Source organism: Amblyomma maculatum, chromosome 1, assembly GCF_055883805.1.
Source record: "Amblyomma maculatum isolate TAMU_Amacu chromosome 1, ASM5588380v1, whole genome shotgun sequence".
Taxonomy (NCBI): domain Eukaryota; kingdom Metazoa; phylum Arthropoda; class Arachnida; order Ixodida; family Ixodidae; genus Amblyomma; species Amblyomma maculatum.
The window spans coordinates 356,283,824-356,426,209 of NC_139344.1; the positions used below are offsets into that span (position 1 = coordinate 356,283,824).

Here is a 142,386-nt window from a genome sequence, read left to right on the forward strand (position 1 = left end):
GAAGACAAGGAGTGTGGCTTGACCTTAATGAGCTTGCTATAATAAGTAGACGGAAACCGACTGCATGCAGGCGTTGCCAAAAGCAAGCGCACAAGGGAACGCGGTATGGCAAGGCGAAATGGAGGCAAGTCAATGGTTGCCAACCTGTTTTTCTTCCTCCTTTTCAACCTTATCGGAAGAAGGCGGCTCCTTGGCGGGCTCTGCGTTCTCGGCAGGTTTGGCAGGCTCCTCGGGCTTTGTCGAGGCCGCTGCTGCGGGTTCGACGTGGTTCTCAGCCTTATTTGGGGCTGCAGCGTGGTCCTCGGTGGCAGGGGGCAAATCCTTCACGATCTCCTCGGACCCGGTAACTGCTTCCGTTGCCATTTTTGCCTGTAAGAGCAAAGGGCGAGTGTCTAGTGCAGGATGTCACGCACAGCTCAACGGAAATGCTAAATCTGAGTACACAATGCGCGGCAGCCGACACTGCACTGCAGACGCACACACGAGAAGGAATGCGACGACCCGATTCATCTACAATAACCTGCGAGGCTTTTTGTTAACCTTAAGTCGATAACGCGTAGCACTGAAAGGCAGGCTGACCGGCAGAGAATCACTCGTGGACTTTTCCACATATCCACTCAATCAAGTTGGCACGCACATTTAAAACTCACCTTTGTTTTTTGTGTATCCGAGGAAGAAACTGTGACTTGGGAAGCAGCAGTGTTGTCTGGACCGGTGCCTCGAGCAGATTGACAGCGCAGGGGTGAGGGCGGGTTTGTTTTATAGGCTCTTCTGTAACCGCCGGCCGAGCGCTACTGTTCCGCACATGCGTCCGTTGACTGCAGCACCGCCCCCCACCGGCGGTAGCGTGCTATCGCTGCGGCGTCGGCCGCCGCCGCCAATGATTCCCAGCCGCGATATCCGCGGCTGCGGCACGCTCCTATCACCCGGGATGACACAGTCAACTTGACCCTAAGCGGAGATTGCAAATTGGGTCGAACGACCGCGGTAGCGGCGGTGATCAGTGCTCAAATGCAGATGGGGCAGACGTGCGCATCACTCGGTATGCATATTCACGAGCGCTGTAGGATGGGATTTGGTAGGATTTCGACGGTTGTAACGGTTTTTAAGGCGAAAGCCTTTAATGGCTCATCGTTGTCGTCAGCAAAAGTGTCCTGCTTTTGCCATTGAATCAACCTGCCACGACACATGAATTAACGCTACCCCTGTGCCACGGGCAAGAGCTGCCAACTCGGGTCGCTCCTTTCATATACCGGGAGGGTGATATCAGAATCAGTCTGCCAGAACAGTTTGCATTCTCGTTACCCCTAAGACACGCAGGCATACGGCTTGTTTGAAGCGTGACTTTATATGTGGGCTGGTAGCTTACGCTCTCGCGTCATACCCTTAAAGGATGAGCTTAGGTGTCCCCAATAACGTAGCGCTTTAAACTGATGGGCCTTACACTGATAGGAGGCGTTAGTACAGCAGGCATCAGCGCCGTTTGAAACTTATTTACAGGATAGAAAAGGCGCAGTATCTGTCAAAATTCTCCGCGTACACATGTATCATGCCATAAAGGAAGGGAGGAATGTGAAACAGTAGTGGCCCTCTTTACTCGAAGCATCAGTCACCGCCACATTCACCACTTTAGTCGCCAAAGTGTCTCGTAATTTTGCCAGCAACTTTATTTTCAGTTTCTTAGCCTTCTACGAAGCATTCGCGGTACGAAATTAGAAGAATGAAGCTCTGTTCTAGTTGTGAAGCATGGTCTAGCTCTAGACAGCAGGAGCCTTTATTAAGGAAATTAACAGCATCGAGCATCCCGTTTAGTAGACATACGGTGACATATAGTAAAAATGGAGCATTGGAGAGTGCACTTCTGCATCACTATTGTATTGCAGAAAAGATGAATTAAACGTAAAAATGACGCTGGAGTACATAAAGTATTTGATTAAGAAATGAATAAAGATGACAGGGTGAGAATGAAAGGTACAATGAAGCCTTCTGAAACACCATTTGCAGTTTAAGAAAAATGTTCCGTATTCTAAATGTTCAAACCCACCGTGGTGGTGCAGATGGTTTTCGACTACTGTGCCCAAATATACGGGATCGAATCCCGGCCGCGGCGGCCGCTTTTCGATGGAGGCGAAAAGCGAGGCGTCCGTGTGCTGTTCGTTGTCAGTGCACGTTAAAGAACCCCAAGAGGCCGAAATTTCCGGAGCCCTCCACCACGGTGTCTCTCATAGCCTGAGTCGCTTCGGGACGTTAAACCCCATAACCAAACGAAACCAAACCTAAAGGTTCAAATTCGTAACCGCCACTTTGACGGACGCTTAAAACTGCACGAAAAATACAAGAACGGTGATAGAAACAATAACGATAAGCGAAAAAGTTGTTACACTACTTCTCTGCCACGGAGTGTCGTCAGTATCTCCCCGCCCCCCCCCCCCCCTCTTTTTTTTTTTCTGCAGCAATTTTTAAGTTCCTAAAAGTAAAACACCTACCCCGGCAAATTTTATTGGGGCCAATACAGAACCGCAGCTACTGTAAAGTACGTGGACTGCCTAATACGACCGTGCACGCCAGGATGTGGCCCGAATCAGGCAAACTTTTTAAACCATTGAGGGTGTGAGGAAGCCGTATAGATACCCTCTGTATACACGTGACTTCGTCAGTGTTACTATCAACTTCTACCTATTGTAGTTGATAAAATGTCTTTAAACACAGGTTAACCAAGTTAGGTATCCGGCCCGATATAAATTTGTTACGACGAGCAGTTCGTTTTACTTGACTAAGGCAAAAGTAAATTCAAGGACAGAATTGTGAGACATTATTCCAACGCACGAAAAACACATATGGACGAAGGTAGAAAAGACGCAAAGCACACGGTGTCTCCTCTCACCCATGCCACTGAGACAGGAAACTGCTGCAAAATCCGCGTGCACTGTTTTTGTTTTTTGTCATTTTGTGTCTCCGGCCGCCCGCAGATGGAATCTTGGCCGAGTTTACTCTTGCCGAGCACTTTCTCTGCCGAGTTGCAGCCATCCAGTCTCTGGGTGACGAAGAGATTAAGACATAAACAAAAACAAGGCCCGAGGGCAATGGAGATCTCATGACAGCGATAGCGTTTCTCGTAACCCCAATGCAGCGCTGATAGCAATGAGCGAGGAAGATGACGGGAATACTCGATGCGCCAGCTTTTTGTTGTTGTTTTTTTCTAACGCGATAAATGCCTCGTTCGTCAGAAATATCGACGTCGGCGTACGGGCATGACTCTGCCAGGTGGTATAGTTGTGGCTGGCATGGCAGTACGCTATTAGTCGTATAGATGTGTGACGTCACTCCACCGCATGACATGGCCGATTTGGCAGGAGCTGCCAGCTCGGATCTCTCCTTTTGGAGGGTCACATCAGAATCCATCCTTCCAGGACTCACATCCTGATTCAGACAAGCTACTCCTGATTCATGCAAGCATGCTCGTACGGTTTGGTTAAAGCGGGGCTTAATATCTATGTCTTGTGGCTTTCAGATGAGAGTATATGTTAAGAGTAGGTATACGTATGATATATTAGAGGCCCAAATTAAGAGATTACCAACCATAGGCGAGTAGTGAATTTCAAGAACTCGGAAAAGGATCTGCAAAGAGGGCCGGTAAACGCAAGCCATCAATGTTGTCGCGTCATACCCTTAAAAACGAAGGTTAAATGCCCCCCCCCCCCCCCCCCCCCAATCTTCCGATTTTTCTTTCTTATATATCTGCCTGTGACAGCGTCTCTCTATTTTTTAGCCTACTTTCCGTTTTTCTTCTATAACCACCAATCTCCGTTCCCTTATATTTCATTCTTCGCTGCTTTAATCGGTCACCTTGGACGGACTTCATCCACGCGACGACTTGGAGTGCACTCCGTATAACGGCTCGCGCCGTGAAATATGGCCGATGATTGCTATGCTTGGTAAGGAGAGAAGAAGAAAAGGAGGGCGGAAGGCAGGGATGTTAACCAGAAAGAATGAATTCCGGTTGGCTACTCTGCACTGGGGAAGGGTAATGGGGAATGTAAGGGGGAGGGTAGAAAAGGAGAGGAGGTGAAAAAGTCACAGTCTGTCAATCAGGCTAGTCTCTCTTAAAAAGCGAAGAAGTGCCTTGTAGGCTTTGAGCGCAGATAACTTTTGTGGCCTTTGTTCCAACATCTTCCCTTCGGGTGAGCGTCCAGACGCTCCAATGTAGTACGCAGCGTATGTCGTTCAGTTGCAAAAACAGGGCAATCGCAAAGGAGGTGCTCAATCGTTTCATTAACGCCGCATCGTTCACAAGCAGGGCTGTCAGCCATCCCGATCAAGAAGGCGTATTTGTTTGTGAAAGCAACGCCAAGCCATAGGCGGAACAGTAACGTTGTTTCACGGCGTGTTGTGTGGTGGGGAATACGCAGGCGCAGTCCGGGGTCCAATGCCTTGAGGCGACGGTTGGAGAACTCTCCAGTGTTCCACGCTGAATGTGTCAGCTCCACAGCCAAACAGCGAAGCCCGCTCGCTGCGTCGGCTCTCGTTAACGGAATTGGGACTGGAAGTCCGTCGTTGTGTGGCAAGGAGAAATTTGAGCGCAACTGTTGAGGTGTTTTGACCATAGGTGTTTGCACCATATGCGGTCCCATACGGAACCCGCAATGCCTAATGGCTGCGGCGCTTAGAGTCAGCGTAAGTGACGCGCTCCTACTTCTTCCGAAGCGTTTTGCTGCAGTCGCCACCGCAAGGGGCATGACAGGGTCTTCATCGAGACATCCTCTGTCGGCATGCCCTCATCGTTCATTTTCGTTTTTGAGCTTACCTTTTCTTCTGCATGCCTCCTCTTTATTTTCTCTATTTTCTCTTCTGTCTGCACGAGGCAGCGGAGGTGGCTCAGCTACAGAGCCAGTAGCAGGCCCGTGCATTTTCATTTCCTTCTTCCTACAGCCACAACAACAACAACAACGTTATTTCGCTGTGCCCTTCTACGCTTCTACTCGTGCTTCTGATGTGCTTTCCTCCTCCACTTTCTTCCTCGTGCTGCTTACTCTCATCTTCTGTTGACCTCCACGCTCGCTCTTTCATCCTCTGCTGTGCTCCTCGTTTACCCTCCTGGTTACGCCCTCTCCGAGGCCAACTAAGCTCACCCCATGAAGTAGTCGAGGGTTCGACGGCATACCGTCTGGTCAGGAATCATGGCTTGTTGATCGATTCACTGGTCACTGACCATGGTCAATTTTAAAACAAATTTTCACCCCATGAACTAGAGCTTGAGCTGCACTCTATATTGTGTGACTCAGCAACCATGGCAATCTGCTGTCAAAAATGAAACTGCGGCTTCGAATCTGCTCTCGGAAGCGGCATGTTAAGATGCAGAACCTCAAATGGTGCGTAAATGACAGTGGAATCTGATGCGGGCGGCAAATAACTTGAAAGTTTAGGGGAGCCACCTGTTGATGCCGCGGCATTCTTAAGCCAGGTGCATCTTTTGGGTGTACGAACCTGCTCTTCGTTTAAACTGAAAAAAAAAAAAAAAAAGTTATCGCAAATTGCTTTGGCCAAAATTTGCATCTGGCTTGCGTTTTTTTTTTTTTTTCTGAATACCTCTGCGTCGTCTGCTGCGTGCTTTTTTGTTGCTATCACTCTCTATGGACACTTGACGTTTATTTGCACCGCAACCCTTTCGTGCTGAAACATGGGGGGCACTAAAAGGTAACGATAACTTATCGAGGTACCGAACCTAAGTAGCGATTTAACGGGTAGAAGTTTACGTCCCACATACGCCTAGCAAGGTCGTTCCCACTGTATATAACTATCTATGTTTGTGGACGCTGAAAACCAGTTCAACGTAGGACGCTATATACTTTAATCAATTTTGCGCTTTTCTTTTTCCTTTTTTTTTCGGCATTGTACTGCCGCCTTCATGCCGTCTGTAGAACCTGTGTTCTCCACTTTAGTGGCCGAAAACCAGTATCCATCGAGAATTCAACAATTCCGGAACCGTGAAAACTGCCACCAGCTGAAGTGCCTCAGCTAAAGCAATGTCGTAAGTCTGATCCCGGTCATGGCGGCCGAAATCTGGGTTGAAGTAAAAACCATAAGTGGTAAAAGTTAACTCGAATTGCTTTGCCCGTACCTTTTAGGGAAATAGCAATGTCGTAAGTCTGATCCCGGTCATGGCGGCCGAAATCTCGGTTGAAGTAAAAACCATAAGTGGTAAAAGTTAACTCGAAGTGCTTTGCCCGTACCTTTTAGGGAAATAGCAATACATGTTTCGCCACTAAGTATACGGTTCACTGCAAAATGTGAATCGGCGTAATGTGTTCCCGACGCTGACCCTTAAAGTTAAAATACTTTGTCTAGTTAAGCGCGTTTGTAAACTCACTATTAACAGGAGATAGGTAGTTTGGGTTAGATTCTGTGTTGGCTGCAGTCAATCAAAAATGAAAACGAACCTGTAATTCAGGTAGATGAGCAGAACATCTAACCTAACATTTTCACATGGGTATCGATAGTTTGCTGTTGCTTGAAGCGTAAGCATATGCTTCACGCTTCGGTAGCATCTGCGTTTTGCATGTACTCCATCTTGTAACCTGTTGACAGCGGAGCGGAATTAGCTGCGTGGCTTCAGATACTCCCATTTGTGTTAGATTCGCGGTCTTGAAAGCACGACACGTTTTCAAATATGTCGCTCGCTGTAAAACCGATCGTCGAATCTTCTCGGTATACTATATTGTAGCGGACAGCACTGGCTTTGGTGCTGGGGTCAGGTGCAAAGCCTATTCTTGTTCTTCTTTCTTTTTTTTTTTTTTTTTTAACCTATTCAACAAAAATGTCACTGAAGCTTCCACCTTTCTGACAGCAAGTTGTGAGGACCGAGTACACGTACGTCGGCGATACATTCCAGAGAGTACAGCTTCCTGTCGACTATTCACAGTTCACGCCGGTGATGCTATCGGGCGCTATCGGACAGCTGTCTCTGCAAGAAGCCGCCCTCCGCGGAGCATGCATTCTCCACTTGCCCGAGCGGCACGTGAGAAGAGGCTGGTTGGCAACTGCCCCGTGGAATGCACTTTGTCTCACACTAACACAGTGCGCCGCTGTGGGAGCTCGAAAGGTTAATCAGTGACCGACTTCGCAGAGAGTCGCACAGACGGCCTTGGCTAATCGTATCGTTTGTAGTGTAGTTGTTAGTGCACGAGTGTTGGCCAATCAATAACAGGTTTCACGTGTGACTATCTTTGCGAGTTCGCTCAGTGATTAGTTGATATATCAACGATAGATCTCACAAGATGAAGGGAAGAAAGGAAGGAAAGAAAGAAGGCACAAATAAAGGGGTAAGAACATAAAGAAGGGAAAAGGAAAAGAAAAATGGTTATTGAGAACCTTATGAAAACGGGCCTTTCAGGCAGTCGAGGTATTTTAATTAATTTGAGAGTGCATTAACCTCATTCTGAAGCGTACGGGCTATTAAACACAAAAAGAAAACATTAGTCAGCGCTGCAAACTGATTTTAATAAGTATGGGAAGTTATTTATGTATTTTGGAGCGCGTGCCTGCAGGCTTTACCACGAACATTTTAATTTTCACCGCTTCCTTTTAAAGCCCACTCTTTTGTTTCACACTTTTTAAAACAATTGTTTGCCGGTTATCTCGTTTTTAACGCTATTCGCCCAGTCTAGCCCAATTTCGGCGTTACGGGCAAGAAATTCGTTTCACCCAAGTTTCTGCGGCGATAGTAAATGTTCCGCTTTGACTTGGCCAGGGAGTAGACAGACAAAGCCTTGTAAGGTTAGAACAATGGTTCAGATATCAAGGGCACGCATGAAAACATGCAAAGGATTGCCGAGACAGGGCTGACGGCCTGAGCGGAGCGTATCGATTCCCGTGAGAAATGCAAAAAACAAAAAAACGTAACAGTTGTGGGAATCTGAGATTCCTATTCGTCGGTCGTCATCATTATTGTTCCTCAATCATGCATTGTAAACAGGCGTGAACTTCAGCACGCGCTTCGTTCGATGACCGGCGTTCTGCTGTAGGACATAACAAAAATTTCAGCGAATGCTATACGAGGGCACCACTACATGCTGCTTAGAGGCGAAGCCTATATTGCAGTTGCGTCTGATCAAAATAGATTTGCAGCGCTTGATGGCAAGCCACTTTATGAAAGTTCCAGGCCTTCGTGCAATTACGTCGAAAATGCAATAATATGACAGAGCTCGGCGTAGATGTCTAATGAAATGTGTGACAGTTAGCGCGCGACTTTCCTTTCCTGTGAAGCCTAGCCTAATCTGAAATTAACCAAAGGCCACTGCTTCGTCAGAAGCCGCAGAGTTTTGGCTGCGTTAGCTTTTCTCCGAGCTGAGCACGGTGGGTAGCCTTTGCAAACCCGGGTAGCCTGGCATTCAGAGGAACGACAGGCTCTCCGCTCGGAATGGCCGGAGGTGGCCTGTGAACGTTGAACGAAAGGATTAGATGTCTCACCGTAAATTAAACCCGACGCCGGCTACCATGTGGTCGCAAAACTTGGTCTCAACAAATGACGTCACTACCAGAAGTTTACAGACAGAGTGGTTAATGGTTAAGTGTGGTTAAGGAGGAGTCAGACTCCGTTCAGAAGCTGAAAAGTCGTTCCGTAGTGGAGCGTAGCGGTAGGGACCCGAATGGGGTGGAAAGGTCGGGTCACGGACTTCTGGACTGACAATATGTTAGTTTCCAAGTATGGCTGGAGCCTTTTCAGCACGGCGTGTTCCATCAGCTTTCCAACTCACGACGTCAGGGATATCGGTCGAAGGTTTGGAGGGACAGCGGCTTGCCTCGTTTAAAAATTAGGCTGAGAAACAATAGAACGCTTTCTTCCCTTTCGTCGCCAATACATTTCGTTCAGAGGGCGGTTGTTAGAAGTGTCATTCCAGAAAGATAGTTTGCGCCTGTCTTGTGCGGTCATTCTATCCTTTCGGACCTCTATGCTTGTTCGTACCAAATGGAATGTTTGCTCTGCCATTCTAAATCTTCTTGTAGAATCAAAACGTCTGCCATCATTCATAGCTTTTTGTTATAACCCTTTATCCATTAATTTCGACATTCTCTTTTTACTTTCATGTTTTCGTTCTTTTTTTTACAACTCCCAAATTAAAACTCATTGCACGCCAGTGTCCCCCTCAACCATTTCTGTCATTAAAACTGAGTTGCTCAAATTTCTGATAGGACTGTGGGGGAAGCTCAAGTTAGCAAAGTTAACGGCTCCAATTTTCCGACTCCTCTTGCGGATCCTCATTCACGTACATGTGCTTTGCAACTCTTATATCCTTCATATTATCTTTCGTGCGCATTTATCGTACACATATACTGATAAGCATAAACCAGACTCTATGATAGACCGTACTATGCATGTATGTATAAAGCCTCGATTTAACAAAACTGCACGAACGTGCCGGCGTGCCCTAAGGGTAGCGGACCACTCGAGATCCAAGGGTCCGGAAGGATACATTTTTGTCACCAGTGCCATAACAAAGATCAAGTCCGAGTTGGCTGCACCTGTAAAGTCAGCCGTATCACGTGGTCTCGTGACGTCACACAACCCCCGGCCAGTCAGAGCACGGCCATATCACAGGGTCCGTATTCCAACTTTGCGTCGTTTTCAAAGTGTCGCCTCCATTACCTCGAGTCATCTGATTAGCGGAACCACCAGAACTAGATATCACTACCCCTTCCGGTTCCGGCATTTCCACCATTCAGATGACTCGAAGTCGTAAAGACATGGAGGAAGGAAAGAACTTAGGAGAGGCCCTGACGTCACTTTTTTGAAGCCGGCATGGCCGCTCGGCCGCGCCGCGACCGGACGCTGCAATGCCTCTCCTCCTCCTTTACCCTCCGCATTTTCTATCTCCGTGATGTATCTCAGGCCCTTAGCAACGCTGTTGCTAGTGGCCCGAGTTTTCATAACAGCGCCGCCGTTGCTAATGGCCCAACTTGGCTAACCCCGAAGTTTGACGTCACTTCCGCCACACTTTCTCGAATGCATTGGGAATGGCAAGGGCCTCTCCTAAGCTGTTTCCTTCCTCCATGCGTAAAGATAACGATACTTCTGAAAATGACGCAAACTCGGAGTACGGACCCAAGTCAACTACTACCTGTCAAAGCCATGACTCGCTCCCAATGCCGGCGCAGCACATCAAGGCCTGTGCAGGACGTGTGGACCATGAGGGCTGTTAAATGTGTGGTCATTGTTGTATAATCGAACAGAATTTCTACGTGCCTGAGAATTCAAGTGGTTTATGAATGGTAGGACGATGAGCACAGTGACATGAGAGATTGACACAAAACCGGAAACACTAATGGGTGATCTGCAAGTTTTTGAGGCCGCATGAAATAAAACCGTGCGAAACGGTAGAAGAGGGTACAGAGAGGCTGTGTGATTTTAAGCGATGGCTACGGTTTTTCTGTCTCATCACCGACAACCAAGACATCGTCTTCTGCGTCCTCTGAGGTGGTATTTCCGGATTTGCCAATGTAGTACCACAATTTCGAGCTGTCGGAGAGTTCACTGCGAGGAGCAGATGGGGCATCAGTTGGCAACGTCTCCGGTCCACTTTTCGTCGTCGCCGGAGTGCTAGTGTCGGCCTCTACGAGAAGATGCTGGGGTCGCTTGCTTTTTTCTTGAGAACCGTCGTTGGCCACGACAAGAGACGCCACTTTGGACGTGTCATTGAATCTCACCGACAGGTTCTTCGATGTGGTCGACTCGACGGTGACGGAGAGAGTGCTGCTATTGCTAACATTCGCCACTTCTGCGGCTGTCGTGTTCAACGATGCCAACGATGACCTCGTCTCCTGGGAAGGAAAGGTCGTTGCCATTTCTGATCGTACTTCAGCCATCTGCACAGAAGCATTGATAAAAAGTGCCTGGTTCACACTGCGGCTGGTGCCCAGAGAAGAAAACGCACGTGTTTGATGGGCGCCATTCAGGTCTTGAGGACTGCTGGCGGAGGTACTTGCAGTCGAAGACGGCCATGACGACGAAGCATTGTCCGAGGCTACAGGGGAGAGTTTGACGGACACGTTGTCATTGTTGTTTACTAGAGCCTTGGCACTGTCTGATGAACCTAAGAAGAAGGCAGTGAAGTTGCCGTGCGGTATTCCTAGGAAGTCTAGCGTCTCGTAGAAGGTCGCCGGCTTTTGGACGATGACGGCGAGCGCGCCGAGGCCGATACATATGCAGGCCACTCCGGTGATGAGCACGACGCGCACCTTGCGGCTGTGGATGGCAGACATGCGGTGTCGGATGGCTTCCGCCGACGAGCGGATCCGCAGCTCATCCATTGCGGTAGCCCGTGCTCCGGCGGCGGGGACGTTTTGCAGCGGCTCCGCTCAGGTTCAATACACACCAATCCAACGTCAGTTCTGAACCTTCTTCTTTCTCTCTATGCGCCGGGATGGGATACACTATTCTGTGACGCTGTTCTTCAATTATTATCGCTTGAGATGTTGTTGTTTGTTTTTTTGTGCGTGTGTTGGTTTAAACCATCCCTTCATCCTTACTTTTCTGCAATCATTATAACTAGCACTCAGCTCCAAACCGCGGCCGATCCCTTCTCGTGCGCCATTTTAGAAGAGGTCAACTCCAACAACAAAAAACCCATGTCACCGATAATCCTCGTTATTCTCCGGCTCCAAAAGTACCTGTATGGCAATGACCCGATTCACAAAACGATGTTAGAATTCCGTCCAAGGCTGCTCACGCAAAACGGTCTCCTCCAAAAAAGAAAACCTGTACACATCCCTATATGCAAACACCGGGTATTACCACGCCTCAGGCCTTAAGGCAGCTTTCAACTATCTAAACCACAAAGCCTCAATCGATTGGTTGAACAACATAGGCAGTGGGCAAATGCATCCGCAATTACGTCAAAACATTTCTATCCAATTCCACTATAATGATCGGGGTAGGCAAACTTCGAACAAATGAGCAGCAGGTGGCGCACCCTACGAGGCGCCATATCACCCTTTCTATTAAGCATATATCATGGCGTGCTTACTCCGTGAACCGACAGTACTGATGGCATCCACCATACGTTGTACGTCGATGACGCTATGTTCTAGACCATCAAAACCTCACTGGAGGAAAGGTCTGCCAGCTACAGGTGGCCACTATTTTAGCCATATGCACGAGAGTGCGGACTCTCCTGTTCCTCAGAAAAGTAGCAGGTGATCGTGATACATGTCCACCGATTCTAGCACGACAACACACCACAAGTGAACCCACAGCTGGTAGGTACGACAATCCTAGAGATGAACACCTTAATAGTTCTGGGGATGTGGCTACAAGCAAACCGAATCGCACCGTCAGGCTCGTGTCAGCCAGAACGGCCGAAGTCCGCGTCTCCAACTGAATACAGGAACTCAGAAAGGAGGGCAAGCTAAAATTAGTACGAGGTCTTGTCGTGCGCAAGGTTGCATGTATATACCCGCCTTAGGTCTCCGCATATGCACCTTTATCGCCAAAATAAAGGACCTGGGCGTATCCAGTACCTTAGGCGAGTAAAAGGAGATCTTTTCTGGGCTAGAAAGTCCGCCTTTTTCCGACATGTACATAGCTATACCGGTTCGGGTACCAAGACAGCATCCGTAAGGTAAGAGATTACGTCCCTGGTCACCTACGAGCGACATACACATGCAGTCTCATCCACATCATGGCACATGCACCCACGGTTCCACCACGGCAGAAGACAGGCCCCGATCCCACACCGCTGAAAAACCTAACGCCGATTACTCAAGCTACACCCACGTAGACGTGGCCAGCTACACGAACCATTCCGCGATCATGGCAACAGTCACTGACTCTTCTCACCAGGAGCTATTCGCTGCCTCCTTCAAAGGCCGTACCATGACCGAAGCCGAGAATGTTGCCACCGCTCTCGTAATCACCGATGGTAACAGGGATTTGCAGATAACCTGCAGATAATTAAAAATAATCTCCGCCTTTGAGGGTATGACGCAGTAGCCTTAAATTCTCCAGGCTGCGGCTCCCCTCGAGCTTCTTCGCTGGCATGCATATAGCATCTACTCGTTTGATTACCGAGCCCTTAATTTGTGCCTCGCACATATTCTTACGTGACTTTCGTGGTAACAAAGGGCGTCCCATGCCCGCTGCTATAAATCGGGGTCGTACGTGCCTATGAATACTCTCAAGGGCCGGTTATAGGAAAAATTAAGAGCTAAGAAAGTAGAAGGCTGGGAAGCCGTCGATGCAGCTCAGTTGGTAAGAGCACCAGACTCAATATTCGAATGTCGTGGATTCGGTTCCCATCATCGGCGCGTTGTTTTCCCTTCTAGATTGTAATTAATTATCTCTCTCACCAAAATAATCACAGCACTAACAGAAGTTGATACCAAAAAATATATATATATATATATTGGCAGTGGCTTAGTCGGGAATGAGACCAAGTCATTTAACTTTTGCCGCATTTCTCGCGCCTTTTACTCCTCCGCCTTGCGTCGTCTCTTAGCAAGTCTCTCTTCTCGCTGTTCGGGAGTTTCAATCGCTCATTTAGCTCTTTCAGCATCATTTTTCCTACGTGACGCTTCTTCACAGCGAGCGAATAAGAATAAGTGGATTCTCCTCTGCTTGTAGGCGAGCGTAGCGAGCGCTCGCTCTAAACGTTGTTGCCTCATCCATGGCATAGGACTACAGACTCGCCGCGATTCTCAGCGTATACATACGCCTTCGAAAGCGAGCGGCTGTTCGACAGCTTATATCCTTCACTGCGGCGTATATAACTGCTGAAGACCATCGCGCATAGCTAAATGATGACGTCACGCACTGAGCTCTGCGGAGACCGGCGATACGTACTGGTACGAATGAAGTTTGCAGGCGTGTGAAAAAGAATCAGGTATGCGATGTAGATGGAGCGAAGCAGCAGGAGAATAACTGAGCGCCGTCCACTCCGCGTACCGCATGTGCGAAGAAGCGGGCGGCGAGCTTGACGCTCGCCGCTGGCACGGGGCTGAAGGTCGGATGAAGGTCAAACTGCGGCGTACGCGAAACGAGGAGCAGATAGACTGGTGAAGCTTTCGCTTCAAAAATAAAAGTAAAAACCCCTTCGTTTTTCTTGGCCTCGCCGACTGTTGGCTTCTCTCCTCCGCCTATAATATGCATGTGAGTATGTGCGTGTATGTGTGTGCGTTCAGTCTGAAGCTACCACCTTATCTAGCTGTCGGTAGTAAGGGACCACCCAACAGATACAATTTGCCTGCGTGGTCTGGAAGTATCCTGCCTGACTCCGCATCCAAGAACCCTGAAAATTCGGTTTCTATCACATTCCCGCCTCATAGAGCAAACCGAGTTGGCATCTCCAGTCAATTTTTTTATGTGGTTTCGTTAAGTCACACAACTCATCGAGGAATCAGTGCTTGCCCATGTCAGCTGCTAGCTACCACGTTGCAGAACTGTTCCCGTGATTATTCTCTCATAATACCGACAACTGGTAATTTTCTACAGAACGAGGCTTTCAAGGTTATCGCGTTAATATGAGCCCCAGGACACGCTGAAATCACTGGAGACAAAATCGCCGATGTCACAGCTCGTAGCCACATTAACTGAGCAAACGTCGACAAAGTGGCAACTGATCGTACGATTAACGTACGGCGATATTCTGGAGCAACTCTGTGGCACACCTAGAGCATCGAAAAGCGTCCCGTCTCTCTCTCTCTCTCCACAATGTGTACAGGTCAACGGAAGTTCGAACTGCTATAGACCTTTGCAACGAGAGCCCTCTGGGCGTCTCCACAATGCTCGCTGGGCTGTTCTGTGTACCTGACATCAGTACGATGGAAACAGTCTAGAGAGGAGATGTTTTGGCCTCCTCCTCGCCCGATGCAAAAATCTATACAGTGCTCGCATCTGGAAACGGTGAGCTTTTTGCTATGTACAGTGCTCAGTTTTTACCTCTCCTTTGTAGCGTGAGAACATTCTAACCTAGCATGACGGTTTTCGACGATTTCTAAACGGCAACCGAGAGACGGGAAACTTCTCTACAATGGCGGACAATCAGGTGGAGTTACTATAGTGTAAAATTTGTAGGAACAGTATGACCTGGTTCTGGTGCAACACGGCAGTATTAACTTGATGGTGATGCTAACGTTTTAAATAGAAAGCAAAGAAAGAGACGGGAACACAAGGAACAGTCAGCAGGAGAACGCTCGCTAAAAGAAGAGAAGGATGCATGATAAAAGCGGGTTGGCTTTGGCTGTCGTCATCATCATCGCTTCAGCGCAGACGGCTGCAGCGTCACGCCAGTTCTCTTTCTCCTTAATGATTTGCCCTCTTCTCTCTACACGATGTAACAGCAATAGCTTGTTATGGAGGCCAATTATATCCATAAACGTTGGTGGAGGCCAGTCGACAGGCATGTGCACTTTCCTCTTCTTTCACGCACGCACTGAACACACAGACAGCAATGCACAATACTATACTAGCCTCACGACCTATATTTGGCGGCCATGTGAGCGCAAGAATATTACTGCAGGTCCGCACTCAATAAGGCACCCAGGTTTCAATTATTGGGGCCTCCTGCCTACAGCCTTCAATGTCATCCGCATCGGCACCCTTCACATGCAACACGTCTTCTATGCGTCAGTAGCATCTCTGAAACTTGTGACATCCATCGCTGGGAGGCTCGCGTCCCGCATCCAATTCGTACTGAATATTACCTCGTGGCATTTTGAGTTCTCAAAGCTGTGCATCTACGACCTTCCCGAACCCTCTAACGTCACAATTACATACTCTTCTCACTGGGAGTTTCGATGAAAGCCGGGTTAAGGCGGCCTATCGGGCTGAAAACCGGCTGTCGGGCTCATGTATACGTTGGGGAATCGATCCAAACTACCTTCTAGTTGACCTGATTCAGCCCAACTTGTAGGGGTAAGTTAAGCCTTAACCCGACACGCTCCTTTCTGGCAGGGCTGGTGAAGCGCAGGAACAGTAACACGAACGTGAGTGAGCGAGCCGCTCGGAAAAGGCAGAAGGCAGGATACGTGAGCTGTTCGTCTCTGCATTCGTCCTGTTACTACTCTCCCACCTGTCCGTTGTTCCCTTGCTCGACGCTATAAATATGGCGGAGATCTCTCTGCCCGATAGAAGTGGGTTCATATAAGCCTGGTCGCGCTGAGCTGACTCCGCCTGACCCGACATCTGACTCGCTTCGACCCTACTCGCTAGCTACGATGTTTTGCGCACAAGGCTTCAGTGTGAATGATGCCAATCTCCTTTTAACAAGAAAGAAGCACCTACAGCACCGCACACATTTTCCGTTCTCCTTTCTGTGTGGCAAATCTCCCCCGCGATCCTGTACACAGAAGAAGGTTGCGCTTCGAAGTATCCGAATCGAGGCTGTCCTCTCTCCTGCCGTAACTCGAAAGTGGTCTCAAAATCTGTGTTTATATCTGCCTATCTGCAATTTCCGGAATACTAAAGCCAATATCCACCATCTGCTGTGGATTTCCTGAAACTGAAGGTAACGAGAATCCGGCATGTGGCAGTGTGCCTCCCGCCGCCATCCGTGATATTTTATTAATGATGATGACATCCCCAGTCATAATGGCATCATTTACTGCTTGGTCCCAGGGACCGCTTAAAAAGCTTTGTGCTCGATCTCGTTCGATTAGCCAGCCTATCTTCATTCATTTATCTATTATTTTCTTTATTTCACCATAATATGTTACTTTTGGTCCTGATGCAATAAATATTGCTCTAAACATTAACACAACTCGAAAGTGATGTCGCGAGGCAAAGAAGCAGAGAAAGAAGTTTGATAGCACGAGAGGACATCCGATTATTTTATTTCGGCCACGTAAACATACGGCTTAATAGCCTTTTTTACCCCAGTTCTGGCCGATCTCTTGTGTGGGTGTGCGACATCTGTTGAGAGGACAATAATCATTGAGGCTGACTGCGACGGCACTATTCGGTCGTCCGGAGATAGGAACTCGGAACAAGAAAGAACCCGACATGGCTGCTGTCGCCCCGCAAGTGCTGCACCGGCGAGGCAAGCGCTCGACGTCGGCGGGGTTCGGGCTTCCCTTATACGCCTGCGCGGTTCTCAGCGGCTCGCTCACGATGGCTGCCATAGCGACCGTTCTCGTGGTGCCCGAGTTCGTCCGAGCTCTGCACGATGCTCAAGAACGCCACGACGCCGCTTCCACCGCCAACACGACCGTCGCTTCTTCCAGTCACCAGACGTGGGTCGCGAGCGGAGAGGACGCGCTGCCCAAAGTCGCCGATGGAGCTCGCGGTCCCAACTTCGTCGTGGAAAGCGAAATCGCCGAGGTCAAGCAGGCGACGGAGGTCGAGGCTGAGATGAGTAGTCGCCGCCGGAACGAGTCTTCGTCGCCGGGCGTGGCAGAAGGAGACGCCGGCGCGCTTTTGTTCTAGGGGTTGCATGCAAGCGGCGCGCAGTGCACGTAATGACGACACCGTCGGAGACGTTTTTGGACAATGTGGTGTATCTTTCTTGTGCGCTGTATGTTATGGCGAGGAAACACCGAACGCCACTCAGTGCATCTAGGTACTTGTTTTGTTTTTGGAATTGCTCATGTACGTGCGAAGAGATGTGAAATGCCTACCACCCTCTGTGCGCCCGTGTGCTTAGGGGCATCTCTTCAGGATTTTCTTCAAGCTATTCATCCGCGCGTAACGTATTAAATCAGGCAGAACTGCAGATTGGGCTATTTGGTTTTGATTCATAGTTACAGCGCTAACAGACATGGACAAAGAAAAGAATACTTTTGCATGGCAGCGAACAAATTATGTCGTCATAAAATGATGTCCAATCTTACAGCTCAAGCGAACAGATGTAGGAAAGCTGGTTTCCCACACTCAGTTCTCGTCTCGAGAGCGGATAATCATCCGCGAATTGAAATCCCCGGTATGTGTCTCGGGGTGAGAAACGGGTACCGAATAAGGAAGAAAAGAGGCGGATAGGGAAAGTGTGGCGGTGGTTCAAAGACTTGAGGGATGCAGAAAAAAAACGTGTGCAACTTAAACCATGACAACAGATAAGTTCCTTGTGAGATCGGAATTGTCTACCAAATCCCATTGTCCTGTGGCCTTACCTATACATGTGCCAGACAGGCCGATGCATTATCGCGCGGCTCATGTAGCACGCTAATTCTTAAAGAAAGACACTAACCTATCAAAGCGTTGCTTTAAAATGCACTCCGCTTATAGATGATGCCGAGGTGGTGTTTGTTCATGCTGATCGACGCATCAGGGAAGTAGCTGAAGCCTTTCATATTATCAGGAAAAGTAATGGGCGCGTAAGTAAAGCCATCTCAGTTATGTTATTACCTCGTGAAATGAACATGCTGCACAGTGGATAGTGGTTCTGCATGTATACACGTGCTTGTAAATCGGTTTTACCTTCTTATCTTGTGTTCGTGACATTGCGCATTTGCGCAGTTTTTTCGTATATGTATATATGACGTGCGTTGCAAGACCAGCGTCTGTCCATGTGAATCGTTCTTTTCTTTGTACCAATCGGTTAGCGCAGCTAAAGCAAGCATACTAAGATTATAATTGCAGGTTATAAAGTTCTTTTATATAACCTACATATGTGCCGGCTAAGCTCTTCATTTGCGGAAACCTGCCAACACCTAGCGATATGCACGTGTCTCGTGTTCACTGGTAACGCAAGCGCCACTTTATTAGGCATAACGCAGCCGGGTAGGCGAGTAAATATGCAAAGTAGATTACGCGCAGATATCTCCGAGATGAAGAAGCGACAGCGTAAACTGCAGCGCAACGCTTCTGCGAGATCTCCTGCTCTGATGGTCGCATGATTACATGTGACATGTTACATGGGACCTCATGACTATATGTGACCCTAGAGCACTCATATTTTTTTTCGCCGAAAGATAAAGTAGCGTCAGGCTGTGGTATGAAAGGTAGAGGAACCGTTGCCTTGCGGTAAACCGAGAATTGAAGTGGTTGGCCTGAGACCCGGTATCTATCTTGAAGAAAATGTTTTTCCAGCAACTTTAGCTTCCACTGTACAGTCCTTGCTGCTTCCTCTTTCAGCTCCAACCTCCAGACCCTCAAAGTCATCGTCGCTGCTCTCTTTGCTGACTTGACCTATTTTGGACATTCCTAATAACTTTTCAAACGATGTTACTATTTTGGTGAGTGTCACGACATGCATAAAAAAAAAACGAAAAAAAAAAAAACGAGAAGCCTCCTGTGAAGTGTGCATCGCCGCTCTACAATCAATCTTCAGGAGAAAACTACTTCTTGTTTGCCGAAGTGCAATGTAGGGGGAGTTTTGGCTGTTTTGTTGCGAAAGCACTGATGCTGTCACGACCACCGTCCAAGAAGATCGTTTTTGTTTGTTCGTACCAGCGCTCTGATTGGATAATATGTTTCGTGAGGTCCCAACCAAGTGCCCCACGCAGGTAATTCAAAGCCCGGTATAGCGGCTCTAACGAGAGAGCCTCCCCGATGGGTCTTGCAAGTTCACAAGCTAACAGAGAGAGCGATGGAGCCTATTACTGACCAATAACTGACCATAACATCTTGCAGGAAATTCAGACTAAAAAAAAAAAAGAAAAAAAAAACATCGAAGTGGATTCTAACCACCTGGCTTCGGAACCGGGTACTCTTGTTTAGTAGCCGAGCTTCTTTACAAATACGCCGCGGCTGTAATTCTTCCTGTTTCTTTTTATTTTTAAATAAAGCATCTATTTAGAAAATGTATACAATGGAAAGAGAGAATGGACAGAGCAATATTCAAAAATCTAACATTCTTGTTTGCTCCCCCATATAGCAACGCAAGAATAAAGACGACAAAACAAGACATTAATTCCTGGTTACATATATAGATTACACAAGTGAAAATGCAATCAAGAAAACGAGAGAATATACATGTTGCGATGGAGAAACGGAAAGGATAAGAAACGATCAGTGCTTGGGGGAGAGAGGGCGGACGTGCATATAATAGAAACATAGAAAGCATATGGGTTCTATTTCGTCGACAGCGGGGAAATATTTTCCATTAGAGCTGAAGGAGATGTAATACGAGGGAGTTGGAAGGCTACCCTTTGAATAAGATAACTCCGACGGTTCGGCAAACAAAACCTTTCTATAAACGTCAGTGAAAAAAAAAAAAAAAAAAAAAAAAAGAATAGAAGAACAGAGAGAAAAAAAAAATAAAGAGAGGACGTATGAAAAAGCAATGCAGGATGGAAGAAGTCAAGAGACTTCCGTTGGCATCCTTGAATGCCGAGTCCGAGCACGGAGTTTCAAGTGCGCACACTGCCCTAATCAACTTTCTCGACAAAGTGCCGCCAGGGTGGCTTAGGACTCTGCGGGCACTCCGTTACATCCGTCCGCGTTTTTTAGAGAGAGCGGAGCTCCTGCACAAGGGACCCCGAATGCACACCCTAGTGGCGAATCCGGCCCAGAATATTTTTGCTGCGCTGCATTCCAGGAAACACTTTTCCACACACCCAAGCAGGCCGCACAAAATCCTCCTGACTATTTATGAAGATAGGTGTCAATTTTGCGAGAAATGCCATATGTGCACAATACGTTCTGGGCATGCCAAAGAAACACCCAACAATAGGAAACCCAATGATCTAGCGGTAGGAGCCGACCAACTCGAATCGCGAAATTAAGCAACGGCTGACCAGTAGGCCACAGCTGGCAGTCCAATGGAGTCCTAGACGGAGGGACTATACCCATGAATAAGTCAACATTCATTATTTTCCTCCTGACCTACCCCATGCTGCTGATGGTAATGATGATGATACTGTGCACACTGGCCGTTTTCATTAAAGTGAAGGAATCAACCACAAGCATGGAGACAGGAGAGGGCGCGTAAGCCACTGAGCTCTCCTTCAGTATAGTATATTGCGAAAATCTAAGCCTGTTCTAATCTTTCGCTGGTCACGTTGCCGGGCTAGCTACCACCACTGACGGAGTCAAGCGTTAGTTACCGCCACAGCTTTACACGGTGCGTCTCTGTCTGAAGAGGCGATACGAGCTAATCTCAGCGCCTGCGTAGTTTGGCACCGCCTATGGATAGTGTGATGGAGGCCACGCATGTTTTCTTCGTTCAACATACAGCTCCACTATAGTTAGCTTTAGTTTAAAAGGAACAGATGAAATGGCGGCACGCAAGTTCTTAATTACATCATTATATCCCAATTCCCGGTAATAATTACTTCCAAATTAGGTCACCGTGGCCAAATCATCCCATCAACACCGAGATCTGTTAGTCGAGAGTGCAGATGTGTAATTGTATCAAAATGAAATAGATAGTTTCCGCCTGGATTATAAAAAGAGAAACTGCTGCTTGAGAGCGATTTCGGCGATGTACGCCTGAACTGTGAGGTCCCTGTTACATCGCATGCCACGTTCAAGCTAAGTCAGCAACCATCTTGTGTCGTTCCGAGAGACGAAAAAGAAATAAATAAAGAAGACGTGTACGCAACAGCCAAGAAGCCTCAAAATTTTAAATTATTTCAGCAACACTAACTCCTAATTATTAGGTTATCTATCATACAGTCAAATTGGCATTATAAATTATGTCACCTACAATGAATTTTGGCCAATCCCCTACTGTGGGTATGTGCCATTATAACGAGGGAGAAGAAGAAGAACAGCCATGATGCCACGCAATGTCCGACGAGGAGGAGGATTCTGAAGAAGTCAAGAATGAGACCGTCGGGTTTGCCTGGTCGTCCCAAGCGTGCCAGATACGCATCGTCGTCTGCTTGTTCATCCTCTCGGTTCTGCTCGGCGCTCTGACAGCGTACGTCATCATACCACGCCTGAAAGAAGATTGCAAGAGGTACCACTCGCGAAAGGCGGCCCTCAATCAGAACAAGGTCATGCGCGGCCTGACAATACCCGCTGGAAACCACACTGACGAACTAAACAGTAGCATCGCTTCTTCCGACTCCAAAGAACGCTACTCGCCGACAAAAAATAGTACGTCGTTCTTCAGCACGCCTTCGGAACCACCGGCAGTGCCACCCGCTAACGCGAACACACGCCAGCCGCCGAATGTCATCGTCAGAGGCATGAGTGAACGGTCGACTACCGACCTCGATTCTTACAGCAAAGTCGATAATAACGAACAAGTCGTGGTCATTGTTGAAACGGAGCGGAAAACCAGTACTGCTTCGAGCTGGACTCATGACGGTGAAAACATCTTCGATTTAACGGACGCTGATGAAGGCAAGCTCAGCATCACCAACGATATTACAGTCAGTGAGCTGTCGACGTCCTATGTGTCACCCGTCGATACCGGCAGAATAGTAGGCAATGTATCAGAAGTGCACGAAACTGGCGACCCGGCCACGAACCGAGCTGCTGCAATAGGCACAATAAGGAGTTCGACAGCTTTTGGGATTGCGATTTCCGAAACCATTTCGTCGCTCCTCAGCACTACGATGGCGATATTTTACAACGCTTCCCATGCAGATGAAAACTTCTCTCGCACCCCGCCAGGATCAGGATCTAGCATTGACACAGTAGATTATTTGCCAAGCAAAGGTGAAGCAGTCAGCGTTACTAAGAACGGAATAGTGACGACTAGGGGTGACGCAGTGACTGCAGTGCACAAACGCCCAAGCAACTTAACAACGGACCGTAGCTTCGACGGCACAGGCAGTGGCGGCGCGGTTAGAAATGGCGCGTCTATCACAACCAACCCGCCCTTCGAGACAACCCTGATGTCACTAAATGGTGTGCCACCCTCAAGCACGAACTCCTTCCGCGACCTCGTCGTACCCGCGATTAAGGAAATATATGACGTTTCGAACAGCACTAGTGTTTTCTTTATGACGACCGCTGCAGCTAAAGAAGACGAACTCCGTGACTCACGTCGCACAACACAGCAAGACGATCTCGACGACGCTGCGGCCGATATGAATGAAACCCCATTATCCGAAAGCACTTTGCTCGCAACGACCGATTTGGACATGTTAACGGACATATACCCTTCGACCACAAACTCTAATAGGCCTAACATACCTGAAAGCACTGAAGAATACGACTTGGCAAACGACGAGCGAGTTTCTGATGACACTCAAGATGACCCTCTCGAGACCGTGGCCAGCACGATGTCAGATAGAGATCAACAGTACAACCTCCAGCGCGCTGGACAGCTGGTCTTACGAAAGCACCACCGTCCGTCAAACGGCACCAGCGGACGAGGCCCGCTTGAGAAAAGAAAGTGACCAGGGTGAAACAAGATGCCTGCTACAATTTACTCCGCCGCCTACGATGTCCTCGGAACTTTGCAATGGTCGCCACATGTTAGCTGAGGATCTGGTATTAGTCGATGCGGCCAGGCCTCATCTCAAACCTGGACACTGGATAGTGTAGACTGGAAAACTGCTCCCCAGATTGCCTTTCTTTCGTACGCTATGCATGCATGTAACCAGACGTGAAGAAACTCGCAGATGACATTGTGCCACGTATTTCAAAACTGTTTAGTCGCGCGAGGCGGGGCGAACTGAGTCACTTATGATGTTCAACTGATATGTGTTTTGATGTTCACTTGAAAAAGCAATTTATTTTGTCATGTGTGCCAACTATACTTGTTGCTGCGTGAGCGGGGAAGATCGACGAAGTTCGTGCGGAGTGCGCGGGAACTCCGTCGTCGCTTCTTAGCCCCGTTCCCGCTCCTGCTTCCGCCAAGCCACTGGGTCAGGACGCCCAGGTCTTTTAGGTTGCATTATAGGGTTGAGGCAAGAACTCGTGATAATATGCTTGTCACGAACACACCATATTCACAAGGTTAGGGCCTCAGTTTTATGTTGTGTTCTAGGCAGTAGCGCCTATTAGCGCGGGATGCTGGTAGAAGACTACAAGAGCGCCAGTTCTATCCCACTGATTGACGTTCTTCGACAATGACATTTTCCTCACCCAGTCGTTCAGTCATTCTTCTTACAATGGAGTCTGCAGTCTTCTCAATACGGCTCCTGCGTGATCAGTGCAAAGTAGTTCAGTACAAGCGATTAAATGGATCCAAAATAACTTTTAAAATGCTTTTACTAGTTTGGTGGCTGTCAGTGCAGTGCAGCCGACGCCGACGACGACGCGAAACCCAGGAACGGGCGCCAAAGAGCTGCGCTCTAAAACGAGAAGCCTCCTGCAAAGCGTGCATCGCCGTTCTCCTATCAGTCTTCAGGAGAAAACAACTTCTTGTTTGCCGGGGTGCAATGCAAGGGGCGTCTTACCGTTTTGTTGCGAATGCATTCATACTCTCACCACCACCTACCGAGAAGGTAATTCTTGTTCGCTCGTAACGTCGCTGTGATTGGTTAAGTTGTTTCGTAAGGTGACAACCACGTGTCCCGTGCGGGTAATTCAAAGTCCATGATAGCAGGTTAAACGCGCAAATTTCCCCGACAGGTCTTACAAGTTCGCCAGCTAACAGAGAGAGTGATGGATCTTAGCTATGACTGACCATGACCTCTTGAAGTGCTTTCACACTAAAAAAAAGTTACAGCAAAGCGGATTTGAACCAGTCAAGGTGGAAACGTACTCTGGTTTAGTAGCCGAGCTTCTTTGCCAATGAGCCGCTGCGGCATTTTTGTTTTTTCAAAGAAAGCATTTATTTACAGAATAAATACAATGTAGGGAGTGAAGGAGCAGAATAGCATCCAAATATCTAACATTCTTGTTTCTACATAAAGCAGCAGAAGGAGAATAAAGTCTAAAGAACAAGACAATCTTTCGTGGTTGCACATAGATACATAAGTGAAAGTTCTATCAAGAGAACGAGAGAATATGCTTGTAGCAATGGGGAAACGAAAATGATGCGAAAGGATCAGTGTTTGGGAGAAAGATGGTGGACGTGCGTATCTTAGAAAGCAGGTGGGTTGTACCCGTCAATGGCGAGGAAATTTTTACCGTAGAAGTGGAGAAGATGTAATACAGGGGAGTTGGAAGGCTGCGCTTTGAATAAAGAAAATTCCGACGGTTGGGGAACAAAATTTGTATACCTGTCCGCAAAAAAAAAAAAGAAAAAAAAAAGAAAAAAAAAAAGAAAAGAAAAAAAAAAACAAAGACAAGAAACAAAATAGAAGCCGAACTGTGAAAAAGCAGTGCTGGCTGAAATGAGCCAAGGGACTGCCGTTGGTGTCGTTGAATGCCGAGTCCGAGTCCGGAGTTTCAAGTGCGCACACTGCCCCAATCAAATTTCTCGACTAAGTTCCATCACGGGTTAGGGGGAAATTCTGCTGCCACCTGTAGCAGTACTTGATCGCCGCCAGCGATCTTACGAAGCCGCTTCCTTGTGGCAACCAAATGCTGTTTTGCTCGGCACCTTTCCTCGTTGGTCAACGTAATGCGATATGAAGGGTCTCACGCTGCAGTTCACAGACTGCACAATGGGAGACGCGCTGCCCAGGGGGCGCTACAAAAAAAGGTGCTAAAAAGCGTCCTCTAGGTGTCTGCTGGGTAGTACAAATCCCCGGCGTGGATCCATTGTTTTAATTTGTGTTATGTACGAATTACAAATAAATTAAGGCGCTGAAAATGCGTTCATGGTTGTCACGATGTGAAAAAGGCAATAAATAAACCAATGTCAGGCATAATAAGACGTGCAGAAAGTCTCAGCGCGCCGCCAGTCGATATAGACAGGCGAGTGTCGCGCGAATTCGTGCAGCTCTTCGAAAACTACATGCAACTAAGGTTAAGCACGTGAATACACGAAACCGCAACAGGAGCATTTTCTGGACTAAAATATATCCTCTCTTATCATCGAACCTGGATGACTTCAGTCGATAATGTCCTCTTGATTCGGTCTTTCTCTGCTGGAACATAAAAAGTTGGTACCATTTACTAAGCACATAATCGGACCCCTAGGCGGGGCATTACATTAGGGGGGAGCAAAATAAAAAAAAAAATATTTGCGAGCAGCCAAGATGTCGCGTCATGCTTGCGGTAAATTATGTGATTAAACATACCAGTCTAGCCTCAATGGGGTTTTAACAGAAGGTATATAGCACGCCTATAGACCTTTTCAAAATTGGCCAAAGGGCGGATTCTCCCCACCCGCCTACTTCACAGCCCAGTCAAACCGGTTTCTCCCAGGGTCGTGAAAAGGTCTATAGGCAGGAAACTTTGACGCGCAACAATACGACTTTCGCGTCGCGGCCACTGGAGCGAGATAATTCAGGTTTTCTGGGAAATGCAGTAATGACTCTAACCCCGAAACGTGGCGGATGGGACTTTTGTCAGCTCCTTTAGGGCTACAATTCACGGATGCCCTTGCGTTTCACTTCCACAAAAACGTGAAATGCGCTTGGTTCGACCTTGATCTGATTTCAAAGTCCTTTAATTGGAGCTGGACGAACCACTCTTGTCCAGCCTTTATCAAAAGGTTACAGCCCAGAGGGTTTGCTTTTAAGCCGTATAATATGATTCCTGTAATAATTGTGTAATTCGTAGCCATTGGAGAGGGTAGAACGAAAAATCTTCTTGCCTTCAGCAAATATGGAAACCTGGCAATGCATTACGAGCCAGATAGGTTCGCTCAGAAGTAGACCCCCCGGGCTGTAAACTTTGGTAAAGGCTGCACATGTAGTAGTGGTTTCGCTCTAAACTAAAATTAATTTAAAATTTTAGTGTATATGAAAAACGCAGTAGGAAACGTTATTTTCTTTTAACTTTCGGCGCGTGGCGGGTTTACTTGGTTAGGTGCCAATGAAAATATTCCCCCACCCTGATATAGCATGCATAATTGATGGCATATTTTCACCGCGTGCTTCTGATCACCTTCAGATGTCTTCGATGTCAAGCTGGACACAACCACTTACAATCGGGAAGGAATACTGCTCGTCAGGATCTTGCATGACCTGAGGTTTGAAAAATTCCAAGAGTACCGCAGGATCTGCACCCGAGAAATGTTGCTGCTGCACACGATACAAGGCCAGGGCTCATGCCGCACAGTGGAATTTCCTTTACTCGGCGCGTTCGTTGCAGTGCTGCTGCAAGTGCGGAATTAGCGGTGCGGCGTCGCTCCTGTCGCGTGGCGTCCTGATAGCGACGTGTCACGTGATAAAGCTACGTGACATGACTCGAACCCATATGACCTTCAAGGAATTCTACCCCCGACCTTTACGGGAATCGAACCCAAGACTCACGGTACTTGAACTCATTATCTTCATGGGACTCGACCCAACACATCTCGCGACAAAATTTCGCGGACGCGAGATTTTCCACCACGAGTCAGCGCTGCACCCAACTTCTGCGCCTAGAGCGGGCCGCGCCGCCATGGGAGTTTTTGCAAAGAAGGAAAGCTGACTTCTGCAAAGGGAATACTTTGAACTATCGTGGGAAAGAGTTCTGCAGTACAAACTGCCAACCGCGAGCAGGTAGCGAAGGCAACGAATATGACGGATACATAGCCAGAAATGAAACGGGAAAAGAACAGGAGTCTGATGTAAGGAGATTGGTGCATGAGAGCGGTGAAAACTTTGTACAAACTATGCGTTCGAGGAACGATAATGAGGGAACTTAGCTCGGAAGTATATGCTCCCGCTGCACGTTCGGCACCGACCGAGTGAAATGCCACTTCTGCTTATCTTTGCCGTTTCTCTAATAAAATGTTCAATCTTGACAGCATGAGGAATTCTTTCAGCTGATTTCCTAACTTGTGGATGGACTACCAAACAATTCCTCGACCATCGACGCGACGGACTGCAAGGTGTGCACTCAAGCGAAAACACATGGTTTCGTTGTGAACCGTCTTTCGAACAGGAATTAAGTCAGCACAGTCAAATGTACTGCACAACTGCTCGTGCTCACATATCGGCAACACAGGCTAAACGCCCTGAAGACCAAAAATATATTGCAGAGGGTCTTCTAATGAAAATTCCTCATCCTTTTTTGTGGATGGAAGGCCTTCAAAAGCGTCTCATGCATCCAACGTGTTCACTCAGACACCACCTCCCTGTCAAGATAAACCGGTCCGAGGACCTCGTAGACGGGAAATAGAACACCACATGACGCTTGGGGTTGCAATCCAAAACAGTGGACCGTCGTTTCGATACACCTTTATTGGTACTTCACACCGTCCAAAGCCGCCTCGCACAAAACTCATTCAGAGGTTCTCTCTACATGTAATCTGTGCACACTTCCGCAAAGAACCACCGAGGGACATCGATGAAACTGCAGATACAAAGCGCTCGGTAAGCACGACAGCACACGTGCCCGTCATTGGTTTGGACCAAGATGCACGATAATCGGCCTACTGCTTCGAGCAACGAAAAGGTGAAAATTGGCCAAAGAGCCGAACAAAGCCATGTGCGGTTCATCACGAAATCTGTAAGGTCCAGACCAGGGAAGCTACGAGCGCTATCGATCGTGGCAGCAAATCTGCGATCCTCTGTTGTCAGCAAAAAAAGAAAAAAAAAAGAAAAGTACAAGTAAGACGCAGTCCAACATGCAACATGCGCCGAAACATCGCAGCGAGTGAATGCGAGTGTGAGAGCCACCTCCCGTGGGTACGTGTTTTATGTTAATAAGCTGCACGGTACTGTGCTAGGAATTGACATCTCATTTCCAGTAGGAATTTAGGATCTCTCCCCACCTAAAGTCCGCGCAGCAACTGTCCGACCGCAAATTGCACTGATCAATGGGTGACTTCACCCTGGCGGATTAATATCTCCGTCTTGGTATCGAGGTAGGGCATGCCATTGCACCACTCCCCCGACGCTTCACGCATCCTATATTGGGGCGGTGGCGGCCCATGTTTTTCAAACTGGCAGAACATTTGCAGATGACCGAGTGCGAGACAGACCACAGGCAGCTCGAGTGCACGGTTCGCGCTCTGTGCAACTGCTGCCGCTCGTTAAAGGCCCCGTTCTGCAGAAATTCCGGTGTTGGCGTTGTGAGCAAGAAATCACAGTCTTAGCTTTCATCTTATTTGGCCGGCACAGATCGCGTGACCATGTGACGTGGGCATTAGGCAGGAGCTGCCAACTCGGACTTGTAATTTTGAGGTGAGTGGGTGAGGAGAATCAAACCCTTGGACTCAGACACGCATGCTACCCGTAGCACAAATTAGGGAATTTCTGATTAGGAGAGTTGCAAAGTGCACATACACAAGCGAAGACTGAAGCCATTAACGCTGTCGCGTCACATCCTTGATGGTGGAGTGTCCTCTCCATTTCTTCTTTTCCTTATTACTTACTCATAACGAAAGACATGCATCAGTTCTAGAGTGCAGTTGGAATCCAATGGGAAGCAAAATGACGTGCTTCCCAATGCACACTTCTCTACGCTCGTCATTAGCTTATTACGAGTGCCCATATCACGCATTGTTAGAGAGAAGTCAAAAGATTCAGTAGCCAATGTAATAATTGGCAGTAATGTCTTTATTAGCACTTATATCGATTTCTTATTCACAGACGTTAAGATAAGCCGAACAAACAATGTGAAACATGTTGCAGCAACTACTGCACACATCAAAACGATTTTACACATCAAATAAAGCCGATTTTTATTGTCTACAACCATCCAGCCATCTCACTGCTGCCCAGCACACACCACAGTTAAAAAAAAAAAAAGAAAAAAAAAAGAGATACAGAGCACAGTGATGTTAACACTTTCGGGTGAACAGCATGAACACCTACAGTTGAGTGAGTTGAGACGGAAGGGATCCAGGGTGGACTGCTGAAGAGCGGCGTTACAGCAAAGCAGTCCACATTCACCACTTGCCGTTTAACGCTGGGTTAAGCATACCAGCACAAGAATGCCACAGAAAACATGGGAGCAGCATAGGCTCCTAAATTTTAAAAGTCCATGATAGCTGTCCGGAGGTGGTGCCCGCTAATTCGGCAACGGGCTTCTTCATCCTACCAACGCTGTGGTAGTGAGAGCAAGCACACAAAACCACTCCTATGACTGCACAGTCTGGGTTACCTCCAATCTTCGTGGTGAGGGGTACGGAGGAATAAATAGCATTAATTACCTTTACTTTAGCCGATTCCACACAACGCATGCACAGAGAGAGCAGTGAACTTTGCACATGTGATACTTGAAAGAAATAAGTGGCGCTTGACATTCTGCATGTGGTGATACTGCGGGGACATGATCCGGGAGGCTTTTGACCAAAGCTCAGATCTAGCCAGAAAAAAAAAAAAAAAAAAAAAAAAAAAAAAAAAAAAAAACGAAGCAGAAAGGTAATGTCAAGCAAGACATAACAACTCAGTAGAAAGCAAGTAACACCTGCATACAACCAGGTGGAGCTTACCCCTTCAATGTCCTCATCACCACTGACTTCGTCGAACTCAATGTTGTCGTCTTCTTCCTCTTCACCAAAGTTGACAGTGTCGTTGATTTTGGCTGCAATTAAACCTTTCATTAGCACACCTTCAAACGGTAGACAGCAATAAAATGACACCAGGTAGTTGATTTATATGATTAAATCAGCTGCAAGGTGACACTGAACAGTCAAATAAATGCACAAAAATATGCGCTTAGAATAGCAGGGAATAAAAAAATTTGGTGGAGGGGGCTAACATCCACATTCCAAACAAAAGTAAAAATTGGAAGGAAAGCAAATGAAGATGAAGCGCAAATGTCACCACTACAAAGGACCACCCTGCAGGTGAAAGGGCCCAACTTATCATCAGCATTGTCAGTCTGATGCCAATAAATACAATGAAACCAAACTTTAAATGCGATACCAGGATAAGCACCTGATCAGAGAAGCAGGAAAGACTCTACAGCAGAAAATTACTAGTCGTTATTCATTATTCACCAAGCTTTGGCAGCATTTGCTACACAGGGCATGATGCAGGCACCAGCCTACCTTCCTATGCTGCAACTCACCGTGCTCGGGCAGCTCTCCATAGGATTTCAGGTTTCGTGCTTCGTCCGGGTTGTATTTGAGGATGACATCTGCTTTTGCGTCCTGATAGTCCCTTAGACCCACTAAAATGATGTCACCCTGGTTTATCCAAACCTGCAAACACAACCGGCATGTTAAAGATGTGCGAATCGGTAACTGCTGCCTTTAATTACTTCAATTGATGCTTTATGCTAAAAAAAAAAAAAAACTGAAAATCTCAAATTTAGACCTAGTCGTGAGAGCAACGAATGTTCTAGATGGGCAACTAAAAACTAGCCAAAATAAAAAAATGACAACCATCAGTCACTTGGAACACAAAGGAACTAAAGCAAATTTTCAATAGGAACTGTGCAATAGCCATAAATATGAGTGAAAAAACACCTGCTAAGCCATTAGGAAAGCATGGAAGCCATAAAGATCAAGCAAGCATCAATACAAAGAGGACTTTCAATGCACAAAGTGTCTTAGAGCTGGGATTACTACAATCTGACAAGCATTTGCACGTAGTCAAAATCTGCTGCTGCCTTATGCAAGACTGTACAGTCGCCGACTGATTTTTCAGACTCCAAAAAATCGGACACACTTGATTATCCGGACTGCTTTAAGGCACCGCCACTCTCCCTATAGACAGTAATGTATAATTGCCGATATTTTGGACACCTTGCAACCTCTAGTCCAATTTTTCGGAGATTCCTTGAGTGAACTCAGTTGAAAGCACTTGCACCTCCCGGTGCTCACCGCTGCATGGTTCAACCCGCTGAACGCCATTTTTGTTTTTAATTGCGCCTCATCGTTGTTTCACGGGGTGGCGCTACTGCCAAATTCACACTCATCATCATAGTTTCTGCCATAGAGGTTTAAGCGTCTTTGGGTAGGTGGCTGTCGCAGCTTCGGTCAGTGGTCGCACCTAAGCCACGTCTAGGCACTCCAGTAGCCGATGCTTTGTTTTCGTGTACGGCACCAGTGCTAGTGCTAGACCACGGCGGGAATCGGGTCATGCATCTGGTTTGCGTGACTAGAGTAGGCGTGATGGTTGGGTGTGCGGAGCTGTGTCGAAGTTGCGGGAACACCGTGTGAAGTGTGTAGTGGCACCGACAGAGCCGGCGCAGATTGAGCCAAGGCAGGCAAGCACGGTAAATATGCCACAATGACAATGGTGAAAGATTGCCATTGCTCAGCAAGTACAGAGCGGCCGGTCTCAGAACACATTTGCCCGGGAATATAATATTTCTCAGCAAACAGTCTCGGATTATATGAAGAACAAGGCAAGGATAATCGGTGAAGCATCCAAGTCTTCTTCCAGTTAAAACTGAAAAAACTTCAGACGGCAGCCAACTGAAACTCGAAGAAGCCCTCCACATGTGGTTACGTGATAAAGTCGCGAAGCGGATCCCTGTGTCTGGAGACCTCAAGCAGAAAACGAAGACGCTCGCTCTCCGAATAAACATCTAGGGATTTATGTTCAGTGACGGGTGGCTTTAACTTCAAGAAAAGGTACCACCTAGCTTTTAAGCAGATGTGTGGCGAGAGTGCAGCCGTCGACTGGACCCTTGTCACCAATTACAGCTCTGACACCCTGTAGCCGCTGTTGTGCCAGTTTTCGCCAGATGGTGTTTATAGCTGCGACGAAACGGCACTCTTTTATAAGATGTTGCCCGAAAAGACCGTTACAGTGTCCGGTGGGTCCTGCCACGGAGGGAAACACTACTGTAATGAGCTGATCAAAGTAATGATAGGGAGCAACATGTCAGGCACGGGGAGAAGCTTCCGTTGCAAGTCGAAAAACCAGAGATGCTTCAAGGGAGTCATTGCCCGTGTGTTACGAAGCCAACACAAAACCGTGGATCACACAGCAGCTGTTCAGCAACTACATTCGCAAACTTGACAGAAAGTTAAGTCACAAGGCCTAAAGGTGCTACTCTTTGTGGATAACTGCGACCCACATGGTCACATCCATGATCTTGAGTCAATCCACTTGGAATTCCTGCCGCCCAACACCAAAAGCGTCCTCCAGCCCATGGACCAGGGCGTTATCAAAAATTTAAAGGTGCTCTACAGAGCACGTCTGTTGAGTCGCATGATTCTTTGCGTCGACGTCGGCGAGCAGTACGCAGCTAGCCTCCTCTCAGCAATAAACATGCTTGCGGATGCCTGGAAAGCGGAGACCCCTGTCACAATACAGAATTGCTTTCAGCACGCTGGATTTATTGCAACTGCTGAAGCGGATGCCGTAGTACCCCAGGATCTGCAGTCCGATGTGCTTCCCCCAGGCACTGAAAAAGATCTGCGAGACCTGCGCAGTAGTGGAATTGTGATTCCGGACATCGTGCCATTTGAAACATTTACAAATGTTGACAATGCTGTGCTGACATGCGCAGACCTAGACAACGATGAGATCATTTGTCAGGTTAGTGCTGCCCCGCCAAATGACGACTTGGAGTCTGAAGATGAAGCACCATCAGCACTGCTGCTGTCACATGCAGACTTGGTGCAAGCTATGACTCTACTGTCAGCCGTGTATAGTGACCGCACACGACCCTCCCTGAGATACAAACTGATCTCACAACATGGAAGCGGAACAGCGTGCAACAGCACATTCATAATTTCTTCAAGCCAATTGCTAAGCCTGAATAAATGCGTAAAAATAGAGGATTTCATTTTTTTTTTCTGAATATGTTTTTTCGAACACCTCTTTATACGGACCTTTTTGTGGTCCCCGTGAGGTCCGAATAAACGATCAGTGACTGCATGCCAAAAAAATAATACTAATAAAAAAATAGAAAGCTGGCCACAGGGTATCAACTACTGATGGATTTAATCTAGAGCTACCCACAGGATCAAGCAAGGTTCTATGTTAAAATAGCTGCGTTGAACAAGCATTAGTATGGCCCAGTCAAAAAAAAAAAAAGGAAGACTGTCCAAAAAACTAATAAAAGGTCTATGCCTGCACCGATTGCAACAAAAAACATTTCTGGGCCTCTCATTTATATATTTGATATTACACAAGTTTTAAAACAGTGTCAACACGAAAACAATGGCATAATTCCAGGAATACTGCAGGCCAAGAAAGAAAAGATAAAAAAAAAAACTCTTTTCAGCTGCTTGTATGTGTGCACACAACTCTGTCACAAAGAGTCATTTCGAAATCTGCATGAATAGCAAAGTTAAAATTTTGCTTTAGCAATGCATACTGAAGCACAAAACCAAATTCATTTACTGGCAATGAAAGGAACTGAGACAAGTGTAGCAAGACAAAAGCATCTCTGTGCAGTTCAACCCCTAGCTTGTAAAACGATTTTTGCTTGATGACAAGCGAAAAATGTGGCAAAATGCACATCATGCATGCCACAGCAGCATGACCTGTGGCCATCAAGGACACAGAGTAACCCAAACAAAATTAACCTCATCCAATGAAAAAATGCCAGCATTCCTACTGCCACATGTGGGCCATTGGTCACCACATGGGACAAACAACAAATGCCTCGCTACTATTATTATCAGCCAAGCTAAACCTAGTTCAAAACAAAGTGCTCTCACAACAACATCCAATCATCTGTCTTGCACCAACTGTGACCACTGAAAATGTAGCCCAGCATATTTGCAAACTTATTAAGCCATTAAACCTCTGCCGTCCTCAACACACTCAGCAGTGATATTGCTAACAGGCAGCGGGCTGATCCTGTTGGAGCGACGCCAGAACATAGTAACAGGAATCTGCATGACCACCTAAGGCACACTTTTTACTAAGCTATTTGCAATATACTTTTTCCCTAATCTCTTTTCTTGTTTTCATCCTCTCCATGCCATCGTGCAAGGATGCTTTTAATGCGTGGCACAACTGGTCTTACGGATAATACAAGTGTCACCCTCAGCTGCAAGTCAATTTTACGTGGCAATAACTCGAACTCTATGCCACACCTTACAAATGAGGTGCCTATGGCCCACTGTCGCTGAGCAAGGTACCATATTTTCACCAGGCAAAGAAAATCAGCGCACTCAACTGGCCAAAAGCCTGGGCAAACTAAAAACTTAATTTGAATTCTGCCATGTGCCATGTCACAATCATCTACTGTCAAGGCAAATGCAACAAGCCATGATTTGCGTGTTGTGTTTTATGACACATAAGCAACTAAGGCTATCGTGTGCCAAGAGCCAGGTGAAAATGTTATTTTTGGTGGAAAAGGAAAAATGAATGTGTTAAATATCTACAGCTTACATAGGAAGCCTCCTTGTTTTAGGAAACTAAAAACACTTAATTCTACTATTGCATTTTCTAAATGTGAGCTGGGGTGGAATGGGATGGCACGATTGTAAAAAAATAGCAAAACGCTTTCTCCGCAGTGCCTAGAGTTTTGGGGACGTAATTAGAATGTGGTTGACTGTGAGCACTTCTCCCCATTCATTTGCAACAGTGGCGACCTTGTACTTGGAACTGCAGGAGCTGGTCTTGCAGAATGCTATACCAAATACAAAAATGTTCATACTTCTAGTTGCAGGTGCAGCAGATGGTGCTAATATATACACATACACCAGAAAATGTTTGTTGCTTTAAAATAGGCATGTCCAGTTTCGAGCCCAAACCACTTTTTTTGTGCTAATCTCCATTACACCCCCCCAGCACAAAAAAACATTACAAACCTCACAAAATATCCCTCATACAATTATCAAGGCAATAGCAGGTGCGGGTCGTGTATTTTTTACCAAGTGGCTACCTCGTGCTATTACAGGGCACAAAGATTAGGTTAGGTAAAACCTGATCAGCGATAAAAAGCATGTACAGGGTGACTCAACATAAAAGGGAACATGCGAGCACATATTCATCATGCTCTACAAGAGAGGACACTGCAGGCCAGTGAGAATGGACAAAACCAGGCGCACGCACAGGACCAGTCAGCTGTGTCTACTGCCCATTCTCTTTTGCTGCCACTTGTTGACAGCTCTCAGCGGCACCGCTTCGTAAAGGCAGCCTCGACTTTCATATTGAGACACCCTGTACAACCTTTGTCACCACCCCACGTGTTCTGCTTTTAAGCTGCATGGCAGAGCCCTTGCAGTGTCTGTGGAACTCATAACCTTAAGACGCGTGAGGACGAATATTATAGTGGAGAAATTCGCAATATGAGTGATGCATAACAAGCCACACAGCATGGCCCAGAAGTAGACCTAAAAGGTGCACACAACAAAATGAGACTGTATAGAAATTCACTCACTTTTTTTCTCAGTTTCCCCCGAATGTGACACAATCGTTTCATTCCATCAAAGCACATGGCCTCTAGCCGTCCATTTCCAAGCATTTTGATGACTTGAGCATATTCTGTTTCGTGTAAAAAAAAAGCAAGTGCATGAAAAGGCAACAAGAACAATTATTTTGCATGGACCTACAACACTGGGCAGTAGTGGCCTTAATCCCTAGCTGCTATAACTACCATATGGAAAAAGCTGTAGTTCATAATAGCAGCACTCATTGTGTGAAGAGAACAGGAAAGGCGATGTTCTTCCGTGCATTTATAATACACAAAGATAGCCATTTATTCAACACATGCTGACACTTGCAACTTTTGATGTAGAATTGTGCTGCTCAATTTAACCTACATTCAGATTTAGCATCAATGAATGTCTCTGCATAAGTCAATGACGCAGATCTATGCACTTGCTGTTTGCCAGTCGCAAACGAGTACAACACAACAGCCAACTATGCCTGATCGGGCAACAATTCTCGGCATGACCAACCTCTATGTTCCAATTTCACTGCAAAAGCAAATATTGATATAAATGTATTACAAATATCGGTAATGAGAGGCCCGTGTTAGCAGAGTGAAAGCCCGCAGTCTTTTATTCCTTCAACACTGCGGCTATAAAGCAAAGGCGGCATCTTTTCTACAGGTCCACTGACGCCAGGTATGCTCTTTGGTAAGCAAAAATGCCAGGCAGACATTTTTGTTCTCTTGGAATTTTAAACTTACCTTGGCCGTCTTCCTTAAAGACGAGTTCTCTCTTCTCAGTTTCGTTCTCGTTCTTTCCTCTTCTCCTGTTTTTACCTCCCTTTCCTGTAACAAACAAAACGAGAAGATACTCGCATTAAGCGCCAACATGACGAAGCACTTAAGACACACAATTTAAGTGCCATAATAAGTGGCGTTATCTGCCGCAAACTATTACTGTACTCTATAAAAAACAGTATAAAAAGCATCTGGCTGCTTTAGTGACTCCGTTACTTCACTGTTAACAGAAAATTAGCACTGATCCTTGTTGATTGCTGAATGGCGCGGAAATATATGGCGTCAACGCCACGATACCTTAGCTAAGACCAGTGACGATGACACGATGACAACATGACCATAAAGGCTAAATAGAGGTCAGAGTTGATACCAAGAAAAGAACGACACAATCAGACTCGGATTGACAACGGGGGCAACCTCATATACACATCGTGCGCCATTACATCAGACTCGCATGTTTACCTACAACATGAGTGGCAACGCGTTATTTCTCATTGCCCTTACATACGTTCTATCGCAAAAACAACGAGAAATAGAGAGTACATGTCTGACAGAAAGGTAAAACGTTGTGCGCATTACGCCAGAAGATGGTAATACGACCATTGTGAATCGCAGTCAGCGTCGAGTCACCACATACGGCACAGCGCGGGCAGGTTCCAACAAAGCTGGCAGCAGGGACACTTACCCTTGTTCTTCGGCATGTCAAGACTGCTTAGCTGGCGTTTTCAAGATGAAATTCAACTAAATTTCGGCGACCTACTTGCACACAACGCAATATGGACGACGCACAAGGCCAGAAAAGGTGGCGCTGCTTGCGGGTTACCAATGTTGCTCACGTTTGCAGTGTTATGTTCCTTAAATTGGCTAAAAGTAGCCAATAAGAGCTGCTAACGCCACTTTGTTTATTTTGCAAGCAAATTATACTATAATTACTTTTATTTCACATTTTACTAAAATTTAAAAGATTTTTTAGTATTTTGTACATGCTCATTACATTCTTTTGCTATTTGTTTAAAGCAGATATTTTGTCTTGTTAGGGCTGTATATCAGCAACGCTAGGTGCCGCAGTATCGACCATTTCGCGGTATTTAAACGAGCCTGAGGGCACCGGAGAGTGAGGATAGCGGGAAAGAGTGAGAGTGAAGAGGTATAGCGTCTGCGGCATTAGTTCCTAGTTTCGGCTGTTCGCTGTGAATAACTAACCGTTTAAACTGAGTCGTTAAATTCTCAATATGACTATCAAGGCTGTCTGTGTGTTGAAGGGCTCAGCAACAACTGAGGGGACCATTCACTTCACGCAGGAGGTGAGTTGCAATGAGTAGAAAGTGGCGTGCCGTCCACACAGCGTTTTTGTGCTCGCGCACCCATCAATCATACCTTTTAAGAAAGCATTGGACGACTCTGAAAATGGGTACTTGCGCATCTTGTGGGAAATGCTACCGTAATTTTGCATATTATTCTGCCGGGAGCTCCATCAGTAATGTGTTTTTTTTTTTCTCTCTCTTTTTCTTGTTTACGCCGGAGCTTTCTGCGCACGGCACTATTACCTTGTGTCTGGGTGGACGTTTCCTTCTCAAGTGTTTCCTGCTAATCAAAGTTAACGCCCTCGGCGTACTTGAGAATGGCTCTTTTATTTTGAAAATTTCGCGCAAAGGTTTATTTGACACACGGTGCCGTCCCCTCTACAGGCTGCTGGAAAGCCGGTCGAAGTTGTCGGCGAAATAAAGGGCCTCGGCAAAGGACTGCACGGGTTCCACATCCATGAGTTCGGAGATAACACTAATGGTACGTTCTTTACATAACCCCTTTTGGATTACATGCAATGACTTCCATACTACTACGCTTAGTTTTTATTCATCGCGTGCAACAATGCGCGCGCACTGCTGCACGGCTTTCGTCTTGGTCTGTTCCGATTGTAACAGGTGGTTTGTATCCTGACCGGCATTACGAGCCTTTTTTTTTTTCTTTTCTTCTCTTTCCTCTGTTTTATTTTTATTTATTTATTTTTTTTTTTTTTTTTTTGCAGGGTGTGTCAGTGCAGGTGCACATTTTAATCCCCACAACAAAGAGCATGGCGCGCCGGCCGACACTAACAGGTGAGGCATGTCAGGAACTAGATTATTTTGCTGCGACATGTATTTTGTGTGCTTACTGTATTTGCTCCCCTATACACCCCCACCTCTTTTCTTCTCTTCCATGAAAACTAGACACGTTGGGGATCTAGGCAATGTGATTGCTGGCGAAGACGGGGTAGCCAAGGTAAACATCAAGGATAGCATAATTTCCCTTATTGGAGAGCACAACATCATTGGCCGTTCCGTCGTGGTGAGTGTGAACCATGTCGACAGATTGAGCAGCCATATTTGGAGGCCACAAGCAGTTAAAGCTCCAGTAGCTAGTGAACTCTCTCTCCATTGCAGTCCGTAATTGAAGTTTTCAACTTGTGTAATTTTTGATCGCAGTCACCATTCGACTGTGTGACGTTCCTGATTCAGTGATAGTGCATTGCCAAGGGTCTGCAAGACTAGCATGCAACCAACATTTTATGGCACTGCTTTTGTGTGCACTTTAGGAAGCTTTCCTTTCTAACAGGTCCATGCTGATCCAGACGACCTTGGAAAGGGAGGTCATGAATTGAGCAAGACCACGGGAAATGCTGGAGCCCGTCTAGCCTGCGGTGTTGTTGGCATCACTAAGTGAGCCAGCAGAATGTCTGGCACAGTTTACTTTGTTCACGTGTTCACAGCATTTCGATCAATAAATGCTTTCTTTTACTTCATTTCCTCCATTTTATTTCTGCTTCTAGCCACACTGCACTTGAGCCAGTGAACACATCACTGAGCCTCAAATGTGCTCATACAAGCACACCCTCATAGGTATTACTCTAAACCATTAATGCCCCTTCAGTAGCCTGTGGTCTGCATTAGCATGCCAGATCTTTTAATAGACCTTTATGAGACATGACTGCATGCTGTTCCTCTAAGGGATTGACATAGCCTCTCTGCACTTATCACTTTATTTAGTACTTTTAAATTCCTTATTACATCAGTAGGCATAATAAACTATGAGATACAAGACCCCCTTTAGCAAAGTCAAGCAAATGTGTCTAAATAATCTGTGTAGAGAGCATGTCTGACATGTGGTCTGGGCCTGTCTGGTTAACTTTGCTGCAATTTTAATGCAAATATGCTAATTGAGAGGTTACTCACTACCCCAAGCAAAATTTTGTCTTGGTTGTGAAGCAGCACAGCAACTGCATAACAGCTGCATAGCAATGCGTTGCTGAGGCAAAGGCAAATCCCAGTGTGGCGCTGCAGTAGCGTAAGCAATTGGAGGAAGTTAAAATTTAAATGGTGACGAAGTGTTTCGCATTTTAGCACACTACACAGAGCTAGGTAACAGAAGAGCAAAACCTGTGTAACACTGCTCTTGCACAATATTATTTGATCCCAAACTCTCAATTATTTCTTTTCAGTATAGTTGCTTTACATCTTTACATGCCATAATGTTTGAACAATGCTATGACCTTAATAGTCTTAAGTAATGTTTGAATCTCTTTCATATACATGTCATGGTCTCGCCCAATCCAAATTTCCTCAACATGCCAATGCCAGATTTTCAGCTGAATGGCCACAATACTTTCAGATGCCATTTTTTGTTTTCATTGACAGGAAATATTTTCTCACCTAAATAGTACATTCAAGCTTTAAGGAAGACCATTTGTTAGTTTTGCAATGTAAAAAAATATACATATATCAGCCCTTGGTCATTTGCAGGGGTACATAAAATTTCATGCAAGGCTCATTTCAACGGAGCACTGGAGCGCCTCGTCTGTCCTTTTCTCATCAGTTATCCATGAGCGCTGCTTTGTTAAAATTAATCTTTTAACAACTAGCCCAATAAGCCATTCTAGCTCTGTTTATACAAGGTGACGCAATGGATATGGCTACATCAAAATTCTGAAACTTTGCAAGTACGCTCTCGAAAGATCATAGAAATAACCTCCATTTTGTATGTGTGCATTACGGCTGAAATTGCAAAAAATGCTACTTGCGATGGCAAAACATCTATGTGTCAAAGTGATGGATGACATGCTGTGGCGCTGTCCATTTTGCTAATCTATTACCTAAGTGGCATAAAAAACTGCCTTATTTCTGATATGAAGATGCAAAGTTTGCTTTGTGCAGTTGTGTGGATAGCATGTCAAATGGATAAAACTAGGCAAAAACTGTTGGCAAACAAATACAGACATCATACTGGTGGCCTCCAAGAATTTACAGGGGATATGATCATCTGTTCCCAAGGCTGCATGCACAGAAAGGCTAGTATTCTACCTGGAAAACTCGCATACAGGACATATATTCCAAGCACATGTTCTGCGAAGGTGTGCTTCCACAAAATATGGCTCCCCCTGAATGTTGCTTCAGATTCCCTAACAAAACTGCAACCATATGTCTTTCTTTCTGCATCAAATTTACCTCCAAACTCCAGACTTATTTGAACCACTTTTTATTGTTGTGCCGAGTTATTCTTTGTTTGACTGCTCCCTGTACAAGAGGAGAGCGAATGGTGCTAACCACGATACCTGCCACGGTTGGCAAGTGGAGGGAAATTCCCCTAAACACTACCTGCCACAGCTGGCTTGCATAGGCTTCACACCAACACTGTGAACACTGGATAGTTTTTGCCTTCGTGGCACTTCTTGTTCTGTGACATTAATGTAGAAAAAGAAAGCAAAAAAGAACTACATTCCATTGCATATATTGCTGCTGTTAGGTTGTGGGTTTGGTTTGGTTTGTGGGGCTTAACATCCCAAAGCGACTCGGGCTACAAGAGACACCGTAGTGGAGGGCTCTGGAAATTTCTACCACCAGGGGTTCTTTAATTGTGCACTAACATTGCACAGCACACGGGCACCTCACCGAGAGCGGGATTCAATCCCGCATCCTTGGGAACAGTAGTCGAACGCCGTAACCACTGCTCCACCCCAGCAGGGCTGTTAGGTTGTGGGGTAAGCAAAGTTGCTTTGTACATCGTGGGTTAACAATGCCCTGTGCCAGATGTGTTGAAAAAGCAGGCATGAAAGACAAGAAAAAAACTCCCAATAAGTCAACAATGTATCAAATTGTTTATTGTTTAGTATAGGGTCTTGAAACATACGCCGTGGAAGAGAAATCACATCAATACAAGTCTAACCATCTACAAAAACATGACATCAGGGAGGGATTCCAGGGGTTAAAAAGGTTTAAGTATCGCGTCCATCAAAGGGGCCCTAACTCTTGTATAAAGTGAAAATGCAAAAAAATGCAATTTCAAATCCTATCGGGAGCATACTTCAGATGAGAAAGACTTGAGAACAAAGGAGGCCAAGATGATTCAATGAGGTTCCCACTAACTGGTCAAAGGTTTTGTTCTCAGGAGTCGTCGGCATGCCGTGAAAATCACCATTCGACACAGTAGACCATTCGCTTGACACTCTGTACTCTCTCAAAAGGTTCAAAGAGGAAGAAGAGATAAAGAGAGGAGTGCAGAAGAAAATACATGATCCACAATACTAATTTTGCAAAGTAGCCACACCCAATGCACACTCACAAGACAGTAGAAGTACGGATGTAAGAAGACAGATTCGAAAGGGCATCAATATCCAAGTCTTAACAACCTGGACGGCTCTTAACACTAGATTAAGACTACGGCAAGGGCAAGAAGAGCCTAGTGCCACGACAGTTCCAGTCGAATACGACTCAATAGTGAAGCACTGCAGAAGAAGCGGAATTCCTTCGTATTGTGAACCAAGCCACCCTGGACTCTGCCATCCGTGGGAATCTTTCCAGTGTGCAATCGGTGCTTTTATGTACATGTGAAACTTTCATACAGCTCCAGCTTAGAAGACTTTTCAACTCTAGTAATACAAAACATTGGCACTTTCTTTTGTTTCTTCTCACAATTCATTGCTCTGTCTCTTCTGAGCTGCCGCATCTTGGTAAGCTCCAAGCAATTCAGAAAGCGACAATCTTCCCAGTGGATAATACCAAGAACGAAGACCACTCGTTTCCATGCTTCTGGCTGTACTCTAGTTCATGCACAAAGCCTTCAAGAAAACTGAATTTTGTAAACATTGAGAATTAGAACAAGCACACAAAACCACAATGGGCCCCTACAACCTGTGCAACTTGACGAGGCATCAAAACGCGACACCCGCTGAAACTATCACTTGTTTTAAGTCGTTGCTCTCAGCTGCTCCTCACGAGGATAAAGGGAGCTTTAGCTCAGAAAAAGAAATATGCACATTGTTTCGCGACAGATATTCCGCTACTTCCGCAGGTACATAGGCTAAGTGCCGATAACGCTGTGGTACACCGGAACAGCCTTCACAAGTGAACACAAGCAGTGCAGTCGCGTGTATTTACAAACGTGACTTATGTCCACATGGTTCAAGCAGTGGGAGTTTTAGCCGTACAAGCAATAATTCGAAATCCGGTTTCTCTGGCCCAGCCTACCACGAACTGGAAGAATGCAAAAGCCGCTTCTATAGACTCAATACAACACAAGTGTCGTTGTGTGCAGCTGTCCAACATGTCTATCACTCCGTCTATCAGCTGGTAAACCAGGTAATGCTGGCGCCATTTCGAGCATGTCACGCACCCAGACTGTTCAGGCAAATGTGTAAAAGGCAATACCCTTTCCAGCCGTCAACAAACAAAGGTATTGGGCTTGTGGCTTTCACAACACAAGAAGCAACGCATCTGCACATATTGTACACATTGTGAAAAGTGCAATGGCACAACAAATTTCGCATGAAATTATGGACAACACGGCAATAGACAAAAATGCACTTTTTTAAAGTGGTAGTATTGACACGGTTGAAATGCAAAAGAATTTTTTTTTTCCTTGTGTTTCCAGCATTATCGCAGCTATAAACACAACCACTGTACAAAGTGGAAATGCCTGAACACAGGATGTAATGCTGCAGCCCAGGAACTCCAGAAACTTAAAAAGGCACAGCAAGTCTTGCTTCTGACTTAAGGCAATGTAACTTGAAAAATTATGAAATGCAGAGTTACAGTAGGCACATCAGATGTGTAAGCTAATAACCAAGGACGTTGCTTACTTCCATTTAAGCTAAGCCCACCTTAATGGAATATCTCCATGTTTCGCTTATATTTCTTGACCAGGCATTTTTATAAGTGTTAACCCAAAACAAAGCTAGATGAGGAAACAAAAAAACGGAGTAAAGAAAAAGCTCAACTAGTGATCCACACTGCCCATACGGGCTGATGATCATTGGTCATTCCACTGACAATTCAATGACATGGCTGGCACATTTCAGCACAAACCAGAATGTCACCAACTGAACAAATAAAAAGGACAATGTATTTAGTTTGAAACAATGAACTGGTGCAAGGAACATTCATATACACTAAGATCCTTACTCTACACATTCTTCATTCTATTATCTCCGCAGTCAACAACACAAACAGCCACAAAGGGAATAATAATTTGATTGCTCCCATCAGAGCCATCTTGAAAAGGGAAACCTGTACAGGAACACTCTGTTAATGCCTAAAGCATCCTTTTCTCAAGCAAACAGTCACCAGCCCTATTCCAGTTTCATGGATCAATCGGCTCTTGCACCTTTCAAGTGAAACTCTGAAAAGCAGGTTCACCAAGCTGCTCCATGCAACAAAAAGTTTTTGCAAGTTCTTTCAAACAACAGTGTTTGAAACAAGACAAGACTCTCTATGGATTAAAACAACTTTAAAATACATAGGAAAAAAAAAATCACTTTCAGCCTATAAGATATCCGATGGCACATAACCTAAGGTACTTCAGTGACGCATAATTGCATACGCAACATATACAATAAAGATATACACAGGAACACATATAATATATATACTATAAAATGTCAAAGCAATAATAAACAATTCTGCTTTGACAACTCATCAATTCTGCAAGAAAAAAAAGGGGAGGGGGGGGGGGGGGGGGGATTAATGACGGCAATCTGCTTCCCAATGCTATAAAGAAAACTTCCATACAGAGGCACTTTTGAACTCTTCATACCATGTAGTTTTCCTCATCCTATTCCTCGCATCACCTCTCATCAGTTTTGATATAGCATTGCTAAAGCAACTGTCATGCAGGCTCATTACTCTAGACACAACTAGGTCTGCAAACATAAAAACTCCAGCTACAGCTCCGTGACCACTGTTTACAACAAAGCACACATGAAGGAACATAAGGGCATGGGTTCCATAAAGCCGACAAATGCACGCTGAAATCTGCACCGGCCAGTCCAACAAAGCTGTCACCGAATATGAGAAAGGCAAAGGAGTGTCGATGTTTTTCTTCTCCCTCCTCAACAACAACACAAGAAGGCTTCTAGCATCAGACCTCTGTGGATGAAAGATGCCGGGCCTTATTGGCCCTTCTCCTTGCCAGTTCGGATGCTGCAACAGGCTCGAGGTTAGGAGGCTTGGGATAGTTGTTGATGGCTCTAAATGTCGCTGCCATGGCCCCCTGCGACAAAAGGCAACAAGCATTGCTGTGGAATCGCAATCATTTTGTATCATTATACAAAAATGTTTGCACTGAAGTGCTGCATTATCAAATGTACACAACAACGAGGTAGTACTGCTAGTGTAGCTATGTCTTGTTTTGATTTGAGAGATGCAAGGCGCGAATGAAGAAATGATACATTACGAAAACAGGTTTTGGTTACTTATTTATTTGTGATGGCAAACAGCGAGGTTTTTTTTTTTCTTACACAGTCTCAAAATAACAATCAGTAAAGGGAGCTCAACTTCTCTTGCTCAATGAACTCGAACATAGGACTGCCGGAACAGTTCTTTCACCCTTCCACCTTATCTGCATTTAAAGAACAAGCACGCATGCCGTAGAATAAATTTGCGTGAACAACTTTCACGGTAACCCAAAATGAGGTCAAAGAGCTAGCAGTATAAAAATTTAGCACATACGTCAGCATGTCAGACTATGCGAGACGTTTGCATAGTTTGGAGAAACGCTCGAAAGATAGTGCAATTTTTCGACTTCTGCCTGATAGACAGCAGCCTGTGTAAGTTTTCTGTAAAACTAGACAAATGTTTTAGAATGCGTTCCTCACACATGTTTCTAAGGGTCATGTTAGTGCCTTTAAAAGATTACAAAACTACGATTAAGTCTGCTTATGAGCAGAAATGGCAAAAGCCGCTTTAGAGGACTGTTTTCACTGACTGCATTGTCAATCCCTACTATTATCATCATCACTATCACTATCATAATTGCAAACTAAATGCACAGTCACTGTCATCGCTACTAACATTCTTACAAGTGTCACTGACTGCATAGTTGCTGTCATTATTACTATTATACTCACACTAGACCTTGAGAATTACAACTGGTTTCTCACGAGCCCAGCGTGGCCCAAAGGTTTACGCGCTCTGCTGGGGAACGGAGGGATAATAGTTAAATTCCCAGTAGAGATAAATTGTTTTCCTCAATTGTCAGTTCGTGCTAACACTTCCTACGAATAGTTCCGCAGCCCATGAACTTAGAACAGGGTGTCTAACAAACCTCTATTTTCAAAATCTCAGACTTTTCAGGTTTTATTCAATTATTTCAGTTGAAATTTCCTGAAGAGTGAAGAGGCTCAAAAATGTAGCTGCTGATGTCAATGAGCATAGACAGATAATTCAAAACAGAAAGCTAATTATTAATTATATTCTGCAATTTACAATAGTGAAAAGGCTGCTATCAGTGTTAATGGCCGTTAAGAATGCAAAAGTTTACTGAAAAAAACGCACTGATGCCAGTCTCAGAGCAAGCTAGCCACCCACCCCGCAAAAGGCTGAACCAATCCAATCTAGTATGTCTGCGCGCGCTCGCTGGCCACTGCCGGTGCGGTTACTCCTGTTTTTTGTCACATACTGCTCTCATGCAGCGCTTTTTCATATTTTATTGAATACCCACCTCAAGTGCGTATTGGTTCTTCTATTGTGGCAGCTCAGCCATGCGTTGGCATTAAAGTAATAAGTATATCGCGCCTCGCCTTGCAGCACGGCCGCCACAGCAGACGCACTGGCGAGACAGCACAACAAAAAAAAAAAAAAAATCTGCATGAATAACATATTTGCTGAGCGCCAGCTTAAAATTAAAATGCACTGCAGAATATATTGTGCCATTTTCCCTGACTTGGCGAAATTTTTGATGGTTTCCCCAACATTTCACCAATATTTTTCCCAGTGCATAAAATTTCCCTAACAGTTGATGGTTTTGCCGGTTGCTAGCCACAGTCAGAACTGGGCATGGTCTTACTGATTGGTTTCCGATTGAGAAAGAAGTGAGGCAAGGCTGCATACTGTTGCCCTGCCTATTTAACCTATATGCAGAGTGCATCATGAGGAAGGCCGGTCTGGACGAGTCTTCAGCTGGAGTGAAGATTGCTGGAAAACGTATCAACAACCTTAGATATGCGGATGATACCACTTTAATGGCAGAAAGTGAAGTGGAACTCAAGAGACTTCTGATGCGCGTACAAGAACAGAGTGAGAAGTTTGGGCTTAAACTGAACATTAAAAAGACAAAGATCATGGCGTCTTGCCCTATCAAGCCCTGGAGCATCAATGGACAAGAAGTGGAAGCTGTGACAGATTTTCTCTTCTTGGGCTCCAAGATTACCTCGGAAGGAGACTGCAGCCATGAAATTAGGAGACGCCTGCTTCTGGGAAAGAGAGCAATGGTTAGCCTTGACCGCCTAGCAAAGAGCAGAGACATTAGTCTGCCAACCAAGATCTGTATAACTCGTGCTATGGTCTTTCCAGCTGTGATGTATGGATTGCGAGAGTTGGACTGTGAAAAAGGCTGACCGCCGAAGAATTGACGCGTTTGAATTGTGGTGCTGGCGAAGACTCTTGAGAGTTCCTTGGACTGCCAGAAGATCAAATCAGTCGATATTGTCGACCATAAACCCTGACTGCTCATTGGAGGGTCAAATTCTAAAGTTAAAGCTCAGCTACTTTGGTCATCTGATGAGAAGAGAGGAGTCGCTGGAGAAAGATTTGATGTTGGGAAAGGTTGAGGGTCGCCGGAGAAGGGGTAGGCAGCGAACGCGATGGTTAGATGGCATCCTCGAGGCACTGCAGATGAAGTTATGTGATATTAGGAAGATAGTGAGAGACCGGAAAGCGTGGCGTGACATGGTCCATAGGGTCACGAAGAGTCGGACACGACTGAACGACTGAACTGAACTGAGACACCCTGTAGAAAGGCTGTCGCCTCAAAAAGCACAGCCTTTGAAAAAAAATGTGTTTCATACTCTCCCTATCTATTCTATATCTGGTTGCTCTCCATGAAGTTAAAACATCATAAGCACGCTGGGAAACCACAAAGCCTAGTTTTTAAGGGTGCGCAAATAATTTAAACTTCTAATAGCTAATTAAACATCCCAGTAAGCTTCTATTAAAACTAACCAAACAATCTAGTTTTTGTAAAAAAATTATTCGGGCCAAATTGAATACTTCATGAACTTTTCGAATGGCACGAGGCTGAGATAAGGCTAGCCAAAGTATTTTTCTTTGATGACTGTTCAAAAACAGTGCCCACACTGACGTTCTGTAGCGTCCTGCAGCAATCAGTACATCTGCGTAGGATGAGGTATTCAGTGCCAGTAAGCAGTTCATTCATGTGCAAAGGTTCACAACGCTCACAGGACTGGGCAACATGGGAAGGCTTAGGGAAGTTTAGTAATCGCGCTTTGGTGCCAACTTCGAAGGCTGTGTGTGCCATCGTCCATCTCCTATTTTGCGCACCGATTCCGCAGAAGAACGCTCTAATCGTGCATGCTAGGATCGCAAACTACAGGACAGTCTATAGTTCAGTTTGCCACTAGTCAGTCAGGCTGTGCTGGATTGCAGAGGGCAGGGGACAGCGCCATTTTTCAGTTCAGATCTTCATTGGCTTCCATTACTGTACTTGTAATTCCTTGTATCTCTTGTATGTCCTTGTATCGTACCTCCATGCTTTCATTGCTTGCATCTCCTTGTATGTCTTTGTATCGTATCTCCATGCGCTCACTGCTTGTATCCTTGTATATCTTATACGTCCTTGCTTGTACCTCCTTGTATAGCTCGCATATCCTTGTTCCGCATCTCCATGTGTTTATTGCTTTATACGCGTGCAACTGCACTCTAGCTTTTTCAGATGCATCCTGTGGGGAACTATAAAATAGAGTGCATGATCTGCAAGGGCTAAGTTTTGCAAGGACTACCTTTAAGCAGCAGTACATGGCAATTAGACTTCCATCTGATAAAGGTGACGCATTCCCACAACAAAAATTTCCTGCCTGGGTGCAAATTTTTCTTGCGTGCTTAGTTACCTTGAAAACCTAGTTTGTAATTTGAATATTTTTCGTGGTCCCAACGGCTCAAACTTGCGAGGTTTTACTGTATATGGCCATATTTCAGGCCATATTTCACACCACATACATCCTTGGGCATATTTAAGGGGTGTACAAACGCCTCATAAGTATATCTATAAAATATAAATTCACTTATCATCATTACCATCAGCCGGGCTAAACCCACTCCAGGGCAAAGGCCCACTCCCATATTCCTCCAATTTACCTGATTCTGTGCTAGCTGCATCCACTTGACCCTTGCGAACTTCTTAACCTTATCCGCACATCCGACTTTCTGCCGCCCCCAGCTACTTTTTTCTCCGCAATGCTTATTACCTCGGGGAGTAAAAGGACATGTTACGGTTGATGAAGGGTATGGTCACGTAAATGAAAAATGGTTAGATGTAATGAAGTCCAGGAATGAACGATGATGCAGTCCCTGCATCCAAGTGGCAAATGACAACGGAATGTGGGGGGAAAGACCAGCTGCCACCAGGTGCTAGATATACATCGCCTTCAGCAATGGATGTTCCCACAGCAGGTGGTGTATATCAGCCTCAGCATCTCGGGACTTGCAGACAGGGCACCCGGGGTGGGGATACAAATCTTGAAACTGAGGCCCCTTTCAAATCCAATTCGTTGCCTTTAAACACCATCGGTTACCCTCTCTTCACACTAAATGCCCTGCCCATGCCCACTTCTCCACATTGATTTCCACTAAAAAGTTATTTCTCTGATCCGCACTGCATGCTTCCCTCTCAACTCTTATTATCATCATCTACATAAACTAGGACATGGAAGGTCATTCAAGCCAGCTCTGCTGAGAGGAAAAAATAAGTGGGCATGAAAAAGTCTTGCAGAAAAATCTCGGAGTGGATTTCAGTGCTGAAAATTTTAAAAATATCAGAAAAGGGTTGCACCAACCTTCACCAGATGAGGCTCCTGATGGGAAAGCCTGCTGACCGGAAGATTGTTCTTGTTCACAATCCAGGCATGTCCCAAGACATCAGCTGCCCTGTATCTTTGCTTGGGGTCCACATGCAGCATTTTCTGGACTAGATGCTGCAACAAGATTGCCGCAGAAAATCAGGGCCCAAAGTGAACCCGGCCGCGAACGACAGAACAAGGTGGAGAGATATGCACCTTTGCTGGACTTGAGATATTGGCCCAGTTTCCCGACATTAGGTCAAACCTCCCTTCTCCAATCCGGGCCAATATGTGGTTAGGTGTGTCGTTGGGTCCGTTCGCAAATGGTGTGTGCCTGCAAGAGAGATGGCGGAAGTAAGCACGTATGTTGCAGCAAATTACATTTCACCAGAAATGAGACAAAATACAGTAGAATCTCATTGATGTAATTCTCATGGGAGTTGAAAATTAAAAAGTGTTATCCGAAAATCGTGTTATCCAAAGCAGGCCCAAGAAAGTTGTGGATAAAACATACTTGGCACAAAACCGACTTTTATTACTGAGCTTTGAATAACCTGCCATTTTGTGCTGAACTTTGTTTCTTAAAGGGACAGAACACTGGAATTTAGGTCTCAATTTTTTTTCGCTGCAATGGGAAGATTGATGTCTAAAGTGTTCGGTTCCATAGCGGTTTTGGTAGAAACACTGTAGAAAATTTTTACGAGAATTTTTCGATCAGAGTATGCGCCCGTTTTTATGTAGTTCTATGCTGGAAACCATGAGCAGCCGTAGAAAAGAGTCGCGGTTTCATTGTTGAGCTCTGCAATTTACTCAAAGCCACAAAGAGACTAAAGCTTGGTGCTCTGCCAAAATCCTCCAGACAGAATCACTGCAGGAAACACACAAAGATAAAGATGTTATTGGCACGGCACCTTGGCAGGCTGCCAAGCTTAGCGCTTCTGACAGGTGCAAAATTGAATGGGGAGAAAGAAAAAGAATTCTCCAGGACAAAAGTCCAGGGCAAATAAATTCTCCAGAGCAAATAGGACTGAAACATCAGGAACGAGAGCGTTGCCTTTTATTACGGGCCATTATGGTAATTTCTCTTTAAAAAGACCTCTTGCAGGAACATGAAGACAATACAAAAGGTCCACAGCACATCCTAATGCTTTCCTTTTCTTTTTCCTGAGATATATTAGCAATTAGACTAAACTTTAAATTACTGCCACATTCTTTTCTCTTTCCAACTTTGTTATTTATGATCAAGAAAATGAATTATATGAAATGCCTTAGCTTTACCATGTGCAATGGACTTTTTGAAATGTGTGCAAGTTCCTAACAGCGTTCATTAACCATAATGGCCCGTGAGAAATGAGCATGTTATTATGCCATATCGTGTCTCTCTGTCGAGATATTTTGAATCTACATTTGAAATCTGTATTCTATTAAGCACACACATGCTAAGCTTCAACAAAAGATGTTGAAAAATAAAGACAGTTTTCAAGACCCTCAACCCCCCCTCAAGCACACAAGCAACGCCAACTTAAGCAACAAGCAACCAACAAACTCTCCTATATTACAGTACACTAAATATTTTCTAGTGATCCTCTAAGGAACACTGCATGGTCCTGAAGGCCGAAAGATCTTATTAATTTCCGAACACACCCTGCTAGCATGGTGTATAGGAGAACACCCATGCTCCAGATGTCACAGGCCTCGTCGTATCCCTGCTTCTTCAGCACTTCGGGCGCTACGAAGTTGGCCGTATAGCAGGGTGTCATCAGAAGTCCATTCTCGGCACGCATTTGCTTCGCAAAGCCAAAGTCGCAAATGCGCAGGCTTTCTGGGCTGCCGCTTTCATCCGCGTACATGATGTTCGAGGGCTTCAGATCACGGTGAACAACCTACACACAAATGACCACACGGTACGAGTTACCGGACAGGAGCTTAGGACTTGCACTCAAATTATCCCCCAGACAGGAAACAACTCAGCAGGAACTTTCAAGGAATAGTAGTGTGCTTTACGTGCATTTGTCTTCTGGAGGAAAGTGTGTTTGTGCTAAGTAGCAAAAGGAGAGACCTACCGGCCTGCCCAAAAAGACTTGGAAGATTAAATCTTAGAAAATGTCCCAGCACGAACATTCAGACGTTATCATTGCAGAAACGTGCAAAGTGTTGTTCTTCTAATGGCTAAATTCAAGATTCTTTGAGACACCAAGAAAATGGTGAATATTCGAAATCCTGCAATGTGCACTCCTTGTGGCTCAAGTAGGGTCTAGCCAAAATAGCACAGAATATAGGGGGTTCTAACATTTATTAAGGTGCGCTCTCCTACAAAAAATGTTTCCCAGCATAAACTCTCTGTACCATATCTTTTTTTTCCAGCTTGCCTCTAGAATGCCCGCACGGGAACTGTTGTGCGGAGTCATCATAAGCCACAGCCACTGCGAAGGTTATTCTTAAGCAAATGAAAAGAAATTAAATAAAAAGGTGTTAAGGGACCTTTTTATTTTTTTGCACTGAATCTACGAGAGATCAACCAGATATTCTTGTCATTTTTGTCTCATTCAAGGATTCATAACGGGAGTGCATTATACTTATATACTCCGGTTCATTAAAAGCACATTTTTCATGCACACAACATATGCACAATCTCTAGACACTTCCTTATATGCACTTCCTCAATGGAAGTGCATACAAGAAGTTAGACCTGTTGTTAGGTTAGGTTAGGTTCTTAAGCACAAAAGTATGTTAGCACCAGGTGAACACCGACGGAGAGGGCCAAGCCACTGGCAGCGCTCACCCCATTGTCGTGCAGGAACTTCATAGTCTTCGCAATAACTTCTAGCACAGCGCTAGCCTCCCTCTCGCTGAAGTGCTTCTGATTTAGGATCCTGTCCAGGAGCTCTCCACCCTTGAGCAGCTCCATGATTATGTACACGGACGTAGCATCCTGATAGACCTGTTTGCAACAAAGCCAATCGTAACATAAAACAAAGACACAGAAGAACCATTCAGATCTGCACCGCGAAAGGCACAAAGGAAACGGCAGAGACCACCAAAACCACAGTTAACAGGTTTGGTAAGGCAGAACTCCACTTACATCATAAACCGTGAGGATGTTGGGATGCTGGCCGTACCGCAGAAGAATCTCCACTTCCTCCTGACAGTCTCTCTTGAATTTGTCAATGATCTGAAATTAAGAATGGCATTTCAATAAAATACTAACACCACTGTTGCACATAGTACATTTTTATGCTGCGCATTAGCACACAAAACGTGTTCACATTCCAAATACTACCGGGTTGACACGCTGAAGTAAATATTGCCCTTCAAGCTTTATTTTCAGTTCTCTCCGTGAATTTTCACTCTGCCTCGACATCAATATGCAAAGCCAATAATTCGGCCACGGAGTTTTAAAAAGAATCTTTTGCCCGGAGATAACTGCGTACCTTGACAGCATACTCTTTTCCAGTTGCCCTGTGCACAGCTCTTTTGCAAGTTGAGTAGGAACCTAAGCCAAGGTCCTCCTTGAGCTCATACTCCTTTGTGATTGCTTCCTTGAAGGCAAGGCCATACTGAAACCAAAAACCAAGGATGCGAAATCACATCATCTGTACAGAACTTATGCCCCAACAGGGCTGCATTAAACAAACAATGGTCCCTTTTTGTTGCTCCAGCTTCAGCCCGACACAGCACAAGACTCATAGAGCAAGTTCCTAGTTGCTGTTCTTTTTGTATTACAGCTCTACCATCACATTGCCACTACTGGATATCCCCCGAGCACAAAGATCTCCCTGAAATAGTATGTTAATAACTAGCCTTCACAACAATACTAACAGCTGCTACAGATAAAAAGAATCAGCACAGGGAGCATGAACATACCCAAACAATAACTGCCTGCAGCTTTCGTAAAATGGCCTTCTACTGAGTTAAGCAACAGACAACAGAAGCCAACTAGCATTATTAAGATTGCAGATTGCAGATTGCGAGGCTTCAAAAGGCCACTGTCCGCCCTCCGGTCGAAAATATTTTTTTCCCCGGTGACCGAGGCTTCATTAAGGTTTTAAAAAGAGTAATTACTAACGCAGTTACAGCCACAGCAATCAACAAATGTTGCGTTTCCCTCTCCTTCCATTCTATCTCAGAGGTTTTTCACTCTCCTACCCGGTCGTCTAGCCTCCGCAAGCCAAACTGCCCTTCCTCCTCCGCGTTTGGCAGGAGGTGGGGCATCTCCTAAAAGAGAGAAAAAGCGAGAGGTCGTGTCGGAGTAGAAGCGAGGGTACGAAACGGCCAAGGGAAAAGCGCGCAGCGAGCGGCGGACACAATTAGTGGTGTACGCCCATCCTCACCCACCAGTCAGCGAGACGGACCAATGGTTGTCGTTGCCATCTTGACGTCAGCCTCGCGGCTCAACGGGCCAGCATAGAGAAAGGGGGAGCTGGTTACCGAAGGACAGGATGAGAGCTTTGATTGGTATTTTTGCTGCTTTGCAGCACACGTATCGCTGGAGCATTTTGCCCAGACTATCTCCAGTACCTGATTGAAGCATTGGTCTCCTTTGCTTAAAAGGTCATAGTGGCTCTTTAAGGTCCCAAAGCGAGCCTATCAGACTAAATACTGAAGGCACACAGTCATGTTTATCACAAGATGTGCCATAAATGGCGGCATGCAAATGCGGCTAACTCCTCACCCATTTGGAGGACTGATTGTCCTTGCTGTTGACGTAGTCTTCTTCAGTCAGACTGGGAGCTACGAAGCTGAACCCACGGAACAACTCGTGGGCATTGGCACTCGGTGGCACTCCAGGAGAGTCTGCCACAATTGCAGTACAACAGAAAAAAGAGAGAGAAAAGACACCCAAATAGGTAAAAACGACACAAAACTACACAGGGAGATTGAGGCAGAAAAAAAAGGGCGTTACCTGTAAACTCTTTTGTGCAATGAGAGGTTTGTTGTGATAGAAGAGAAGAGAACAGACAAGTAAGAATGATAAGGTTTGAACCCTTGCATTTTCAAGGTGACGTTAACTCTCAGTTAAAATTCAATCAAAAAAAAAGAAAAACAATACACATTGCAGCTATGCTACAAGGACCCATCTGCCCACAAAGCATGCATGAAATATACAAATGCAGTACTTTACATTGACCCCAGCAGTAATGAACTGGTATGTTATTACCTAGCCTCCCCAACAATACTAGCAGCTGCTACAAATATAGAGAACCAACACAAATGATATTTGTTCAAGTCCAGGTTTTGGCACTCATGGGAGATCATAATTTTCTCTCGCTGTCAGCAACATCAGAGTTGGGAAAAACTGCTAGCTTCCAACAGGCCCCTACAATGAACTTGTGAGACAGACAACTGGTAACCTCCACATTTTCAAGCAGCTCCAATAGACCTTTTCACGAGCCTCGGAAACCGGTTTGACTGGGCTGTGGGGCGGGTTTGGGAGAGATAATTCTCAACTTTTCCTGTGCTAGCAACACAGCCCAGTATTCAATATGGCAGCGCCCACGACCACTTTCTGAAAAGGTCTATAAGAGAGGGAAATACACTGCCCGCAATCAACCAGTGATCGCTATGGGCGTAAAAAAATGCGCCCTTTCCTCTGCTCTGAACAGTTCTCCAAAGCTACTTGTACATATCTTAGGCCAACCAGTTGTGTTAAGCTAAAAACACCGAGCTTGAGAGTTGACAGAAAAAAAAAAGAGAGAGAGACCATGCAAACCTTCTGGTGTCTTCGATGTGAATTCTCGGTCAAAGTACAGCGTGTTGTCCGGCCTTGACACAGCTGGTATGAATGGAGGTACCACTTCTCGCCTGTACAGCTGTACCCAATCAATGGTGGCAAAGAACGGGTGTGCCTTGATGTCACCAATGGCATTAGGACCAGAGCCTTGGAAAAAAAAAAGCATTGAGTATCGTGGGTCATTACAAAGCCATCTCCACAAAAATGCGGCAAGGAAAACCAATGACTCTCACACTCAAATGCATAACAGTGCCCACAGATGGCATCCAACAGGTTTTTGTCACAGGCGTAGTAGACAGCCAAAGATGGTATGAAAATCTAATAAACTACATTTGGTGACACTGTCGCCGCATATCCGGCAGCAAAAAATCGAATAATTGCCGAGATATTGCGATAAGAAGTTGAGGTTTTTTCTTGTTCCCGCCGGTCGAATTCAAACTGTGCCCTCCGACTATGTAGTTGGAGTTGAGTGACGCACACTATGACGTACGCGGAGACTCCGCGATAGCTAGCGAGCCGGCGCGGCCCGCGGCGTCGCATCCCTCAAGGGCCAACATGGCAACAGCGTACTCGCAATGACGGCCTCAGCCGAAATAAATAAAACGATGAAGAGAGTAATTTACCGAGCGATGGGCCCATAAAGCAGGAAAAAAAAAACATAGAGCGCTTGTAATGCACAATACTTTACATGTTTCTCAAGCTTTTGCGCTCCTTCTTGCACTGTGTATAAACAAACCGAGCCCTCGGTCATCGCAACGCTTCCTGACATGTTTACATACAAATAAGATTTAGTTACCAGCAAAATAGTGTCCTCGCTGCTGCGCTTGTCAGTTCTGAAGCTTCGTCGCACTTTTTTCCTTCAAGGTTTGTGCTACAGCTCCGTGTTCAGCGAAAATTACGTCCACGGTAGCAAAACATGACCAAAGTGCCGCCGCCACTACATTTGCCAGCGCTGTGAAATTCCACATGTTAAAATGGATCCAGTGCACAATATAGTGCGCATAGGCATCCAGAACATTAGTTGCAAGACGTGAGAGCAGGCAGCATGCGCCGATGATCAAGAAGTTGTAATTTTTAGACCGGCAGCAGAAACACTTTATTGTAAATAGGGGCCATGACATAAAAACTAGAAATATTTCCAAGCTTCCCGTGGCGCTGCGTAGCAAAGCGGTTAGCGCCGAACGTTACGGAGCAAGCAGTAGCGAGTTCGGGTCTTACCGCTTCTGGCGTTTTTTTTTTTTTTTTTTTTTTTTACAAATAGATTTTTTTTTTTTACTTTTGTAATGTATTTCTGGTGCTTCGTTATTTTTAGCTTTTACTTTTTACCAGAGGCCCTTTTTTTCGCCGGGCGACGAGCGCAATATATCGACGCTCTCCTTGGTATGAGCGGCAAGTATGCCCCTTTTGTTTACGACGCCTGCAAATAGCACGTTGAAGGTCTTGTTGACGCAGTATATGTTGGTCAAATGTGCCATGATTTAGTGAACAATTGAATGATAATGCGTTTTTCCTTCGGTACTTAGCATATGTATGCTTTTCGTGGCGTACGTAGCTGCAGTCAAGCGGTCAGGTTGCAGTCGAAGCGGCAACGGCGGCGATATGTTGGCGCAGAAGTGTGAACGAAGGAGCGTGTCGGCGGTAGCGGATTTCGCTCGCTCGTGCCTCCGAATGCTCAAATGGGAACCATCAAGGCGCATCTGCTGCTCCAAGCTCGTAATTCAGGCGCTGCAGATTCAAACAAACTATCCGAGTGCGCACGAAATGCCTGAGCCGAAACATAACGAAAACTGAAGTGGGCGCCTGTGGCGCCTCCAAGTATATTTTTGCATTTGCCTTGCAACGTTTACGTTGTCTTTTCGCCGTCGTTTACGTATGATAAAAGCGTGTTATCATGTTTGAGAAAAAACGTACTACCGCATTCAAACATGCAACGTAATTCACATTTGTCAGCCTCCGGGATCCCTAGCGCGTCACGTGATTTGTAGTTGCGAGCCTCGGCCGTTTGGCTGTGGTGGCGATACCTGTATTTCTGTTATTCTTCTTTACTACCTTATAACAGCTCTGTTTTCAGTAAGAGTGGTCTTTTTGTAATCAGGAACTAGCATTCTATTGATGCTAACCCACTTCCTTTCTCTCTTTAGTGTCCCTTTAATGAGATTGCAACAAGCATAACTATAAACCGTTTTACCGAGAGCAAGCAGGAGAGGAGGAAAATACTTTAACTAGATTCATTGCACCGGCCCATTGTTGCCAGTACCGAGTGGGCTGCGCATTTGCACGCTTCATGCATAGCAGAGCGGCCTTTGCACCTGAGTATATTGTCATATTGTCATCTGCGAGATTTAAATACCTTTAGTAGCGCCCCTTTTAGTGGTAATGTCATCAGGACAGCAATGCGCATTCGTGGACTGCACAAACAATCAAAGAAGTCGCAAGATGATTGCCGAGAGCATATGCGGGAAGCATGCAACAACAGTCCGAGTGCGGCTGTGATATGTTTCTGCTTTACCCGCTTTCCAGTCCATCCCGATTTAATTCGCCTATGAGAACGTTTTGTGCAAAACAGACAGACTTAGTACCAATGATGAACTCACGAATATGAGGCCCATTTTACTTCCTTCGCTGTAGTAAACATGCACGCCGGGTAGGCGGTGCCTACCACAAGCCCTCCGCGCCGATGATACAGTGGATCTCTTCTGCCAAGGCCAGAAGAGCATGCTAAAATTTGTTCTTCACTTAAACAATAAGCCAACAGCAAAAATATGTATACAGTTGAACCCCTTTATAAGAGACATGTACGGGAGAGCAGTTTTTGTCTCTTATATGAGAAGTCTCTTATAAGCAGGGTACCATGTTTTTATTTTCTGATCAGCCCTTATTTCAAAGTAGGTATTTTTAGTAGGGCAGGACACCTGTGATTCTTGATTGGGAGCTGTGCGAACGAGAGTGCCCACCTCACGCTCCCGGTATTGCTGCCTCGGGCAGATGCCCGCATGTGCGGTCGCACTGGTACCCTTGGCGGTAAGTTTGAAGTGCTTTCCTATGTTGCATTCCCTTTGCAGGGGCTTCTCGTCGGTATTTTATAGCTGACCGACCCACTCTGGCTTTGCTGAAGTTATAATAAATAGTGACTGCGCACTTCTATCGTCCCCCTTTGCTTCCACAATGGGCGCAACTGCGATTGGCGACCGATGGCACTGCATCGAAGGTTAAAATGTCTGCTACAGGCGAGATTGTTGACCAGAATGCAAGGATAACTCGTCCTTTATAACCAATTGTCTTCTATGTCCGATGTCTGTTACAAAAGAGGTCAAATTAATGGGAGAGATAGGGCAACCAACCAAGTGGGTGAAGAGTGTCTCCTATACCCGATTGTCTCTTACATCCGTGCCTCTTATAACGGGGTTCAACTGTATATATATTTCTTGCAGATCTCCGACTTATACCATGTTGTTTATAATTGCAATACAAGCAAGCTTCTCAACACAGCCAGCTGCCGCTGGTGTGGCGCGCGGCTCATCGTCTGCACGTTGGCTCTGCTGCTAAGATGTCACCAAAATTGACATCTTTCTTTTACTGATACAATGGGATCGGCAGTAAGGCAACAGTTCGACAAGAGACCATTTGCTCTAGCGCTGAGCAATTATAAAGCGCCATCGGATATGCCTCCGATGCGAAACAATTAAGGCCGCCAAACTGCAAGTGGTCGACAGAGCAAAAAAGAAACAGAGGATTATTTAACAGACATTCACTGGTGCAATGCACACATTTATAGTTTAAAATGGCTATAAACCTCCAGGAATATATCTCTTTGCTTTCTAACGTCCAAGTGTTGCTTCTTTCATTTTGATTTGCAGTTGCAGCACATTCAGTTGTCACTTTTTCCGCTGCGCGAGTCACATGCAGGCAGCGACTTTTTTTTTTTTATGCACGCCGTTTCGCTGCGTCTTCGCATCAAGACCGTGGTGAGGAACGTTTATTGCAGAAAAGAAATGTAATTTGGAGCTGTTTGCTGCTTCCCAGTGCTCTGCATTGCACTGGAAGCAAGTGCATTCACTAAGGACTATGAACGAGGTCCGATCGGTGCAAACGCGTGGCGAGCTGTACGAAGACGACGTGTCCCGCAGTTTACGCATTCGAGAATAAGTGTGACGGCGATTTCTTATCCCCGTTCACATTTTTAAATGCCAATATCACCACCGTATGTTTTACACTTCGCCAATCTCGGCAAACTGTTTAGATCTGACGATCGTGAACTCCGCCTCGCCAAGCGGACTGTCCGCCGCGCTGCCGTCGTCGTCACGAAAACAATCCGTCTACTGCTTCGTTGCTGGAGTTGGCGCGAGTTCAAGCTTTTCTTGTTTTGAGCTTATCTTTCCACTCATCTGAGGCCTGCGATATCACTGTCGTGGCGGTTGCGACCGCTGACAGTAGCAGTCTCCCGTGCTGGGGAACACTCTAGGCCTACTTCAGGCTCGTACACACGATCGTTCGGCGCACGACTTTCGTCGGCCTGAGCGCGCACAGCCAGGGCAGGGCATCACTTGAGATGATTATTCAACTATTTTTTTCATTTATTTCACAAATTCTTGCCGTGAACGCACCTCGCGGTTCGGAACGAAGCGCGGCCGGCGTCGCGTTTCCGCCGTCTCCCCGCGGCTCGGGCGCGCCGAGCAGACGCCGTCAGCCAGCTCCGCCAATGCGGTGACGCCTCATCGTCACGTGCACCCCGAAAGCCAATGGGATTGCAAATGCCACATTTTCTTTTTTGCTATTTTTTATGCGACCAATAGGCGAATGTAAACAGCTGAGGCGGCAATTTGAAGACGAAAGACGGCTCTTTCGAATGAGACCAAGATGGCTACGGTGCCGTGCACAAAATGGGAGCTCCGCCTCGCGGAAAATGGTTGTTTCTGGGGTCGTTTTCGGCCTAAATTTAGGCGACATCGATTATATAAATTGGCATTGTGACTAAAATACCGACCCTAGAGATGAAAAACTTAGCAGATAGGTAGATAAAGAGCTACTGATTTCGCAAATCACATTTTCTAAAAAGTGATTTTTTCGCGATTTTTTGGTCCGAAAGACCCGTGTCCCCCCTTAAGGCCTAGCGACGACTAGGGAGTAGTGTTCGGTGAGAGTGCCGTCGTTCGCCGTGCCAGCGGGTGGCGTTGCTTTCGTAAGCGCTGCTGCATGTGCTGCCAATTTGTCCCTTCGTTCATGGTGCAGCTGAGAGCGTACGTTTTTCTACATTTTGCTCAACAATACGTCGTGCAAATGATGCTGCTACGACGAGATGGGAATAAGATGTTGCTGTGCCGCCAGACATACACCAAGGCTGCATAAAAATGTCGATGGATGGTACTTTAGACACTTCTTTTATATGCTATTCTTGAACCGTGGTTTAACTTGCAAATATGTTGTTGAAGTGGGACAGCTCGGTCGTATGCTTTTCGCATTCGGGCACCGGCGCACCATAGGCACGTATGCATTCGCCAAGCTTTGTACGCAATAGCAGCGGTTAGCAGCATAACCGCGGTGAACGCTGTCCGTGTCTTTAACGCGAAATGAAAGCAATGCAACACCGAATATAAATGTGCACTGTCAAGAGGCAATACACGACATGAAATGGGTCGTACTTCACGTTAAATCAATGCGGCGATGACTGGAAAGCGTTCGGTAGCTGCCCGTATGGTTAATTCGCTGTGTGTGTGTAGTTATCATTGCGATTACAAAATATAATTGAAAATACATGTATCGTGAAAGATATGACAAATACACCCTCACAATTAACTCTGACAAGTTCGGCCTGTGGAAGCGGAGTGCAGTCCTTTACAGTTGCCCCGGCCGCTAGTGCTGTTTCCAAAAGCTGCCGCCATGCCAAACAGATGGTATACATTTTGCTGGCATGCTCAAACAAAACACAAAATAGCACTAAGGTGTCGGATAGCGTTCACAAGCACTGCGAAATAGCACTTCTACACTGCTGCATCGCAGCATCAACACACACAGCACAGCCCAAGATTGCATCAAGAGGAGCCGGAACAAACTTTTCCAGTTTGACTCATACGGGGCGCCACTATCAAACTAAGATGCCTGCGCCCAGGCATCGAAACTAAAATCTTCTATACAATGGCTATGCAAGAGGAGCTTTCCTCGCAGTGTTGCGACGCAAGTAGTTCAGGCACGTCTAACCCGAGTTACGGCTTCAGTTCCGACCTTTACGTTGAAGTAATTGTTTCTGAGCTGCCCACCACGCCAGAACGTATTCTTTTACAAACTCACACCATTGAAGACCCATGGGAACACACCATTTGCGACTAATCAACAGCCCACACAATGCACTTGTCATAACATGTGCATTGTGGAAGCGTACAAAAATCGGGGAGATGCAGCACACAAGGCTCACATAAGCTTCCTTGTAGTATTCTTGACAGGCAGCGCAGTCATAGGGATGAAAAAGACGTATTGTACAAACGTTAAAATGGCCTCCACTAATGCTGTGCTGGTTAGTATTGTAGTATAATCTTTATAAATTAGTATGAGTAATTGTGCAATAGCACAATATTCCAGAGCGTGATCTGCAAAATTTCTGGAGGGGTATATTTTGCTGCCTAGTGAGCTAGTGCGGGTCGGCTCCAAAGAAAGCTGCCCACCTATTTTCGAAGCCGCATAGCTCATGTTGAACAAGATTTTGAGGGTACAAACAATAGAGCAATGCAAGCAAAGCAAGTGCAGGCTACTCTTCCCTATGTGCTGCATTGGCTTAAAGGAACATAGATACTAAATACATTTGCATTGTTGCTCTTGCTAATTTTCTTTCGGTTTTAGTTTCAACAGCTGAGCGATGGCTACAACGTCAAAGTTAAGGGCCCACGAAAAGCCATTTACTGAAACGAGAATTTAAAATGCGCGTGACTAATAGGTATCCCATCAGTCCTCTCTGTAACAGAAATGTTTTTTTTTTCGGCTAGCTTCATTAGCGCCGAACATATCGGCGATAAAATATGATGCCTCTCCTCTACCCCATCAGCTCGGCACATGCTGGTGCGCAAGAAAGAACATGAAGGCAACAAGTCGCAACAGCGCTCCACCGCGCCCTCGTCACATGAAAGCGTCCAATACGTGCAAGCCCCGATGACGTTATTGGGAAGGTAGCACGCAGAGGAGTGTCGCCCTAATCGGTTGCGAGCAGTAGCCAAAATTTTAAATTTGACTTTAATACAGTAGAACCACTTTAGAGTAAAGCACTGGGACCAGCAAAAATCTTTACTATATTAGGGTCTTTACTACATCAGTTGTTGGTGATGACATGGCCCTAAAAATAATTTACTAGTTATGTTGGGCTTTATAGCGCAAAAGTGACCAAGGCTATGCTGCACGAAAGACAAGGTAAAAACTGATGATAGTGATAATGGTATAGCGATCGTTATAGTTTGTTTAAAATGTTGGGTCTTGAAGGAAGCTAAAATTTGGGGCAAAATCAAGAAGCATGGGGTGTAATGGGATATGTTCTTTGTAAAATATTTTTTTTCTTAGATCTAGTTCTGAACAGGCAATTAATACGTGGTTAACTGTGAGTTCACCTTCCGCAGAGCGGTTTGTCTCGTTTTGTTAATAAAAAATTGTGAGTGAGATGAGTGTGTCCGATGCATACGCAACATAAAATTACTTCCTTAAAACGTTGATGATTACTGGACTTCCATTCTGCTAAAAAGGGCTTTACGGAATGCAATTTATTGTTTACCTGTTCTTCCCATACAGCCTGCCATCTATGTCTCAATTTTGGTTTGGTTTGTGGGGTTTAACGTCCCAAAGCGACTCAGGCTATGAGAAACGCCGTAGTGAGGGACTCCGGAAATTTCGATTGCCTGGGGTTCTTTAACGTGCGCTGACATTGCACAGCACGCGGGCGCCTTGCTTTTCGCCTCCATCGAAAAGCGGCCGCCGAGGCCTAGATTCGATCCCGCATCCTTGGGAACAGTAGTCGAGCGCCGTAACCACTGCGCCACCCCGGCGGGTATCTCAATTTTGTTTTATGCAATAACTTCAAACAATCCCTGTGCGGCAAGCTCACTTGTTTTGTTTCTCCACATCAGGCTTCCGCAGCGCATGTATCAGCTGTTTCATTGCCATCAATCCCAACATGGCTTGGGATCCAGCAGAACCCAATGTTGTTTCTGAGATGTGATTTTAAATATGTTATGAATGATGTTTCCTAATAAGGGTTTTGGGCATTTTTGGCTTTTATGGCTGTGAGAAGGCTTAAAGAGTCAGTGTAGATGACGCTGTTTTTGATTTTCTCTGATTATTTGTTCTACAGCAACTGATACAGCGTAACACTCAGCCGTGAAAATTGAGGCGCACTGTGGCAGACATACCATTTTTTAATTTGTGTCCTGAACTACTGCAATTCCTGCCTGTGCTTCTGCATTGGAGCCATCTGTATAAAATTCAGTGTAGGCATCGTATTTTTCTTCAAGTGCGAAAAATTCTTGTAGTATGTGATCATGTGGTGTTTGTTTTTTGTGCAAGTGTGCTAGTGAGAAGCCGCATACAACAGGTAGGTTGTACCATGGCGGCAGGGGGTCATTTCTTAATGCAATGTTAGGAATAGAGTCCAGTACTGCTAACTCTTCGCATTTATCTTCGAAACGTAATATCAAGGGCCTGATAAAATGTAGTTTGTTGTAAAATGAAGTGTTAGATGGGCATTTGCCGACAATGGGGTAGCAAAGATGTCTCTGAAGGGAATGGATTTTTAAGACATAGTATGTGCTCATCAGTGCAGTTATGCGATCCTTTAGAGACTGTTCATTTGATTCTATATAGACTGGGTACAGGGGATGTTCTGTATGCTCCAGATGATAAGCGCAGACCAAAATTATGAACAGGACCGAGTCGTTTTAGGTATGACGACCTTGCTGAGCCATGCACTATGCACCCATAGTCTAATTTAGAGCACTATAGGGAGCGATAGATCTGCAGAAGGCACTCACAATCGGAACCCCAGCGTTTTTTTTTTTTTAAGTTTTAAGACATTTAGTGTTTGGGCAGCTTTCTTCTTTAGGCTGTTTATATTTGGCAGAAATGTAAGTTTCTAATAAAAAATGATGCCTAAAAATTTGTGTTCTTGTTTAACAGGGAGTATAGTTCGGTTCAGGTACAATTTAGGTTCAATTTGTAAGCCTTGCTTTAGTGTGAACAGGACGGCTACTGTTGCTTGTGGGGGGAACTTGAAACCAGTTTTTTCTGCCCAAGCGGAGAGCTTGTTTTTGGTCATCTGTATTTGTCGTTCACAGGTTGATACGCTGCAGGAAGTGCATGCTATTTGAAGGTCACATACATAAATGGAATACATCATAGATTTGGGGATCACTTTCGTTACAGAATTCATTTTTATTATGAAAAACATTGAACTTAAGATGCGTCCCTGGGATACGCCATTTTCTTGGATAAATGTCCTGGAGTAAGTTGTGCCTAGACGGACTCTGAAGGTACGGTTGCCTAAGAAGGCACTCAAACAGTTCAGCATCCTGCCTCGAATACCTAGGTCTGCTAAGTCACGTAGAATACTAAACTTCCAAGTGGTATCATAGGCCATCGCCAGGTCGAAGAAGACCCCAACACAATGTTTCCTATGGATGAACGCCTCCCGGATTGTGTTTTCTAAGTGGACAAGATGATGATGCTGTCTGGTAGTTAAATAGGCACTTACTGATTGTGTCTTGTTGCTTAATGACAAAAACACTCTGAAATAGCTTTCTTCTCTCTCTCTCTTATCTCTTCATGCAATTTTTTTCAGTTCAACTTTTCTTACATCTAGCGGAAGTACCTCTTAAGCATGAGGACATGGCTACGAATACAACCAATTTTTATTTCATGTGAAAATCAAAGCCTTTCATTCAGTCGCTGTTGCTGTTCATTCAGTTGCTGTTTCAGTCGTTTAAAAGGCAATTAAATGATAAATGCGCGTGGCAGTCAAGAGCTGCAAATATCGCACACGCTGCACTTCCACTTCTTGCCTCCGCGGCCTCATGCTTTGTGCTGCAGAGTGCAGGGAATGTTCGCCCGTTTCTTCCCTTTCCCTATTTCTTGGTGCACTTTTTACTTTCTGAGCAGACCGCGCTGCCTCCTTTCCATGTTTGTAAATAGCGTTACTTTTTTTTTTTCCTACACGATTCGTGTTTTCTCTCATGGCTACAAGGTCTTCGTAAAGTAGGCTTCTCCTGAATGCTGTTAGCCTGGTGGTAAAGCCAACTAAAAGGACACTTGGTGTTATTTGTTTTTAAATACAAAAATTCTTTTCCTCGAGATTCTCGGAAGAGCGCGCGCAAAGATGTCATATTGTGGGAGTAGTCGCCGCGGCCAAGCGCACTTTACTATAACAAATTTTTACCAAAAGTATCCTTATTATAAAAGGGGGAAAATGCACAGTTGTCATGGAAGATGAACTGGGAATTCAGTTTCACTTTACTATATCCTAGTTTTTACTTCATCAGAGTTTACTATAGCGGGGTTCTACTACACAAAGACCACTTCCAGGGGTTTCTACCATTAGAATATTATCGCTATTAATGTTATAGGGGCCCCTTAAGTTCTAAAATTTGAGAGATGAACTGCATTATAACTGCTGCTTCTTCACTTGTGGTTTCTGTTCTTGAACCAGGCTGACTTTATTAGTTGTAGTGAATTAAAATGACACAAGAGTGACAATATCACAGGTCTTTCATCCCTCAAGTGACCTCAACTCAACTTTGATATCACCGCCATCACTCGGAAGTTGACACCGAACTGAAAATAGCAAAAAAGAAAAAAAAAGAAAAAGAAATTTAAGCATGAATTGATAAGCTGTCACAGGCAAATAGCATGTGGTAATCCGTGCGATGATCAGTAATCTTACATACCATTACAAAGAATAAAACAGAAAACTAGGTGCCTACACTCCTTTAGTAGAGAAAACACAAGTCACAGCAACAAGGGTACTGGAATGACAGCTTACATTGACGTAACCAGCACATTTAAGGTTCCAAAAGCATCAAATCCCCAGGTGTTTCAGTTCACACATTTCAACTTCAACTAGGGTCATGCGAAAGAATCAGCACTTCTAATAAGCAAGCTGTAACAAGTGCTCACCGACACTTGTGGAAGCATGTAGCACGTAGCTGTTCAATGCAAATGCGATGGGCTGGCCTTCCACTCTCACCTTGTATGAGGGCTACCGTTCGGGAAGATCCACAAGTTTTCTTTGCAGGTATATCCTTCAGAACAAAACTTCAATTTTCTAATTCTTTCACAAGAGAGCAGCGGCCTCCAAAACAGTACTGCTAGTGATTAAATAAGATTAGCCTCACCTAACCGATTGGCAGGGTTCCTCTTGAACAGTGCCCTGAGGAGGCTCTGCGCTTCAGGGCTCAGGAACTGTGGCATGCTCAACTTCGCCCTAGGAGCAGACAATAGGATGAGCACCGCACACAAATAATGGGCGGCAATAACTGCACTGCCAAAACCCCACACATGCTCACTTGAGTATCTGAATCATAGTTTCCTTCCGGTTGGTTCCTTGGAAGGGCAAGCCGCCAGTCAGCATTTCAAACTGGAAACGTTAAGGGAACACCAGGTAGGTTAGACCACTTGTCTGACAGCGATACAAAGCAAAAAGCAAACACAAAGCCTGCAAGCCGCCCAGGACCATCAGCAACTGGCCATTCCTCAAAACTATGCTGGCCCTTTAGGCCCATTGCTTGTATAGTTTTGAGTTTTAAAGCTGTGAAAGCAGACAACAGTGAATGTTGTACATGTGGCTGTACATCTTCACAAACATGTGCGTTCACGAGCACGCACACACAAACTCAAAAACAATTTAGCGTGCATTTGTTTGTAGTACTTGTTCACAATCTACGCCCACGCTTACGCACGAAAGAATGAGCAGATGATACCCAAGATCTAGTATTCAAAACATTACTTGTTGCACGAAGCAACTATCAGGTTTGCAAAAAATCGATCCGTTTCCTTTGCACAATGTGGCTGGTTGCAGAAGTTAAAAAAATGGGAGCTATGAAATATGCAAACGTTTCTGCAGGTTTTGCGTACAAATACGAAAATGACAGATACGACATGGCAACGAAAAACAGCCCGCATTGAACCGGTCAATTCTTGGTTGTGTCTGGTCCCTAGCAAAGTTATTCCTTTTTTTTGTTTATGGCTTTTACATAAGCCTTTAGGTAGGCATGCCTTTTTTGTGGCAAAAGCAGTATCAACCAATAAGCACCTCCCTCACATTACAATGGCGCACAGTAGTGAGAAGGAAATCCATGCTCACCATGAGTACTCCAAACGACCACCAATCAGCAGCCATGGTGTGTCCTTTGCGGTTGATGACCTCGGGGGCCATGTATTCGATGGTGCCGCAGAAAGAGTATGCCTTCTGGTCATTGAGTGCTTCTTTGCTCAGCCCAAAGTCCGTCAGGCTTATGTGGCCGTCAGAATCCAGAAGAATGCTGCACAGAAGGGGAGGATACTGAACGTCGTCTCCCCAATCATGACCACACACACGGCACAAAAGGAGAGTGTGCCATTCATTTTGCTTGGTTTGAATGTGGGATTTAAACCAAACATGGAGGAGAGCCGAAACTGAACCACTCAGCGGCACTAAATCAGCAACCCGACATTCAAATCTCATATTTACACTGCTCTAAGAAAAACTTCAGGATGAAAAAAAAAAAAAAATCTCCGCAAATTGCAAGAATGATATTAGTACTTATACTAAAGCCCGAAGGTAGTGCTTCTGCTCTTCAATTACTCAGAATAAGACAAAGCGGCACACCAACAAAGCTCACAAACAAAAAGGAGCCGCTCGGGCATAAATGCGGGTGTCACCGTCCCTTACACCAGCGGTTCTCAGCCATGAATGTGTCGGGGACCGTGGGAAACGGGGAGGTGGCTGATCTTGTATGGCGATTTGTGCGGAGTGCTGCTGCTGGTCTGGGAGCAGGTCGCGAAATTGGGATTGGGTCGAAGCTAAACTGGCCTCTAAAAAAACGCGCATTTGACAAGACAGTGCCTCACGGCCTCAAAAGGACTGGGGGAGAGGTGACACGTCGATGCCAGTATGCATGCTGCTAGAAGGGATCAGACTCCTCCCGAAACCGCGCTCCTCGCTCGTCAGACACACTAGACGCTTTGCACTGCAGCCCCGTACATCAGAGCAGCCAGAGCTCACAGTGGCCATCAATGAATTTCTTTCACTGCACGCGTGCTGGTAACGATGCCTGTCAAGCTGGCAAGTGCTACTCAGAAATACTGCAGTTTTCTATCGTAATTTCTGGACAGCAGGAATAGATAGCAGGAATGGAGAGCAATTTTTGGATATTTGTTCTGGACAGCGAACGGAGACTCATGGTGCAAATCAAATCAAACAAGCAGTTTCTGTTCAAAAACTATTCGACAGTTCAAATATTTCCATAACCCTCGTTTTTACACGTGCCGGCTTAAGTTCTCGTTCTTGCCAAAGTTTTTCAAGGACCTTTTGGTGTAGGTGTGGTGTAAAAGTAAGCAATTGATTTTGCAGTGGCATGCAGCAGGATTTGCCACCTGGCAGTTCAGTGCGAATGGCACCGCCATTCCACCACTAATATCGACTTCAAAGTAGACGCCCTGTGCTTATGGAGCATGCCAGACCCAATCAGTAATGCAGACACTTTCCTCTTTCCTCCCGAAGTGGGGTCGACCTGTAGCCAACAACAATGCTTCCTGTGCAGACAGTCACCACTGCAATCACTACTGCAAAGTGCATTTTGCTGTGCTGTCTTTCCTCTCCGTGCACCTCAGAGCCACAAAAAGTGTCAACTACACACAAAAATTCCCATTCAAGTCTCTTTCTATTTTTGTTTAATGCCCCTTCTACTTAAAGACATTTTCATTTTACTGTGTAAATATCGCTTCAATTGTGATTCCCTGGAGACCTTGACTATGCACTGAGAACATGTGCAGGAAACAATAAATGTGCCCAGGGCATAATGGATGTTTGCAGGAACAAACTTGTCAAACTCACAACTAAGAGCAAAAAAACTGTAAAAAGGAAGGACAAGTAAACCTACAAACTCAAATGTCTATGTTCACAGCATATATGCCAAGGTATCAAATGAGCGTGGAGAGCAACTTCCAGCCCATGTGTATGCTTAATGTTAGCCTAGATCAAATGACTATTTTAGCTAAACAATGACAAAAAAAGTAAATGAAAAAGCATGGGTACTTCTCTGGTTTCAGATCCCTGTAGATGATACCCAAGCCATGCAAATGGTCCAGAGCAAGAGCCAGTTCTGCCAGGTAGAACTTCACATCTTCCTCAGTGAACATAACCTGAAACCACACAGGCAGGATTAAAAGGCCTGCACGAAATTTCCAGAGCTAAATGAAGACGCACACTCCGCAGTATGTGTATTCATTTTATACACACAGACACACACGCACGCACACTGCTTGCAAACCAGTGACAAAGTCAACTATGTGTGCCAAATTCCAAATCCATAAAGGTTAAAGTGTTTAAAAAGAAGTTGTTGAGAACAGAAGTTGCAACAGGAAACAAGAGTAATGCGACGGAGGAGTTGACAAAATGCAAAATGCCAAGTCAAAATTACCTCCTTGCTTAACCTTGTAAAAAGATCTCCGCCTTTCAAAAAATCCAGGATTAAATACAGCTTTCCTTCTGTCTGAAAAGCTGCAGAGTGAGAGAGTAAAAAGAAGAGTCGTTATGAGCGTCTCTAAAGAGTAAAATGGCATAAAAACAAAAAATGTCATACACAGAAGAAGCACTCACCATAATGCAGCTTCACAACAAAGGGGTGTCGAACTTCAGCCAAGATGTCCCTTTCCATTTTTGTTCTTAACCTGTCCCTTACTGCCAAATAAAGAAAAAAAAAAAGGAACAGATGAAAAATGCTGCTCGGCAGACCTCCTCCTTGGAAGACGAGCCATTTGCAAACAAGGCCGACCTTTTAATGTCGCTTTCTTCAACACTTTCATGGCATACAGTGTGCCGGCGTCGGGGCCCATAATCTTCTTCACAAGAAACACCTACAAGAAACAGAAGAGTTTCTACTGAAGTGCTGAGCTGCCTGCATGAAGGGGACGACAGGTTGAACTGCTGGCAAAAAGTACCAGCAACGAGAACTGGCTCGTCTCGCAAAGAGGCCAGCTTACGGCTCGCCCCATGCACAAGGCAGTTTTTCTGGAACAGTGACGGACACACCCTCAGCTCCGAAACCGCTTCATAATCGCCAGCCACTCTCCGCATCCTAAACAATTCTCCAACATCTAAGAAACAACTACTAGTCAGCCGGGCAGTAAGTACGACATAACAAGTGCTTTGTAAAAAACCGATCCTGTACCTCTTTTTGGCTGTGCAGATATTTTGCCATGAAAATTGGATTAAACTATATTAGCCACCATTTCATTTAAACTAGTGGCACCAAGATGCAAAAGAACTCTGGGGTCATCGTTTGGTAGTAAATAGTGATCTATTCTAGAGTCCGGGATCTATGTAAAAAAAAGTTGATGAACTGTAGTTTGTTTATGAAAATAGGTAGCACTTAAGACAACTTTGTTCCTTTCTATCTTTTCAAGCTAATAAGGCTGGAACTGTGTACTGCATGATGTCCAACTCTCACTGCATGCGTCATCATTTAAGTGCCAGCATAAGTATATTTTTAATGGCTAGCATTACAGTCAAACACACTTATAGCAATACTGAAGTGCCAAGAAAATATTGTTATAACCAATAATTTTTATATCTGGGTTAAGCCAAAACAACGAAGAAAACATGAGAAACTGAGAAATTTTGTTAAAGAGGAAGTAGCTTACAGTTTTCCCTTATTTGCAGGCAAAACAATAATCAATCAGCTTAAATCTATTTGACTGCTTCATGACAATATTGTTGACATCTCTCTGCAGGGTATCCAACTGCTGCACAAAGCCGAGTGAAAGATTTTTTGCACAAATAATGTCTCGCAGGGACTTTATCATTCTTAGGACTCAGTAATGTGGTTTGGCTGGCATGGTCGCAAGTATTTGAGAGTTTTTTTTTTTTTCTTTTTTTTCCCTGCTAGGGTTCGCCCTCAGTGACCAAATGTAATTGTTATAATCAATAATGCATTGGCACAGCATTGTTATATGCTGGTTACTTTACCATAATACACATGGCAAAGCTGATGGTGCTACGGCTGCCCATTGTTATATCCAATATATTGTTTAAAGCGGCATTGTTATAAGTGGGTTTCACTGTACTACCATACTGTTTTCTTGTCTTGCACTGTACTTTTTGCTATAACTTTCCTTATTATACTATGATACATAACGGCCAATTATTATTTTAATGTACCTCTTCTCTTCGGGCTGTCGCCCTTGCCAACAAATGCATGAAATCATATTCCTGCATGTATTGTTTAAATAAATACTTTTTAATAAAAAATTACAATTTATTTTTTTTTAGTCCATTTAAGATGTGCACAGATGGTTTGCTAAAAAGCATTCAACCATGCAACAAAACTAACCAGAGAAGAATGATTCTGTAAAACTTACAAATTTGCCCCCTTCGTCACAATGTGTATATACACAAGCCACCAAGTTTGCTGCTGCCTCACGGAGCAGGGCCCTAGTGGAGCCTTGAATGCTTATAATTGTAATGATAATGATGATAAGAGACGATGCTAAGCCTTTTTTTCGCTCTCACAGTACACTGGCTATGCCCAGCAAGGCCTGGAACTAACCTTAATGGACTGAAAATTTTTGACAAAGGTTGTAGGTACACAAAATTAAACAAGTGGGCACTTTAGAGCTTTGCCCCGAGTATTTAAAAGTTACACTGCACATACTGTTGAACGTTTACCACTAACAAAATGCAGAAACCTGAAGGTGAGAGTCAAAAGTTACAATACTAAAAGGAAAAGTTGTATACCCCCTACACGCTGTTGCATTAAATAATGACATACAATCACATTTTATTCGTCCTGCTGTACTATTAGAAATTACTGACAAAACTGACTAAATATTGGTGCACCGAGACAAACAGTCAGCCACAGAGCTTGCAAAAAAAAGAGCTCCGTGGCTAAATTATGCAGGCAGTATGGATAATAATGTCTATAAAGTTAGCAAGTAAGAATATGAGAAGCATTAGCTGACAATAAATAATAATAGATGACTAGAGAATTAATAATCAGATCTAAAAATTCCCTAGTAAAATCAGCAAATACTATTTAGCAGCAGGCTGTTTTGAGTGGCATGGTTAACCGTTTTTACAAGTACCGCACTACAATAACAAAGAGACCACCTTTGATGCAAACAGCATTTCCATAAGCTAGTCATAATTTAGGGCCAATTCTAATAAATAATAAGCATTGGAAGCATGTTTAAAGAAAAAAAGAAATCTTGAATGGCATGATTTCATAGACCTTGCACTGAGTCTCTCGTGCATGATTGCCATGCAAGATGGCAATTAATAATCACTTCATTTATTTTAGCTTTCAGGGCCAAAGGTAAAATGCTTAGGTATTTAGTGTGGCCCATTTTTAGAGAGGTTATTCCTTGAAATTAATAAATTTCCTTTTTTCCACAAAGCACATTATAAAATTGCTCCTCGCAAAGATGTGGGCTCACTTATCGTATTAAGGGGGGATGTGGGGCTAAAGGGTCAACTTTTGAACTGTTAAACAGATTTCAATAAAATTTTCAGGGATGGCTTATCTTCCTCTTATTAGAAAATATTCTGTGTTACATCCCTTAGCACCAATGGAAAAAGTTGTAGCTGTCGCAATGAGTAATTAAGTGTGTCAGCTTAAGAAAGCTAGGATTTCAATACTAATGATAATGTACCAACCATAACCATAACTTCTAGTTAGTTCATTGTGCAGGATAAGGCTAACTGTGAGTTCTTTACGACATTTTTGTAAAAGGGTGAGCGCTTTAAAAACTAATTTCATTTTTTGTTCTGTTCTCATTCTATGTCACATGTTATATATTTTTTTCACCTTGCAAGAATAATTAAGAATCCAAACAGTATCTTATCTTACTCCCAACAAAGTTTTAATCGAGAAAACACCTTTAAAGCAGCCTTTGACAAAAAAAGTTTTGAAATCAGTTTTCCTAACGGTTGCTATGTTGGAAGAAGTGAAAAGTGAGAAAAATGAGTTCAAAGAATTCAGAACATGCCATTCAAATTTATGGCCTAAATTAATAAATCAAAGTGGCCTGATGCATACGTTCGGCCTTCCCTTTCAATACGACACTACTCTGTGGTGACTGCTTCGAGCTGCATCCTTCTTTTTCAGCTTTACAGCTGTCCAGCGCCATTGTCTGCGCTCGTGAAATGCTTTCCTTGGTTGCTTGCTGGGCGTGCTTCTTCGTCTAGGCTCCATATTCTATCACCAGCTTATCGAGTACTTCGGTTAGCCAGGCTCCCAGTGGTGTGAAAACAGCATTCGAAGGTTATGTGCTGCGTTTTAATCAATCCAAGCTTCAATTCTAGTTTACTAGCCAATTCTCTGTTGACATGGCCCAAAATTTGCATTTCCTTTCCGTTTTTCTTTTTAGTTGTCTGCTGTACTCTTGATAGCGTTTGCTTTTTAGCCAGAGAGCGTGAAAAATAAGCATTCTAACTTGGAGATGCACTCCGCGTTCAGTTTCTTGTCTGCTATAAGGCTGCATCTTGCAATCAGTGTTGGTAGGTGCCTTCGGTGCTGAGTGCACCTCACCTCGCAAAAAAAAAAAATCATTTTAATTAATTTTAATTTTTCTACCATGAAGACAGGGCCGAGCAAGATATTTCAATAAAGTACCTTCAGTACCAATACTCAATAACCCGAAAAACAGTATTTCAGATACCGGTACAAGATACAAAACCAAAGTCGATTCTCGATACAAATACTCGATAATATATCTTATATCTTTATTATATTCGATCACTGAAGTATCGAATATAATAAAGATGGCATTATGATTACTGAAGTTTGCACAACAAAAATCCCAATTTAGTAAAGGTGGTAGTATCATTAGTGAGGTTAGGAAATTCGAGGTTTTTGAAACCTTTATTGTGTTCCTATAGCACACTTTTAAGGCAAAAGTCTTAATCGCTATGTTTTAGGACCGCGTAATGAGGTACAGAAAATAAGTTAATCGTGTCCACACCAAGAGGACTGGAAAAACTACTACGCCCCCGTGGCCACCCGAGTGAGCTACGCACTACTCTATCCCAGCTTCCCAAGGCTGAGTTCATAATTCTCCATATCTTGTGTAAGAACACCAGAGGGCTTTGCGTAAGGACAACAGCAGCATTGGGGAGGAGGAGGGAAATGTCAGCGGTGGCACGGGAGATGTCCACCGCTAGAAGGAATTGTCTTCGGCAGCAGTACGATCACAGCGCACTCGCCCACCTTATGTACATAGCCATGTGGGCTTCGAGCTTCATTCCCCACCTCTATGGGCGATAACACACCGGCTCCTAGTCGCAGGCAAGAATTCCCCTCGTCGTAACTGCCATTTGCAAATACATGTGAAAGATATGTGCTGTGGTGATCGAAGTGTTTAATGGGAGAGTGATTTCACAGAGTGTGAACGAAAGATGCAAAGCACAACTTCCAATTAGGCTTTTGCCTTCAGCATTCTTGGAAACTCCTAAGCACCCCCATACTTTTTTTCTGAAAGGGCATAAACGAATTCAACCACTCGGATTTAATGAACCTCCACTGTCTGTGCAGATGGCCTTGTTAGAACTTTAGATTGAAGCTATGGGCGTGCTTAAGCGATGGCTTCTGTAAAAAAACCAACAAAAAATTCTCTAACCTAATGTTTTTCACATGAAGCGATTGCGAGAACTTGGTACATACGAATAAACTTCAATCTTTTTCTGTTGCTTTTTGTTTGTACATTACTTGCCAGTAACCTCAGCCTTTGTTCTGTGCTAAATGGTACAAGCTCAACGTGCTTGGGGAACTTGACAGTTATTCTGCCAGTGCAGCGATAACGGACTTTCGAAGTGAACATTCTTTGTTAAAAGCTACTATGAGAGCAATAAAAGGTAAAATTGCTGAAAGTTTTATTAGGGAAACATATCTATGTATACATATAAATTAACACAAAGGCTGCTTACCTTCCCAAAAGAGCCCTGTCCAAGAACCTTGAGGAGCTTGAACTGACTAGGGTCACCCTTTGGGTGGCCTTCCTTTGTGACATTTGTCAGCTCAATCTCATGCGTCCCTTCAGCCATATCTCCAGTGTCCATGTCCTGCAGATGCAAAGCATTGCTTGCCCATTAAACACACCGGGGAAAAAAAAGACACCATTTCATAAAAAATGACATTCATTTATTTTTTTTGTTTACCACTTGAAGATTTCTGTGGCGTATGCTAAAAATTGTAGAGGTGATTCAAAGCACTGAAGTGACTTACGCACAAACCTGCTGCAAGCCTAACACAAATGAGGCAAAGAAAAAGGAAGAATATACTACAAGCAGAGTATGCACAGAAGTGACGCGACCAATAGTTATGCACTTTAATGCAACTACTATTACAACAAAACATTACCTGAACAAAAAATGAAGATGGCAAATACAAAGAACTCGGCAATTAAAGTGGCACATTTTAAATGTCGCTAAGGAAAACTCTTGAAAATTTAGTTTTTGCTTTTATTTTGCTTCCTGGTGTTGTGTGAATAAGTAGGTTTAGTCGCATACAGCACAGCCATAAATTATGCCCATAGGAAATAACAATTTGCTGTTTGCTTCCACAGACCCAACCTCACCGTGGTCTCCGTGGTGGGCAATAAAAATACTACGATCCACAAAGCCATCCAAATGTCTTTCAACATGAAGCACATATTTTTATAAAAGCAATACATATTAGCAGTTCAGAGAACTTATCATCAAAATAACAAGCCTGAAGAAAGCAGACTTTTTAGAAGATTGTTTAGAGTTTTTAAATTTATAAAAGATGCTCGGAATGAGTAGATGGGGTACCCACGATAAAAATATGAATTCCAAATTTGTTTTGATGCATCCACAACGTTTTTGGCACATTACACAATAACAACCTAAGGACAAGAAGAATATGAAAGAAAACTAACTTGTGTTTCGTCATTTTCATCGACAGCCATGTCCTCACCTGGCGGACCCTGGAAAAAAAATGTAAATGACATCAAGACCCCTCACCTCACAAGCATACCATGCCATCTTAACTGATCTTTTACTTGAGAGTCGCATCTTGAATGACGTTAGATTAAAACATTAAAAACAAATCCAGACAACTCAATCACCTAAACCTTGTTTTACATGCACCGGCAACTTTTTTTACTAGCAAATTTATAATTACATTATGCTTTATTTATCTCTTTGCCATTATCACTGTGTCAAGTATTATTTCAAGTCATTGTACACAAATTGTTACAAAGCATCAATGCTGTTTTTCTGCCTTTTTCACTCCTCTACAATGCCTTTAAGAACAGGAGGTCCCCCTTGTAATTCTCTTTTATGACTCCCTCCCGTATTAATTAGGCCACACTCAATTTGTATAAATGAATTTCTTATCAAAAATAACAACCTGGAACATGAACGATTTACCATTCAATGTTAATTTTTGTACCGTGCAAGTGAAACTTCCAAGAAACGTTACTGTCAAGTAAATGCACAGGACATTTCAAAGCTAATCCATTATCACTTCGCAGGCAGGAAGAGGTCTCTAAAGAACACATCCTTAAACCAGCTCCTTATGAAAGGAGCTGTCGCACTATGTCACCCTAGCTAAACAGTTTTAGCATTTTTAGCTGCATGAAATGGTACAATGAAAACGTATACATATAGTGCAAGTAGTGTGACCGATGAAAGGCTTTCAGCGAGGCGAGGTCTCCACATAATGTCCAGCAAAGCTTAATTTTATTTAGCTCAAAAAGTACTGAAACGAAATGCATAAGGGCCACTTCAACGCAAGGTCTGAAGTATCATAAGTCTGCCCTGAAAGCGTCTTGAAACGCGTTTAAACGAAAGCGGACCAGGTCCTGTCCTGCGCGCAAATATCCATGCGTTCCTGACGTTCCAGTAGCAACACGTACTGTGGAGAACACGTCAAGCGGATGCGAGGGGTCTACACGGCACCGCATAAAAGAATTCGAAATACGTGACGTGCCCGAGTTCACCGCGCTCCCTATGCTGCGTGTTTCGCGCGCTGGACGCGCCGACAAGGTATTCCTTCACCACAATAAAGATTCTTTTCGTGGTTCCCAAGTAAATCAGGCGCTTGTCAGGCACTGCTAGACAAGGCGCTCAGCGAAAGAACGCAGAGACTACGACAGATACAAGAGAAGAGGAAAAGCTGAAGAGTGATACAAATACTGAAATGTGCGCGCGGGTCTATCTTATCGAAGCTCTCGTCTGGCAGTGCCTGATGACCTGCGATTACATGTTTCAGCGTTTGTCGCGTTAGGTCCGCGCAACGGAAATATCAAATCTCACACCGTGCGCCGGTACTGCGGCTACCCTGAGTCAGCGTCCAAGGAGGGACAAGGTAAACCCTCAAAACGGAGGGAGGATAAAAAAAAAAAAAAAGCTATTAATAATGGCCAGATGCACAAACATGGAATCCGCAGTGTGAAAAACACGTAATAAACAGGTCTGTCAAATGGTCGAGGTGTTCACGGAGCGGTGCAAGACAGTTTCAAGGTTACAGCACCAATATCGCGAGAGAAGGTAACATACAAAAACAACCCAAGAAAAGAGATGCCGGTCAATGTTTGTGTTAGACGTCGCCGTTGGACGTCTGTGAATAATGAATAGGCGATGGGCGCACTCACCCCGCAGTCCGCTTTGATCTCGACCCAAGGGTCCGCCGCAAGCTGAGCTAACGGCATTATGCTCGCCAGCGTAAACCGTAATATGATTGAAACCTTTCACTCTCAGACACATATATATGTTATGTCATCTGTTTCCTGGCGGCAACTTCCGCCAAGATGGCCTGCGCTCGGAAGTAAAGCTTCAGCACGGGCGGCGGCGGCGCCAGCCGGCAGAAGACTGTTCTTTGGCTTCGGTATTCGCTTTGACAAGAACACGGTGGACAAATGAAAGAATTACACAGAGTACTGGAGGTCACGTTGGTGTAGCAGTTGTACCGGTATGCAAGGTTTATTTACCATATAGCAGTTCAATAACGGTCCAATAGCACTTAATTTGTGACTGTAACAGTTTAGGAAGTAGTATGTTTCCATGTTCAAGCTTATCAGCATATTCCTTGTTTGAGTGGAGTAACCGCGGCGCTAGTGACCACCCTTCTACAAGGGGTGCAAATTACTACGCGCTGAGCGGCTGAACCCCGAAGTACCCCCGAAGGCCCCGAGAAACCTTGTGAGGAAGCAACACAGCGGAGAAAGCAAAAATGCGCAAAATGTGGCGCATGTTAACGTTTGTGCGAGCCATGCCATGCAAGGAACCTTAGCTGCCTTAGCCACAAGCTCAGCAGCTCTGGGCCAGCGTGGTTTAGCAAGCCACCAGAAGGTAACGAATGATCTTTACTTGACATTCGTCAATTTTCGCTCTTCAATGCCGTTTGTCAACAGAGGATTGTTAGGTTCCAATCCACCCAAATTCCGATATGTGCCAGCAGGAACGGTGCGAGCACTGTACTAAAAGAGAAAAAAAAAAAAAAATAAGGAAAAAAAATCTCGCTGAGCGTGCAGATCTGTGACAGAAACTGGGACGTGTGCGCTCGAAGTGCGTTTTCTGGGAGCTGGAAAAAAAGAAAGGGCGCACACATTTCGCTTGTTGTTGCTTTGGGATAAGCGAATTAAAACTTTTGTTCCAGTAGCTTTAATAATGTTGCGGCGTTTTCAGCGACACTAATTGTCAACATCGACTCGTTTTCAGACTTGCCTTCATAAACTTTCATTCACGCCCTGCAGAAGACATGTCTGACGACGATAAATTCGAATCTATGTACCGTGTCTTCCCCGTGGAGGACACTGGCGAAGACTATGACTTGGAACTCCCTCCGACAACAGCAAACGAATACTTGAGAAGAGTGCAGTAAGTAAACTGTTCTACGCCACGTTACTCACTAAAAGCGTGCGTTTGCGCTGCGCAAATTACTTAAACCCGTGTTGCATTTCGAAGACCCCGGGGCCAGCTCAGCTAGTCTTTCTTTTCTCTGATGCAACAGGTTGGACACCACACACAATATGTAGAATATGCATGTTCGATCCCCAAGTCGTGTGTTGTCTTTATTCCCTCCATGTGTAGTGTGTATACAGCATAAAAAAAGAAGTTCGGTAATTCAGTGCATATTGCATAAATGCTACCACCATCCATGATTTGTTCACTTGCCAAACCCGATTTCCTCTTCCTACACACTGCCTGTTTACTGGGCTGTAACTTTTTAATGTCTAAAAGAATATTTGGCTATTATGATAGGTACCAGAAGGGCAAAAGAAGGTGCTCTAACTGCCTCACTGTGCAGTGGGCACCCAGAATTGTTATAATTGCCAGAGTATAATTCCATATTACTTACCTTTCAGCAATTGCTGACAACAGGGTTCTTTGGCTATACTCTTTCTTGCTGTATTATTTCAGAATAGAAGCGAGTAGTTGCCCAGATGTTGTTGTTGCCAATCTGGACACCAGCAAGTTCCTAGGAAAACAGACAGTGACATTCAGCAATGTAAGTACCCAGGTGTCAGTGTTCAGCTTTTGAGGGAACCGATGTTGTCAAGTAGCCTTCTGTGTTGGCATTTCAGTCTAATGATTGTCCACCACCCCCAGAAGGATATGCACCCTCACGCGAGTGGCAGAGAAAGCAGGTCTACAGCTTCCATGTCACAAGACAGGCAAGCATTGCTTTGAAGGCAACTGATAGAAGTTTAAAGAGAATATGCCTGTAAAAGCTGCTTATTTTATGTACATTCCAGAAAATTGCCAAACGCAAGGCTGTTTTGAAGCAAAACAATGAAAAATGCCCTGTGCGACTGGTAAGTGTATGAAACAGCTCTTAAAACCTTTTATAACAGTGAAACATTTTTAAGTGGTCCTTGGTTATCATTTTCTAATTTTAACTAGCCAAAGAAATGTTCTTTACTACTAGTTCACCTTCTTTCAAAGAAAAAGAACATTCTTTTTTCTTGTGTGGGTGCAAACTTTTCTTATGACACCTCAGCAGAAACAAAGTGCATGATGGTGTTTATTTTTAATGTTTTGTGTTTTAGAAACTGTATTGGTACAGCATTATGAAATCAAATTTCCCATGGCTTAGTTGTCGTGCATGAGATATCGTGTTGTTTTTAATGACCGTGTACTAATAGTCAGGAAAGTCAATTTTTTTGCCTAAGTTGATAGCATTTTGAAAGTACTATAAAGGGGGAAAAAAGGCTTCACATGGTCAAAAGACTGTCTAAAAATTCTGAAATCTCTAGTCAGCTGGCTGTGATGTATTGCGTCAAAGTTGCCAGTGCTAAGTTGCAGTTCATACGTTCATCATTGCTTGTTCTTTCGACCATGAATGAATGCATCTTGCGTGAAAGGAAATGTTTATGGGTTTATCATTCAATGGAAGGAGCTCACTTCACTTGTATAAGTTTGGCTTTTTATTTTTTCCCCAGAATTGATTTATCGGAAGTTGCACACAATACATGTCATTTGCTCCATGTTCTGTCGCTCATTTCTATTATGTGCAATATGTAACAAGGCTCGGGAAAACTGAATCGAAATGCCATCTAACGACATAATCACGGATACCGACAGCGCCACATGCATGTGGATAAAAAGGAAAACAGTCGCAATTGTTCTGATCTCAGGTAGCTGTTATTAAATGGCATTGCAAAGCAGTTATCCTGAGCTTCGCTACCGGCTGATTGTTGTATACCACTTTTGCTCACGACTGTACGTTAAGGGTTAGCTGAACCATTAATACGTGTGAATTATATTGTGTAGAAAACAGAGTGATATTAAAGGTCAGTGGACCGCAAACTGACAAATCACAGGTGGTTTGAACGAGCTGGCTTTAACCGAGATCAGTGCTATGTTTTTTTTTTTTTTTTTTTTTTTTTTCATTTACTTTTGTTTTTGGTGTGTATAGTCACTAGGGTGTGCCTTGTTTTATTTATTTTTTTTTAAGGGGGGGGGGGGTCAGCATGAGGAGCTAATTTATTGATAATTAACTTATAATTCAGTTGTTGCCCTGGATTGGGCATGAGGGTGCGTTTACCTCTAAACGCTCGTTATTGCTCAGCTGGAGCACAGAGATGATTTAACGTGTGGGGTCTCACATGGTCCACGTGTAGACTGCAGTAGTGGAACTAATGCTGAACCATTGCTGCAGCCAGATGCCATTTTTATTTTCGTGGCGCTTGTGCACGGTTTCATGGGGTTCTATCGTCCGTCAACAGGATATTGGGAAAGCCATGAAAAACTCCATATTTTCAATTAAAGTTCAGGCGGTGTATGTACAAATAGAATGGACACCATCTGCTCTAGGAATTGTGTACGTTGCAGATTTCTGCTGCTGAGGAGTGTAAAATTTTATTTTCATGGCCTTACACATTGTGCAGCCTCGAATCGAGGACAAGGACCGGTGGAAAGCCATCTGCTGTGGTTCAGCTTCATCCGGCATCCACCCGCTGGTCAGCATTGTCACCACTATACAACAGGTCAGCATACACCCTCATCTATTAGTAGACATGCTCTGACATGCTTCTTTTCAAACTTGCAGCAAAAAATAGAGGCGATAATCAGCTACAGCACACAGTGGATTGAAGAGGATGGTTTCTGTGCCAGCATGGTATGTGCCTACGTCCTCACCTTCATCTGTTGAGCATGGACAGGTCACTTTTAACCCTTTCCCACCCTCCATCGGAGCCTCCAGGACCCTCTTCTTACGCTACTTTGTGAACACAAGGTCGCATCACTGAGCAGTTGGTATAATTTCTTTTTATGCCATATTTATGCGCAGATTTCAGCATTGGTAATAATATGAGTTTATTTTTCTGAATTTTCAGTTATGTGCACCTCCGAAATACTGAGTAAATATATGTGTGGCATTTAACAAATCGTGGTATTTTTATGTGGCAATTTTTGTACTATGTATCGTGACACTTCGCACTAATTTTTTGTAGGCATGTGCCTGTGAAAATACCCAATTTGGGATCCTTGCGGCTTTTATATAGTACAGCGGAAGCTCATCGAAAGTTTCTTACTAGCATTGAAAATTAAAGCGTTATCTGAAAATTGTATTACCCAAACCAGCCCCAAATGGCCGGAAATGAAACATACTGGCCCAGAACTTACTTTTATCGTAGCACTTTGACATCTCACTTTGCACGGGTTTTTTTAGCAAGGTTTTCCGAAACTCATAGAAACGAGTTTCAGTTTCGTTGTTTAGCTCCACGTTCTTGACAAAACTGCGAAGAGCGTATAGAGCTTGGCACTCTTCCAACTTCGCACAGAGCATTGTCGCCGCAGGAAACTTCATCAGAAGATGAACATGCGAAGATGTTATTGGCTATGGGTGCGAAGCATCTTGGCACGCTGCCAAGATCAACACTGCATACTGCAACAGCAACTGAGCGAAACTGAGAGACACAATAAGAAATTGCATAGAAAAGAAAATTCCAAATGGCAGAGGTTGTGGGAGTCTCTACGTGAACACTACTATCACTAGCCACAAGTGTTGCTGTTACAGCACTACTGTTGCCCCCACTTGGATTTATTCCCTGCCTCTCGAAGGGCAGTTCAAAACTAATTTTTTTTCTTCGTACATTTTCACGATTGTGTTATCCAAACCAACATAGAAGCACGATACAAAAATACATTGCCTCTATAGGAAGTTGGCATGGAACGAAAAAACTTGTGTCAAGATGGAAGATGTATTAAGCAGAATCGTATCAAGATTTCACTTTATAGGCCAGGAAATGTGTTTTGAATCGAAATAAGAGGCGCCACCTGGAAGGGTTGTGCAAGAAACTGTACCTTACGCTATTCTTCTAGTCTACCGATTGTATTGTAAAAGACCCTGTGGATTTCTTTAAGATATTGCTGCAAGTAGCGTTTTGGGACCCTTTAAGTTGTGCATTAATAAGTGGCACTAATAATAATGATATGATAATATAATAATAATGTGATAATAATCTAATGCAAAGAGTTCTTTCAGTTGCTTTTTGTGAGTGTTCCAGCCAAGCTCTGCTCGGGCCATATAATTTACAAACAATTTTCAAGTAGTGCGCCTGACAACCGCTCGCAACCGATTAAAGAGACACCTCATCGTGCATTTTTAGCTTGTTGACATCAACTGGGCGTTCCGGATGCTCCCAAGTGACATGGGCAAGACAGGCACCATTGCGACTTCTTTTCCTTGTGTGCCACCAAGCATTGATAAGTTGACGGGGAGAGGAGGAGCATCATTTTTTATCCTCGATGTCATCATTGTTAATGAAGCTAACTAAAAAAAAAAAAATTGTATTGTGTAGGCAACTGATGCTATATCAATTGTTCATGCATATTTTCTAGTTTCTGTATACAGAGTGTTTTCTTTCACTGCTTGCAGATTATTTTAAACCCTGCGAAAGATATGCCAGTGTGTACTGCGCAGGCAGGCTGTATAACTAGGCGGCCATTATGTGCTAGATGAAACAATTAACTAAAATTAACAGATGAACTTTCTTACTTTTGACTTCAGCGGCCAACATTATATCAAGAACTTTAAGGCTGTCAGCATAGCAGTCGAGCCCAGTTTGCAAATTTGCTTTATTGGCAGTGAATTTCAAAGCACTTAATGTCAAAATCGCACCTTTTAGCTTGTAAAGTTGGCTTTTCGCAATGCATGCTTTTAATATGGAGTCGCTAGATGTGGTAATGTCATGGAAATAACATTAATTGCTTCTGCTGCATAAAACAGACAAATACCTTCCATATTCGCTGTATTAGAAACACAAGCAATAAGCTGGCACAAAAATAGAGTACAGGGGCATTCAAAATGATGTCTGCTGTTTGAATTTCTTATTGACATGCTTGTACCTAGGTGTTAACAAAAACACGCCAGTCATCAGTGTTTATATCATGTTTTTGTATTTAGGTGCAAGCACAATGTCAAGAAATTTGAATAACTGTGCATGTAGGATGTGCAGTGTTTGCATTTCTTGTCATTACGATAATATGTCTACAGTTTCGAGGTGCACTTTCCACGTTTTGTTTTGTAGAAAATCCACTGCACTGACTGAAAAAATAAAATGATAAAAATTTCTGTTGAAGGGCAAGTGGCTGTATGCTCTCCTTGCCTGCGTGGAGAAGCCATTGCACCCAGACATATGCTCCAATATCCGTGCCTTGGCCCGTGCCTGTGCAGCAGCAAGGAGAAAATTGGTGAGCACAAAAGCGTTCAACCGCATGTCAGCTGCCAACCTTACACTGCAATGATTTACGAGTCTGAAGCTTAAAAAGTTTGCTGCAGTCCATGAATTTCCCAGCACATGAAATAAATCCTCGTCGAATTGGGGCTATAGGCGTAACTTGTCTTGTAACTGTTTTCTACTGAAAAAAAAATGATGTGTTGCAGTTTTTTAAATGTGGAAAGTTGTTTTGGCCAGTAAACATATTTCGGGCCAGAGTACTATGGTTTGGATGTTGGTGTCAAGCGCAATGTTGGAAAACTATTATTTTGGGGCCAGCCAGGTGGGACCATAACTAACGTTTTCTTTTTAAACATCTTAATTGATTTTGTGTCCTTTAGTCGGTTATTTGTGCATCACTCCAAATTGGCTGCCCGAACAGAGACATTACTGGGTGCTAGTGCTACTTCTCAAACAATATGAGGTGCAGTCTATGAAATTCCTGACCTTGAAGACCACCACTGGTGATTTTCGCTAACGAAATATTGCGTTGAAGAATGCTTTCTCGTGTGGATCCACAGAGTCAGTCGATGTGGCAGCTCTGCGCGAGCGATAGGAAATTTTTTTTTTTTTATGTCCAAGCATCTCTGCAATAAATGAGTCTTTTGCTGCCTATCAAACAAGGGCAGTGAAATCTCGTAAATTCGACCTTCAAGGGATCAAAAGGAATGTTGGAATTAACCTAAAGTTTGAAATGATCTAATGGGCCTGAAGAAGCTACCGAAACCTGTTGCATCAATGCAATTTCACCTAATTAACACCTTCATTATGATTGCCTGTGTATGAGGTGAAACCCATGTGATAATGATGGTTTTTCAAGGTTAAGTGCTTTACTTTGTACACACTGTCAGGAATGAGTAAGAAGTGCTCCAAAAGCATAAAGGCCTCTGCAACCCTGTTCGCAGTGCGACACTGCACAGTAGAGTTCCGTCGCATTTTAAGCATGCATCACCACACATTATCATCAGTGAAACGAGTGAAATCACGCATGCCTAACGTGCAGTACTAGTAGCAGCATGCAGACACACAAAGGATATATGTGTAGGCGTTAAAAGAGCGAGCCATCGCTCCAAAATAATAAAAAAAGAAAATTAGAAGAGTTCAATGCTGCTGAACCGAATATTGAGCGAAAGCATTAGCTGCGGGTGACCAAGCGTTTTTCCACGGACACTGCACACAGTGATGAGCGGTTAGACCTGGCGTAGTATTGCTTTCGCAATAAAATAAAAAGCAGCAATACACCAAGAAGAGAGTTGAAACTGGTGGATACATGTGCCCAATTGCAGCCGTAGATGGCGCGAGGGAAAGCGAAACCGAAACTAGGCAACTAAGCTACATTTCGGAAATAGGGAACTTCCAATCATCATCATGCCTGCAATACACGCACGAATGCACGGGCTTTGCGCACAGGTCGTTTGCAGACTCAATCCCTTATCCGAATTAGCCGGAGTGAACCTACCCACATTCAAATTAACAAGCATCTGCCGCCATAGACTTCAGTGAAAACCGCGCTCCTAGTCCACATTATCTGAATTTCCGAATCAGCTGAGGTCAGATTCGAGAAAAGTTGGTTAGCTGCTCACAGTGTGCCTTTCACACCGACTTGTTGCATCGAGTAGTAGCAGTTAAGGCATAGTTAGCAGGAGGAAGGTAGTGCATTGAAGAGCATGCAGAAGCATGTTCAAGATTTCAGTAGATTAGCAGTAATCTGTGTTCGGTACCACGATGCGTACATGCTAGCTTTGTTGCAGCTGAGCGACTTGGATGTGATGCTCTGCAGTCAGATTTTTTGAGATCAGTAGTTTTGCATTATCCCACTGCTTGTGCATGTGGCTCACATAGCGCTTCATTGCTATTTCAGACCTCCAAAGAAGATCCTAACCTTGCACCTCTGAACCTCATCATTTGCCTCATTGCTTCTTACTTTAGCCAGACAGACTTGGCTGACAATTGAAGAAGAAAAGGAAACAGCACTCGCATAAATGTCGCTGGATGTTTGTTTTATACACATTTTTTTTTCCAAACATTTCAATAGGCTGTGCGAATAAATATACACTGTACCAATGATTTTTCTTGATTACTGGAAAGTGTCAAGTCTTATGATAACACGTGAAGTTGGGCGTAAAATATCTATGTATGAATGTGCATAAGGCAGTGATGTGCGCTTCTGTCATTTGATTACGCTAAGGTCGGGCGACACGCACAGCCTCTTCCTCCGGTCACCGAGCACTGGCGTACTGGTCTGGGCACTGCTGGGGCTACCTGTTGACCGTCCGCCTTTCCTCAACGGTCGGGCAGATTTTACCGGCTTCTTGAACTCGCCCTCGCCAGAGCCGGAAATGTTGATCAATGACATCCTTGAATTCAAGGAAGGTGGTGACGTGGTCTGGATTGTTCCCGCTTCGCTCAGCTCAATTGGAAGTGTCCTCCGCGTTGAACGAGCTCCTAAAGAAGACGCGGTGGATCGACTCTTCTTTCTCGCCCGTCTTGTTGAGCTCATGTCGCTGAGTTCTGAAGTGGTGGAACATCGTGATGGTGGACGATCTGGCACCGCGTCTGCTGCTAGGGCCTCTCCTTCTTGCGGCTGCTCATCTCTGTAACCGTGAATGTTGTCCATCATAAGTTCTTTACGTGCTGTCAAGCTGGCACGGCCCTTAGAGCTCCTCTGCGGGGTGCCTTCATGACCCACAGAGCTTCGTGAAGAGGCCTTCGAGGCTCTGGAACTACTTTTATTAGGTGCAGACTGGGACTCCACTGACTGTCTTCTTGGAGTGGCTTCAGAAGCAGCTGGCTGCTCCCCAGGATTTTCCTCCGAGGTAGTGGCAGCAGTGCCTTCTGTATTGGAGACAAGCAGGAAAGCAAAAACAAAAAAGTGAGCAGCTCAGCTTTTACAATATTGGGTAGAATGAAACGAAACGGCATTGGGCTGAATAAGCAGAATGTAACCACCCAAGAATATTTAAAAACATGCGTGCCTGTGTCAGAAAATTAGTAACTTGGTTTCATGGTATGTCATGACAAGGATTGGAAGAACAAGGCCGCTAGCAAAGAAGTGGACAAGACGAGCACCAACATGCGCAGAGCCTTTTTATTCATTATCACTGATTTTGAAACAAAGAAAATACGGTGGAAGAGACAAAGTACAGATAAAGGCAAAACAATTCTGATCCCAAAAAGCTCTCCTTCAGGGCCACGTGTATCGAGGACGCACTGATGCATCTGTCATTCTGAGCAACCTTCATTGCACAGAACATACGCATCTTTTTCTTGCTTTTTTTTTTTTTTTATAAGCATGAAGGAAGGTATGTTTCATGCAAGAAAGGTGCAGTCTAATATGTGCCCATGCCGTGGTCAAGTCTATATTAAACAATTAGGGGGTTGTTTAAGCTAAGAGTATGTTAGAGAGTGGTAGTAGTAGCTAGAGCGTATTAGGAGCATGACGCGATCACAAACGCCCACACACAATGTTCTAACTTTTTTTTTTTTTTTCTCTCGTATAGCCTGCCGGGCAGTGGCATCACTGGTGAGCTGGGATGCTGCTTCTTGAAACTTTATGCGTCCCAGTGTGTGGAGGCGACGTGGTCCGCTCAGAAAGTAAGGAAGAATAAAAGTGCACCAAGAAATAGGCGAACATTCCCTGCGCTGTGCAGCACAAAGCATGAGGCGGCGGAGGCAAGAAGTGAAGGTGCAGCATGTGCGGTCTTGTAGTACTTGACTGCCACGTGCATTAATCATTTATTGCCTTTTAAAAGACAGAAACAGCAAAAAGTGACACATTGTTCATGAAAGGCTTTGATTTTCACATGAAATCAAACTTGGTTGTATTCGTAGCCATGTCCTCATGCTTAAGAGGTACTTCCACTAGATGTAAAATAAAATTTTGTAACTGGAAAAAATTGCATGAAGAGATAAGAGAGGGAAGGAAGCTATTTCAAAGTGTTTTTGTCATTAAGCAACAAGACTTGTTCAGTAAGTGCCTATTTAACTACCAGACAGCATCTTCAGGACCTTGTCATCACTAACAACAGATACAGTAAAGACCCTGATATAGTAAATATTTCTGCTGGTCCCAGTGACTTTACCATAAACAGGTTCTACCGTATAAACAAAAAGTGAAGAAACCTTGTTTGTGTGAGTGAAACATTATCGCATCATACCTTAAGAAGCTTGTGTGTCCACCCACACTGCATCAAACACAAAGAGCGTGTTCCACTGAGCATGCACTGGGATGCATCAAGTTTCAAGAAACAGCGCCCAAGCTTACTGGTGACTTAATCACCAGGCAGGTTATCAGAGAAAAAATGTTTAAAATTAAAAAATAAAAACGTGATAAAAGTCCTATGTGTGTGAAACTGTCATATTCTTAGGGGCACACTTAAGCTCTGCCTAACTTTTTATGCCTTTTTTATACATTATTATACACCAATACTTAGCATCACCAAACACTGGCTTTCCATTCTGAGAATTTTAACAGCTCTGTACCTTCGTTTCTTACATCACATCTTGCCCCCTTTTCCACTGTTTCGTTATTTCAATTAATTGATCGATTACTCTGTTTTCTTAATTAGAATCATCAAGCATGTATTTTCATTCTGAGCATTTGACACTTTTGAACCACATTTTACAATTTTCAATTATTTAAATCAATTGATAAATTACTGCTCTAAATTTTCTCAATTACCATAGTCAAGAATTGATTACAAATTTTGACACCTCTGAACTCCCTTTTTCATTTTTTCAATTCATTAATTCATCAATTATATGCCTTACATTTTACTTAATTAGCATCATAAAGCAGTGGCTTTTTATTCTTAACATTTTGACACCATTAGACCCCCCCCTTTTCCCAATCTCTTAATTTCCTTAATTACAATGATTTCATTAACTACTAAAATCGCAAATTACATTCTTTTCTTTTTTTTTTTGCAGCCCGATTACTTCCAACACAGTGTGCAGACAACTGCAATAACAGCATCGACAGCTTTTGGGCTAAACGAGCTGTACAAGCTATTGCTTAATAGGGAGGTCATTATCTGAATGATGGATTAAGTGAGCATGAACACTCCCTAGATAATGACTCTGGTTCAAATCTTCCATCCCATTGTAAGGACTACCAATGCCGCCATCTGCTGTCAAACACTTCGACTGACTCAAAAATAAACTGTTTGAAATGGCACAGATCACTCAGAGCAACCGATGCATCACTACAAAACAGCGTTTTCCAGAGATTTCCCTCCCCCCCCCTACTTTCTCTTTAGGCTTCAAAATCAGTATGATTATGTATGAAATGGCTCTGTGCATGCACAGCACATTTGCTGGGATTTTCCAACAAAGAAAGCTAGTGCCTGTCTTGTCCACCTCTCCGCTGTTCTCCTTGCACCCTTGCATTTTTAATTCTCACATTTTCACGGCACCGCTTGCGCCGTGTAGGTGAAGTCTCCGCAAACTCATCTGCGTTTGCGTTGGAAAACAGCCCCCGCGCCCTGCAGGTCTCTCATAATGGTGGTAATTTTTTACTGCACACACTAAGAGAGAGTAAGACGACTATATAGCTTACCACACCTCACAAATACTGCATTATGTGGGCCAAATTTCAATATACACCCCCCCCCACATCGCCGCGCTGTCCGGCTTCAGGTGATACTGTGAACAGCGCCACCTGTTGCGGTCGACATGAAGTGCATCAAGCGCAGCCACCATGTAAGCACACTACAAATGTTCTAGAATAATATAAAGAGAGCAATGGTTTTTCCCTGTTTGTTGTTAAGTGCTTTGCTTTGTGCACAGTGTTTAAAACATTGAAAAGTTCACCGAAATCTTAAATGCTTTTGGTACCTTTTTGCAGTATGACTCAGTAGCAGTGGTGCCTCTTTTTTTTTTTTAAGATGCTTCACCGTATAATCTATGCAGTGAAGCATTGTGGTGAAACTGCACATGACCAGTGGGCATGTTCAGCGTACTGAAGTCAGCATATGGATGCACATGAGGAATAGGTGAGTAGGGGTCAGAATAGCTGGGCACCATCCCAAAATAAAAAGTGGCGTGCCAAGCAGCGCACGAAACTGCCCAATGCACGCACCCAACCACAGCCGCAGAGAAACACTAAACCAGAACTTAAGATTTTACTGGAAGATGGTGGCTGTAGCAAGCATTTGACTGTGGAAATAGACCTTAGCTACACAGGCCAAACTGCTTGGCACAGTAACATTTGAAAATGCGCCACTTCCATAGTTCTTCCTTCACTGCCAAGGGAAGCTGCAGGAACAGGCCTGATAAAAGACTCCATGCCATCACACTCTCTTCGAATGTCTGTCAAAATCTGAACATCATATTTTCGCGACTCTAAGTAAGCACCCCCTTAATTTTGGAGGTGAACAATAGAAAAAAGTTTGCATGCTAATATAAGACCCCCTATTTTTTTTCTGCAAGGAAGAACGCATAAACAAGCTTAGTCTGTCAGCACACTTGCTTACTCAGTCGCCGAGTCGCAGCTGTCAGAATCCCGAGTATCTAGTGAACACTGTTTGTGCATAATAAAGTTGGGTCGCAGGACATCACGCAACGTTGCATGTTAAAAAAGGAGACGTCAAAATGACGTTTACGCGCTAGTTAGATAAGGCGTCTTTTCATTGGAGTCGCTTTAAGTAGCACCATATATGTGGAATTAAAAATTGTTGCGCCGTTATTTGCGGTCACTCTTGCAAGACTGTGACGACTTCACTCTAGCGAGGCGGGATCGACATGCCAGACGAACAGCTCAGACCCTGCTTTTACCAGAGGAAGGAAAATGTGATGGCTTTGTGGCAAACTAGCTGAGAAATGTGTGTGGCATTTTAGACCACCAAAGTGCAATGAGGCAAAAGCCTTTGTCTTAAACGCCGCTGATTCCTGTTTTACTGCGTCGTGTGGCGTTCGAGGAAGCACCAATTGAAACGCACAGCATGGACGCCTGGATCAGATACCCAGCAGGGTCAGCTTCGTGCATGCGTGAATCACCTGGCGATGCCATCGGTCATGACCAGACGTGACTTCATGATGACGTCAGTTTCAGTTAGTGACATCATGCCTGGTCATGATCGATGCCATCACCAGTTGATGACGCCAAAATCTCTCGATATTCTGTGGAATCTTGCGAAGAAGTGTACCACTTCTTGTGGACGGACACTTATGAGCTCGGCATAAAAAATTCTAGGGGGCACCTTGGACCACTAATGCGTGATGATATACCGCAGTGGTCCGCAGCCCTTTACTACGGCGCCTCTTCTTTCCCACCTTCCATCACGGCGCAATTCAGGTGTCCGCGGAGAAATGTGACAGATACTGCACCTTTTTTTTTCCCTTTGGACCAATTTGAAACACTGCTGATTTCTGCTTTATAATGTCTGCTTCTGTATGCTGTGTGTACGTGTACGGAATTCGAGGAAGCACCAAATAAAGGCACACTACTAATGTGCGGATTGGATGCTCGGCAGGGTCAGCTTTGTATATGTGTGAATCGGAATCTCACAAAGTGGGACACTTCTCGTGGATGCACGCACAAAAGGACACTCATAATCCTTTACTATAAAGACTTTCTCCTTAAAAACTGCCTGCTGTGTGCGAAACCTCTCTTGAAGCGAAGCAGAAGGTGTGCGCAGTTTTTTTTTTTTTTTTTTTTTTCACGTGGAAGCTTCCTGTCACAGTGAGAAAACTATTGGACAGACAACCTTTCATGAGTACCTGCGTTCTGCACGTCGCCTAAGCAATCGTTCATGTTTGTGCGCAGAATAGTGCCCACTTCCCAAGAACAACACAGAAAAGAGTTCTGGAGGGAGGCTACCATGACACAGCAACATCCCTGGCACCATGGGGTGTGTGGACGGCATATTGATCGCTAAAGCCGCATCGAAGGGCTAAAAGAAGGCAGAATTTTTGTGTCGCGAAGACTACATGGCCATTAACACCATGGCTGCATGTATACCTTTTTAAGTGGTCTTTAGAGTCGTGCATGACTTTGCTGAACTGCTGACGTTTCTCGTCAACACCCACCCGTAGGCATGCGATACTGATATGCAGGTCCTCGCCATCGATGCGTGACGACCGGCCATCGCGTATGATGCCTTCGTCTGGTGGTGTTGAACTTGTAGACCAATCGCAGTTTGCAACCAATCGCACTCAACTACGGCCACAGAAGCGCGAAATTATTGAGCCTAGGAGCCATCAGCTGATCACACACCGGCTGATAGCCGACATCATTGTTTTGGCCTAAAAAATGGATTGAATCTGAACGCGCTGTAGTACGGTGTAAATGAGGCCACAAATTCTTTTTTGCTTTGTCATATTGAAGTCAACATCTCTTATGCATTTTGTTGCTACCAACCTTTTACAAAGTAAAGATTTTCCAAAATAAGCTTATTTTACGGGCCTTTGTCAAAAAGAAAAGAACAAAGCAAAACATTTAGACGCATCCTTTATTATCTCATTGACTCTTTTCGAAAACGTCACGTGTTGGCATCATTGTGATGTTCAAGTTGTCACCTCGCACAATGTTTTGACATCATCAACGATGACACGGCATATAGTTTCTCACTAACTTGGAAACTCTGCGGCATGGAATTGATTTTGGCATTATGTTATTCCACCCGAAGCAACACTTTAAATCCAAATATGGGCACTTTTTGGCTGTTTATGAACAGGCAACTTGCAAGTCACCTTGAAGTTCCTTTCAAGTTTTAAAGTGCAACTACTAATCATTCCTGCTGAGCCTGTCCGCAATGGAACCCTCTGCCTCTTTAAATGACCATCGCGCCGACTTCACCATGAGCACGCAGCTGTTGGCCATGTTAATGGAAGCGAAGAAGAAGGTTGGAACAGCCAGGAGTGGAGGAGGGGCAGAAACGCTAGATACCAGCAGGGACGCCATCATGTGGTTCAAGCCATAAAATGTGCGCAGTGGCACTGACCAAATGCACTCGTAAAAAAGCGCAGTTGTAATAATTTTCACTGCAAGATCCAGCCAGGCATGCCAGCTTTGGATTGCAACTGTTTGCAGCAAATACCGAACATAAAACTATAACATATAAAACTGCCATTTTTCAGACGGTTGAAGGCATAGAGAATTAATAGCGTTACTACTTATTAACGCACCTTTCTTATACCTAAGCAAAGATAGACAATGCGCAGTGTTCAGGAAAACAGCAAAGTCAAATGTCTTGCTCTCTTCTCTAATCTCTCTATATCCATATAGTACACAGTGAAAAAAATGCTAGTCACATTTAGCTGTTCTAAGGCAGACTCCAAGTTGCACCAGTAACATTTGAGCGTTCATCATTCCAAGTGCTCGGCAACCATTGTTATTAACCCATTACAGAGTAAAACAAAAGGACAAAAACAATAAAAACGAGAAACCTTCAAGAACAAAAGCATTTGATGTGGAGTACCAGTGATGCCAGGGCGACTGCCATCACTGCGAAAGGCAGCCAGGGTATCAGCCTGCACCACTGAAGCTACGTGCTGTACAACAAAATGATTCCCACAACATCACATGAACACCCCCCAGTGCAATAAAGGGACATTTCGAAACACCAGCATGCATACTTTAGATGATCACTGCTTTTACTTTATCATGGCCAGCGGCAATGTGGTGACCCAAGAAAAAATTGGTTAGGTGTAATACCAGAACAATATTTCTGGCTGTCTGCCTTGCTAATAAGCACCCATGAAAAAGTAAACACTGACACAGCTTACCAGTTTAAAAAGAAATCATTAGATAGCGCCCAAAACCTATGATCACTGGAAGAGAACTGGATGAGGCGAAGGCACTACTGGTTTCTCTCTCAGGATAACTTCAGGAATCACTATTGCATCTGTTTTGTTTTTTCTGCTCTCCTGATAATACAATGCAACACACACAAAAGAAAGGATAGCAAACCAAGGTATTGCAAATATATTTCGTTCGCAGACTGCAATAGTTACGTCCTGAAATCCTCCCATATAATTAAATCCTTAGCAGTTTGACGCTCGTTCGTCGTACCAATAAGCTCTGAGCCTCACCTTGAGGCGCAGTTGTGCCTTCGCCATCCTGCTGTTCGTTCCCTTCCTCGGGTGCTACTTCCGGCAACACCACTATGGAGTGCCGCTTGCTGGCCTCTTCCCTGAGCTTGCGAGCAGTGTCCAACAGGTCTCGAAGTTCAGGGTTGGATGCACGGGTTGGTGTTTTTTGCGTACCTGGAGAGTGACCGTTAGCCGCGGCTTCCCCCTCCTCTTCCTCTTCGAGGCGCCGAAGGTCGTACGATACCTCATCGGCAAGCTTCTTGTCAGCCGCGAGCATGTCCCTGACCTCGGCCTTGTAGTCGCGCATAAGCTCGCGCATGAACATCAGCAGCGAGCGCACAAGCGGTGACTGGGCCGCCTCCAACTTATTCTTCAGGGTAATGACCACAGGGATGACGTTCTCCACCAAATTCATCCGCACCTGCACATGAGCTCAGAGGTAAGTCTCCCGAGGACACGGCTGGGAGAGTTGCAAACACTTCCTCCCTATACATGGAATTACCAAACCTCCAAGCTTGCCTTCAATTTCAATTGGCGGCTGCACAGGAATTGGGGAAGTTAGGCAAACAAATAAATCATCAGGAAAGGGGGAAAAAACAGGCTAAGCACAGTTATATCACTCCTTACAAAACGGCAAAGCATGCCAGAGGTTCACAAATGACCGTATCAATTTTGCTTCACATCTGCGAGTAAACGTGAGACAGTTGAGCCCTGCAGCTGACATCAGGCCGTGCGACCACCACGAATTCTGACTGTTCCCATCATATGTGTTCCAGAACATGCGGTTGGAAACACATAAAGGTAAGCAAAGGAAAAATTGAGCAGAAACACTTGGACTGCCTACGTGTATCAAGGGGAAAGCTTGCTCGCGCAATGCACTGCCTCAATGCTCTATTTCCGCGCTTCCTCCTATGATGTGTGCCACCACACAAGCAACTGTGCGATGCCCTCTATACTCTTTCTGCTTCCCTGAAGCGCTAACCGCATGAGGCAACAATTTGCGGCGACACGCCGCGTGGGCCGAGGGCCGCCAAAACATTGCCGCTGTCGCTCAGTTTCTGGGTTTTTTAGAAAATTTCGCATTGCCCCGAAGCAGGTCTACCGACTGTCTTTAAAAAAAAAAAAAAAAAATAATAGGATATGGCCATATCGGCGAGGCAGCAGAGATAGCGTACAAGAAGGCCGGGTGAGCCGGCGCTGCACAAGCGGCAGCTGCTATGCAGAAGCTTGCTTATGTATGAGTCAGTGATCCTCGTGAAGTGGTCAGTTCTGATACGCCTTTATGTCAGGCTTATTATTCTAGGAAAGACTATTTCACTATGCACGCTGGCGCAAGGTATATCCGCCGCTGCCGTAGCGCACCTCGACACGGCGGTAGGGACAATGCATAGAAATGCTTTAACGCGCTATTGCCGTCCGAGTTGGAAGCGACTCCACGCACGGTGTTATAAATAATTGGGATATTTGTAACCGTAGCTTCGTTATGGTGATCACCTAAAGGGTAATGGTTGCGAGCTGTGCAGCAGTGGTGAACTCTTATTCGCATTAACTGTGGTTAAGTTTGATCCACAGTTAAGGTGTCTGCGTAATGTGGTCCTTATCACCTTCATCTTTGCGTTTGGAATTAACGGATTAAGTGGAACGCTGTCAACTTAGGTACATTGCGCCGCGCTTCGTTTAGGTGCATCCATGTTTATATGAAGCCAGCCTATAAACGAAGGCCCAATATACTGTACCTGAATATTGCCCAAATGCACGCCTAATTCGGCATTGTGAAATAATATAAAAAAAAAAGTTGGAGGCAGTGTCCAACGAGCGCATTGCAAAACAGCAAGGGATATAGTGTATCCCTTCGGCTCGCCCCGTTGTCCGGCTTGTCGGCTGCTATTTTGGCCCGCCGTGTGGATGCTGTCGCGGGCCGGACCGTGCACGGTCAACACCACGTGACCGGTCTGTAGTCTGTCATGTGGATGTACCTTTACGAGGCCAACACGAAACCCAGGAACGGGCGCCAAAGAGCTGCGCTCTAAAAAACCAAATCACTGCGCTGGAATAACAGCGCGCGCTCCTGCCGCCACCGTTCGCCGCTGAGCGTACCCTCCCCCTCGTGTTCGGTTGCTGCGCACGCTCCTGCTGCCACCGTTCGCCACTGCGTGTACCCTTTCCCTCCCTTCTCTCTTCCTGCGTGGTGGTGGTGTTCTCCAGTTGCCGAAGCGCCGGCTCAGCATCAGCGGATCACTGCGCGTACATCCCAAGCTGAAACGCAGAACGACTGCTCTTGACTGCTCTCTTGACGGCTCTCTTTGCTCCACCTCCAATGCAACCCCATGCGACAGTAATCAGATCGCCGGATCGGTGGTGCCGGATCTCGAGTGGATATGTGCACTGCCCAAACCGCACTGCGAACTGCCTGCCTAAAAGTTGCCCGTAAATTGTACAGTCGCGGACAAAAGTGGTATACTCCATGCGAATCGCAACAATTTCATTTTTTCAGTATAAAAAAAAAATGTACCACAAAAAATTACTCGGACTAGATGGATAGTATATCAAGGAGGGTATGTGCTATCTCAGAAATATCTGCTTCTCTGTCGGAAAAATCTGGCGGGCAGTTTTCTCGCAGCGCGTGGAATATAACACTTTTGTCCGCGGGGGTACATACATGTTTTGCTCGAATTCTTTGCCTCAATCTATCGAAAAGCTGGAACAGCAGATGAGCTGCGCTCACATTAGTCACATAATATTCGACATTTTTTTTTTAATTTTTGCGACAGTCGTCCATCCTTCCACCCATAAGTCATCAATGAAAGCACGTCTGTAGCGATCATGACGCCGGCTTTTAGCACGATTTGCTTCAAAAGGCATTTGCACTATCTTGTGTTCCTTAGGACAACCCACATACGGACTCTATTCTGCAAGAGCTAAAAAAGGAGCTGTGCATACTTCATGTCTATAAATGCTAATCCGCACTTCTATGCAGTGAAAGTCTCAATTCTGAATGCCTTTGTACTTCATTCAGCAGTTAATGTTTTTAACATTAGACAGTTTGGATCATACATCTTTTTCGGATAATACGTTTTTCCTGGCATTTTTAACAACATATCAACGAGGTTTTACAGTACTGGCAAGTGAGTGGAGGAGAGAAAACTGAGACACCTCACACCGTGCCCGAGGCATGCAACGGTGCACTTCATAACCTGACAGCCTAGCTACGCTAGCCGTGGATATTTCTAAACAAAGTCATAAGGAATAGACCTCTCGAGGCCTCTTCATTAAGCACAATTGCATTTGGAGTGGTTGGTAAAACAGCGGCCTGCTGGCAGCATAGTGCAACATGTGCAAAAGGAGGCTGCTCCGAGCGGAAGAATAAAAAAAGAGCAAGGCTTAGCAGACACTGAGCTCACGGGAACTGAGGCCAAGACGAAGGACGAGGAGCAAGAAGACCTCTAGGCTACACCCTCTGAATCACCTTAAAGCGGGAGGGGTGCGCATAGACACAGTCAACACAAAAATAAGCCCAACAAGTAAACAAGCAAAAATGTATGAGGTTGGACAAGGCCACAACGACAATGTTGTGTCTAAACATTTCGCCTGCTATGGCAAAGCATCGATGTTGCAGAGATTCTGAGCAATAAAGCACGCAATTCTTCACACTACTCCCTTCAATCTTTGGAAATGTACAGGGTCGTCCACTTTAGGTGTGAACACTGGTCACTATATTCAAAGCGCCGCTGCAAACAGCCTGACCACATAATGAAGCCCACAGCACAGTCTGCATGCAAAAAGAAAACAGCCAGAAAGGCTGATGACACCTGTATCCCCCCCCCCACACTTATTTTTTTGCCATTCCTAGGTGATAAAAGCTCCATGCATGACATCAGAACCAACGATTTCCCCACACACTCCCTGGGAGGAAAGCGGAGAGGAGGTTATAGAGTGTACACCCCACCTTGTTTTTCTGAATGCACCGCCCTCAATTCGCAGTGAGTTTTATTAAATGCAAAAGTCTTACTTACTTGTCCATTATGAAGAAAACTGACTGCATCGTTTGTCTACAGCAAGCCATATGAATCCAGACCCAATCACTATAGAGGCCAGCGCCACTTCAGACAATCCTACACATGTCGTCCGTCTATATGTACCCACCATAGGCTGACCTGCACGTGGAGCCAGCTTTCCCAACAACCGTATCAAATCGCGATGCAATCGTTTGGCGTACAGCGTTCCATGTGGTGTCATACAATTTCTTGCTGCTTACAAAGTTGGAAGCTAACTTGCGATAGGAATTCAAGCCAATGACACATGTATATCTCCAATCGTTTGCTTTGAAACAAAGGTCGCTGTGAAAATGGCTTCCAGATTCCGTACGAAGCACGGCCATCTACATGAAACACGCTAACACCAAATACAATGCTAGCAGAAAGAACTAGTCAGAACTCCCATTTGAATAAACATTTCACTTCCGGGATTAGAATGCTTTCACCCTCAAACAGGTAAGCAGTCACTGGTGTCTTAGCGTCTCTGCTAAATTTTTTCTCCACAGACAACTAACAAAATTTACTATCCTTACACCTGCATCCTCAAAACTTCACTCCTCCACTTTTGTACAACCCCAAATTATAATTCCTCAATCAATATAGGCAGGCTAGTAAATACAAGCAGGATTCAATTTGTCCTCAGAAGGTTGTCTCAGCGAAGAAGTTCTGTATTCCTGCTTCGTTGTATGTCTGCTGAACTCCATAAAGAGCAAACCCAACTGAGGGAATAATAAATGCCATTCTTTTCGCTTTCTCTCATCACAGACTTCCATTCAATAAAAAATAACATGAAGCCTTTTGTTTTGAATGTTATGAAATGTTTGGAAGCAATTCCTTTCACTGCACAGCAAACTGACAGACTTACACATCCTTTTTTCCTTTCATTTTTTCTAAAGCCCCTTTTATTTTTCTAACAAGTTTGTGCCCCACAGTTTGCCTCAAAATACCATAAATCGGCCATTGTAATCGCTCTGCTAAGCTAAACTTGACTTCAGAAATGTTGGTCTGGAAAGGCTACACACCTTTAACACGAGCAGAGAAAAGGCGTAGAAATGCTCCGCTACAACTGTCTGGACGCAGAGGCCAGAGGTTGGGGCATAACAGAAGACAGCCTACGGGGAAGTGCACTGTACTGCCAAAAAAAGAAAAAGTACCCCCTCCCCCCTGTTGGGAAATTCAGTACTCACCACAGTGCTGAGTATGGTCTTGCGCGTCGTGTGCATCAGAGCCTGAGCAGGATCCTCCTCCGCCGCGGCATCCTCAGCCGCGGCCGCAATCGTCTGCAGCTTAATCTCATCGGAGCAAAGCACCCACAAGGCATCGTGCAACATTTCGGGGCACTCTTCCGCTATGGTGGGGCCAACAGCCAGTTCGTCGATGCAAGGCGTTAGCACACTCTGAGTCAGGGCCAGAGTGAGTTTGAAACGATCCTCGTCCAACATGTTCAGCAGCAGGAAGCGATACAGTGTCGTGCGTCGCTCTCTCTTCTCCGGCCCCTCGAGCCCAAACAGACTCTTGTCACGCTCAGTTATCTCCACAATATTCTCCTGCGATGCCTGCTTGTGGCTGCCACCGCCCCCGTAACAGTTGAAGTAGCAGAGGCACTCGACAAACCGCTGGTAGAAGACGTGCGTGTTCCGCTTCAGGAGGCAGTCAACCAGCCCAAACTCGGCCAGTTCACGGACCTCGCGCTCCTCATCTGTCAGGGCCGAGAGAAGCCGGTAGAAGAGCCGGCCGTGCAACTTGACAAAGTCCTGCTGCAGCAGCTGTAGCAAGCATGTGAGGACGAGGCTGCGGACAGCCGAAACAGGGTCCTTGATGCAGCGCGTCACGATGGGCAGGTACGGATCCACCAAAACCGCGTAACGCTTGCACATGTCGGTCAAGGCAACTACCAGGTTCGCACGCATCATAGGGTCCTGTGCGGTGGACAGGGCATTACCCATACTTGGCACAACAGTCTTGGCAAGCGGTTCATTCTGGATACAGAGCATGCCCATCACTACCACGGCATGGGCACGCACGCGCCGCGAGACTTGCAGAAAGCCCATTCCCGGGCCCGCTGATCGTGCCCTCGTCCGTCTGGGCGGTTTTTGATCCTTGGCCTCACCGCTTTCGGCGTCTGGCTCGGACACTGCGGCATCCACCTCGGAGGCCGCCTCTGCTGGTTCCGTCCGGTCCAAACTGGTCATGCAGGCCTGCACCAACTGGTGGAGCTGACTGGAGGCGGCACGGGGGCAAGGTAGCGCCGCCTCCCCGATAAGTACCAGGTGGCGCACAAGCTGCTCTTCCTGGTGTTCATCGTCCTCACCCCTGGCCCCTGTCACGACCTCGGTGAGGAATGCCTGGCACTTGTCCAGCATCTGCCGGCACCAGAGCTCAACGTCACGCTCGCCCAGCTCAGGACGTTCTCGGTGCAGTCTGCGCTTGAGGCTGTACAAGCACTCTGCTGTATGGGGGATGATATCCACGGGGAGACTCAGTTGAGACAACCGCCCTTCCATGTCGGCAATTAGCTCCTTGAGGGCGTTCAAGGACAAATGGCGGGACACTTTCTTGAGGACAGTGAGCACGTGGTTGATAGTTTGATTAGAGGCACGCGTAGTGCTGGACCCCTCGGGATGCTCCTCCCAGTGCTGTTTCCAGTAGTTGAAGGCAAAATTACCCTGGCCAAGGTCACAGCAGAGAGACAGCTTTGAGAGCAGCAACCAGACAGAGGCATCATTGGCGCCGCCTACGTGTGTTTTCAGGCTGTTCAGCTGGTTGGGCCGTATCTTTTCAGCACGATGCAGCTGAAGCACAGCCTGCTGTAGGTACTTGTGGTACTCACAAAATGGACCTTGCGACACCTGGACACCGAAATCAGTGACAAAGAAGGGTTAACTTTCTTCAACTGCTCTTCCTCGTCCAACTGCTCTGTCCTGTTAAAGTCCGCTAATGCAATAAAATAACAAGCATGTATTTCCGAATGCATTTTAAAATCACCATAATCTGGTGGAGGTAGCACCACAATGCACATGGCATCAATAAGCAGCACGCTTGCCAAGAGAGGAAGCATAGTCAACTGCCATCATTTTGACCAGTACACAACCCGAAATTGCCATGCCACAGTTGCAGGCCATTATTAGAGGCTGTTGCATTTGCTTCTGGCCTAACCAAAGCACGTATAAAATATGCACAGTGCAGTCGGGTACAACTTGGTAGCAAATCGCATAAGCCTAAAATAAACAAAATACACACATGCAACACATTCCTATCAAGAACCTAGCGTGCTATATAAAGATTAGGCTTCATGCCCTTATTCGTTTCTATCAAAACGGGAGCAGACATCCTGGCTCAATTCTATGACCACAAAGACTGCAGAATGTGCGCCAAATTCTTTTTGCCCTTTGCACCCATTTTGGAACCTGCCTCTACAATTCACCACATATTCACATACCGCAACTGCCAGCTCGTTGATTCAGGTGCAAAGCCGCACTGATACAAAGAGAAGTAGATTGGTTTATAAGGTTTAACCTCCCAAAGCGACCCAGACTATGAGAGACGCCGAAGAGAAGTGGAATGAGAGAGCAGAATGGCACACAAGTAAAGCGTTACTTCCTGTACAATATGCTTAACCTATTTACAAGGAAGTAAAATTATATGCAAATGAAGCAATACTGAAATCACATGGTTGACTGTGGGCATGTGCAGAGCAAGCTCAGAAGTCTGCATGCTAATGAATCGCACGTCATATTTTGCTCCAAACTGCTTCAAGTGCAATCCTAAACATTGCCAACCAAGATCATTAGAAACCTACTTCGTGTCACCATTCTGATTCCATTAAAAACACATTTATAATAAGTGCACTGCAACTCCAACACTGCCACCTCTCTGAAGCAGCTCTGCGTGCTCTCTGAATAGATGCTGAGTACTTCATCCAATTACTGGCATGATAAAAAAAAAAAGTGGTTTTGTTGCTTTTAGCAGGTGTGCTAACACTTGTCCAGTAGCAAAACACGCTTCTGACAGAGAGAGGTTTAATGTCGAAATTTTGCAACTTAATTCAAGCTCGTCATGCCCGCGCCAAGAAAAGCTGGTTGCACCAGGGCACTGAAGCAAATGGCAATGTCTGCACTGAAACTTCAATGCGGATGCGTGAAGTTTACTTCTAAAAATCAGCTCGCGAAGACAGCGTCCATATTTTGCTTTCCTTAGCCTTTCCCATCTCATATATGCTTCCTCATTGCTGACAACGGTCTCGTTGTCACCAGAATGCCGTTGCTCAGATATGCAGCCCAAACTTTGAAAGCTCTGCAGAACTAGCTACGCTGCCACACAGGATGAACGGCATCAATGCCAAGTGGGCACAAATTATTTGACAGGAAAGCCGCGCTGCTACTTGATAACATGCACACAGGCACATGCACAGGAAAGGAGAAATGCTTGCGCAAATGCTACCTGCTTTTTTTTTTTTTTTTGCTTTAGTACATTTTAAAAGGCAACTGTATTAACCCAGCCATGCAAAGATAAAACAAGAAACAGCAGTTTGTATCGTGCACGTCACATACTTCCATGTTTGCAGAATTGTAGCCTTATGCTTCTCTCAAACCACTTACACTATGCTAGTTAGTTATTTTCGTTATCATCCCAAACTGTCCCCACAACAAAAACACACACTGATAAAAGTAAAGCACTCCACCATGTCAGAAAAGAAAGAAGAGACAGCACCAAACAGCACTTGTTAGGTGCACTACAAAATTTTGCAACGACAATATCTTTTGAAAGTGATTCCTCTTTTTTTTTTTTTATCAGACATGAAATAGCCGCGGAAATAGGGGTTCACGGAGAATACCTCAGTAATCTGAGATTCACTGATGACATATGTGTTGATAAGTTACTCAGAGGATAAACTGCAAAGAATGACTGATGGCCTAGACAATAAAAGCAGAAAGGTAGGCCTAAAAAGCAATATGAAGAAGACTAAGTAATATTTAACAGTCTTGAAAAGGAACAGCAGTTTACGATAGGTAGCGAGGCGCTGGAAGTGGTAAGGAAATATGTGTACTTAGGATAGATAGTGGCCACAGGCAGATCCAGACCATGAAAGGAAGATACCGCAAAAACCTGCGCATAATACGAGGTTTCTTTTGCTGATTTTATCATGTCAGATGTCTGCCTTGTATTATATGAGGATACAAACAAATTTCAGCCTAAATCCGCAGTTCCGGCCTCGTTATTATTCGGCGCTCTCAGCATAAGGCTTCCGACCAGAGCAGGCGCTATCTGCCAGCTGTAGGACATGGCCAGCACGGCCTACAGCCAAATCCCTTGACCAGCATTCCCAAGGAGCGCGTCGGTCGTGCCTTTAAGAAATGCGGGATACCGAATGCGTCAAGAGGTACAAGAAAGATGTAAGAGGTATGAGCAAGGAACTCTCAGCAAATGATACACCAAACGACTATGATCGCAAAAAACTCTGAATCAAAGCACTTCCTGGGCGCATATGCCTACGCGTGGTGCCAGGCGGAAAGAGACGCGAGCGCGGAGCGTGCTAGCCGGCAGCTCATGCGCTAGCGTCCCGCGCACTAAGCTGGAAGTGGCCCACTAGTTTTAGAACAGTCGGAGGACCATGTGGCTTCCACGAATGGCAGGGCGAATGTGAGCACATCTCACGATGCGTGAAATTCTCTGATCTAGCGCTTCGACGCGAGAAGGGGGAGCAAACCAGCACCAGCATATGAAGGTTCGTGGCACTATTTGGTGCCTGGTGAAGGGTGATGTATGCGAAAACGCAGAACGGGCATACTTCGCGGAGCAACCAGGAAATGCAGCAATTTTACTGACCTTTCCTCACCCACGTTATACACAGATGAAAACTTTTTTTCAGTCTTTCCTATCCGAAAATTGCACCTCGTATTATATGTGGGTTTTTACGGTAACTTGATGAATCAGATTGCAATGGAGCGCATTTAGTACTCTCAGGATATGAACAGCAGCTTTTCAAAAGAAAAATACATAACAGCCATATTCTACCGGTGCTTACCTATGAGGCATTAACGCGGAGGCTAACAAAAAGGGTTCTACTTAAATATATACGGTCACTAAAGGCAATAGACTGGACTCCAAGGAAGGCCAGAGTAGAAGGGAATAGCGGAAAGTGGGAGGACGAATGAGGTTAGGAAGTTGGCAGGGATCAGGTGGATGAAGCTGGCACAGGACATGATTTATTGGAGGAATATGGGAGAGGCTTTTGACCTCCGGCGGGTATGGCCAGGTTGCTATTGACGATGGCAGCCCTGCTAATCTATCCAGCAGGGATAGAAAACATGGCCAGCACCACAGACTTCATGAAAAGAGCACAATATGCTGCAAAAAAAAAAAAAAAATATATTGAAGGGTAATGCTGCTGAGTGTAGAAAATCCGCTCTCGGCACGTGAGAACACTGAGGCAGTCTTGATGAGCGATCCGCCAAGTTTTTTCAACAATTCATCCCAGCCACACAGGTTTGCAACAGAGGTTTCGTGATGCTGGGGACCCACATCACTTGTCCGAGGTCTGAAATGTTGACTCAGGCCAAATAGAGCATGGGCATAGAGCGCTGATTTCAAATTGGCAACTCTCTGCACTTAGCAGGCATTACAATTAGCAATGACACTCCAATACATTACTATGAACTGGGCAAAAGAAAGGGAGAGGAGGGGGGGTGCTGTCATCTCTTAGGAACTTCCCTGAAAAACTTTGTTATTGAAGGCCAGAGCCCAGGATGCCTGAGAGAATCGGAAAACAAATACAACTTCCTTCTGCAATAAACAGTCACGTGGCAGTGGTTAGTTTGACAACCCAGAGTCTGCTGAATGGCACATTAGTGTTCTTGAACAATCTCATTTTTTTGGAAAGGAGACCAAAGAAGTTGGTCACTCACCTAGCCTAAAGCCGAGAACTTGCATCGTGCAATATTTTTTTGCTTGCTGTGCCAAACGAGAAAAGATTTAGGGCCCTGAGTTCCAATACCTAAAAACCTGGTATTCTGATCAAATTTCTTGCATTGATTTCAAATGTGTAACTAGTTTTCTGATTGGCTAAATAATTCAAAAGATAAATGAAATTAATTGTTCATAATTTGCGGGAGCGATGAAAAAATAACTACACTACAAAATGTTCACATGGGCACTTTGCTAGGTACTAGAATGCTTAACGAATACAATGTTAGAAGCACTTTTATCGATACAACAAATATTAGCAATGTAATAACAGTTCAAAGTTTTCAATTTTGCTCTAAATCAGACAAAAAGGCACCCACATTTGGAAAAGTGAACTTTGATCTGCTATAACAACGCTAATATTTGTTACAAAAAAAAATGTACTCCTAACAATGTATTCATTAAGCTTTCTAGTACCTAGCAAAATGCCCGTGTGAATTTCTTGTAGTGCGGTTATTTTTTCATTGTTTCTGCAAATAATGAATTTCATTATATATTGAACTAATATGCCAATTTGAAAAATAGAAACATATTTGAGATCAGTGCGAAAAACTGAATCAGAATACCAGGTTTTGTCAAATTTGGTCAAAAATTGGAAAAATAACTAGGAGCCATGTCTCCCCTTAAGGGTGCATGCTCTACAAAAACTTTTCTTAGTACTAGCATTAGGTGAATGAAAGTAGTACCACTTATAAAACTTGACCTCTTCTTTCCAAATATGTTTTTAGTTGCTGTTCTAAATGCAATCAATTAAGAGACAAATACTGCTTGCTAGGTAGTCTTAAGAAATTAATGGTCACATTAAAATCTACACAGCTACATCTTACAATGTTTCTGCATTTCAAATTTAGTTATGACGTGATTAAAATAAGCACATGAAATATGCACAAAAGCCACACTTGGTCCAAAATAAGCAGTAACCGCAACAGCTGGGGTAAGCATTTGCAGTTTTGACGAAGAGCATTGCCAAACCTCTATGGCCACCGCCACACCTGACTGACGGCAGGGTGGCCTCAGAAGCACTCGCCTGTGCTAGCAGAGCCCAGGCCAGCTCTGCCTCAGGCCCCAGGGACAGGAGACACAGTGGTCCCAGAATCAGCTCCTCAACTGCCTCCACAGCCTTCTCCATGACGGAAGTCTCGGCGTCCAGCACTAGCGGCAACGCCCCTTCCAACCAGAAGCGCTGCAGCAGCTCCTCTTGAGGATGTGCCCGCAGGCATTTAGTCAGGGAATGCAACGCCTGCTTGCGCACCAGCAGCGCAAGGTCCAAGCAGCTCTCCTTCAGGATCTGCATGCCACACAGCGGCTTTGTCTAGCCCCGTTTTTGTGATTCGCTTCAGGGACCTCAACACTACATCATCACCAACAGCCAGACTATACCCATTGGAGGGTGACAGCCTCTACCATATTCCTTCAATTGACGTGGTCCTGTGCTAGCTGCATCCACTTGACCCCAGAAAACTTTGCCCACTTAACTTCCTGCCATACTCTGCCACGCTTTCCTTCCCTTAGAATCCTATTCGTTACCCTTAGTGACCATTGGTTATCCTCTATTCTCACTACATGCCCTGCCCATTCTCACTTTTTCTTCAAGTTATTTCTCTGACCGACTCTGCACGCTTCCCATCTTTTAGCCTTACGTGTACCATTTTCCTTCCATAGCTCTGTGTTGTCCTCAATTTATGTACAAATCTCTTAGTTAGCCTCCATGCTTCAGACCCATAGGTGAGTGCAGGTAAGATGCAACTGTTATATGCTGTCCTCTTCAGTGATACCGGTAAGCTGCTAGCACTATGTGCAAGTACCTTACCAGTGAGCTTCTCCCTAATCTGGTGGTGGTGAATGGGAGCTACAATGCAACCGTGGGTTATAATTCAGCACCCTGCAAACACACTACGGCCAAAAGAAAGACAAGCGGGTTAAGAAACACACCTCCACATACTCTTCCTTGATGAAGTCTCCACTGGCACACAGCACATTCTGCAGCAGTGAAAGAGCTGCTTTACGCACGTTCACCTTGGAGTCCTCTGTACGGTACTTCAGCACCTGCATGAGCTGAGAGAGGCGGTCGTCTTCGACAGCCACTTGCTCCCCATCGCCTTCACCTCCTGGCTCGACTGGGTTCGACACCTTAAGTAAGGGCGTCCAGAGCTCGGGGTCTTCATTTGTGACACAAGCAAGTACCGACAGTGCCTTTGTTTTAACCGTGGCTGCTTTGTCGTTGCAACGCTTCATAGCTGCAAGCAACAGTTCAGGCCGCTTGTCAGCCACTCGCTCATCCCATATGAGGGCCAAGATCATTTCGAGCGCGAAGACACGCCGGTTGGCCAATGGCACATTGGTAAGCCTGATGAACCACTGGAGAACACGCTTGAAGCGGTCCTCCCCCAGCTCACCCATAAGCATAAGCACAGCCTGTGCAGTTTTAATACGAAAGTCTGTTCTGTCCACGGCGTGGAATGCGATGTTGTGTATCAAGATTATAATCACGTCTTCCATGCTGTCCTTATGCGATTCTTCGCAGGTCTGAACTACATGGCGGAGAAAAGAGACGGCGTTGTCTCTGATATTGGTGAAGGGTCGGCTCACCGACTGCGCGTTGCCGGCGGCAAGCATAAGGATGTGCGGCATCAGGCCCTTGGCGATGGTGCGGAAATTATCGGCAGGCTCACCGTGTAATGGCAAGCACAGCAGCTTGAGCGCAAAATAGGCGTACGTCGTCAGCTGGCGGTAGTGGCAGCCGCGGAATTGCTGCTCAAGGTTGATGTTGAAGCGCACGTCAGCGCCGGGGATGTCGAGTTGGGTGAGCTCGCACAGGTGCTGAACCAAGTAGTCGGTCATGTCTCCGTAAGAACGCAGGCTGAACGTCTGCAGCATCCAAACAAGGTCCTTGAGAGTGTCGGTCATGCAAGTCATGAAGTCTAACAGCATAGACTCGGAAACTGTCTCACTTTCGGCGGCCACACTCTCGCCGTCCGCATCACCACTTTCGTTGATAGTGGACAAAGTATTCTGCTTTCGCCTGCTGCCGCGACCAGACCCTCGGCCGGACGACGTACTCTGAGACGAGCTCCTGCTTGCAGTTCCATCGCCACCACTCAGGCAATTGTTCTTGCTCGGCAGGCGAAAACACTGCACAGCGCTTTGGAATAAGCTCTCCTGAAAAATCCGGTAGGCCGTGCTACCAGGCACCAGCACGAGGTTGAAATAAAGCTTGCAGAAACGTAAGGCTATCCTCTTATTCACAAAAGTGGCGCCCGGAGAGTTACCTTTGCAGATGCCCAGGTACACCATACCCAGAAGCGCTTTGTAGTGAACTCCGTTCTCCATGAGCGTCTTCCAGAGTTTTTCTTCGGCATTTTCTTCCCCTGCCTCTTCAGGCCCCAAATAAATGAACCATTTTTGGCAAACTTCGCAGGCGACCGACAGCGCGTCCAATAAGGCATGACAGTTTCCCTCGCACGATTCCAGCAGGTCGACATCAGGGAGACTGACGTCTGTGTACCTGTTATTCCATGCACTGTCTATAAAGGCCTCATCGATGATGTCGAATGGCAGTTCACCAAACGCTATAAGTGTACTGCTTACAAGAGTGTCGGTATCGTCCAATTCCATGATGGAGAGGCCTAGACTAAAGACAGTGGAACGCACACCTTACGCCAACACCAACTAGGTGCGACGCTCCAGCGATCTTGACAGTGAGTGCCACATACCTCGCGTCGCTCTCCAGAGTGTCTTTTGTCGAATTATACTGGTTATACAACGTGAAACGAACAAATTCATGTCTCAAGTTACTGCCGCCACCGCCGATTCCCGCACTACACACCGTTTCCAACTAAACGTTGATTGGTTCTCGAATAGCGGTTGCGGCTTGACTCGTTTTCTGACTCTGTCTGGCTCATTTGTGTTCCACTTTCGTTTCACAAAAAGGTGAAAATCATTTTATTAATTTATTCATTCAGCAACACTGTGTTCAGCAATACTTGTTGTTAGCCTGTTGATTTGTGTCCATGCTTGCAGGACTCGGCGCACAAAAAAACGAAGCACAGGAACAAGAAGGACGATTGCTGTGGTCTTGTGGCCTGGTTTAATCTTCGAAATTAAAGCTAGTTCAGCAGAGGAAGACGCCCGACTACTGTGCCGGAGTTCTCGGTTTCGAACCCGACCACGGCGGCTGCGTTTCGATGGAGGCGAAACGAAGTGGCGTCCGTGTGCTGTGCGATGTTGTTGTTCTGGCTGTAGGAAGAAGGAAACTAAAATGCACGGGCCTGCTACTGGCTCTGTAGCTGAGCCACCTCCGCTGCCTCGTGCAGACAGAAGAGAAAATATAGAAGAAAGGAAAAAGAAGAGGGAGAGAAAGACGCGCGCCGCAACAACAGCCGTCGTCCACCGCCTAAGTGGTGGCGGATGTAATGACGGCCTACAACAGATAAAAATTCGATGGCTGGCTAGCCCCCGCCGCGAGCGGCGTTGACCTACCATCCCAACCCCGTAGGGCCAGGAACTGCCCTATCCTGTGCGATGTCAGCGGACATTTAACGTACACTGTGCGATGTCACCGCACGTTAAATGACCCCAGGTGGTCGAAATTACCCGCAGCCCTCCACTGCGGCTCCTCTTTTTCTCTTTCCACTTTCACTCCCTCCTTCCTCCCTTCTTATACGGCGCGGTTGAGGTGTCCACAGAAAACAAGTGAGACAGTTACCACGCCTTTCCTTTCCTATAAACCAATCACTAGTTAAAAAGGGGTGGGGCTGCAGAGAGAGAGAGAGTAGAACTATGGTCCTTGGAAATAAAATTAGAGGGCCTCTTAGATGTACCTGAAAGGTGGCTGACCCTAGCCCTGATGGGGCTGGGACAGGTAGGTCACCGCCGCTTGCGGCGGGGGCTAGCCTGCCACCGAATTTTATCTGTTGTAGGCCTTCATTGCACCTTCCACCCCTTCGGTGGTGGACAACGGCTGTGGCGGCGCGCATCTTCCTCTCCCTCATTTTATGCGAAGCATACTAGCCGCACAACCGAGCTCTTCCTTGCTGCGCCGCGCGCGGCCGCGTAGCTACCACTCGACCTACATCGGCGCACCACGTGATATGACGTCACAACAGCTGTGAAAGCTGGGGCTGGGTGGGTGGGACTGCAGTCAGATAGAGGAACAAGCCACAAAGTAGACATTCCACGAGAGTGTCGCGAATATATAATAGTGCCCCCCCTACCTAAAAACATGCACCCTACGTACAACAAGGAGAGGAGACAAAAGAGGGCCGAGACGCTCGCAAAGAAAGCGGGGAAAATGAAGCCGGGGGAGGTCGCCTACGTGGACGCGGCTAGCGGGAAGTCGGGGGCGGCGGTGGCTGTGGTCGTCAACGGCCGCGGCGTGCCCGCCGCCGCCGCGTCCGTTAGAAGCCGAAATGTAGACACGGCTGAAGAAGTTGCAATAGCGCTCGCTTGCGTTGGAACGGAAGCCAGCATAGTTATTAGTGACAGCAAAACAGCTGTCTGGAACTTTGGAAAAGGGAGGGTCTCGACGGAGGCAGCCAAAATTTTAGAGAAAAGAAAACTTGAAAGAAAGATTCGAATTATTTGGACCCCCGCGCACGAGTCCGTCCCCGGCAACGAGGCGGCGCACGAGCTAGCCCGAGCTCTCTACTTCCGGGCAGCCGTAGAGCCGCCTGATTGCGATGGGATGGACGAGAGGCTGCAAACTTATAAGGAAATTTTAGAACACTACAGACTTAGCAGAAGGTCCCTGCCACCACCGGACCGAACGCTAACTAACAAGGAGGCCGTCGCTTGGCGGCGCCTGCAAGCTGGGAATTTCCCAAGTCCCGTCTGGCTTTTCCACACGCAAGTGGAGGAAAAGGCGGACGATAGATGCGAAACCTGCGGAGAAAGGGGTACTCTTGATCACATAATCTGGCAATGCCTTGATTCCCCTGGCGCCAAGGAAAACATAAACAGTACAGAAGCCTGGGAACTGCTACTGCGGAGCGAGTCCCCCGCCAACCAGCAGCAAGCTGTCCGCCTGGCGGCTGAAGCCGCGAAGAAACACTGTCACTTCGCCTGTCTTTAGTCGCGGAGGCCCCGGCCTCCGTCCCATAGGCCTGCGTGCCGGGGGCGGGGAGTAGGGGGCCTCCTACATCGGTGGAAAAATAAAGTTCGTAACAACAACAACAAAGCTGGGGCTCAACTCTTGCGCTCGCTTGCGGACGCGCAGCCTCCGCCGGCGGCCTAACTCCCGCTCCTACCGCTAGGAGATACTGACGTCACGCAATTGTATAAAAGGCGACGCACTCGTTGAGTCAGTTGAGCAGCGAGATGTCGGCCAAGGAGAGGGCGGCTCGCCAGACCGCAAAGCGCAGGTAGCGACGGCTGCGGCCGCGCCATCTGAAGATTTAGAAGAAAAACAAGCAGAAGTTGTCTATGAAGACCACGAGGTGCCCCCAACGTCCGCTGCCGGGAAAGCGGTTACGGACATTGCCGCACCCTCTACAGCGCCCGAACAGATCCCCGAAAAGAAAACTGAAACTGGACACTGCCAGGTGCCCTCAGTGGCCGCCACGGTAGAGGAACAAGAGTGTGCAGCCGGCGCCGCTGCCGCAAAACAAGACCGATCGGTTGAAACTGAAGAAGATGAAGAGAAGGACATGGATACGACCACAGTGCGCCCCAAACGCAAGCGGAGTCCCAAAAAGAAGAAAACCAAAAAATCAGCGCCATCAACATCATCGGAATCTTCCGCCGACGCGCCGTTGACGAAGCGTGCGTTTCTGAAAAACCCTCCACCAATAAGCGAGAGCAGCTCTGACACTGAAACAGAAATGCCGAGCCAACATCGCTGTCACATTTGCAACACAACGAATTGTGATTGCTACTCGGACATCTACGACGCCGATTCCACAGCGGAGTCACCTTCCGCTTCTCCCACTGCGCATGACACCGCTCCCTCCTCATGAGGTGGTCGCGCTTTCCCCCCTCTCCTTCCTTTAGCTACATCCTGGCCTTTTCCTTCGTTCTCGCAACGCTAAACATTCGCGGCTTTACTAAAGCAGCGAAACAAGCTGAAACAATAGACATAGCCCGCGCCAAAAAGATCGACATCCTCGCACTTCAAGAAACTTATATTCACCGGCAAGAACAAATTGAAAATTTTGACCTCCGTTTCAGCACAAAATCCTATTGGAGTTTCGGAAGGAAGGGTTCAGGGGGAGTTGCGCTCATCTTCCTAAGAGACGCCGGCCTGTCAGTCCTACGCCATGATAGGGACAACGCAGGACGCTTTGTCTCGATTGACCTTAACAATGGCATGCGCATCATTAATGTATATGCCCCATGCCGTTTTGGACAGCGAGAATTTTTTGAGGGGCTAGAAGAGAGATTTATTGGCCCAGCCAAAATAGTGATATTGGGCGATTTTAACTGTGTCCTCTTCAAAGAAGACCGCCGCTCTCTTCGGGGTACACCGCGGCGGCTTAGACGAGACTACAATGGCGCACAGGCCTTGCGTGATCTGGTGGAGGAGTTAGACTTAACCGATGCTTGGCGCGCACTCCAACCTGGTCGCGCCGGCATGACCTGGTCTGGTCGTGGTTTCGAAAGCCGTATTGACCGCGTCTATGTCTCTGCTAGCGTAGCTGATTCCCTGCACTCTGTGTGGGTATTCCCCAATGCCCTAAGTGATCACAAGCTGCTTATCACGCGCTTGTGTGCGGCTGATATTTCTCCACGAGAAAAGGGTTGCTGGAAATTAAACACGCGACTTCTGGATGACGAGCGTGTCCAGCAGGAAGTCGTCAAAGTTATAAAGCGTTATGTCTCCCCTAACATGGATGCTCAAAGCTGGGATAATATGAAAACCTCCATCAAGATTTGCCTCCAAGAGTGGGGGAAGAAGATGGCGCGGGAAGAGAGAGAAGAAATCCGAATAGTCTCGGATGCCATCATCGCGCTATCGACCCCATTTTCTCAGGGACCAAGCATCCCCGCGGCGTTGGCCACCCTTCGTAAGGAGTTCCATCGTCTTCTAAATCGGCGCTGGGACAGACTTCGCGCAACAGCACGCGCTGAACGATGGGAAACCGAGGCATGGTGTTCGCGTCATCTGCTACGCCGTCGCCTTGCCAGAAAGAACGAAACCCTCTCTGCAGTCGAAGATCCACTCACCGGCCATATTGTTACGAACCCTGAGCAGGTATTGAGTTTAGCACGCGATTTCTACATTGAACTTTATGCTGCTGAGCCCTGCACCCCCACATCGTTCCAGCTGGAGGTAGCAACTGACGCACCTAACCTAGACGACACATGGCTGTCGTCTGAAGAACTACACACAGCCCTAAAACAGATGAAGCCAAACAGAAGTCCGGGTATGGATGGACTCCCGCCAGCTTTTTACATAAAGTTTTGGCCGTCGCTAAAGACCGCTTTCACCAACTTAGCAAACGACGCCCTAGAGCGAGGGGAACTAACTCCAAGTATGAACGAAGGCCTCATCACACTCCTGTGCAAGGACACTTCCAGGAGCAGTGACCTTAAAGCTTGGAGGCCAATAACCCTTCTAAATACGGACTACAAGGCAATTGCCAAATGTCTCTCCTTACGCCTGACGCCTGCTCTATCGTCAATAGTAGGCCCGCAACAGGCTTGCTGTGTCCCAGGCCGTTCGGTAGAACTCCACGGCATGGCTCTGAGAGACCTTTTGACATGGATGGAATCACGCAGCATCAATGGCTTTCTTTGCTCCCTGGACCAAGAGAAGGCATTCGACCGCCTGAGTCACGAGTACCTGTTTAGGACACTTGAGCTCGCGCGCATTCCTGTACAGTACATAAATATGTGCAAGGCGCTTTATGCCGCACCACAAGCAGCAGTCATTGTACAGGGGCGCATCTCAATGCCATTCCCCGTGGAAAGGGGTGTCTGTCAAGGTTGCCCCCTCTCCCCGTTGCTCTATGTCATAGCGATTGAACCCCTCCTGCAAAAGATTGTTAGAGATGGCGGCATCCACAAAACACCTTTGCCAGCTGGCCCTCCCTGCACTCCAGTGTTCGCCTACGCGGATGACGTTTCTGTGGTGGTGCCAGACACAACATCACTGGAGAGACTACTTGAATTAACTACGGAGTACTGCCAAGCGAGTGGGGCTCGCCTCAATCACAAAAAATCCACTGTTATGGCCTTGAACGCGACCCCCTCCCCTACCACTATCCAATCGATCTCTGTTACTCGCGAGACACGAATCCTCGGATATTTCTTCGATTAGGCTGGGCCAGCGCCTAGAAATTGGAATAGGGCTGAAGAGCAACTAAGCATCAAAACCCACAACCTTGGTGCTCTAAAATGTCCCCTGACTGCGCAGGCCACCATCATCAAGACAATGCTGATTTCTACCCTCAGCTTTGTGGCCAGCATTCTTGACATCCCCCCAGACAAGAAAAAACAGCTCCAGAAACACATATACCGCTTTTTGTGGCAGGGAGCCCCCGATAAGGTAAAACGAGCCATTGTCTGCCTGCCCAGATTCAAAGGTGGCCTGGGGCTGCCCGATCTGGATATTCTCGCAAGGGCTCTGCACATCAAATGGACATTCAGAGCCGTCGAATGCGACATGCCGCTAACAAAAACTATGGCTTCGTACTATCTGTCGACACGGCTGCGAACATTCACTGAGAAGGCCCTACACCACAACACCCCGCATGCAGGGTCGCCCCTACCATTTTACCGAACCGCAGCCACAGGCTTAGAGTATATGCCTGAAAGAAAACTCGTCTGACGTTGACCCACGAACCATGCACCTGAAAGATATTATCAATATGATCACCCCTCCGCTCCCTGCCCGCCTATCAAGATACATGCTATGTGCAGAAAGACCCAGTTGGCAGTACATTACAGCCCACTTCCTCGATGCACGCCGAGCCTCCCTGATGTGGAGGTTCGCAAGAGGCATCTTACCTATCAGAAGGCGTGCCTTCGTCCCTGCGACGTCAGGAATGATTGACCTGTGTCCCTTCTGCTTGGCCCGAGAGACAGCGGAGCACATCTTTCTTGACTGCCTAATTCCCGCAGCACTCCTAGAGCGTCTGAGAGATATGTTCGGCCTCCCCGGGATCCCATACCCCACCGTGCGCTACTTCAACCCGCTTCCAAAGGAAGGGCGCAAACAGTTTGTCTTGACACTGGCAGAGGTCAACTATCAGGTGTGGTTGGCCCGCTGCAAAGCGGCCTACTCGAACAAGACTCCGAGCCTACATGAAGTGAAGGCCAAAATCAGAAAGAACTATGGTTCCACCTAGAGAGAGAGAGACGCCACTTAGGGAGAAAGAGGTTTTTTGAAGAATGGGGACACCCCATGGTGATCTTCAAAGAAGAAAACGGAAAACTCGAAGTGAGATATTAGAAGACTTGCTCGCGTCAGGCTTCGACCCACCGGGGTGGTGCGGACGTGGTGCATATGCACTGCGACCCCGCCCCGGTGGTGGTGGTAACAACTTTTATTGCCACGAAATGAAAGGAATTATTTCGGGCTGGGGCGAGTCTAGGGTGGCCTCCAGTCGGGAGCGACCTCTTGAGCTCGCTTGACGAGGGCCAGTTGCGTAGTTTTCCTTGGGCTGGCCAACAGCTTGTCCCATTCCTCCGCTGAGGGAGCTGGCAAGAGTGTCTTTGGAGGGGGATTGCTGGCGCATTCCCACAGTATATGGTCTTGAGTGGCCTGCGTCCCGTCACCGCAGTGCCGGCATGCAGGGTTGAATTCTCCGTTTGTAATTAACGATAGTCGGTAGGGGCTAAGAATGGCCTTTGTTTGTAGGCGTCTGAGTGTCGTGGCTTGCGCCCGGTCGAGGTCGGGGTGAGGGGCGGGGTACGTGCATCTTAGCTCGCGATAAAAGTTTGTTACCTCCGCGTATGTGCGCGGTGCCTCCACAGGCGCGTCCGTTCCCGATAGATCTCCCGTCTCCCGGTTGGTTAAGCCTCGGGCTAGACGGTCGACCCCTTCGTTTCCGGAGTTACCCGCGTGAGCCGGAACCCATACGAGATTGATGTTGTGATTGAGAGATCGGTTGCGCAGAATTCGCGCCGCGAGTGCGCTTACAGAATTTTTGGCGAAATTTTGAACGGCGCTTTTTGAGTCGCTTAGAATAGTTTTGGTGTGGGGATCCGCGATGGCCAGTGCGATAGCTACTTCCCCTGCCTCGCATATGGAGCTAGCATGAAATGTTATAGCGTTAATGAAGGTTGACTTTGGAGTGGCCATACATGCCACGTATGCTCCGTTTTTGATGTGCTGAGCTGCATCCACGTACACTGCTTGTGGATCGTCCTCGTACTGTTTCTCAAGGGTCTGTGCCCTTGTCTTCCTGCGGGCATCATGTCTACCTGGTAGCATGTTTTTGGCTATTGGTTTAACAACTAGTCTACTAGTTATGTCAGCCGATAAATGGGATGTTGCGCACACCTCCTCAGTGGGGTGGATGTGGAGCTTGTCGAGAATTACGCGTCCCGCAAGGCTGCGTGACAGGCGGGTCACTTGTGCTGTCTTATGGGCTTCAATTAGTTCAGATAGTGTGTTAAAAATTCCTAACTGCAGTAGTCGATCTGAGTTAGCGTATACTGGTAAGCTAAGGGCCGCTTTGTATGCTGTTCTAATTATGCTGTTAAGTGCATGTTCGTCCCTACGACGCAGATGATAGTACGGGCAAGCGTACATGATTCTGCTTATCATAAAGGCTTGGATAATCCTGCACAGGTCGGCTTCTCTCATACCCCTGCGACGTGTGGCAATGCGTCTCACCAGCCCACCTATCTGGTGCGCCGTGACGCGTAGCCGGCGTATAGCTTCTGTGTTCTGCGTATTATTCTGAATCAACATTCCGAGAACTCTGATCGTGGCTACCGGGGGTATCGGATGGTTGTCAATGTGTAACTGGATAGGTTCTCGAGAATCTGGCTTTACCTGTGAAGCTTGTTTGTTCCTTATAACTAATAGTTCTGATTTAGCCGGTGAACAGGTAAGGCCGTTTTCCTGCACATAAGACTGTACCGTGTCGATAGCTCGTTGTAATGAATCTGTAATATCTCCATCGGAGCCAGAATTGGTCCATATGGTGATGTCGTCGGCGTATATGGAATGATGTATGTGTGGGATATCATCTAACAGACGCGGGAGGCCGCTCATAACGATGTTGAAGAGAAAAGGTGAAAGTACGGCGCCTTGCGGTGTTCCTCTCGTCCCTAGTGTAATTTTGTCGCTAACTTTGTCAACGAAATGGAGCGTAGCCGTACGCGCATTCAGAAAGGCAGCGATGTAGTCGTATGTCCGTTTGCCTACGTGTAACTGTGAGAGGTGATTGAGGATGGAAGCGTGTGACACATTGTCGAAGGCCTTACTCACATCGAGTCCCAGGATGGTTCGCGTGGCTCTTATGCGATTTGTATCTAGAATGTCTTGTTGAATTTGCCACATAATGTCCTGAGTCGAAAGACCTGCTCGAAACCCAATCATGGACGGGGGAAACGTGCCTTCCGCATCGGTGTGCATAAGGAGCCTGTTTAAGACAACGTGTTCCATTACCTTCCCGAGACATGACGTTAGCGAGATTGGGCGGAGGTTCCCCATCTCGAGTCTTTCGCCCGGTTTAGGTATGAAAATAATTTTAGCGTGCTTCCATTCCTCAGGGACGCTGCCCTCTGTCCAGTACCTGTTGAAGAGGTCCGTAAGAGCCTCTACTGACTGGTCTTCTAAATTGCGCAACATCTTATTGGTGATGCAATCTTCCCCCGGTGCCGAGGTGGTGTTAATTTTGTTAAGAGCAGCCCTAATCTCTGCTACGGTAAAGACGCTATCCATGCGAGGATTATCCAATCCTGAGTACCCATCTGGCGTGGGTATATCCTGGGAGGTGTTAATGTATTTATCTTTTAAAGTGGTCATGAGCTCTTCGTCGGTGCCTTGGAAAGATTGCGAGATCCTATGTAGGTTCTTGTGGGAATCTGCCTTAGTTCTCGTAGGGTCCAGTAAATGTCTAAGTAAAAACCACGTGTTCTTGTTGCCCAGTTGCCCATTAAGGCGGTCGCAAGTCTGATGCCACTGTTCTCGGCTAAGTTCCCACGAGTAAGCCTCGATTTCCTTTTCAAGCCGGGTTAGCCGAATTTTTAAACGTCGGTTATGCTTATTTTTACGCCATCGAGCATGGATACTTCCTTGTGCTTCAATCATGTGCACTAGCTTAGCGTCCGGACTGGGGCTGCTGTCCTCAAGGGCAACAGTTTTTGAAGTGTTTGCGGCGTCTTGCAACAGACGCTCCGTCCATTGTCTTAAATCTACTATACTTTCCGCTGGCCTTTGCGAGCGGACATATCTAAAGGCGTCCCAGTTCGTGTGCTTCACTTCCTGGCGACGCATTTTGCAATGCGTAGCTCGGAAAGTGGTACATAGTACATAGTGGTCGCTTCCTATGTTTGTATTTAGGTTTTCCCATCTCGCATCGGGGATATTTCTGGCAAAGGTAAGGTCAGGGCACGTATCCCTGGTTACACTGTTACCAATGCGCGTAGGTTTATCAGGGTCGACGAGTAAGGTATGCCCTAGCGCCTGGGCTGTCTCCCATAATTTAGTTCCCTTTCTACTGTTAACTGAGTAGCCCCATTCTGCATGGGGTGCGTTAAAGTCTCCAACAGTCAGCAACATTCCATTAAGAGCGGCTACATGCGCCTTACGGAAGAGTGTGGCTATTTTCGTGCTGTTGTCTTTAGGTGGACTATATACGTTTAGAATGTAAAGGGGAGATTCTGTTCGTTTGTTCGGCAGGATTTGTATAAATGTATGAGAGACCTCCGGTATTTCCAAATCTAATTGGTTTGCAGTTAGATTACGGTGTACAAGTGTAGCTGTGATCGGCCGGCACTCAGCCGACACTTTCTCATTGTATGCTGTATACCCTGCAAGCTTTACTTCTGTATTCGTCTCTTGAAGTGCTATGACTACCGGCCTGTTTGTTTGGGCCAAAACTGCATATTCCAGAGCCTTGCGCTTGGCTCGGAATCCCCTGCAGTTCCATTGCCACACTATAACAGGTGTACTAGCCATCGCGTATCGGGTAAGGTTCCGCTCGCGCGGGTTGCAATACGCTGGGTCGGAGAATGCTGCTGGGGGACGGACGCGCCGAAGCACCGTCAGCTGGGCGTGAGAATGCTGTGTTGGCGGGAGGCAAAGAGCCTGCATTTGGCGTTGGAGATATCAGATTGCTAGGGGATGCTAGTGCGTTAACCCTGGTTGTAAGCGTGTCGAGTTTAGCTAGGACAGTTTCGAAAGTAGTCGGAAACTTTTCCATTGTGTCAGTTACTTTGTTAAGCTGTGGTATTAATTTCTGGATAGTTTCCTCCACCTTGGCTAGTCTTTGGTCTATTTTTGCAAATCTCTCTTCATAATTACTCTCTAAGTCATCTGTATCTGGCCGAGGTACCGAAGGTGCCTTTCGTTTGTTACGGCGGTTTTGATCTACTTCCATGTCCTCATTGCGGCTGACTTCAAGGCGAGCGCAAGCCACAGACGACTGTTCATTTTTTGATTGCGCATTTGCAGTTTCTAGCTGTTTGATTTTTGCGTTAGACTGAGCTAACTGTTGTTGCAGTTGTCGGACTAACTCTGCCAGCTCCCTTACCTGTGGGTCGGGTGCTCGGCGTTGCTTGTCTGTAAGTGGAGTCTTCCATGCCAAATGTTTGGCAGGTCTTCCTTCTTCTCCGGAGTTGGAGTTGATCCGCGAGCTGCGTCTCTGGGACGATGACCTGCTCCTATCTCTGCTCCCACTGCGTCCACGTAGAGGGGGAAAAGAGTCATCTCTTGGTTCCTGCAGCTGAAGTGGTGGACTTGTGGCGAGGTCAGTTGGGGGACTGCTGCTTTGCAGTGGCGGGAAGGATTCATCCCTTGGAGGTGGTTGTTGGTGGCCGCGTTCTCGGGGACGGGACTGGCGGCCGCTTGGCGAACTGTCTGGGTCAGTGGCAGTGTCCGTGGGGGACTGTGAAGATTTGCGCCTGTGGCTAGACACGAAGCGGTATTTGCAGCTTCTGCTGCCTGTTGGATGTGAGCCTTTGCATACGATGCACATGGCTTGGCAGGTAGGTGGTTGGCCGGCTGGTGGGGAGTCGTGAGCGACGCCGCAGCGGCGGCATGTAGGTATTCGTGGTTGGGGGCACACGTCCGCTCGGTGACCCAGCTTGCGACAGTTGAAGCACGCTCCGGACGAGGCTTCAAAGGGAAGACTTCGAAAGTAAACCCCAAGTACCGCACGTATCGGGGCAGCTCGGTGTTGGCGAACGTAACGACGAAGTGCTGCGTCTTGCCCATACGACGCGCAGCAACGATGGGGAGATCGGGATTTCGAGCGCGGAGCTCAGCCAGGATCTCGGCATCGTTTTCGTAACTGTAGGCTCGGTACAAAATCCCCCGTACGGAATTGTCCGGGGCTGGGGCGTAGGCGGCAACCGGGACTACTGTCTTGTCGATGGTGATGGTGCCGATCTTGGCGTAAGACACTGCACGGGCATTGTCAGGCGTGCTCACTGTGATGGTGTTGTTAGTGGGGTGTATGCGGACTTGGTCGGCAGTAACCGCTAGGCGGTGGTCGACGTTGGCGGCTGCGTAGATAGCAAGTGCAAGTCGTGCGGGGCCTACGGTGTGAAGGTTCAGCGTGCCCTGTGGACGGAGGGCGATCTTGAGGTGTTCCGAGGGCAGGCGGGGCAGAGGACGCTTTTTGGTCAAAGGTGGAGGGCGTCCGCGTGTCCGCGGATTCGGTACAGTCGATGTCGTGGCTGGCGTCTGGGCCTCGGCAGGTTGTTTCTTGGGCGGAGATGGTCTTCGGTACCGGCGTTGCATCTCGAATGCCGTCCATGAGCCATCGGATAACTCCGCGGCAGTAATGTCGGTGCCTTCCACAGTGTAAGGCATAGTCAAGGCGGTGTTGGGCTTGGCGGGACGCGACGTCGCCACCGCCGCTGCGCGCGAACGCGCCGATGTCGTGAGGCAGCGATAGGCTTAGCTGTCGCAGCTGTTGCGGCCAAAAATATTTGGTCGAAAAATCATCAAACTGCTTGCCTTGGTCTGGAAATCATCACACCGGGTCCGGAGCGATAGACGAACGTCCAGGGCAAAGTTGGTGAACGCAAGTGGCAAGAAATACGAAATTTTGCTGTGAAATCACGGAGCTCATGTGAGATGCGTCCGCTCGCTCCACGATCCTGTAGATTTCTCCCCGCCCCGGTGGGAACAGGCCGGATTGCATGAGCCCCTTGGCTGGGAAAAGCCCGCTCCCCGAAACAAAAAAAACCCCCAAACCTTATGGTGCGGGAGGCCTTGCCTGGGGTAGCCGTAGGATGATGATGGTCGCAGGTTGAGGTCTGTACCCTCACAGGAGGATCGCACCCAGTGCATCCTTCCTTCCATCTGACAAGGCAAGCGCAGGTATAGCCAGGTAATGTTTAATTGTTTAGGCTAGTATGCTTCGCATCCTAGGCTTAACCATAAGCTAAGTCAGACCAATTTTTTTTTCTTTCTTCTCTATTTTCTCTTCTGTTGTTGTTGTGGCTGTAGGATTGATTGATTGATTGAATGTCCTTTATTGAATGGGAAGGCTCATGGCCATGGATGGGGATAAAGGGGAGTAGACATAATCTTCATTGTTTATTTAGGTCGTCACTCGAATCACATTGCTCTAACCAGGCCACTAAGCGAGCCATACTTGGCAAATATCATCTGTGTGTTTGCATCAGTTTCTAGAAGGGAACGGTAGTTCAGGCGGTAGGGTTCGATCTCGGGGCGTCCAGTAGAAAAAGCAGGGCATTCCCAAAGTAAATGAGATATGCCGCCGCAGGTTAGAGTCGTACAGTGGGGGCACGTAATCATTTTCTCTTTATACTGACGCCAGCGGGCCATAATATGTGGCGTGTAAGCCGCATGGGCGATGAGCTTATTCAAAAAGACTTCTTGACTTCGGGTGAGGTGGGTTCTTCTCGTAAAAGGTGGGTCTGGTGTGGCCACCTGCATGCGATGCTGACTGAGGCTACGAAGACTGGTCCGAGTATAGTGCATAAGGGCAAGAGAAGGGGTGAGTTGCCCGCCCAAGGTCGAATAAGGATGAAGCAAGGGGGGTGGGGAAGTAAATGTGGACATCCCACCTGCCAAGGCAGCCGCGGCGTGTGCCGCCGCATTGCCCCCTGATTCGTCCGAGTGACCTGGGGTCCAGTGAATAGCGACAGTTCTGGTCGCGAGTTGGTGGCGTTTAAGGAGGCGCTGTATAGCCGTAGCTGTTGCATCTTGTGAACCCGGAGTAGCGATTTCCTTGTAAGCTTCAAAGGAATCAGTAAGAATACGTAGTGACCCAGTTCCGGTGCAAGGCACTCCTGACAAGGCTCCCCAAATCGCGAGGAGTTCAGCGTGAAGAGGGGTACCCTGAGGTAGATGGCAGGCATAAGCGCCTGAAAGGGAAGGGTTGTCATCGCATACCCAGGCCATAGATGCGAATTCGCTTGTAATGGATGCGTCGGTGTATATGTCAGTCGTATCGGGGATTCGCTCTTGTCGGTGATGGGCAGCTAGGAGCTCCCGGGGAATGACAAAATCGCGGTTTATAGGTCGGCGATGGACGCGTGTGACTACTGGCATCTCCCAAGGGGGAAGTGATGCATATAGGGCTGGTGTTTTGTCGTTACGCTGTTCATCCCAGGCCAGCAGGCGACGCCCCTGGACAGTGTTCTCTAGACGTATTCGATGACGCGTCTGTGACTCGGTAACGATGGTAGTGAGCGGTGGAAGAGCGGCCAAACGCTCAAGTTCGGCTATAGGAGTGTGCTTAGGTAGACCGGTAATAGTGCGCAGTGTAGCGCGATGAAGGCGTTCGACCTTAGCGAAGTCAGTCTTCGACAGTTGGAGGACCGGTGTACCATAGAGGATTTTTCCGACCGCCGCTGCTCTGGCCATCGCACGGCAGGCATGCTGCCGCGCACCGCCATGCCGGTTGGACAGGCGACGAATAGTATGTAGCAGTGCTGGCCAAAGGCGTTGTAACTGACGAACCCATTTCTGGGGGCTGTTGCAGCTTGATATGGGCAGGCCAAGAATGCGGATTTGCCCATTTGAGGAGGTGATGGTGTTGCCTCCGATGTGAAGATGGATCTGCATACTGGGGTTGGTTTTATGTTTTCCGTCGATACTAATCAATTCTGTTTTATGTGGTGCGAGTTCGAGGCCAATTTTGGTTAGTGTATCTTCAAGACAAAGAAGGGCCGCCTGAAGTTCAGTCTCCATAGAATATTTGTCTACGTAATCCGCTGCCTCAGTCCAGACGGTAATATCATCGGCATATATAGCGAATCTTGCGCTTGTGCTGATTTCCAGATTCTCGGCGACGCGTGTCATGGCCAAGTTGAACAATATGGGTCCGAGAATGGAGCCCTGAGGTACACCCCTATCCAAGTAATAGGTTTTGGGCACCCATCCCGGAGCTTTGCCATGTAGCTGAATGGGTCTAGATGTCAAAAAATTGCGGATCCAGATTTGGGCACGATTACTAGGAAAGCGTTTGGCGAGTTCCTCCAGGATAACCTCATGGCGAACATTGTCAAAAGCTTTGTGTATATCGACAGCCAGGAGATAGTCAGGTAGCGTTTTACGATGAGCTCTATTCAGAACTCTTCGCAAAAGCCAAAGGCAGTCATGCGTTCCAAGGTTAGGGCGGAAGCCGGCTTGAGCTGGATGAAATCCAGGACTGACGTATTCAATGTAGTGACTAATCCGGGTATGCAGCAGGCGCTCGATGAGTTTACAGAGATGTGAAGTCAGTGCAATTGGACGCAAATTACTAGGAAGTCGAGGGTTTTTGCCAGGTTTAGGTATAGGAAGAATAAGAGAAAGCTTGAGGTTATCCGGTACCGTTCCGGTCTCCCAGTAAGAATTAATGATGTCGAGAAGGGCATCCTGGGCTGCCGAGTCGAGATTGCTAAGCTCCTGCCAACTAACTCGGTCGTGCCCGGGTGTGGCGCGAGCTCGGCCTCTTCCGAGGGCTGCTTGCAGTTCTCCCTTTGAGAATGGGCGATCCAGGTCTGGATCAGGGTTTCCGACTGGGAAAATGGAAACTGCTGGTGGAGGCATTAGGCTGGCGTGTGGGAAAAAGGTGCGTATAACTTCATCTTCAACATCAGCCGGGTTGCCATTGAGAAGGAGATCAGCGACAGGTGGTGCCCCGCGTGCCTTGCCATTTAGGCCACGAAAGATGCGCCAAAGTTGTGATAGGCCCGGTACTTGTCCAAGACGGTCGCATGTAGAGTGCCAAGCCTCACTTTGCAGGTGAAGCTGGTATGCCCGGATAAGCTTGAATTGTCGTCGAAGAAGCACGAGATCTTTGTGACGTTTTCCGCGTGTCCGAAAACGTTGCGTGAGGTGATCTGCGCGACGCCAAAGGTTAGCCAGGTGAGCATCCATGCCAACTGTGGAATCGTCACAGGGGATATATTCGAGAGCTTGAGTGCGGGCATCTCGGAGTACAGACAGAAAGGAGTCAATATCCGAGAAGGGGGTCGTAGTATTAGCACGAAACTTGTCCCAGTTGAAAAACGAACGTGTTGTCCGAACGCGAAGACATTTACGATTGAGAGTGAGCAAGATGGGCAAGTGATCACTACCCCAAGAATTAGAAAGGACTTCCCAGCGCCGAATAAGACGCGGTGATGAGAATGTAAGGTCCAGTGTAGTGTCTGCTTGAGAGGGATGGAGACCGATACGGGTCGGCACGTTAGGTTCGTTGCACAGGGTAAGAAGAGTTTGATCAAGGGCGTCATATAGGTGTTTACCACGTTGGTTAGGCTGAGATGAGCTCCAGGCTGCGTGATGTGCGTTGAAATCTCCGCCAATAAGAATAGGATAAGGGTGTGCTGCGTTTTCAAGGTCAGGGAGCCAGGAACAGGGTTCTGCCATGACGTTACCTGGCCGGAAATAGGCCGATGCTACGACGAAAGGTTTTTGGCCAGGGGGGAAGATTTTTACTGCAACAATCTCACGAGTGGAAGAGCAAAGGGATTGAAGCGAGAGCTGAGTGGAAGGACAATCGTTTCGGATTAAGACGGCCGCCTGTCCCTCTGAACGGCCGTTTTTATGTTGGATAGTAGGTGTCTGGTAAGTGCAGTAACCAGGAATTTTACAAGGACCGCGCGTTTCTTGAAGAAGTATGAAAAGAGGACGGCGCTGAGGCACAAATGTACGAAGGGTAGGACCGTTCTGATTGAAGCTTCTGCAGTTCCATTGAATCCCATGAGCCGTAGTGCTCATGAAAGGGGCACAGATTTACGGCGCTTACTATCGTCTGTGAGTGTGGTACGTTGGAACTCCTCAAACATAGTCTGCAGATGGCTCTGCATGGAAGTGAGGGCAGCAGTAAGAGTTGCATTAACTTCCTTTCGCAGAGTTTCTTCCAGCTTCTGTGTCTCTTGGGCGCGTTCCTGTCGGATTAGCCCGAGCATGTGGGTATAGGCGGAATCAGACGCTGTGACCGGTTGCGGCCGGCGGGTAGGCGAACGGCTTTTGCGGCCCTTCTGTGAGCGGCTGCGTTGCGGAGTCTGGGAACGAGTTCGGGTGTCCATTGTTATCTTGTCCTTAGTTATCATCTCCCGGAGACGCTGATTTTCCTGGCGTAGTTCAGATATTTCTGCTCTGAGGCTCTCAATGACCTCGGCTAAACCTGGAGAAGAGGTCTTTTCAGCATATGATACATGTTTGGAGACAGTATGTGAGGATGTCACCTGATGCGTATTCGGTTCATCCGACTCCTTAGGTGCCGATTTGTCGACAGGCTTTGCATAAGCTCGAGCCGGGCACTGGGCACTCAGGGCGATATGCGTGGAAGCGCCGCAGGCTACGCAATGAGGAAACTGCTTGCAGCCGGGGTCCTCAGGGTGCGGGTTCTTACCGCAATCCCGACAAACGGCGGGAAACGAGCAGTATTTGGCTACATGGCCGATGCGGTGACAGTTATAACATGCGACTGGGCGCGGGCGGTATTCACGGATTCGTGTAATCTCGTAGTCGAATACTAGCCGAGAAGGTAATGCGTCTGATGCGAAGGTCAGAAGTAGCAAATTTGTCTTGCCGAGCATGCGTATGTCTGTGATTTCAGCTGTCTCGCAGCGCAGATGTGCCATGATATAGTCCATCGTGAGGCCTTCTCTAATTCTGATCACACCTCGCGTGCTGCCAACCGCAGGCTGCTTCAGTGGGGACGTGTCCACATCGAACGCTTGGACAGAATCCCGCGTTCGCGCGATTAAACGGGTCAATGTACACAGCTTCTTGAAATGCTCAGCGTCCCTGACAGTTATGCGGATGCAGTTAGCAGCAGAATCAAAGCGGAGAATGGCCATATCCGAAAAATACTGAGACGGAGCGCTTTGCTCTATTGCGTTGGTAATAGCCTGTTTCGGGATGTTTGTGACATGCACTTTGTTAAGTGGCCTGATCAGAACAGTGAAATGAGGACGACTCACCCGTTCTGTGTGCAGACGTTGCGGGGACACTTGACGCTTGCGATAGGTTGAAGTCATGCTGCATCCTGTAGTTGTCTTAACCTGAGCAGGAGGGCTTGCAGAGACAGTCACAGCTGCGGCATCCATTTCCTCGTGCACTGTCGGCAATAGCGGGTAATCAACGCTCCCTGTAGCTTGTGGCAGAAGGAAAAGAATATGCACGGGCCTGCTACTGGCTCTGTAGCTGAGCCACTGATTTTTAAAAAAAAACTGATTTATTTATAGGAAGGGAAAGGCGCGGTACTGTCTCACTTGTTTTTTCTGTGGACACCGCAACCGCGCCGTAAAAGAAGGGAGGAAGATGGGAGTGAAAGTGGAAAGAGAGAAAGAGGAGCCGTAGTGGAGGGCTACGGAGTAATTTCGACCACCTGGGGATCATAAACGTGCGCTGACATCGCACAGCACACGGACGCCTCTTCGTTTCGAAACGCAGCCGCCGAGGTCGGGTTCGAACCCGGGTACTCCGGCACAGTAGTCGGGCGTCTTTCCACTGCACCACCCCGACGGGGCAGCTGAGCCACCTCCACTCAGCTGCCCCGTCGGGGTGGTGCAGTGGTGAGCCACCTCCACTGCCTCGCGCCGGCAGAAGAGAGAAAGTAGAGAAGAAAAAAAGAAAAAAGAAGAGGGAGAGAAAGGCGCGCGCCGCAACAGCCGTCGTCCACCACCTAAGCGGTGGTAGGTGCAATAACGCCCTACAACAGATAAAAATTTGGTGGCCGGCTAGCCCCCGATGCCTTGCCGGGGTGGTGCGCCCGACTATTGTGCTGGAGTACCCGGGTTCGAACCCGACCTCGGCGGCTGCGTTTCGATGGAGGCGAAACGAAGAGGTGTCCGTGTGCTGTGCGATGTCAGCGCACGTTAAAGATCCCCAGGTGGTCGAAATTACTCCATAGCCCTCCACTACGGCTCCTCTTTCTCTCTTTCCACTTTCACTCCCACCTTCATCTCTTCCCTTACGGCGCGGTTGAGGTGTCCACAGAAAACAAGTCAGACAGTTACCGCGCCTTTCCCTTTCTAATAAATCATTCAGTTTTAATCAATCAGGCCGCGGAAGTGGTTCAGCTACAGAGCCAGTAGCAGGCCCGTGCCTTTTCTTTTCCTTCTTCCTATACAGCTAACAACAAGAATGACGAAAGCCTACCCTTCCTCTCCTATCATTTGCCTCTCATTGTTTGCCTTTTAATTGCGTTCTTTGCAGTGCTACATATAATTATAACTGGTTTACAGAAAAGGAAAGGCGCAGTATCTGTCACACACTCTCCGACAAGTGTACGTTTGGACGGTTCTGCCCCGCCGGTGGTACCAAGCATCCTTGGCCGACCATTTACGTGTGGCCGACGTTCGGAAAATGGTCGGCAGCCTACTTAGTCGGCTAGTAAACCACGGCAAGCGGTCGGCCCGGAGGTAGCCGCCAGCCATTTCGGCAAATAGTTCGCAGCGGCCTTTGGCCCGACTTTTTTGGCGGACTAAATGCCGGGCACGGCACCAGGTTAATGGCAAGAGTGCGGCAATGCGTTGGCCCGACTGTTGAGGCGGTACATTGAAAAAAAGTTATGAAGAGCACAACTGCTACTTTTTTTTAAATTTGCCTGTTACTTGATTTGGTTTTTCGCGATGTTATGTAATTTGCGCTTAGTATGGAACAAAATGATACATGCTATTCAGTGTAAATGTTTTGTTACATTAATTAATGCTATTGTTTGTTTAACTTGTCGCTCACATTTTTTTACCGAGTTCTGATAAACAGCAAGCCACAAGGTGACCGCGATTTCATGTGTAGATCATGTCATTATACTGTTTGCTTATTACGAAGCGCAGCTGTAGGTGCTGTAACATCAGTTATATTTTGGCGCACAAGCTCCCGTACACCCCATTTAGCCCGTATCACTCACTGAAATGCGTCCGCTATATGGCAGGGCACTTGAGTAGACGCAACTTCTCATTGTAAGGGAGGAGAAGGCTATTGTGTGAAATAAAAGAAGCGGACAGAAGAGAAAAAGCACACGGGGGCAGAAATTATGCGTAGGGCACTGGCAAGCCTTGGCCGCGGCGAACGCTCCGGCAGGCAAGCAAAGAGACAAATTCTAAAAACACTACTTCGCAGCAGGAGAAGAGAAATGCGTACACGGAGGGAGACCCGGACAAAACAAAACCGACCTCACGCTCGGACGTTTCGAAGGAAGGGCGGAAAAGAGGGGGGGAAATGGTGGGAAGGGCAGGGCAACCGTGTCACCCCCGCAGCTCGAAAGCTGGTGGCGAGCGTTCCTGACTGGGCGAGAGAAGTGATGTATACACGCCGACTTTGAAGAGAGCATGCAGTTTTGTGGTATTTGTATACTATTTTTGAAGGAGCTCTTTTCGAACAAAGTTGTCTTACGATCAAATACATGAAGAAAAAAAAAACGAAGGAAAATGATTATTGTCCAGGTTATTAATCGCATACTTGTTTTCTCAAAACAGTCTGGTAAAGCTAAGAGCCGCGAGAAAACGGGCCAGCGTCCTTGTCATTTGGTTTTGTTTCTTTGCGTGTGGCCCATTCGTCCTCTTTTACGACCTGCCGGGGTGGGACGGGCGGCTCTTTTCATTTTTTTTTTTCGGAAGTCGGAGGGGCGCATTTTCGCAGCGAGCGGTCCGATTCTACACCGGAAACTACCCCCCTCTCCTCCCCCGCTTCTTGTCAACAGTTCTTGGAAGACTCGGCAGCTTGTGCTCGTGGGTGCGTGCGTGCTTTCAAGTTCATTGCAGAAGTGTAGAGCGCGACCAAGAGACGATCTCGAGCGCGCGAGGACGCTGTACGTGCAAACGAAATGTTGGAAATGCAAGCGCGTTTTCCAAAGTTGCGCGTTATTAGTTAAAATTACAAGACAGTCAACTTTGTTACCTTCAATAACTAGACGCTGGACAACCAGACCTCTTTTTTCATTCGCATTTATATACTGTCAGGACAAGTGGCTGTAGTAGTTTTCAACCTCTGTATCCTTTCAGTAACTCCGCCAAGCCATCCTGAAGTAACGCGCCCCTCCGGCGCGTTTGGACACAAAAAATCGAAGATGCTCCGCTTTTTCTGTTTTTTTTTTTTGTTCCTTTTTTCTTTTTGCTCAAAGAATGGGAGTGTGGTTTCATAGGAACGAAACAGTTGATTTTTATTTATTTTATTAGTATTTCGCTTTTGTTTTACAGATTGTTTTGAATTATGGCTTCTATATTTTCTTGCTTGTTACTGTCCACTCCTGGTCCGCGAAAGACATATTTTCTCAACGCATCCTGCATATCAATATGAGTTTGAGACCCCTATGTTAGACAGAGTGATTGAAAATTAATAATATTTATTGAGAGCTACACGAGGTACGCGCAATAAAAGAAGCTAATTGAAAAGAATTCTTTCCTGAAGCAGCTGCCGCAATTTCGGGTTTTTGTTGTGGCTTGCAGACTAATAATATGGAGAACTTTTAGTTTTAAGGCGTGAACATGTATCGGAAGTGATTAAAGCGAATTATCTGTCGTACGTACTAAGCCGAGAGATCGCTTGTAGAATAGCCCTGCATATGGAAGGAATGCTGCATAGGTCCAGAAATCTAAGACTTCTGCTTGAAAAGTACCGGGATAAGAGAGTAGAAACGATCATGACGTCATAAGCGTGAACTTCAACCATTTACATAGCAGGGAACCAAAGAAATCTTATTGATAAACATGGAAATAGCAAAGCACACTGGGACAATAAATAATGTTTCAGTAAAACAGCAAACAGTACCGAACATATAAGGTAGCGGCAAGAAATATATAATGCAGTGAGTTTCTGGTCACACGTTGTATATCAATAATGCGCAGCTGCAACAGGACTCCCTCGGGAGCTCTGACCCCCTAACAAATTTCCAGACAGTCGATTGCTCGATCCTTTGTGCTCACACATATATACGCGTGAGCCGCAGGCTTGCGTCTTTCAAGACAAGAACCCAGTTCAAATCACTTCGATGTACAAGTGACCTTCCTGAGGTGGATGTGCCGCGTCAACAACCTCCGGATAAAGCTTTGCTCTCCAAGAACTAACAGCTGGCTATATCTAGGTGAGACGCACTAGCATGGGGAACAGTAGACAACGGGGTCACCGAAAGAATACGATCGACCGTGTTCCTATTCTGCCAAATGATCAATCCCACGGACTTCACTACACGTTATTCGAACGCTTCGCGCGGCCTTCCACTGTGCGACGAAAAAGCTCACGGCGCTAGGCAGTGGAATGTCCAAGCTGCGACGCAGTCCTTAAGGACACGTGTGTGAGACTCGACCTGACCAAAGTTGATACTGTGCGGATCAATATGCCAGCTGTAAAGTCTGTCTTAATTTGGTGGGGATCGAATACGCCACACTCAGTGCGCCACCGAAAGTCTCTTAGAGCATGCGGGAGATTGGGTGCAACAGGCGTCTCCCACTTCGCATACGTTTGGCACATATGTATAGGGGCGCAGAACAGCAGAGCGCTTCGCAGAGATTAGATACTGCTATGGCTATCCATGCTCCTTCTACAAACATCTCCTCTAACTATGCGAACACGTGCGCCTGTTTCCCCTGACCATGCACTACAAGCATCTGCCTTCTACTTCCAAGCCAGTATAAAAGTTAAGGCCGCCCAACTTAACCTATGTGATCCACTAACTCGGATACCCAATAGCGCACAACAAAGGGCATAATGAAGACAAGGCGGAACCCAGATAGGCGCCACCACCTAGCTATAGTGAAAATATAATCAAAGTAGATTGACTTTGCAAGAGGAATCCACAAGAAAACACGTGCTAAGCCATGCAGGGTCGTATCATTGGGAGGCTGGATCAATAAACAATCAAGGAACACAGATGTGGGAAAGTTGGCACCTGTGTGCACTAGGCTTTATCAGAAGTTTCGCGCATACGTTAATTAGCTATAACTTTAGGATGAACAAGATGTCCGAGATTATTGAGTTAATAGTCTATCCCGACATCGGCACGAAGCCGTGTGTGACGCATGCACGTACGCACGCACGCACTTACGCACGTCTGCAGTCGCACAGAGTAAATTGTTCCACGACCTTACACAGTGGTACGATGGAATAGTTAATAATATTTGAAAGAAGGAAATAAAAACTAGGGGGATGCTCAAGCTTCCCCTTAACATTCGACGGGATACAACGCCTTCTCATTCTTCTCTCTATCTCTCTATTTCGGTGGACAACCGCAGTTAATTGTAAATTGGTTATAGGAAAGTAAAGGCGCAGCATCTGTCACAGATCCCCGTGGGAACCTGGACAGCATCTCCATATTTACTACCACATTCCGAATATTTCAGACAAAACCCGACGATACTCAAGCGAAAACCGGGTTAGCGAGGTGGCTTTTGGACCAAATGAGCTGTAACGCTTCGCATATATACATATATGCTGCACTCTCGATAGACGAAACTCGAGTATATTGCCGACATGAGGATAAATGGAACAGCTTGGGACAAATATTTGCCCGCCTCAGTTAAAACACGGGGATTAGGAAAGCTTTATTCCTTATATATCAATATGCCGAGGCCGTCTGTCTTTATCCAGAACACAAATGGGGTCTTGATAGTTTTCAAATAAAAATGAAAGGCACGCAAAGAGCCGATCTCCCGGACGATTCGCCTGTCGAACGTAACTTCCTGCGAACACAAGCATTGTGCAAGAAGTAACCTTTGGTTCTTTTGAGAAAATTCAAAGGGATTGCGTTTTGAGAATCCCGCGCAACATGACGAGGATCGATCGGCTCCTGCACCAGTGGCGGTCTACATTGTGTTAAACTCTTCAACGTCAGCCTCACACGCAGAAATATGGTATGAAATGCCAGAATATATATAAAGTTCCTCGAATCCCCTTTTCCTCAGCCGCGTATAATATATCATTAAATAACATTGTGCATATCAAAGTAAAGTCTCCTGCAATACAGCAAGTTTCCCCTCTACGTTCCATGAGGCAGTCGGCTTAGCCGGAGAAAAGTGGAAAATTCGTATCATTGAAACAGCTATTTTTATGCAACATTGAGTTATACCGCGTGCATGATATATATTGACACTATATCATTTGAGCCTGCTGATAGAATTATACATTGCGCAACAGAAGGTGAAATTAACTGTTATTTATACATATTTTGAAATAAAGCTTTAACCGCTGTTACGACCAAGCATCCGCATTTGCGCGCTCTATTGTTCGCCTGTGGGCATGGATAAGTGCTGTGAATATGTGGTGATGGTCCAATGGCTCTAAGTGAGCCTGTTTCCAGGAATCCTGTTTTGTAAGCCTGTTTTGCTTTGTGGACACTCTGCAAATGCCAAATTGACCCTGCCAAGAGAACGTCTGGAAAAACACAAAGAAACGTCCCCCTGCGGGAAATGCAGGAAGTGCTTTCTTTCTTTTGTTCACCCTTCCAGTCGATAAGCCCTATCGTCCAGTGAGGAATGTCTACTTTCCAAAGGAGACGACAGAGTGACATGTCCGCTGACGTGCAGGACAAGAAAGGAGCATGACGCATACAGCCATTAAGTGATTTCCCGGGAATGCAGGAAAGATTTGCAATTGTCGAAAAGGGACAATGTTGGGAGCCCTATGCGGCGCGCACGTGTACTTGGGTTTCTGAGAAGTAAATCCTCTTGCCGGAACCAGCTGCCTATCGATTCTTGGCTGAAGAATAGAAATGTACCTCCTCTCCTCGCCGTTCCCAAGCTTTTCCCGCCAACAAGTGATCACGCCCAACGAAACAATGCCGGACCAGTCAGTGCTTCAGACCATCAGTGCAGTGATGTGTTCGATTGGATGCCGATATCTGAGGGGCGTGCCCTGGATTTGGTTGGTCAGCATCTTCAGAGAGGGGCTGGACATAGGGGGGGTTTTAAGGACGCTGCAGAGCACGAAATGTCGCTCTGAGCCTGGGTAAACGGCTCATCCAGTCGCTTCTCGCTATGAACTCTTAACGCTTGCCATTTTGCTGATGTACCCTTCTAGTTATGTTTCGAAGCCGCTCTCCACGCTGTCACCCGCCGTGCTCGTCCAGAGGGCGACGGTCTCTTCAGCTGCTGGCGTTCGAAACGGTTCTCCTCTCACCCGCCGTGCTCGGTTGCGCTGACCGGCGGTCTGTTGAGTTGCACCTGCTGGGCACCTTGGAGTACTACCCGTAGACGAACCAGGTTTACAACATCTTTATTGTAACTGGTCTCTCCTCTTTCTTGAAATTGCCTTTGACAGCTCGTTAAATAGACTCCCTCAACACAGCCCCTATCATTGCGCCAATAGGGACGCAGTAAACTCTCTGGGCGGGGCCAATAGGCTCCAGCACAGTTCCTCCTTTCTCCCGTCATCCTGTACGCACAACATCACGCGTGCACATTCCAGAGTTCAAATCCGCTGCCGTGGTCACGTACGTCCTTGCCGGACAGCCCGAGTCCCGTGGGAATCAGCTTCCTGGCCTCCGCGGCTCCTTTACACAAGAGCCCAGCGCGCGCACACACACAAACACACACCTCCACACACCGTGGATGATCTGCGGTTCGAATAGTGCTGCTGGCCTTGCCGACGCGGGACATCCGGAGTCGTCTTGCGGGCGGGGTTGCGTCGGCGACTTGAAATCCGCGCCAGCCAGGCGATCCGCGATCCAGGGTCACGGGAAATGAACGAAAAGTCACGCACCGCGCTCCGGCCCTCAAGTGCACGCCCTGCAGCTGCGCTCGCGACGAGCAGGCGCCAGTCCAGAAGCTGACGGTGTAGTATGTCGCGTTGATGAGCACAACACCTCCCCACCAAGTGTGCTGCATAAGTCTTTATAATGCAGCCACACACAACACACAAGCGAACAACGCGACGCGGCTGGCGTCAGGTTCAATACCCCCCGCCGTCCGCGCCCACACGCAATGACAAAGCCCAAACCATTCTTAGGCCATTTACCTTTCCCTCGATGCGCTTAGCTCCATTTAGTTGGCCGCCACCAGCCTTGACATAGCATCGGCGTTGGCATTTTGCGTGCCCCTTTTATGTTCGATCGTAAGATTGAACCTTTGGAGAGCGAGAGCCCAGCGAGTTAACTTGGCACTATGCGGGCTGGTAAGCGTAAGGTACTTAAGGGGGCTGTGGTCCGTTACCACACGCACCTGTGCACCAAATAGCCAAGCCTCGAGCTTACTCAGTGCCCATATGATCGCGTAGGCTTCCTTCTCGATTGTGGCCCACCGAGTCTGGGTCGGACTGAGCTTCTTGCTTAGAAATGCGATCGGGCGTTCGTTCCCCTCCTCGTCGCACTGTGCGAGACATGCTCCTACGGCGTAGTCGGAGGCATCGGTGGATAGTATAAACTCCTTACTAGGATCTGGTGCATACAGCGATGTCGCGCGCCCTAAACACTCTTTAATGCTCTCGAACGCATTCTGTGCCTCGCTGTCCCAAGGTAGCCGATGAGGGGTCCTCCTCTTCGTCAGGTTAGTCAACGGGAGAACAATACGCGAGTAGTCAGGGACATACTGTCTATAGTAGTTTGCCAACCCGAGAAAACTCCTCAGCTGCCGCTTCGTCTGTGGCGGGGGAATCTCCTGGATAGCGCTGACCTTTGCAGGATTCACGCTTTGCTTACCCGATCCTACTATGTGACCAAGGAACTCTACCTCCCCTCTTGCGAATCGGCATTTAGCTGCATTCACAGTGAATCCCGCAGCTGCTACGGAACTTAGAACATTGTCGATGTGCCTCAGATGATCCTCCCACGTCTCGGAAAATATGGCGAGGTCATCAATGTAAGCGCAGGAATACTCTCTGTGTGGTGCTAATACCTCGTTAATGATTCGCTGGAACGTGGAGCTAGCGTTCCGAAGCCCGAAAGGCATCACTTTCCAAGCGTATTGCCCGACCGGCGTTACGAACGCCGTCAATGCTTGAGACTGTTCATCTAAAGGTATTTGCCAATATCCCCTCAGCATGTCAATGAGGGTGATGTAACGCACCTTTGCCACCAGAAACAAAAGCTCCGAAGGTATACTCATGGGGAATGCGTCCGGTTCCGTAACGCTGTTGAGCCTGCGATAGTCGCAGCAGAGCCTTATGCCGCCGTCCTTCTTAGATACACAAACTATGGGATGGGCATGGGCGCTCTCTACCGGAAAAATCAGACCCCACTCACACAGTTCGTTAATCTGCCTTTCCACTTCCTTCCGAAACACCATTGGTACCTTGTACGCATGTCCGGCTACCACTTCAGATCCTGCCTTCAGCCTTATTCTGTGCCTGCCAGCGGTGCACTTGCCCGGTTTACTACCAAACACTTGTCCGTGCTTAGCGAGCACCGTGGTCAGCTCCTCCCGTTGCGATTGGGTAAGGTGGCTCAAAGCTTCGCCCGACACGCTACTTCCTTCGTCAGACGGTGTTGGGAATGTGGGCACGTCGCCGAAGTCACTGTCCCCTTCGAAAACTGTGCCTACAACATTAACGCGTGCGTGGTAAGCTCGGAGTTTGTTGGCGTGCACAGCCCGACGTGTGCCGCCTTCCAACTCGATTAGGTAACTGTAGGGCCGCAACCTTTGTACAACTTTGACCGGTCCTATCCACCTTCCCATCAATTTGCCTTGGCCTTCCTTCTCCAGCCACAACACTTCGTCCCCTTCCGCGAACTGTTTATCCGTCGCGCGGAGATTGTAGCGATTCGCATACTTTCTCTGAGCATCGGTGCAATTACTTTCAGCTGTCGCATGTGCCTCAGCTAACCGTTTGCGCAGCTCCGAAAGATATTCCTCAGCTGGGATTGTTAGAGAGTCCGGGACGGACCAGTCCCCACTCCACGACTTCTGCAAGATGGAAAGAGGCCCCACTGGCACCCTCCCGTACATCAGCTCAAACGGAGAGCGGCCCGTCGTTTCGTTAGGTACATCTCTGTATGCCCACAGCAGAAATGGAACAAATTTGTCCCAATCCCTGCCGTGCTCCTCCACAATACGGAATAACATGGATTTGAAAGTACCGTTCCAGCGCTCAACCAGTCCATTGCTCTGCGGGTGGTCGGGCGTGGAGAACCTTGGGCATGTTCCAAGCCTGGACAGCATCTCTCTAGTTAACTGAGCCGTGAAATTTGTGCCTTGATCACAGCACACCGTTTCCGGTATACCCATGCGTGCAAAGATCTGTAGCAACGCCTCGCACGTAGCCTTTGCTGTCAGCGCGCGCAAGCATACGACCTCTGGCCACCGAGTGTTAACATCAACAACGCACAACACGTAACGGTGCCCTCGCGCAGACGGTGGTTCAATAGGCCCTATGCAATCAACGTTAACGACTTGAAACGGGCTGTCTGGTCTAGAGAGGGGTGTGATCGGCACACGATCGAGAGTGCGCGCAGGGGCCTTTACCTGGCATGAATGGCACGTACGACAGTGTTGCTTGACATCTCTGGCCAAGCCTGGCCAGTAAAACGACCCCTTTATTCTCTGAAGCGTTTTACGTTCGCCCAGGTGCCCTGCCCACGCTGAATCATGCGCCAACCTTAAAACCTCCGCGCGCCGTTCCGAAGGTAGTACCAATTGACAACACTCGTGTCCAGTAACTGGCTCTCGATGGAGCAGCAGCTCGTCCCGTATAAGCATGCCATGCGAGCCTTCTTTAGCCTGAGCCCATGCTTCCTTTAGCGATTCATCGGCAAGCTGAGCGTTCCGGAACAGCTGCCTTGCTGTCTGGTTCGTTTCGGTTTGGCTGGCAGCAGGCTCCGCCTCGACGACGCACGCCACAGCATCAGCGTGTCCCGTATCTGGCCCGTCTGGTTCATCTGTATCTGATTCCAGAGCTACTAACTCATCTGCTTGTGTTATTGCTCTCTCCCCGAGAAGCTCATTGTAGTCATCTGGCGTAATCAGTGCATCTAGGCCTGCGACTAGCTCATCGGTAAGCGCACACAGCACTCCTCGTTCGGACGGGTTGAACGACACTAGGGGAGCACCCTCCGTTGCCTTTAATGGCACGTAAGCCAGCTCGGCGACAACCTCACTCCCAAACGCTCCTCTCAGCTTCAGTGTTGACCCCGCGCCTTCATACTCGCGGCAAAGTGACTTACGAAGGACAGTTACATCGGCACCCGAATCAACCAAAGCTCTGAGCTGCTGACCCGTGCTCTCTATTGTGACAATACGTTTGTCGCCTGCCTCGTTCTGTCGCCTGTCACTCCCTGTCGCCATCTCCTCGCTAACTGGAATTTCCACTCGAGCAACAACCTGTCTTTCGCCTCTGCGACTGCTACTTCCATTTTTTGTTGAGACAGTTTCTTTTCTCGGGCATTCTCTTGCAAAGTGGCCTCTCTCGTGACATTTATAGCATTGTCGCCCGGGACGCCTCTCAGCCGTACTGCCTCCCAATTGAGATGACGTAGCGGTTCGCTTCTCGGCATGGTGGTTTGCCGTTGCGGACGCAGCTAGTCCTACTGCTGACCTACACCTCCGACTCTCTTCGAAGTTCTCTGCGAGCTCTACGAGGTCACTAGGTTTGAGAAAACCTTCTTTCTCACTCAAGGCAACGTGTGCTCTTGCATCGGCGCTTAAGCATTCCTTCATTCGGTCTGTCACCGCCAGCTGTTTGAACTCCTCAATGGTGCGCACTTTACAGCTGTCTAGGTAGTAGTCGAGATAATTCTCTAGTCGTACGGAGAACTGTTCCCAGGTTTCTCCTGCCTCTTTGCTGCTTGACGAGAATAATCTCTTGTATTCTGCGGCTGACAGTCGCAGTCCGCGAAGAATTTTGTCTTTCAAAGAAGCGAAGTTTTTCCTCTCGTCTGCTGATAACCGTACGAGGAGCCCTCGCGCCCTTTCGCTCAGCCTCGGTAAAACCAGTCCGGCCCACCACTCGGTCGGGACGTCGTACGAGCATAAAGTCGCCTCCACCTCCTCAAACCATCCAGGCACTAATTGCTCTTGATTCGGCATTGGTGCCAGGACGCCTTTCAATAGGCTCGCGTATTTTAGCCTTCTATCTTCATCTGTTCCAGCATTCGCCGCGACGGTGCTGCCGCTATCGCTAAGCTCCACGCTCTGTCCATAGCGCAATCTCTCTGTTTCTAGAATCAATTTTTGATTCTCTTTCTGGGCCTCTACAATTTTTAGTTGCAATTGCAGTAGTGCCAACTGCTCTGACGTAGCCTCCAGTGTGGAGTCTACCTCATCTTCGCCTGCCTTGCCGGCGGCTGCCAACTCTTCACTCTGATCCCCCTCTGCCATTTTTCCTCCTTCCTTAGCGCGATCGCTCCTCAAAACCCAGGGCTTTGACATAGCATGCGCCCGCAGATGTCAAAGGGGTACTCGCCTGACTGCCGCTGGTGTCCCTTGGGGTGGGTCCCCTTGCGCCGGATTCAAGAAGCTGGGAGCGTCTTCACGAATTGGCTTTCCAAGCGGTTGTCACGGTCAGGCGTCGTCGTTGACGAGGCTCGTAGTGTCGCCGTCGTCGTTCCCGTAGACTCCAGTTCAGCCACAGCAGATCCTGTCGACTGCGCCAGTTATGTTTCGAAGCCGCTCTCCACGCTGTCACCCGCCGTGCTCGTCCAGAGGGCGACGGTCTCTTCAGCTGCTGGCGTTCGAAACGGTTCTCCTCTCACCCGCCGTGCTCGGTTGCGCTGACCGGCGGTCTGTTGAGTTGCACCTGCTGGGCACCTTGGAGTACTACCCGTAGACGAACCAGGTTTACAACATCTTTATTGTAACTGGTCTCTCCTCTTTCTTGAAATTGCCTTTGACAGCTCGTTAAATAGACTCCCTCAACACAGCCCCTATCATTGCGCCAATAGGGACGCAGTAAACTCTCTGGGCGGGGCCAATAGGCTCCAGCACAGTTCCTCCTTTCTCCCGTCATCCTGTACGCACAACATCACGCGTGCACATTCCAGAGTTCAAATCCGCTGCCGTGGTCACGTACGTCCTTGCCGGACAGCCCGAGTCCCGTGGGAATCAGCTTCCTGGCCTCCGCGGCTCCTTTACACAAGAGCCCAGCGCGCGCACACACACAAACACACACCTCCACACACCGTGGATGATCTGCGGTTCGAATAGTGCTGCTGGCCTTGCCGACGCGGGACATCCGGAGTCGTCTTGCGGGCGGGGTTGCGTCGGCGACTTGAAATCCGCGCCAGCCAGGCGATCCGCGATCCAGGGTCACGGGAAATGAACGAAAAGTCACGCACCGCGCTCCGGCCCTCAAGTGCACGCCCTGCAGCTGCGCTCGCGACGAGCAGGCGCCAGTCCAGAAGCTGACGGTGTAGTATGTCGCGTTGATGAGCACAACACTTCTTTTTCGTGTAAATAATCTTGTAAATAAGTTTCTCAAAGTGTCATTAAACCTGCTTGTACATATTTCACCAACTTCGAAGATTCAATCCTACTTCAACCCCGAGTCTCTGCACGCTACCAAGTGAAGGCCGGGTCGACGTAGCCCCAGCGTCACGACAACTGGTGATCAGCGGTAGGATCTGAATCTACAAGCCCCAACACTGGTGACCAGCGTTGGGATCTGAATCTACAAGCCACAACATCTGATGACTGGAGGTGGGATCTGGATCTACAAGCTACAACATCTGGTGATTCGAGGTGGATCAGAATCTACAAGCCACATCTTGTGATCGGAGGTGGCATCTCAAGCAACAAGCAGGAGCAACAATCGGCCAACAAGAAAGCAGCTCGGAACATCGATCGCATGTGTGGGTGAGTGCTTGGCTTTTCTTCTGATGTGGACCAGGTTCTAGAACAGGGTTAGATTTTAGAACTGGTAAAAAGTGTTGAAACGCCTTTAGGTTTGGTAGTTTGCACAGTTGTTTTGGAAGTAGCCGACACTCAGAGCGATCATGGACCTACAAAAGCTGCAGAAACCGGAACTGTTGCTATTGTGTGAGGAATTGGGAATTAATACAAGTGGTTTGGCACGAAAACCCTTGATTATAAAGGCAATCACTGATCTGGGAACCGATGATGAGGAGCTCAGTGAAGCATGGAACCTCATCGGGCAAAAAAAGGAACAGCTCAGACAGCAGAAAGAGGAAAGGGAGCGTGAACTTGAGAGGGAAAAAGAGGAAAGGGAGCACGAACGTGAGAAGCTTGAGAGAGAAGCAAAAAAGCGGGAGCTAGAAATTGAGCTCCGGAAATTAGAAGTAGAGTTGAGCAAGAGGTCGGGCAATTGTCCCCAGCTAGCGGTACCTCTTCTCAACAAGGAGGCAGATTTCAAGATGTCAAAGTACATGCAGCCATATGTGATATCAGGGGATATCGGTCTGTATTTGGCTAACTTTGAGCGAACCTGCGAAAAACTGTCCTTCCAGCGAGACACGTGGTCTCAGAGATTATTGACGGTTCTGCCCTGCGAGGCAGCGGAGGTTGTCGCGCGGCTAAGCAAAGAGGACGCGGACAACTACGAGAAGGTCAAAGCTTGCCTTCTGAGAAAGTATAGGCTTAGCGCCGAGGCGTTCAGACAACGTTTTCGGAACGCTACTAAGTCCAGGGACGAGAGTTACCCTGAATT

At 46.5% G+C, this 142,386-nt stretch overlaps 6 protein-coding genes across 8 annotated transcripts in view; 2 read left to right on the plus strand and 4 right to left on the minus strand.

Moving 5' to 3' along the window:
• The window catches only part of LOC146207882 (uncharacterized), a 1,583-nt gene extending 775 nt beyond the window's left edge, over positions 1-808 (minus strand). Inside the window, exons 1-2 of the mRNA XM_084591270.1 lie at positions 651-808; positions 145-369 (exon numbers count right to left, since the gene is read on the minus strand). Of these exons, the coding sequence (XP_084447396.1) occupies positions 145-363 (219 nt within the window). The 5' untranslated portion in view covers positions 364-369; positions 651-808. The remainder of the gene's footprint in view (positions 1-144; positions 370-650) is intronic.
• A 28,547-nt stretch (positions 809-29,355) lies between these two features.
• On the minus strand, positions 29,356-37,673 carry eIF1A (eukaryotic translation initiation factor 1A). Its single transcript, XM_084591278.1, has 6 exons — positions 37,536-37,673; positions 36,815-36,898; positions 36,062-36,165; positions 30,833-30,965; positions 30,252-30,343; positions 29,356-30,121 (listed from the first exon to the last, which is right to left on the minus strand). Exons 1-6 carry the CDS (start codon positions 37,549-37,551, stop codon positions 30,116-30,118), a joined length of 435 nt encoding a protein of 144 aa, XP_084447404.1. The 5' UTR covers positions 37,552-37,673; the 3' UTR covers positions 29,356-30,115.
• A 270-nt stretch (positions 37,674-37,943) lies between these two features.
• On the plus strand, positions 37,944-39,629 carry Sod1 (Superoxide dismutase 1). The gene is made up of 5 exons (XM_084591291.1): positions 37,944-38,154; positions 38,539-38,635; positions 38,877-38,946; positions 39,058-39,175; positions 39,443-39,629. The coding sequence occupies exons 1-5, from the start codon at positions 38,083-38,085 to the stop codon at positions 39,548-39,550; spliced, it is 465 nt and encodes a 154-aa protein (XP_084447417.1). The 5' UTR covers positions 37,944-38,082; the 3' UTR covers positions 39,551-39,629.
• Positions 39,630-41,955: 2,326 nt separating this feature from the next.
• On the minus strand, positions 41,956-78,951 carry S6kII (Ribosomal protein S6 kinase II). 2 transcript variants are annotated; one of them, XM_084591331.1, is made up of 19 exons: positions 78,730-78,951; positions 77,011-77,058; positions 76,040-76,174; positions 70,893-70,974; positions 70,718-70,798; positions 70,539-70,618; positions 70,154-70,260; positions 68,222-68,399; positions 67,425-67,495; positions 67,254-67,342; positions 55,879-56,046; positions 54,841-54,962; positions 53,600-53,725; positions 53,251-53,340; positions 52,951-53,109; positions 51,813-52,051; positions 50,385-50,502; positions 50,166-50,303; positions 41,956-45,367 (listed from the first exon to the last, which is right to left on the minus strand). In XM_084591331.1, exons 1-19 carry the CDS (start codon positions 78,784-78,786, stop codon positions 45,236-45,238), a joined length of 2,220 nt encoding a protein of 739 aa, XP_084447457.1. In that variant the 5' UTR covers positions 78,787-78,951; the 3' UTR covers positions 41,956-45,235. The 2 variants fall into 2 exon arrangements, with proteins under 2 accessions (XP_084447457.1, XP_084447448.1); XM_084591322.1 differs by having other exon boundaries at positions 55,870-56,046.
• A 173-nt stretch (positions 78,952-79,124) lies between these two features.
• Positions 79,125-87,366, plus strand: Gem2 (Gemin 2). Its single transcript, XM_084591340.1, has 9 exons — positions 79,125-79,426; positions 79,796-79,954; positions 80,498-80,585; positions 80,662-80,751; positions 80,833-80,892; positions 82,468-82,566; positions 82,629-82,697; positions 85,163-85,273; positions 87,161-87,366. The coding sequence occupies exons 2-9, from the start codon at positions 79,836-79,838 to the stop codon at positions 87,251-87,253; spliced, it is 729 nt and encodes a 242-aa protein (XP_084447466.1). The 5' UTR covers positions 79,125-79,426; positions 79,796-79,835; the 3' UTR covers positions 87,254-87,366.
• Positions 87,285-110,193, minus strand: LOC146207887 (condensin-2 complex subunit D3-L-like). 2 transcript variants are annotated; one of them, XM_084591308.1, is made up of 5 exons: positions 108,261-110,193; positions 107,356-107,616; positions 100,553-102,214; positions 95,506-95,752; positions 87,285-88,134 (listed from the first exon to the last, which is right to left on the minus strand). In XM_084591308.1, exons 1-5 carry the CDS (start codon positions 109,941-109,943, stop codon positions 87,470-87,472), a joined length of 4,518 nt encoding a protein of 1,505 aa, XP_084447434.1. In that variant the 5' UTR covers positions 109,944-110,193; the 3' UTR covers positions 87,285-87,469. The 2 variants fall into 2 exon arrangements, with proteins under 2 accessions (XP_084447434.1, XP_084447428.1); XM_084591302.1 differs by having other exon boundaries at positions 95,332-95,752.
• Between the last annotated feature and the right edge of the window lie 32,193 nt (positions 110,194-142,386).

Bases quoted from the DNA above. Each gene is read 5' to 3' on its own strand.
- eIF1A (XM_084591278.1), bottom strand. The intron at 36,166-36,814 runs GTAAGTTTAAAA...TACACGAAACAG, and splicing joins CTTTAAGGAAGACGGCCAAG to AATATGCTCAAGTCATCAAA. The intron at 30,344-30,832 runs GTGAGTTGCAGC...GTTTAATTGCAG, and splicing joins TGGAGAGCTGCCCGAGCACG to CCAAAATCAACGACACTGTC.
- Sod1 (XM_084591291.1), top strand. From the start codon at position 38,083: ATGACTATCAAGGCTGTCTGTGTGTTGAAGGGCTCAGCAACAACTGAG. The intron at 38,155-38,538 runs GTGAGTTGCAAT...TCCCCTCTACAG, and splicing joins CCATTCACTTCACGCAGGAG to GCTGCTGGAAAGCCGGTCGA. The intron at 38,947-39,057 runs GTGAGGCATGTC...CATGAAAACTAG, and splicing joins GCGCCGGCCGACACTAACAG to ACACGTTGGGGATCTAGGCA.
- S6kII (XM_084591322.1), bottom strand. From the start codon at position 78,786: ATGCCGTTAGCTCAGCTTGCGGCGGACCCTTGGGTCGAGATCAAAGCG. The intron at 77,059-78,729 runs GTGAGTGCGCCC...TTTTTTTTCCAG, and splicing joins AGATCAAAGCGGACTGCGGG to GGTCCGCCAGGTGAGGACAT. The intron at 70,975-76,039 runs GTAAGCAGCCTT...TGTTTCTTGTAG, and splicing joins GACAGGGCTCTTTTGGGAAG to GTGTTTCTTGTGAAGAAGAT.
- Gem2 (XM_084591340.1), top strand. From the start codon at position 79,836: ATGTCTGACGACGATAAATTCGAATCTATGTACCGTGTCTTCCCCGTG. The intron at 80,586-80,661 runs GTAAGTACCCAG...TTGGCATTTCAG, and splicing joins AGACAGTGACATTCAGCAAT to TCTAATGATTGTCCACCACC. The intron at 80,893-82,467 runs GTAAGTGTATGA...CACATTGTGCAG, and splicing joins AAAAATGCCCTGTGCGACTG to CCTCGAATCGAGGACAAGGA.
- LOC146207887 (XM_084591302.1), bottom strand. From the start codon at position 109,943: ATGGAATTGGACGATACCGACACTCTTGTAAGCAGTACACTTATAGCG. The intron at 107,617-108,260 runs GTGTGTTTCTTA...TGTGGCATGCAG, and splicing joins TCAAGGAAGAGTATGTGGAG to ATCCTGAAGGAGAGCTGCTT. The intron at 102,215-107,355 runs GCGAGTGCTTCT...TTCGGTGTCCAG, and splicing joins CCTGGGCTCTGCTAGCACAG to GTGTCGCAAGGTCCATTTTG.